At 39.6% G+C, this 144,179-nt stretch overlaps 2 protein-coding genes across 4 annotated transcripts; one reads left to right on the top strand and one right to left on the bottom strand.

Annotated features, from left to right (window-relative positions):
• Nucleotides 1-32,540: 32,540 nt before the first annotated feature.
• Nucleotides 32,541-43,265, top strand: F3 (coagulation factor III, tissue factor). Of its 2 annotated transcripts, none has more exons than XM_081144268.1 (6): nucleotides 32,541-32,635; nucleotides 34,162-34,264; nucleotides 38,020-38,210; nucleotides 40,124-40,302; nucleotides 40,858-41,017; nucleotides 42,277-43,265. In XM_081144268.1, the coding sequence occupies exons 2-6, from the start codon at nucleotides 34,167-34,169 to the stop codon at nucleotides 42,411-42,413; spliced, it is 765 nt and encodes a 254-aa protein (XP_081000394.1). In that variant the 5' UTR covers nucleotides 32,541-32,635; nucleotides 34,162-34,166; the 3' UTR covers nucleotides 42,414-43,265. The 2 variants fall into 2 exon arrangements, with proteins under 2 accessions (XP_081000394.1, XP_081000393.1); XM_081144267.1 differs by having other exon boundaries at nucleotides 32,590-33,016.
• A 13,722-nt stretch (nucleotides 43,266-56,987) lies between these two features.
• Nucleotides 56,988-125,268, bottom strand: ABCD3 (ATP binding cassette subfamily D member 3). Of its 2 annotated transcripts, XR_013999459.1 has the most exons (24): nucleotides 125,074-125,268; nucleotides 103,262-103,298; nucleotides 99,565-99,663; nucleotides 95,752-95,840; nucleotides 89,882-89,951; nucleotides 88,507-88,604; nucleotides 88,028-88,151; nucleotides 85,131-85,187; nucleotides 83,059-83,201; nucleotides 80,360-80,429; nucleotides 78,070-78,139; nucleotides 77,884-77,981; nucleotides 77,679-77,770; nucleotides 75,838-75,929; nucleotides 75,674-75,746; nucleotides 75,481-75,544; nucleotides 69,778-69,855; nucleotides 69,610-69,675; nucleotides 69,423-69,512; nucleotides 68,560-68,679; nucleotides 62,497-62,601; nucleotides 60,965-61,021; nucleotides 58,334-58,746; nucleotides 56,988-58,137 (listed from the first exon to the last, which is right to left on the bottom strand). XR_013999459.1 is itself a non-coding variant. In XM_081146213.1 (23 exons), the coding sequence occupies exons 1-23, from the start codon at nucleotides 125,181-125,183 to the stop codon at nucleotides 58,669-58,671; spliced, it is 1,980 nt and encodes a 659-aa protein (XP_081002339.1). In that variant the 5' UTR covers nucleotides 125,184-125,268; the 3' UTR covers nucleotides 56,988-58,668. The 2 variants fall into 2 exon arrangements, 1 of the variants encoding a protein (XP_081002339.1); XM_081146213.1 differs by having other exon boundaries at nucleotides 56,988-58,746.
• Between the last annotated feature and the right edge of the window lie 18,911 nt (nucleotides 125,269-144,179).

The following is a 144,179-nucleotide window of genomic DNA, read 5'->3' as shown; positions in this document are numbered from 1 at the left end:
CCCTCAGGTTGACCCTAGAATGGATCTTCGTGCTTTGCAAAGGAGAAAAAACCCCTGTTTCTCTGTGCACACCCTACTCTCTGTCCTTCACTTCTGACACTCAGACACTTCCCTTCTGGTCACCAAATGTGTGTGGGCTTTTCCCCATACAGGAGATTCTCAGACACCAGCTGGGCATCCTACAACTTAACTCAATTCTGACACTAGCTACCTGGAGATAGCATCAGATCCCACAGGCTAAGGGCTCTGTCTCACACTTCAGATGCCAATCTCAAGTCCAGGTTGCTACTTGTGCTTCTGACCAATAAGCAATAAATCAGAGGTTCCCACAGTCCCCTCTTCAGATTCAATCAATTTGCCAGAGTGACTCACAGAACTCAGGACAAGAGTTTACTTACTGTTTACCGGTTTATTAGAAAGGGATATGATAAAGGATACAGTTAAACATCCAGATGGAAGAGATGTGTAAAGACAAGATATCTGGGAAGGGACTCGAAGCTTCTGTGACCTGAGCTCACCACTGTCCCAGAACCTCCACATGCCCACCAGCCTGGAAGCTCTCCAAACCCTGTACTTCTGGGATCTTTATGGAGGCTTCATCATGCAGGCATTAACTTCATCATGATCTGTCATTAACGCTGTATTTCCAGCCCCTCTTCCCTTTCTGAAGGATGGGGGGTGGGACTGAAAATTCCAAGCTTCTAATTATGGCTTGGTCTTTCCGGTGATCAGCCCTCACCCAGGAGCCCACTAAAAGTCATCTCATTAGACCAAAAGATGCTCCTATCACCCAGAAAGTTCCGAGGGATATAGAAACTCTATGTCAGGAACCAGGATCAAAGACCCAAATGTAGAACAAAAGGTGCTCTTAGTACTCTTATCTCTTGGGAAAAATTGTAAGAGTTTTAGGGACTTTATTCCAGGAACCCAAGGGCAGAGACCAATATATATTGTTTTCTATCATCTCACACTGTGCTTCCAACCAAGTAGCTATACATCAGAGATTCCCATGGCCTCCTCCTTTGGGTTAATAATTTTCTAGAAAAGCTCACAAAACTCAGAAAGAGAATTTACTTACTATATAACTAAATTTCTTATAAAAGGATGTAACTCAGGAACAGCCAGATGGAAGTGATATGTAGGGCAAGGTATGCATGGGGGATCAATGAGGGTCCATGAACTCTCTAAGTGCACCTCCCTCCCCGCACCTTCCTGTGTTCACCATCCTGAAAGCTCTCTAAACCCCATCCTTTGGGTTTTTTGGAGGCTTCATTCCATAGGCGTGATGGATAAAATCATTAACCATTGATGATCAATTCAACCTTCAGCCCCTCTCTGTCCCCAAAATGGGAGGGGAGCGACTGAAAGTTCCAACCTTCTGACCATATGGTCGGCTCTTTTGGCAACCAGCTCCCATTACGGTTATCTAGGGGCTTTCCAAAAGTCACCCCGCTAACATAAGCTCGGATGTGGTTAAAAGAGGTTTGTTACGAATAACAAAAAATATCCACTTCCCATTTATCACTCTGAAGCTATTTCATAAGCAGAGGACAAAACCCAAATATTATAAAAAAGATGCCTCTATTGCTCTAATCATGAAATTACCAAGGGATTTGGGAGCTATGAGGCAGGAAGTGTGGACACACACACACACACACACACATATATTTCTTATCATAAATCAAAATATCATGTGCTTCTTAGCACAAGAGAGAGATCAGTAAACTGCAATGGACCCTCACTATTGGGGACTAAGAGTTCCTGGAACCACAGTGACCATCCCGCAAGGGATGGAGGCAGAGGTGTCAGATTCAAGCAGCTTGAGAAAGGAACGTGCTTCTGCCTGGAGAAGCTGAGAACCAGAAGGTCCACAGCCTTGAAAAGCCAATTCTTAAAACTGAGGGCCTTTCACTTAGGAGTGATTCCTATCTCTTATAATTCTTTGTTACTGTTCTTATTATTTGAAATCATCAGCAACTTTTAAATCTACTTTTCAAAAAATAATTTTTAAAGCATTCATAACTAAATGAGCGCAAGTGACACAACAGCCCTGCCATTTCTCCACAGCTGGAGTTACTAACCCTGTTCGCAGATTTGGAAACTGAGGCTCAGAGACAATAAGGCCTTACCTGAGGGAGGAAAAAAGTTTCCCTTGATTGTCTCAGGGTTCCTCGCTGGGTCTGAAAATTGAACTAAGACAAATTAACAGGAGAAAAGCACACAACCTTATTTAACATAAGTTTTATGTGACACGAAAACCTGAAGAAACAGTTAAGCCTGAGTGCTTTCTGCTGGGTTTGACGACGAGCGGACAGCCGTGGAGAACTAAGGTAGCACAGGGCAAGTGTAATAAACCGGGGGAAAGTTAACAAGGCCTGTTGGTGCGCATTTTTCTTGCTGTCCCTTCATCTTGGAGATAAAGATGCTCTTTTCCTTCGGGTCAAGTGTCACATGAGGGGTTTACGACATGCTTCAGGGGAGAAAGTCAGAGAGACCTTCTTCTTACTTCTGTCATTTTCTCAAATGTCTTCAGCTTAAAATATTCCATAGGCCATGGTACATGGTACCTGGCATCCCATTATGGAGAAGTGTGTTCTGAACCCCATCACCTCGCATCTAACATCGAGCGGAATTGGTATTTGAATGCTGAGTTAAGGTCCTGGGCTGTACAACTCTGCTCCACATCACATAAGTGGAGGTTAAAAGCAAAGCTGATCATAGTTTTACTTAAATGCAGAAGAAAGGCTTGTTTCTTTTGGCGGCTAACCCATCATTAAATGAGTCTAGAATGAAAAAATACATATATAAAGCAGCTTTTTACCTCTTGTATATCAGAACATGAGACCTGCTGTGTGAAGACTGGGTATACTGCGGTACATAGTCTTCTGTTGAAGGATTTAAGATTAAACTCAAGGGCCTTGGAAAACTATAGGTTCTTATTTGAAGGAATTTTGAAAGGGTGTTCTTTAAAGCTTTACTAAGTTTCTTGGATATGTAATAGTGCCTCAAATTATGTTTTAGTAACTTTCAATATTAGTTAATATAACCATATGGGTTCAATATTCCTTTAAATATAATTTTTGATCAAGAGAAAAATACCCAGCTAACTTCATTTTGACGTTTTTAAAGACTCACACATTTTAAAACTGCCAGAAGATATTCCTTCTGATGAGCTCAAGGTATGTCCAGATGCCCACATCATCACTAGCATAGAACAGTTTTAAAAGCAATTTTGTTCTTTCGCTGAATAAATGATCAAAGTGAATCAATTAACATATTTGCCTTTCTTGCTTGCTTATTAAAAATCATGGGAAAACTTTGATCACCGACCAATCAGCACAAAAATAAAGAAGAAATACAATACTTAAAGAACTGCATTTGAGAGCTCAAAAGGCCCCTTTGTGGCCTGTGTGCCAGTTTCCTTGTACCTGACTTATTCCAGTCTCTGTCTAGGATTAGTCAACTCTGTAAGAAATCTCACAATCTCATGCCACTAAGTAAGTAAACACACAAAGCCATGTCTGCTGATGATCACCACTGCAATCCTGCCCCAAAAGAACCTGGGTCTTCCTGAAATCTTTGTGAACAAAAGAATAGTTTAGCTGACAGCGCACATGACCCCAGCAAGAGTACCTTGAAAAGTTTGTAGTAACTTGTCTGTCAAAAGTGTCCTACTGGGTGGCTCAGTAGGTTAGAGCACTGTCCCAATACACCAAGGTTGTCGATCCCCAGTCAAGGCATATACAAGAATCAACCAATGAATGCATTAAAAAATGGAACAACAAATCGATGTTTCTCTCTCTCTCCCTTCCTATCTCTCTAAAATCAATAAAGATAAAATTTAAAATAAAAGTATCCAAAATCTCTGATACAGAAAGCTGTAAATCATTAGGTTTCCAAGAATCACAAACACTGATGGTGTTTACCAGGGATGCCATCATGGAAAATTTTGAAAGGTCTTAAAAGGCTTTCTCCGGATCTAGGTTGTAAATGCAGAAAGGACCAAAACCTAAATGAGGGTGTCCAACTGAAATCAGAAAAGATTGTGACCAATGATTAAGATTGTTGCTTTTCATATACCATGTTTTTAAAAGAGGTTTTTTAATCAAATAAAATATACAGAGGGGCTACATATTATTACTAGTGTACAAGTTAATAAAATTTTACAAAGAACACAGCTGTGTAACCTTCACTCAAAACAAACACATACCCAGAATATCACCAGAAGACCTTTTAATACCTCTTCTGCAAAGGGAACTGCCTGACTAATTTGCTTGTTTCTTTGTTTTATATCAAAGGAAGCATATAGTGTGCATCCTCTAGCTCCCTTCACTCAACATCATGTTTATGAAAGTCATCATGGGGTTTCATTTAGCAGTAGGCTGTTCCTTCGAACTGTTGCAATGCATTCCACAGTATTGAATACAGCTCAGATTATTCATTCTATTCCTGATGGATCTGGTCCATATATAGTTAACCAAAGGTTATTGTCTGGTTTGGGAAGTTGTTAAAAAAAAACCACAATTGCATATTTGAGAAGGACACTCAGAGGATTTTTATGCTAACCTGGATGAAGGAAATAGAAGGGTCATTTCACTTGCTAAGATAGACTTCAAACTTTGTTCTGTTCTGGTTCGCAACCCTGCTCTTCAGACTCAGGGAAAATTGTGTTCTGCTTATGAGAGCTTAAGTGTTACAAGGACCGTGAGATTTGGAGGCCCAGAACATGAGGGAGAACCTTGGGTCTGCCAGTGAAGACACAGGAATTTGCACGTGTGTGTAAACTTCAGAGACTCCTCTGGTCACTGGCACATCCTCTGTACATATCTCAGAGATGACTCACTCGACCCCAAGTTATTGTGACTTCAGTCTCTAGCAACTCAACAAGTGCAGCTATCCAGCCACTTCTTGAGAAAACTTCCTATTTTCAATATAACTATGGTTGAAACCTTCTCCAACACATAGCTCATAATGTTTCCCTCTCCAAGGACAGTGACTCTGCTTAACATCTCTTTTGGGGACTCTAAAACACCAGCTGCTCACTAGGTTTCCAATAACTGAGACAAAGCTAGGTTATTTCTAAACACTCTCTGTTTATCTGGGTGTAATGGTTTAAAATATTCCTAAATACTTTAGAGATTAAACTCTTGAAATTTTACTCTCTGATGACCAGTACATAAATTCAAAGTGCCTTTGGGATCTAAAGAAAACAAGAGTGCTCACTTGGAGGAGGGAGGCTGAGAAAAGAGCAGGAAGTGTTGTGTTTAGACTCATTGGTTTGGAAAGTCTTTTCAAATATTTATATCAGTATCAAGAACTTATTTATGTTTTATTTTTGGCATGGCTTTGAAGAAATTACATGTATATCCTCAAAAACTTTGGGTATTGGTATTATTTTATAAAGAATATACTACTACTAATAAACACAAATACAAGATGAATATAAACTTTTTTTTAAAGAATTGAAGCTTTTAATTAAATTTTTTCTCTTTCCTGCCTCTTTTTTACTACAAATACCTTTTTGTTTTTACAAAAGCACACAAATGATGTAAGATGGTGGTTTCTAGAAGCACATCTGGAAGACTAGTTAATGACCTGTTTGGTGGTTCAAGAGCATTCCAGTCTCCTGATGAAGTTCATAAAGAGGCTCAAAGCACAAAAATATGATAGTATTTACAATAATTATAATATTAAAATATTCTAAAAATATGATAATAATTATAGTGCATTATGTAGATCCTGGAGAAGAAAAAAAAGAAATAGAGAATTCTCCTTCCTGCCCATGACATTGGTTCTTTAAGCCAACATCTTCTTTGCTTTTAACTTTTATGCCAGTCTCTGTGTACCTTAACTAATGCATTTTCAAAATTAATCTTCACAGTGACTATGAGGTGGGCCATAGTATTCTCCCCATTTTACAGATAAGGAAACTGGGCTTAGAGAGGTTAGCACCTTGCCAAAGATAGAAGGTTGTGAGTGATGGAGCAGGAACTTGGACCCAGCTATGGCCTGCAGCCCGGGCCTTCCGGACACGCAAGCTGCCCATGAAGGCTGGCGCCAAGGCCGAGTTAGCCAGACACAGAGGCACCGCCAGGCCCAGGAGAGCCAGAGGCTTAAATTGCTAACTCCAAAGGCGAGGACAACTTCCACTGGATTTACTGAAAATAATGAAATCTAGTTCAACAATTTAGGGGACAATGTCATTCTTAAGATTTGGATTTGGCTTTGCCTCATTTTTTAGGCAGGTGACATGAAGGTGATTTCACTTCGAGAATAGGGACTGTTAGATCCATTGAGTGTCTGCTCTGTGCTTCTAGGTGCCAGGAAGAAGGAAGATAGCAAAATGTGGTTCCCACATCAGAGCTCAGAAACATGTGACTGCTACATCCGTGACACTGGGCAGATGAGAGTTTTGCCCTTGAGTCTGCCCTTGAGTTAAGGTGATCATGTGGTTGGTCTCCTTAGGGGTCCCCTCACAGTGGACCCCTCTTTGACTAAAATGCTAAAGTGAGTTTTTTCCTACCATATGTGAGGTACTCATGAATAACACCATCAGAGGACAGTATAAGAATGCAAATATTTGGTTCCTTGAAAGGTTCATTTCCACTTTTTTCTGAGTGAACTGTAAGGTTAACTTTTCCTCCAAAACTTTTACCACTCCTCCCATCTTCCCAGCTAGAGCAGCCTATGTTGAAATCAAGCTCGAAAATACAGATTTGTTTTTAGGCAGGATCCACACTCCACTCCCAGTAAAATAGGATTCTAGAAGGTGAGAGCCAAAGTGGTAGAACTAACCAAATAGAACACCTGATTCATCTCTTCTTTTAAAAATGGAATAACTGAGACAGAGAAGCTAAGTGGCTTGACTATGGTCAAAAAGAAATAAACAATAAATCCAAGACTTAGACATTTTTCCACAACCCTATAGTTCATGAGAAGTCCAATCCAAGGGTCAGAAAAGCCCATGATGTGAGCTCTGGTCATCACAATGCTGAAACAAGGCAGATCCTCAGTGAAAGTTAATTAAGTAAACACTTGAGGGAACCCCCAGCTTCTGGTGTACCTCGAGTTACCTCCCCACTAGTCTTCTCCTACATTGCACCTTCCTTTTCTTCCTGGAGTCAATTACCCAGTCATGGTACACCACTCATGCCTGAGCAACAACAGCATCGCCAGAGATGCAGACATTACCTAGCAGAGCTGGAGACCACCCAGCTATTTCATTAGTGCATTTACTGGGATGTATTTTACTAGTTGGCCCCTACACATGCCACGCAGAGGCTGAGGCGAGATTGTTTTAGTAGTAGGAGTTGGTGACAAATCCAGGGTCTAGAGTAGAGAGAAGTGAAAGAGAATTGGGTACAATCTGGAGACAACAGGTGAGTTAACTGGTTTGCTCAAGGTCACCCAGATGCTTGGTACCAGAGTGGGCATCTGAACTCCAGCGTCAAGGTCAGTCCGGCAGCTCCGCACAGTGATGCTCTCCCCATAGGCCAAGAGCCATAGTGCTGTTCTGGGAGGTGCTTACAGAGGGTAAATGCTGGTGCAGAGCATCAAGGGCAAGGGACAAGGAGGACGCGTATCCTCAGTGAAAATGTTTATGAAGAACCTACTCAGTGTGTGTTAGACTCACTGTGTGGGGCCCTAATACAAGAGAACTGGAGTTTTCATATGAGGAAGAAGCAATGGGAGCAGGTCTGCGCAGTGGAAAAGCCACGTGAGGACAGAAGAGGGTGGGCAGCTATCTACCAGCCAAGGAGAGAAGCCACAGGAGAAACCAAACCTGCTGGCGCCTTGATCTTGGACTTCAAACCTCCAAAACTGTTGAGAGAATACATTTTTTAAAATCCTTACCTGAGGATATTTTTTCATTGAATTTTAGAGAGAGTGGAAGGGAGAGGGGGAGAGAGAGAGAAACATCAATGTGAGAGAGACACATCGACTGTTTGCCTCCAGCATGTGGTGGCCCGAGCAGGGCCAGGATTGAACCTGCAACCCAAATATGTGCCCTTGACTGGGAATCGAATCCACGACCTTTCAGTGTGTGGGCCGACACTCTAACCACTGAGGCGCACCGTCCAGGGCAAGAAAATATATTTCTTTGATTTAAGCCTCCCATTCTCTGGTGCTTCATATGGCAGCCCGAGCCTACAGAGAGGCCGACAGTGAGGGGCTGCTGAGGACCTCTGCCTCCATCGCATTCGGCTGCAGGCTTGCTGGGCCCAGGGAGGAGACGGGGAGCTGAGGAGCAGAGTCGGACCTTAAGCAGGCATTTTCAAGTCAATCAGGTTGTGCTGAAACAAACAAGCCAAAAGAGATAAGTAATGATGGAAGTCGTAGACAGACATGAACAATTTTTTCTGTGGCTTACCTGTTTTAATGACCTTGTTTCCTTAATGGTTGATTTTATATGAGCAAACTTTTGTCTCAGAAAACTCACTTCTTGAAAATGTATAACCTAAACTATTTGGGACTTCAGATTGTCAATGTTTAGAAACTAATAGTTTATGTCAAGGAAAGGGTAAGTTCCACTGAAAGGGGGGATGTCAGGAAAAACGGAACAGTCAGGACCTCTGAAAATCTCCATTAAAGCAGTGGGAACGCTGGCAAAACTAGTCAGAGTCCATTTTTTCAGAGTCTGAAAACTGGTCAAAGGCTTGTAGCAATCTGAGGAGAGTTTGTTCAAGAAAAAAAGGCTGAATCTCAGCAAGAGCAGTAAGATGGGTGACATTTTAACTTGCTCCCTCTGTTTCCCTCCCCAGCTGAGCAGCAGCCTGATAACCACAAGCCCAGGGGAAACCAGCAGCCCGGCAGCCGCTGGAGGTGAGGCCTGGGGTTGGCGTTCCTTCGCAGACTGTTCCCAGAGGACTGTCATCATTGGCTGTCCCTGGTGGTTCTTGGAAGAGCCCACTCACAAAGCTGTCTTTATTTGAACTGACTTGGTGCTTAACCACTGCTAAGAGCCTCTTCCTGGGGCACGAGTTAAAAGCCTCACAGCTGCCTAACGTGGTGGTATTAGCTGGTCCAACAGTAGGCTAACCAAAAAGCTTAAACAAAAAGCTGGGGAATGAAGTGTCTATAGGGAGCTTTGAAAAGCTTTGACATATTTCTGGGAATCTAGAAGGCTGCGTGCATGCCCAGGGCTATACAAATGCTCAGGAAAGACCTGAAAAAGCCCCAGATGCTCACCTCTGGTTGACCTTGAGGTTCTGCACAAGCAGGAAGTAAAGGCTAAGACAAAAGTGAAAGCTGCCCGTCAAATGCTGCAAGTGTGTCCAAAGACTCACGGAGTTCCTCAGCAAAGGCCGTGAGACTTACCGATACCAAGTTTTAATGACATTTCTGCCCAATTATCAGCTGACCACTAAGCTAAATGAGCAGAGACTTCCATGGCCCACAGCCAAAGTATACAGACTCTACAGAAAAATCACTAAATAAAAAGCAACAAATCCTGGCCGTGAAGATAATCCAATTCCCAGAGTTACCGCATTATATTTTTTTAAATGTCTGATTTTCAACAAAAACTTATGAAACATGCAGAGAAACAAAAAGGTATGGCCCATACTCAGGGGAAGAAAATCAGTCACTAAAAATTGTCCCTGAGGAAGCCTATATGTGGGACTTACTAGGCAAAGGCTTTAAATTGGCTGTTTTAAACAGGTTTAAAGAACTAAAGAAAATCATGTCTAAAGAACTAAAGGAAAGATGTCTTATCAAATAAATAGAAATTAATTTTTAAAAAGAACCAGCCATAGCTGGGGTGGCTCAGTTGGTTGGAGCATTGCCCCATGCACCAAAGGCTCACAGGTTTGATTCCCTGTCAGGGCATATACCTAGGCTGTGGGTTTGATCCCCGATCCAGGAGCATATGGGAGGCAACCGACTGATGTTTCTCTCTCCCTCCCTCTCTCCCTCTCTCTCCCCCTTCCTCCCTCTCTAAAATCAATTTAAAAATAAATAAACAATAAAAAGCACCAAATAGAAATTCTGGAGTTGAAAAGTATAATAACTGAAATGAAAAACTTACTAGAGGAGTCATTAAAATCTCTGAAGAAAGGAAATTCTTCGTTGAGGATGTTATTTTATTAATTTCTCAATGCACAGTAACCAGAAGAGCAAACAAGGTGTCTGTGTTTCCTAATGACATCGATCCCTCTGAGCAGTTCCAAGCAGTTCGCTTTAGATTCATGGAGGGCCTATTATGTGGCAGGCACTGTTTGATGCTACAAAATAGAGGAACAGAGGTTTGGCTGAATCTGTCATCATGAAAAGCTGCCCTCAGTGGACCTGTAACTTCTAGCAACTTCTCTCTCCCTGTCATTTTAATTTCCTGATGACGCAGGTCTCTCTTGACAGTCTCTCTCACTAACCATCTTCACACCTAATCTAATCTATTTATTCATTCAGCAAACATGTGCTGTGCCATCCATTGGAGATACAGTGGTGAACAAAGCAGGTGCAGCTCCTGCCCTCCTGGCCTCAGGGGACTGACGTGTGGTATAGATAATGCCACGTCGCGGGTGAGTGTCTAAGGAAGAAAAATGAAACCAGTCTGGAAGGCGGGGTGCTTTTAGATAATGTAGCCAGGAAAGAATTCTCTAAGAAGGTGACACATGAGCAGAAACCTAAATAAAATGCAAAGGTCGGAGGAAGGAGAGTCCCAGGAAGAGGGGACAAAGAACTACAAAAGCCTGGGTGGGAGTGAGCTGGGCCTGCGGGGATTCATCAGGAGGCCAGTGTGAGTGCAGACTCTTCTTTCAACATGTATCTTGGATTCGACCTGCTCTTCTGTGCCTTCCACCACAACTCATATCTTACCTATAGCACTCACATTTACCTTATTTCAGAAATAATCTTTGTTCTTCTTGCCCCAAGTCTGTGTCCCACACAATTCATCCTAAACCCCATCCCTGGGATAACTTGTCCAGAACCATTTCATCACGTCACCTCACAATCAAGATGTTCCAGTGGCTCCTTACTGCAGCTGAGCCCTTGGGGTCCTCCACAAGCATTTACTGAACTCCTGTTATGTCTCAGACACTTCTCTCAGAGCTGTGTATACACAAATGCATAGCAAAGACCAGGTTCCTGCTCTCACAGAACTTATGTTCTTGAGGAATCAGACAGGCACTAAACAAGTAAACAGCAATTGTCAACATAAGTTCATATAATGGTAAATGCCAAGGAGAAAACAAATAGAGAAAATGGTGACAGTGGTGGGAAGGCAACCTAAGGTGGTCTAGAAAATCTGGGACCAGGGTCTGTTCCAGGAATGGGACTAGCAGATGCCAAGGCCCTAACATGGGGCTCTTCAAAGGCTGGCTCCACAGCATCCCTTCGGGAAGTCTCCCCAGCACACCAGGGAAATAGGCCACCTTTCCTCTGAGTGACTAAAGCAGGATCCGTACTTTTATTTGAGTGCTTGCCAAATGGTCAAGTTTGTCTTCCTCCAACAGATTATGAGTCTGCTGAGTACAAGAACCCAATCTAATTCATATTAGGCTACCTGGAGTACCGTAAATCAGGGGTAACCATCTGAGGAACTGAACTGAGTGAAGCCTAGTGTCCTAATCTGGAAGGTAGAGTCACCCACTGTTAAGCTCTAATCCAACCTTGACTCGCATTCCTGGTTTTGTTAAGTCAGGGTCATTGCTGCTCCTGTCCTCTTTGGGTAAAATTTGGCAAAGTTTACAAACTTTAATAAATCAATATCACATGACTATAAAATTCTGGAACACAAATTATTGTTTGCCTAGTTAGAATAACTTTCAATAATTAACATGTTTTAACTTCTAGATTAAAATTGTCAATAGTTCAAAGTTTTGAAATCGATATTGAGATTACAGTGACTTGTGAAAAACTCTTTATCTTGATTTAGTAGTTTTATTTTAAAATGTTTGTTGAAAGATTGTCACTGACCTAGTCATTCAATTAATATTATTAATAATTAATATTTTAAGGACTTGTATGTACAGTACCTATTCCTGGGTATACAAGAGTAAATAAAATATACACATTCTTTTACCCTTGTGAAGTTTACAGTCTTGTCAGGATACAGGTAAGAAACAAGAAAACAAACAAATGTATAATTACTGATTACCATACTTAGGGCTGGAGAAACAAACAGCATACAGGATACAAAATAACAGGGAGAATTTTGCTTAATGTGGTCAGGGGACACATTCAAACCTTGACCCTGCTGTGCAAAAAAGGAAGGGATCTCACAGCCTTTAATAAATCTAAATGATTTGCTTAATTCTGAAAGGTGGTTTCCAATGCCCTACGGCCATTCTATTTTTCTATGTTTTTATGAAAAAGTCTTTTAGCTTTGTTCTCCAATTAATCAGAGTTCACTGTGTTTATAGTATATCATGTCATTGTAAAGTAAACATACTTACCAAGGAGATGACACTCTGTTCTTTATCTCCCTGGAGCATATTCTTTTTTTGGTCAATCCTCACCTAAGGATATTTTTTCCATTACTTTTTCAGAGAGAGTGGAAGGGAAGGAGGGAGAAAAGGGGAGAGAGAGAGAGAAACATTGATGAGAGAGCCACACTGACTGGTTGCCTCCTGCACATGCCATAATCAGCAGCAAAGAGCGAACCTACAACCCAGGTACTTGCCCTTGACCAGGAATTGAACCTGAGACTCTTCGTTGCTCTAACCACTGAGCAACACCAGCCAGGGCTGGAGCATATTCTTTATCGTTCCTTTAACTGGCTGAGTGACAGCATTTGCAGTTGTGTTTCCTGATGACATTGATCCTTTTGAGCAGTTCCAGGCATGCGGGTGGCTGCAGGCTCACAGTGGTCCAGTCCCACAGTCACACATCAGAAGCCCTTCAGGTCATGCAGTTCACCTGGTTAGAAGAACATGATGTCCATGGAATGTCTGGGGGATGTTCAGGGTGGAGCCTGGTGACCATGTCAGCCCCCCAGCCACAGGCCTCATTCTACCCCTGACCCACAGGCTTGTGCTGTAGGTCCTGTGGGAGACCACGGCAACATGTAGATTAATCAGGGCAGGTTCTTCACAACCTCACAGAGGTGATAAAGGAGGGTGCTACGAGTTCAATGCAATGGTTCATTCTGAAGCAGCCACCCCAGTCCTCTCAGAAGAAAGACAAAGAAAACACAGGAGCATAAGGATCACAAAGCAGTCACTAGTGGCTGTGTCTGTGCACACCCAACCCAGACAGGGAAATTACTGTGAATTCCAGTGACCTAAAAACAAATATGGGGCATCCCTCCCTGCGTTCCTGAGGGAATGTGTAAATACTAATAAAGAGCAGGACAATCAGATAGTCCCGGGTCAGGAGTTGTTTATAGAGACTGCTGATCTAGTTGTAAGCAATTTGAGGTGCTAGGAACCACTAGCAAAGAAACACATCTAGGACTGGTGGACAACTATTAATTTGTGATTTATCAAATAAAAACAGTGTGCCTCATGTGAGCCTAGCAGGTGAGAAATGATAAGAAAAGTAATAAGGGAGTCAGGCAGAGAGACCCCAAGTGGGACTGAGTGTCTTGGATGAGTGGCCATTGCATTTCTGTTCAGACAAGTTATTTACCACTGGGAAAAACACCCACTCAGTTCTAAGAGTAAACTCAAAGTAGGCCTTAGACATAAATCTTTCATTGTTATGAGAGCCTGTAATTTCCATAAGCATTTCTCACCATGGTTGGATTTTTTCCCTTTATTTATTCACCAAAATTTGTTGAGCACCTACTATGGGCCAGCTACTATTGCTGGTGGAAGGAAATACAAGGTCACGCATTTACAAAGCACACATTGTGTGACTAACAGGGTACTGGGTCCAAAGGAAATAGAGAAAGTCCCTCATAGACCTCACATTCCATTGGTTGGGGAAGGAGGGTCTGGGAAAGAGAGAAAATAAACTAATAAGCAAGTGCTATGAAAAACAATGAAGCAGGTAACAGGGGGTGAGGGTGCAGGGTGATGAGAAGGGAATCTTAAGAAAAACCATCTTTACCCGCTACTATATACAGTGACCAAGGAAGGCCCCTCTGATAAGTGACACTAGTGCAGAAAATGCAGGGAAGGTGTGGGAGAGAGGGTTGCAGGCAGAAGGGGGAAAGCAAGTGCAAAGTCCCTGGGGCAGGCGTGTGCTTGGCACAGTCAAGGAATAGCAACAAGATCATGTGGCTGCACAAATGAGGGAGAGAATAGTAGGAAATGAGACCAGAGATGAAGGCAGAGGCCAGATCACGTGGGGTCTTGTAGGCTACAAAAGGACCATGATGGGAGCTGTGGAAAGGCTCCGAGCAGAGAAGTGATGGTATCTAACTTAGACTTTGAAGGGATCACTCTGGCTGTGTGTGCAGAGTGGAAGCAGGAATACCCCAGGGCAGAGACGAGGGGGGTAGACCATTAGCACTTTATTAACATGAGCCTCATTGTCCATACCAGGAAGCCCAGGCCAAGCTGACTTAATAAGGAGTTCCCTGAGTCAGATTTCAAACCATAGAATTTCAGTTAATCAGAAAGGTTGTGGGATGAAGCAGTCTTATGATTGCACTGTTCAATGGAGTAGCCATGAGCCACATGTGTCTCTTGAGAACTTGGAATGCAGCGAGTTGGAACTGAGATGTTCTATAAGTATAAATTACACTGAGTTTCAAAGACACGGTACTAAAAAAGAAGAAAAAAACACACAACAAAAACCAGAATGTGAAATATCTCATGAATAATTTTATACTGATTATATACTGAAATGATAATGCATTGATGCATTGCTCTGTTCTTTTTGTCTCCTTAGATCTTTTCTTACATATAGAGAGCTGTGTGCATTTTATTAGATATTGTGTTGTTTTCTAGCAAAAGCCTAACTTCAATAAAATGACCAGGGCTTGCATTTCTTTCTTTATATATTACAGGACCCAGTACCCTGTTAGTGACACAATATGTGCTTTGTAAATGCTTGACCTTGTATTGAAAAGAAGGTCTTGAATGCCAAGCTGTTGGCTAGCTGCTTGCAGAATTATCGAGATCCAGTTCGCCTTAACACGGTCATTCATGGAGAAACCAATAGACCAGTTGCTATAAAAAGAACATGGCCTCTCCTCTCAAAGGAATTCATTTGGCAAAGTAATGCTAAAGGAAAGTAATCTCACTTTTAAGATAGGATCACATTTTCCAAATGAAGTCAAAAGCTTTGGTCACAGGCTACCTCTGGACCCCGGCCTGCCCATCACATTCCTTGTGGCAGAGTTCAGTCCTGTCTGTGATGGATGGAAACAAGATTTGTCTGAGGCTCGTGGAATCCAGACATTGGGACAAAGGTCTACCTTCACAACAGGGAGGAGGCGAGCCCTCATCAGGACTGGACAAACATACACTTGAAATTAATGTCACCTGTTTCTTTTCACTTTTTTCCCTCACATTTCATATTTTACCAGAACATGAAAAAAGTGGAGAGTAAAATTTGCTTACTTTTTACTTTTTTAAATGTGGCTACTAGAAAATTTAAAATCACATATGCAGCTCACACTTGTGGTTCACACTATATTTCTATTAAACAGCACTGGTATTATATAAATTGAATCACACAAAGAAATCCTTTGTCATTTCAAGACTTAATGAAAATTTTTCTAAAATGTATTGTCTATCCTCTGATTTGAGTAAACAAAGTTATGCAAAGCATAGCTAATGTAATTGAATTCGACTAATATGTGTCCGTGATTCTGCATCACTAAAGCTTCGTTCTAAACATTTCTCGGTAGCCCCGTGGTCGTGAAGATTGTAAGTGTGGCTCTTCCATGCTGGTTCTGTCCTTGGAGCGGCCCCTGGCCTGGGATCCTCAGCTTCACAGGTTCAGAACATGAACTTGATCCATCAATTTCCTGGCTGAGACCTTAGGGACACATCGCTCACGAGTTGGTGTGAGAGCAGTGAATTTCCAGAAGAACAGGCTTTTCTGGGTCATTCTGTCTGGCCTCTTGCTGATTCATATTTTCGCCTCCCAAAGGTGTACATGTCTTGGGTTGGGCCCCAAACCCAGGCAGGGCAATGAAAGCTGCAGGGTGGATCCAATGCACAGGGGTGCGGAGGTTCTAAAGGTGATGGATTTATGCAAGCAAGGCTGTCATGTGGAAATGCGGGGAGTTCCCACTGAGACCCTCCCTAAAGTGAATTTACCTCAGGCAGCACCTCTCCCAATCCTAAGGTGACTTTCCAACATCTTATTTCTCAGAAATGATCAAACTCTTTGGGAGCACATTGAATTGTTCAAGTTCACCAGAGGTGGCTGTACACATTTAACAACTTACCAATTTATAGGAGGAGACAAATGGTTATGGCTCGTATGTTTGGGTCATGGAGTCCCTTTGCTCTGCTCTCTGTGGGAGAGGCTGCTCAGGAGAGCAATCCTTCAGAAGCTGCAGGCTGCTCGACAGGCAAAGGCAGTGAATAAGGGGTTGGAAATGGAGAGAAATACCCTGGCTTCTCCCTTCCTCTTGCCCTCCAGTCTTGTACCAGTTCCTCCCAATAACTGAATTTAGAGGCTGAAGGGCCAGGGAGCCTGGGAAATGTATTTCCCTACCATATAGGGCTGGACAAAGAAGGATCAGTCTTGAATCTAAGGGCAAATTTGCACTATGCAGAAGTCAACAATGCGGTGGTGATTAGGCTGCCCAGGTGGTGATGGGTGGGATGGGATGGGGAAAGGAGAGATGGAAAGTATTGCTGCAGGCCCCTGATTAAAGAGGGGTAAGTAGCATGCAAAGACTTTCTTCTGCTCATCTCTCAAAAAAGTGATTATCAAACATATTAAAGCACTGGAAGGTGAGGAAAGTGAGGAAGAAGCCATAAAAATGAGCTAAAATCCAGGAAGCATAAACTCCAAGGACGTATTAAAGAATAATGCATGCTTGGCTTGCAAAATAGAAGACTTAGAAGCAGCACAGAGCTAACTTCTTGTAGATACAAGTCATTGTAATAAAGCTGGTCTAGAAGGAAGCAGACTGAAAGCAGCAGCTGATGGAGAAGGAGCCGCCGAAGCAGGAGAGAGTGAGCCCCAGCTCTGGTGGAGGGAGGAAGGCTGTACATCTGGATCTCATGCGTCTAAGCCCAGGTTTGCGGAAGGCACTGCCCAGGCTGCAGCTATGCAAGGCCCTCCTGTCCCTGGAGTGAGTAGCCATCATGTATTCATTCATTTCACAGAAATTCATTGAACCCCCACAATGAACCAAGCACTATTCTAAACACTACAGATAAAAAACAGACAAATAATAGGAACACACAGCCCTTTGTGTGAGCCAAAGCAAACAGTCCATCCCATCTGGAGGAGAGGGAGAAAAGGAGTGTCCTGGCAAGGGTATTGGTACAGCGAATTCTCAACCTTCTTCAAGCTATGGTAGACACATTGATGGCAGTTAAACATGCAATAGGAACATAACTGCTTCATTAATAGAGATATTACTATAAAGAACATAGATATTTCCCCCTAGTTCAACTCAACAAATATTTATTGTGTGCTCATTCAATGCCTTGAACTGGAGCTACAGCAATAAACATTTTCCTTAAAAAGCGTTGCCCCTGCCCTCAGCATAGTAGAAATGGCCAATTCATGCAATATCTAATCTGGAAGTTGCTGCCAGAGATCTGCATCCTCCAGAGTTTGTGCAGAGGGTGGAGAATAGTTTCCTCTCCAGGGCAGAGTAGTGGTGATGCTGGTCAGGGCCAAGGAAGACAACCTGAGCCAGCTTTGCAGCCCTCCAGTGACAGGGCTCAGGGCTAACTTGCAACAGAGAAACACCTTTTTGATTTTGCCTCATATAAAGAGGTTTAGTGTTCTCTTTGGCAGCACACATACTAGACCAATAGGAAGATTAGCGTGAAGTGTTGTCATATTTCTGTGAATAGGGCTCTGTATCATACCCTAATGATAGATATATGTCATTATACAGTGCCTAAACCCGCAGAATGTACAAACACCAGGGGTGAACTGTAATGTAAACTATGGACTTTGGGTCATTGTTGAGACAGGCCAGCAAGCCAGGACAAGTGGAAGGGAAACTGAGACAGCTGAACAAACTGACAGAGTAATTTACAGCAGAGACAGAAGGTCCGCTCCCTAGAAATAACATCTAGGCCTCGGTTGTATTTCAGCTCCAGACCCAGAAAAGGAGCACCACCAGGACCAGCTGCAGTGACTGACGACCCCCTGCCCTAGCATCGACCCATCAGTGAAGACCATGGCCCTGGAGGAGCACACCTAAAAAACGGATTCATATTCTGCTGAAACCCTCCCCTAAGATTCCTGCCTGTGAGAAAGAGAAAGAGATAAAGCCTCAAAGGACCCAGGGTGTCCTTTGGGGAACACTTCCTGCCATTCCCTTTGCTCTCTTCTTTCCCCACAGGCGGGCATCTCCGAAACTCTAAAGGACCCCACGAGGCTGGCAACCAGGGGAGCAATGGGCAGCAGCAGCTTGTCCCAGGTTAACCCCTGAACCCGATCCCAAGGCCCCCTTTTCTCTGCTTCCCAGAGAGCCAGGGCAGCCCAGTTTAGGATCTCCTGCTGCTGCTTCTATGCTAAGCCCTTTCTTGTTTTACGTGCCCAGCTTTAATAAATGTTCCCTCATAGTCATCTGGACTCGTGTTGTGAAATTTTTCCTGCACAAAGTCAAGAGCCCTTACATTCCTGACTGGCGCTAGGCAGACCTGCCAAAGGCCAGGTCCCCTTTCCGGTAACAACGATGTGTCATTGCAGTTTCAACTATTGCACCTCTCAGGGGCAGGACGTTGATAACGGGAAGGCTGTGCATGTGTGGGGCAGGCAGCATATGGGAAATCTTTGTACCTTCCACTCTATTAAATAAAGTCTTAATTTTAAAAGAATGACTAAAAAAGAAGAAGATGTTTAGGCAGGATAGCAGCTGAGTAAACACCTTAGAAAAGACAGACAGACAGGAGACAGGCCCTTGAGCCACTCTGCAGGGGCTCAAAGCAATCCCACAGGGAAGCCTCACAGTCTATCTCTCCCCATCTGGCAGGGGCAAGATTGGACACCAGTATATTTTAGTCTAATTTTCTCCTTTATATTAAAGATTTGCAAAAATCACCTAAGTAATTTAACTAGTCCAGTACTATAATTTACCTTTTGACTTGTTAATAATTAGGGGGAAAGATACATCTGATCTGAACTAATTTCTTACATTGTAAACCTTGCATTTTTTCATGTTTCCCCCTGGCTCATAAGGAAAAATAAGATTTGTTTTTCAAGATATTCGCTCTCTTGCTGTTATGCCCAGAATTGCATTCCTGGGATGGTACTGCTGTGTCTTAAAAGTTAAGATACATTTCTGTTGCGCAACAGAAACTAAATCACATCCAAGCCTGGATATACTTCGTGCAGAATCTTTGCTCCCTTTGTTTGCTTTGGAAAAATTAATTTTTAAGCATCATGAGGGTTAGCCAAGGGTGCCTGTTTACTCAATCACAGGATGCTGGGTATCATGTAGCAATTTGTGCAGAGCTCTCGATCTGTTTGTGTTTTCCAGAAAAGATAAATTTGCTGGAGTCCTACTGGGCTTTCCCACCCTCCACACCGGCCAGGTTTGCAGCCTGCAGCCCAGGGGTATTGCCCAGGAAGTAGCGCTGCTCATCCATTCTGGCCCACCTCACTCCCTGGCTTCCTGCTGCCTCATTTTAAGTGAATTTGTCTGGAAAAAAAAGTTCATCTACCCAGATTTGTTATAAATCAGCATTTTGATCATAACACTTGTCTAAGGATTTTCGTTGCTTTTGTTGAAAAGAAACAACAGGCCCAAAATGGAATCACTTATATTGCCCCGCATCAGCAAACCAAGATTTACTACCTACCCTAAGCACCGTTTCAGCTTCTCCCGGGAATGTAATGTTAACCAGTCCATCCGGAATTCCCTGGCCAGCAGTGGTGGGATAATCTGCCTAATTCCCAAAGACAGGTCACCTTGCCCCAAATGACCCTCTCCCTTATTTATGACTTTCTTGTCCTACCCCATTTCTGCCTTAAAAACCCTTTTCTCTTCTGCAGCTCTTTGGAGTTCCTTTCTATTTCCTAGATGGGATGCAGCCTGATTCACGAATCATTGAATAAAGCTAATTAAATACTCAGATTTACTCAGTTGAATTTTGTCTCTTAACCGCTTCAGCACCTGGAGACATCAGTGAAGTTTTAGGCTTTTTCTACAAGATCAAAGCAGCATCGCTATTGTCATTGGCTAGGGCAACCAAGTCAGAACACTTCACAGAAATCCAGCAACCGCCCGGGGTTGAACTTGGTTGGGCAGGTTTTTGTTTTGTTTGCTTCTCTGGCTTGTTGATTAAAGCAAGTGGAGTAGTTTAACAGGTATGGGAGGCAGGACCTGCCCTCCTCAGCCTTAATTTAAAAAGATGTTATATCAAGGTTAATGCCACAGGAGTTAATCAAGTTAGCTGTTAGAGCAAGTTGAATTCACCCTTGGAGAGAATAAGAGAATAGATGATACAAGAAAAAACAGAAATGGACAGGAGGGCATCCAAATATTCCTGCCTACCTCTTACCATGCAGCATAGACAAGAAATAGACTCTGGGAACAGACTGATAGTTGCGAGAGGGGAGGGGAGTTGTAGGACTGGGTGAAAAGGGTGAAGGGATTAAGAAGAACAAATTGGAAGCTACAAAATAGTCACAGGGATGTAAAGTACAGCATAGAGAATATAGTTGATAATATTGTAATAATAATATTATTACATATGTATGGTGCCAGGGGGGTACTTGAAATACCAGGGGAACACTTTGTAAAATATATGATTAGACAACCCGTTATGCTGTACACTTGAAGCTAACGCAAAAAATATTAAATGTAAACTGTAATTGAAAAAAAATTTTTTTTTAATGAAAAGAAAGTAGGTTCTGGAATTTTATTTAAAGCCATACAACCATTTTATTGTTTTGTTTTGTTTTTTGTAAAGGCATTTTTCTAGTTTTTAAAGTCTGGGTTGTCATTTTAACATACAATAATTCAAGTTAGCCAGATGAGATTGAAAAGATAAAATAGCCCTGGCTGGGTAACTCAGCTGGGTAGGGCGTCGTCCCCATACACCAAGGTTTCAGGTTCGATCAACAGTCAGGGCCCACAAGAAACAACCAATGAATGTATAAATAAGTGGAACAACAAATCGATGTGTGTGTTTTCTCTCTCACTCTCCCCCGCTCTCCTTTCTTCTCTCTCTCTAAAATCAATAAATTTAGAAAAAAAATTTTTTTAAAGAAAAGATAAACAAGTTCCCCACCCAGAAATGATGACTCTCTTCTCTGGCCTCTGCAGCACTTTGTTCTACTTGAGTCACAGATTTAGCACAGTGTCTTCTATATTAGAGCACATACTCTGCCTTTCCTGCCCTAACCCCCTCGAAGGCATCGGTGTTATCGGAAAGGGGACCTGGCCCTGAGCAGGGCTGCCTAGGGCTGGCCTATAGTGTGTAAGTTCTTGGCTTCATGCAGGACTGATGATTTCATAACACCAATCCAGGCGATTCTGAGAGGACATTTCCTAAAGCTGGGGACAGTGAAACAAGGATGGGCCTAGGATAGAAGAAGCTAGAGGAGAAAGCCTAGGTGGGGCTGCTGTCAGCTCACGGGAAAGTCAGAGAAAAGGAGCCTTGGAGACAGGTTCAGAGGGTTAACCCAGGATGAGCTGCTGCTGCCCACTGCTTCCTTGGTTGCAAGTCTCGTGGGGTCCCTTAGAGTTTAAGAGATGCATCCCTCAGGGGGAAGAAGAGGGGGAGAGGAAAGGCGCAGTGTACTCCCTGGAGGGGAAGACAAGCTGGGTCCTTTGTTTTGAGGGTTTTTAAAGGCTGGGAGTTTAGGAGAGGTGTTCAGGAGAAGATCTCAGTAGAATACTCACCAGCTTTTCTAGGTGTGCGCTTTTAGGGTCGTAATCTCCACTGATTGGTCAGCACCGGGGCAGGGGGTCATTAGTCATTACAGCAGGTCCTGATGTCACCCACCTGGTTTTGCTGCTTTTCTGGGTCAGGAGCTGAGCTACAACTGAGGCTTAGATGTTATCTCTAGGGAGGTGACTTTCTGTATCTGGCTGTAAATTGCTTGGCCCGTTTGTTCAGCTCTCTGTCTCAGTTTCCCCATTCCACTTGCCAAGGAATTTCCCTAGCTTCTTACTCTCCTGCCTCAGCAGGAACATCTTGATCTTTCTGGTGCCCTGCAGGACCTCACCCTGAGCTGACGCATATCGAGTGCTCAGGGTGAGGTGCTGGTCAGGTGTACATGCTCTGGAACCAAACAACCTACTTCGAGCCACAGCTCTGCCACATCCCAGTGTGTGATCTTGAGCAAGTTACTTTAGATGTTAAAATTGTTTTCTCAAGGGGCAAATTATAGCATTTGCTTCCCAGGAATTTCACGAGAAGTAAATTATATCATCTTAGTACATGGTAAGCACTCAAAACATGGGGGATGTTATTAGTGACCAAATCACAATGATCTAGGCAGAAATGTTTATCAATGCTGTTAAAACGATTACCATTGAAGTAGTATTGGCAAAGAGAAACCTACTCATTTAGGCTGGCACTTAGAGGAGATGCGAATGTTAGGAAGTGGGTACTGGGGGGAAACCATGGTAACTTGTTCAGTATCATCAAGAAGGCTTTGAAGAATTGAGGTTTCAGAATCTCTTGGTTGAAGGGAGAATCTGGTGAATTTACTTGGAAGAGTCTCATAGGCAAATAGGAGAGTCCCAGAAAATTGCTCTGTGCCTTACTCTCTGAGATGTCCCTCTCAAGTTCTCTCCTTCCCACGGCACTGCCCAGAATAGTACATCCCTGCTGAACTCGGAAAGGAATGGACACCGAGCAGCAGGTGCAGAGCCTGTCACACAACCAGCTGCCACCTTGCCTTCCCCTAGGACATCACCCACCCTGTCCCCTCTGTGTAATGTGCCCTATAGGTGTACCTGCTTAAGTTCTTCTGCTCTGAGAGCAGTGCATTCATTGTGTGCCAACTGCATGGCTGGGTCTCAGTAATCATGGACAGTGTTATGGCTACAGTAACCATAATTATTGCATGTGCTAAGGCGGAAATAAAATAAACAGACTTACAAGCAAATGGCCCCTAATATCTGAGTTAATTCCAGTGACCAAGAAATGATAGGTCTGAATTTGGTCTCAAACTCTCATAACCAGTTTATATCTGGAAACATTTGATGCTTTGAACTAAGTCAATTTAGAAAGCATGTTCACAGAAACTAGGAACTATAATCCATAGAAGATAACTGTCAAGTAAAAAATTTCATAAGAAATTTGGAAATATTAACTATTCAATGTGAGTATATATCAACCATGAAAATAAGTTTTGGCCCCCATGTCCAAGTCTCTAAGATAGCAAAATCTAGAAGATGAGCTCTGGACCACTGTTTCATTGTGCCCATTTCATCCTCAGAGGAACTGAAACCCTGAGACATCAGATGGCTTACACACGTGTGCACACACACACATACAACATATAAATGTGGAAGGAGAGCATACCACATTTCCATGACCACTCAGGATTTCAAGGCTTGGCTATTCATAAGGCCTCAAAACCCCGTGTGCTTTTCTCTGGGATTAACTGAACTATTTGAATTAAAGGCTTAACTTGTCCTTAATCCCCTTGAAATGCTGATTTAGAGAATAAGTGCCCTGCCCAACAGGTCACAGGCACAGAGGGAAGGAGAGAGCCAGCATGCACATTGCCTTAGCAACAGAAAGTGCTCGGGTCAGAGATCCAGGGACCCGATCTTCTCGCCGGTGTCAGAGCCAGCATACCATGGTTAGAGATCAAAGCAGAGACAAGGGTAAGTGCAGGGGTAAGATAACTGTCGAGTGAAAAATTTCATAAGAAATTTGCAAATATTAACTATTCAATACGAGTATATATCAGCCATGAAAATAAGTTTTGGTTCCCGTGGGGAGATACCACATACTAGGAGAAAGAACACAATGGCCAGAGCTGAGGCTGCAATGTAGGGAGCATTTCTCTCGGGAAACTTAAAGTGGGTGGAACTCTCCGTGACAGAGGACCTCGGAGATGAGACCTTGTTATTGTTAGCCATCACTGCACGAGGTTATGGTAAACATTCCTACCCCCGGGCTAAAAAGCAGCTGGGAATCAGAATCTCTAAGTACCGCCTGGTAGAACTGAGTTAGAGGGTGACCTTTCGGCCCTGTGTCGGTGGAGGCAATGTGACTTTCTCAGGCACGGGGACAAGGTGCTCCTTTCTCTCTTGGGATATTCAGAGGCAGCGGGTAAGAACTTGTAGTTCGTATCCATACAATCAGTTCCAAGCTCCTCTCCGTTATAAAAATAAAGCTCTCTGCATTTCCCCCCACAGCTCCCTAGCATCACACACACTAACTCAACTGCTGCCCCCATGGGATTCTTCTCTCATGGCCGCCCTAATGTTTATTGGAACCTGACTGCCAAGTGACAAAGATGTTTCTGATGGGAGGGAGGAAAAGTGCCCAGGTGATTTTCCCTGGGACCAACCTCAGTCATGAGTTCTCAGACACCAGCAACATTTTCCTAAGATGCTCTGAATGCGATGTGGCAATGGCTCCGGAGTCTGTGCACAAAGGTAGCAACTGGCTGTTCAACAAGTTCCATCATGAGCCCAGACATTTGTATCATGGTAACAAGTGTGACACAACCTTTTAAGGGAGAAAAGGCATGTGGAAGACCGATGGATAGGTGGAGGTGATTATGGGTCAAACTGGCTCATCAGCTCAGTTGTGCCATGAACTGGAAGTGAAACAGAAAGACCCTTCTAACCTAACTCTGGTTTATTCATGGTAACCACAGCCCCTATTTCTTAGTGCTGAGGAGGATCTATTTCATGTTGTCAGGGCGAAAAAAAAGCCATGTTCAGGTAGAATCTTCTTTTTTATTTTTTCTGCTCTCGAGAGGGAAAAATCTAGATGTGGAAAAACATTAAAGACTGCATGAGTTAGAAACAAAGCAAAAGAAGGAGCCCTTTATTCTCAAATAAGACCAGGTTTGGGCTTGGCTTTCTTTTGGAAAGTCCTCTTATTTTGAAGCCTCGAACTTCAGAGAGGGCCAGCTTCACAAGGCAAGGAACATTAGGGAAAAGGGACTTGAATCCAGGGGGTGGCTACCACTGGTAGTTAGGGAGGTGCACCTCGGAGCTCAACTGCCTGCTGTCAAATCCCAGCTCTGTCACTTCCCAGCTGTGTAACTTTGGGCAAGTTACTTAGCCTCTCTGGGCTTTGGGTTAAGTCATGTATATAAAATTCTACCTACCTCTCATATGGTTGTCCTGAGGATTAACTAAGTTACTACCTAGAGGATGCTAGAATAGTAGTTTATGGCCATTTTTATTGCTTGTAAATAATAGAAATAGGTTGCTCCTGAGGGCCACTGAATATTTCCAAAATATCATTTGCTTTTCTACTGGCATCATGACATCAGCTAAAAGGAAATAAAAGAGGCTAGTAGACAGGACAAAGCTACTCTGCAGATTTCTTGGATTCTCTCAAAGTGACATCATGTCAGGGCTATGCTTAGTTTACCACCCATTCTCTTGGAAAATATTTGATGGTCGCATCTAAGCATTAGAGGTACTGGCCTTCAGTGTAGGAACAAAGCAAACACATCCCCACCTGCATGATGCTTAGGCCAGAGTTGAAGAAAACGACATCAGAAGTAAACTCCATTCAGGAAAATGAATGTGATAAGAGGGTAAGTGCAGGCTTCTGGCTGTTGTTCAGTTGGAAGGTTGCACCTTCAACAGCCCTGTATCCCCCAGGTGCCCAGCACAGGTCAGGCACATAGTGGATGCTCAATAAACATTCATGGAATTAGGGATACAGCACTTACTGTGCTGTGTTGTATGTTTCATGTTCTTTATCCCATAACCTTCAGAGCAAGAAGGCCTTCATTTCTATGTTTCCTAGCACCTAACACCACGCCTAGCACATAGGGTAGGGGTCCATAATTGTTTATTGAAATATCTGAATGACTGATAAAACCTAATGTATCTCTCCCCTATTCAACTGTAGAGGCCAATCTTGCTTTAACCCAAAGAAGTGAGAAACTTAACAAGATTAGTAACCCAGTTATTTTTAGGAATTAGGTCTTTTAGTACTCATTAAGATTATACATGTAACTGGTTTTCTGCTCAGTCTCAGCCTCAGCTCCCAAGACCTTGTCTTTTTTACTAAAAGTCTCCTCCTTTAGTGTTTGACCTTTAGGATCCCATCCTGTCCGCCCCCATCTGTTTGGACATTCCTCCGTATTTTTCCGTGGGCTATCTTCGTCTTTTAGCAGCATAACATGGTCATGTCCCAGCCTCAGTCCTAGGCTTAGTGGTATCTATTGCTTTCTGTCAAGCCACTAACTTTATCAACCTGCTCTTTCCAGTAGCAAACCCACCCCCTGGCCCCAGAAGTGGACACACAACCAGGCCTAGACACATGAACCAGACCCAGGAGTGAGCATGTGCCCCAAGCAGGGACAATCAATGTCATTCTCTGGCACTGATGTCTGGACTCTGGTGCGATGAAGCTGAGAGCATGCGGCTCTGGGGCTGTTGGCTGCATCTGGCCCTACTACACGGAGTTCATCTGCAGAATAAAATGGAGATCAGCTGAAATAAGAGATGCGAGAGAGCAGGCAAGGGCGAGAGACCCAGTTTCAAAGGCCCTCACTTCGGAAGCCCTTTCATTGGGCTGTGAGCTTCCCAGGCTCATACCCTATGCATTCCCCTTGAATTTGAGGTAGGCTAAGCAGGTCGCTGTTGCTTGCTAAGGGATTTGTTGTCACTACAGACCCTCCCATGGGGACACTGTTCACATTTACATCTTTGAGCAAACCTCTAGGCAAAAGGTCCTCAATCCCTATCCTCAGCCTCAATTTCTTCCCAAGCCTTGGCACCCCACTGCGAACTCTCTGTGCTGGGCATTTTCCCTGGAAGTCCACTGCCCTTTGACTGCAACATGCCTAGAACTCATCATTATTGAGCTGCCAGCCTTCTCTTCCAGGCTCTAACGGGACCTGTGTGGCCACCTTTCTCTGTCCCGAGACTTCATTTCCTCTCTCCTTCTGCCTCACCCATGCTCAGACACTAAGTCCTACTGCTCCTTCCTTCACACTGCTCCCTACAGCTATCCTTCCTTTCTACGCCTCAGCCACCATGTGGGGTAGAGGCTTAGCTTCTTGATGTGTCCCCCTGACTCAATTCTTCTGAAATACCTTGACCAGAAAAATAAGCTTCTTAAGGTACTGTCTGCTGAATCAAGTTCAGACCTCTTAGTGGAGCCCACGAAGCTGGCCACAAGCATCTTTCTAGCTTCTAGCCACAATTCTCACCTACAAGACCCCTACTCTCTAAACCCATTACACACGGCCGCTCTCTGCTCACCCCTCAGCCTTTGGCCCACCTCTTCCCCCTGTGTTCCCCTGCAATCCAGCTCAGACATTGCTTTCCTCAAGGGAACCTTCTTTCATCACCCTACTGAAAAGTAAACTCTCCCCTTGGAGGTCCCAAGTACCTTTTAGATCTTTAAACAAAGCTTTATGGATATAGAGGACCTACTATGTGCCAGGCACTGTGCCGGGCAGTCTCTGGGCAACATGTCCCGCTTCATTTACACTGCCTTCTCCCCTGGAGCTGTCCCTGACTAGTTTCCAAGATGTTTTAGAAAAGGAACTCATAAAATAGTTCCTGGAGCATTGCCTTGCACATAGTAATCTCTCAATAAATATTTATTAACCTGTATAAGGCAGGATCTTGGTTAACAAATCCATAAAGGATAGGAGCTCTAAAACAAATATTATTCTTAAGATTAAGGTCCAGGCTTAAGACCAATCCTTTCTATTTGGTCATTTTAACAGCTGTCTATGAAGTTTACCAAATTCTGAAAATCCAGTCACTGTCACGGTAACACAAGCACACTCTATAGTATATCTCCTTTTCCTTCCCTTATGATAGAGAATATGAGTCATTTTATGATTTGTTTGTAGCTGATTTAGAACTCTGAGTTGCTATAATATCATAGCTTAAAGGGTAATGGTTTAGGATGGCAATTACAACTAGCCAAACATTATTCACATGCTTCCAGTGTGGAAATAACTTCCTTTATCCAGGAATTACTTCCTGGCTTGAAAGTTCTGATAGAGGAGTTGGTGTAATAGGATGGAATATTGTCCATTAAAGGCAGCAAGTGACTGAATGGGTATAACACTTTGGAGCATCTGCAAATTATGCTATATTATGTCAACAAATAAATTATGTAAAAAAGATTGAAGCCTCCCATACTAAGCTTTAAAATTGGTTATTTCACTAATGTTTTAATTCTTTATCTGAGGAATTCCATGGTTAGTTATATTTTTTGTTAGACTTGCCTTTTTATAGCATCATCTTTCTGTATTGGGATTTACTATTTCTTTCCATGTGCAAAACTTTGAGAGTTCATCAATACATTCAAATTGATGAAGTCCATGTACTTCAAGCTCACAGATAATTTTCTGAGTTAAAGATACTTGTTTGATGGACTAACCAAGACACGCCTAAATCTTACTTTGTTTGTATGGAATAAAATTTATTAATAAATAATATTGTTAAAATTGTTTTATATAGAACCCAGAATACTGACAGAAAATCATTCAAACCATTAAAGTTGAGACAGTAAATAGGAGTGATGATATGTCTCACAGGAAAAGGACTCTGTTTTATTCTGTATAGTCAGAATCTAGCAGAGAACTCAGCATCAAGTAGATATTCAAGTATTTATTAAGTGAACCAATTTCTGTTCATCAAATTAGTACATATGCCAAGTATAAGGAGTTTTGGAAATGGAGAATTAAGAGATGCTTACATAAAATGATACCATATAAAAACTTTCAAATCATATGTGTTATATTAATAAAAACATAAGTTAAATATTTTCATTTTAAATGACTTTTTGTTACTAAAACAATACACACAAATTATATTTATGTTTTTATTTATTTTGTCACTATTGTATGTAGGGAATAAAAATAATGCTCACTGTTAATCAAAGTGAAAGTGACAAGTAGTTTGAAAAGCCTTAGATTTATAAAGATAGTTGTATGCTGAAAATACTAATCCTTGCCTAACATTTCAACTGGAAGCCTTTTCTCTAAAATTATACTTTTCAGTATATGGGTGCTATGTGATCACTTATTTGTCAAAGCTTTCTTTAAACTTTAATAGAAGGATTTTGAATGACCAGGATAATAGATTACACTGTATGGGCTTTCAACTATTTAATCTTGGCCTTAATGTTAGCTGTTGGACTAGCTATAATTATTTTTACAAAATGCATAATCATGACTGCCAAATTTCTCATGACTAACTATACCCTGCCAGATGTGTTTTAGGTTCTGCTGAGTCACTTTTTTTCCCTCAGAACTCTGTGTTCCCACTCTTAATTCCCTCTGGTCTTTTCTCATATTTTCCCTTTTACCTGAATTTGGGATAGAATGGCTTCATAGCTCTTTTTGCTATTTCATATGCATGTAATAGTTTTACATGAACTACTCTCAATTTCACCTGCTATCACCCTTTCCTGAGGAGATATATATTTTGTACAATTCATTCTGAAAAGTCATTAAGCCTTGCTATTCAAGGAGAGCTCTCAATGGCTTCATCATGTGGCTGAAAATTCTCCTGACTCACCCTAGAATCCAGTCTTTTGCAAAAATGCTAACCAGTTCCCAAACATCTACATTTGTTTTCTGCTCTTCAGCTACCTCTCCTGCTGATTAGATTTTCTGGCTGTAGCAAGGATCAGTAATCACTAGTTAGACAGCTGGAGCTTGCTGTCAAGTGATGCCTCGAAACCCACAATGGATTTATATTTTCTAACCAATCTGAGCATTGGACACTCACTGACCAGCCCTGAGACAGAAAAATTTCAATGACAAATTTCATCTCTAGAATACTAATGAAAATATTTGGCTGCATGCAAGGTTCCAAAAGTATTCTTTGATTCAAAGTGTACTAAAAGCTTACCATGCGCTGGTAATTGTGCAAAGGGTTGAGAAATATAAAGAAAAAAAACACACCTCCTTATTTCCCCCAAGGAGCTGTAGGGGGGAAGACAGACAACAAATATAGTCAAGATCAAGTGAAGCATGCAATAAAATCAAGTCAGTGAAACCGGTGGGAAGTACTGTAAAAGCACAGAGGAAGGGCTGCAACATCGCCCCAGTCATCTTTCGGCTCCTCATCAACCACATTTCATCACTGGTTGTGCAAAGGCAACGAACGCAGCCTCTCCTACACGTCTCCCTGCATGCGTGTTTCAAGGATCCACCATCAGGATATTTCTGCTGGACAACAGCGAGTTCCCCAAACTGCAAGTTTGTTCCACGCCAACTGCACAGCACTGCTAAGTGCTTATAGATGACTAAATAAATACAATAAGCCTGGGCTTAGGGCCCAGTCGTACTTGCGTGCATTGGGAATAGAAGAAAGCATGGCAGTTGAAAGAAATCTCCTGAGGTCAGATAGACCTGACTCTAGGTTAGGCAAGCGGTTCACTCAGGCCAGGTGGCCTCAGGATTCTCATCTGTAAAAGGATATCTGTCAGGTCCCCTCCAGCCCTCCGACATTCTAATATCTAATCATAAAGGGATTGGTCAGGCCAGCCTGGTTGTCATTATAGTTCAGGAATTTTTCAAACTCCTCAGAGTCTCCAAGATGTATCATATAGGAGGGAACATTGGTAACTGCTAAGCTTGACTTTACTGAAGGGGGTTAAAAAATTGTGTAAGGTCAGTGAAATTTTTTAACAATCAGTTTGTTCCGGTACAATCAATACCAACCATGAAATTTTAGAAATGTACTTTTAACAGTGCTGAGCATCTGGCCACAGTCTGATCAACCAGGAAAATACTTTGCTATGAGATGTTATTTATCATGGCAAATTTTCTTCCTCTTCTTCTTGAAGATAGTAATAATTTTTAGCGTTTTAGTAAATATTCTATATTTACTCCAAAATCCATGCAAACACCCAAGAAATTCCTCTCTTCTCTGCCTGATACTTTTAGTGAGTGTGCAAAATAAATATTTATCAACCTTTAAGGTACCTTTTGCATCACAATCTAATGTAAAACATTTTTCTTATCAAATTGCTGATCTTGACATGGTTTAAAGCCCTTTCTGATTTCAGGACAGTTGGTGGCTCCAAATGGAACCTGTAGACAGAGTGATAATTCCTTGGGTCTTCTGACACACTTGATTAAAATGTAACATTTTCTCCTACTTACCTTCAGCTCCAGAGGACAAAAAGATCATATTCCATCTGGGATAAAGATCTGTTAAGGAAAAGGACTCAGGCAGATACTGCGACAAGGAGGATCACATGCTTAGTTTGCAAATACAAACTTTGTGGGTTTTAGAGCTGGAAGAGAGCTCAAAGAGGAAACCAGCAAGTGCAGCTTCCAGCTTCCAGCTTCCAGGACGGAAGGACTGCAAGAGCTAAACCTGGATGTGCTATTTCAGTTCAGGCAAAGGGAGAAACTAAAACTTTTTACAAAGTTTTGCTTCTTTTGAAAATGAGGGTAATGCTATGGCTCAGCAGGCTACATGGAAATGTGTGTGCAGCATGCACTAAAATGCAAGGCTGGTTTCCCTAGGGAAAAAAAGTGGGGGAGAAGGCGAGAAAGAAAAGACCACTGTCCCTGGGAAAACTCTCCAGTCTGTCTTGGAGGCAACTACAGAGTAATAACGAATGCTGGGAAGTACTTGGACAAGCCCGTGTACAACGCCACTCACTAGAATAAGGGGACATTCTCTTGCCTAACCGTGTCACAGCAGAGCCCAGAAGAAGAAGCCAGAAACTAATTCAGAAAACCCCAAATTTAGGACTAGCGGCACGAAAATCTGATTGCATCATTTAATTTCATTTTTTGTTTCTCTGCACTTGAGCGGAACTCAGTTCCACAGATGTCTTCTTCAATGTGAGAACAATCCTTTCTGGAACCACAGGGCTGTAGATGTCACCCTGGAACTCTCCCACAGGCAAAATGCCAGGTCTGGGGCTGCTTTTCCAGGGTCACTACCCTGAGTCACTCAGGGGCTAACTGACCTTCGGACCTGTGGGCAGACACCTGCCCCTGCACCACCTTTATGGATCCACGCTAAGGGCCCTGTGGGGTAGCTCGGCCAGGCATCATTGCTTTCGGGGTGCAAGACCCTGCTCATCGCCGCGCGATTCCTGGGCTGCAGATTCCAAGGCTCAGCCCCAACGTGGGCCAAGGGCGGGGAGGGGAAATGCCCTCGATGACCGAGGGGAGCCTAGGCCCCTAGTTGCTATTAAACTAGGTGAACGCTGCCGCTCGCCCGGCCGGGACAACACAGTGTCCCCGAATGGAAGGAAGAAGCCCTCTCCTGCACCCCAAGAACTCCCTCCAACGCTCCTTCTCCGTCGTCCCCCCACAGACCTGCTGTCCACTCAGGCTGCGCGGCCGTGTCGCCGGCCTCGATGGCTTGGGGCCAGGGGGCTGGAGGGTCAGGTGACCTGGAGGGGCGGGAGCCCTGGTTCCCCTCGGCGCCTGGAGCCTCCTGCGACCGAGGGGCAACTTAGAGCTCGGCGGCGCGTTTGAATCACGGGTGAGTCACTCCTTGCAGGGTCCCGGAGTTTCCTACCGGGCGGAGCCGGGGCAGGGGTGTGGATTCTTCGGGGCCGCCCACCGCGGCCGTAGGGGCGGGGAGTCGGGAGCGCCGAGGCGCGGGCGTCCGCGCGGCCCTTTATAGCGCGCCCCGCACGGGCTCCCCCAGACTCGCGCTCCCCGCGTCCCTTCCCGCGCTCTGGCCGCGCGCGCCTTCAGCCCATCCTCCCCAGCCTCCGGGGCGCAGCCGAATCCTCCCGACCTCACCACCCGCTCTTGGTCATGGCGACCCTCACCGGGCCCCGGGCGCCCTGGCCCGAGGCCACCGTCTCTAGGATACTCCTCCTCGGCTGGGTCCTCGTCCGGGCGGCCGGAGCGTCAGGTGAGTGGCACCCGCCTCCCTGAAGTCGTGGGGCGCTCTGCCTGAAGGAGACGGGGAGAGTCCCGGCCGACAGCGGGCGCACTTTCTGCCTGGAGGTGTCCCCCGCGCCCGCGGAGCTCGGTCGCGCTCCCCGACCCGCGTTTGAATGAACCGGGGCCTGGGCGAGTTGGAGGGTAGGTGGCTCGCGCCGGGGGTTCCTCCCGCATCTGTAGGGATGCTCGCTGGGAGGCAGGTCGCTGCATAAGTGAATCTGTGGCTCCAGCTTTAAGTTTAGGGAAAGCGCTTCCCAGTGACCTTGAAGGTGGCGCGTGGGTCCGCGCCTGCAGCGGTTTGGACACCACCCCTAATGAAGCGCGCGCTTCACTTAATAAAGAGTGAAGTGCGCACTCCGTCTGGTCTTGACAGCCCTTGTTTTAGACTGTGAGAGACAATCCTATTGCAAAATGTCGCTTGGATGGAAATAGTACATTGTCCGTGCCCCAATATGCCTGTTTGTGTGCGAGGCAGGCCGGAGGCTGAGCTGCCGAGCATTGGCAAAGCAGACCTTAATAATGAAGCATCCTAACCAGTGAACATGCCCCCGCGTGACAGGAGCGCATGTGCCTGGGTGTCTGGAAGTTTCAGTATAGGGACATTTTAGAAAAAAATGGAAAAGGTCAGGATTGGGCTATTTCATTATATGCGGCCCTAACTCCTCTCACACACTGGGGAGTTGCCCTTTTCCATAACTTATGCAAGACCCTTCCTGGCCGCCTTCCCGGCCAGAGTTCAGCCTTAGAATCCTGTGCTCCCCCAGCTGGGCCATGGACACCCCGGGCACTGAGGACCCCTGAGCTGGGCTTCCAGGTCAGGTTATCACAAGGAGACCCCCATGAATGATTCCAAACAATAACTTTAAGGCCCTTTCCTCTTTCTTTACGTTACAAGAAAGACCCTACCACGAGGAAATTCGGGGTTAGGGGAAATTTTGAAGATTTTTTTTTTTTCTCTTGATAATTCAGGAATGAAGCTTTTGTAGTTGGAAAAAAATTACTGGGAGGTTTATTGTGATGTTTGGGGAGTAAGGTGTTTTATACCTTCAGCATGAAATCGTGTGCTAAGAAGTTGATGGAATAAGAGCTGTTTCTCTTTTGTTTACGCTGCAGGTCTCATGGTAGCATATAATTTAACTTGGAAATCAACGAATTTCAAGACTATTTTGGAGTGGGAACCCAAACCTATCAATCACGTCTACACTGTTCAGATCAGGTAAGCTAGATATAAAGAAAGAAAACTATGGTTTTTGATGTTTCTCCTTTCCTATGCTGAATACAAATGTCTTTAAAGCTGATTGATGGGTGAGAATATTTAATAGAGGACATGGTAATTTGCTGACCAGGGCCATACTCTGTTAAGCCTGCAACATTTCCGGACCTTAACCTGATAAAACATTTTAATTGTTTTTGGAGGTGATGGGAAATTCCTAAGTGGAGTGGGAGCTGTGGAGAGGTGAACCTTCCTGAGCAGGCCACGCTGGCACCGACAGATGTGCTGCTGGAGGCACAGTCTCACCTAAGCGCGTGCAACTTTTTGTGTAGTCTAGACTGTGAGCCTGCTCGAACACGCTAGGGAAGAGATGGGCAGGAGTGCGGATATATACATCGCCCGAAGCAATGTTTGATGTGTTCATTCTTGGACTTATAATTCAAAATTCGGTTGCATACAGGATATCGTAGGAGGTCAATTTGGTGACTCACCCCTCGGGAAAGGGCTGTCCTGCTCATTTAACCTGGTCTCTGATTGACAGCTCTCCCCAAGGGTCCATAATTCAGTATATTCAGTCTTAATGTTGACGTGTCTTCCTTGATGGCTTTCACCATATTCTTGCGAGTTTCTGGTTTCTGAAAGGTTCTAGGAGGCTTGGTGGAGATCTTATTAATTAGAGGAGAGCAGCTGTGGAAATTATTTTAACACTAATTGTATAAAGACACAGAAGTTTCACTGTCTAAAATGAAAAGTGTTTTGCTTTCTGTTTTGTTTTGTTTAGCTTGTGTCGAGCCTTTTGTAGCATTAGGAATGCAACTCCTTCGTATGGAGGGGGTCTTTTAGGGGAATGTTCTTGCTTTTCAAAATGAACTTCACGACCAGCAAAGAAGAGGATTTGTGTGCGTGCGCACAAATGCGTGTATAGATAGAGAGAGGGAGGGAGAAAGAGAAAGGAATTTCATAACCTGAGGTCATAATTATGATTATGGTCAAATTTGTCAGTTCAGATTCCACTAGTCAAGAATACAAAGCTGACATTTACTTTAGTAGACACTTTTCTTCCAGAGACTGAAAATAGCATTCTAGGAGGGATGCTTACCTCCTAAATGAATTCAGCCTTATGTTTAGTGAACATGTGGAAACCTATTTATGATTTACCTGATTTTTAAACATAAGCCTTTGTTAACTCTCAGCTCTTGGATTTCCCAAGGCTGTTATTTAAAGTGAATGGGGCCCCTAATGTGCAGACATCTTAGTGCAGAGCTGCCGCTTAAGGGCGTCCACGGACACAGGGTTCTTGTTGCCCTGGGAAGGTGAGGGATTTCTTCATGAGTGCATTGATGGTGAACATCCAGCCAGGTCTGGAACCAAGGTCTCCCCAGGATGCCACCACCACCACCTTCTCTGGTGGGTCTGCCACAGTTGATGTGAGCCCCCATAGCTGGGAGAGGAAGGAGGGTTGGTGCCAAAGCACCGAGTGTCTCCTTACTCCTCAGGCTGCTCTGTGAGGCTCTGTCTCCTCAGTGGGCTGCCTCCCCTCCCAGTTTTTTTCTGTAGAAAAAACAGCTTAGCCTGCCCTCCTCTTTACCTGCTGCTCCTCTGCACCCACTACGGGCCTGTCCCCAGCAGGGGGCGCCACTGCTGGGCGTGGAGCCCCTACTTGGAGCTCCAGTTGTATTTTTCCCATTTGGAAACAGTTTCAGTGAGGGGTGCACAGTGTTATTGGCTCGAACAGTGCAACATCACCTGTAACATGGATTCCATGGGAATGTTTGAATTCTAAAACAGATCTTCCAAAGCTTCTAGAAAACAACCTGCTCCTACATTGATGAGTCTTGATTCTGTTAGAATTTTTAAGTAATGAAAGCAGGACTTTTATTATTTCCAAATCAGGAGATTTTGCAATAAATACCTAGAGAACCCTCAAAGGCTTTTAAAGTGTTAATGCTGGTGAGAGTGTTCAGAGGAACCTACTACAGAATTGCCCCTTCATTACCTGTTCACACAACTTCACCAACTTTACTAGTTTCGGTGATATGGTGCTTGTCCTAAATTTTGCCCTAGAGTACTAACATGCTAAATGCATTTTGCTCACTCTGGAGTTAAGACAGCCTCTCTACTTCTATCACAGAAAATTAGAGGAATCAAAGAAATCAGAATCTTTCTGTATCAATGTTAGTTTGCGAATTTTAGGGCAAAGAGTGTGTTCAGCCATACCTTAATCTGGTTATTTAGTTCAGATTTTTGAAAAATACGTATTTATGGATCTTATGCATAGATTTGGACTATTTAATTCAGCTTGTTTTCTCCCTGATTTAACCTGCTAATGCAAACCATCTAATACTCAACAAGGCCTGGCTGTGTGTAAGCCTTACAGCCTTGCTATTTAACAGCAAACACAGAGGCATGGACCCTTGGTACCAAGCAGACCGTGTCAACATTAATTCCTTAATGAAGATATCAGTGTTAGGGGACAACAAGGAAGGGAGAGATCAAATCTGAGCAAGGAGATCTGGAAATTCCTGGGAAAAGTGTGATTGGAACATAGTCTTAAATGGTGGACGGGGCTGTGGCCGTCGATGATGCTGAAGAGAAGGGAAGAGCAGTGTGGCTGTCCACTTACAGGGGACAGAAGTGTGTGGGTCAAGTTGCAATCACATTTATTTATGAATTGTTTGGGTCCTTTAAAATAATTTTATATTTATAGAAGTTCTTTAAATCATTTCCTCTTCGATGAGGTCTTACAACAGAAAGCTCTTTTAGCCTCTTAGTCTTTCAGACTTTATTAGAGAGATACTACCTGCATTGATATTCTATTATCTTTAATGGGATGTATTCACATCTTGTAAAAGTGAGGGAGGCATGTAGTAGAATGAGAGGAAAAGACCCAGTTCTCACTTCGTTAGTTATGTGACCTTGTAGTTACTTAGCATATCTGAGCTTCAGTATCCCTGTGTGTAAAAAAGACCCAGTACCTCCTTGGAAGGATTGCATTAAATGAAGTAACATGGCCTGGCCCGGCGTGGCTCAGCGGTTGAGCATCGACGTAGGAGCCAGGAGATCGTGGTTTGATTCCCAGTCGGGGCACATGCCTGGGTTGCGGGCTCGATCCCCAGTCAGGGGCGTGCAGGAGGCAGCCGATCAATGACTCTCTCATCATTGATGTTTCTATCTCTCTCTTTCCCTCTCCCTTCCTCTCTCTGAAATCAATAAAAATATACATTTTTTAAATGAATAACATGTGCAAAGGGCCTAGTACAGTAGTTGGCATGTAGTTAATTCAATTATTGTTAAATAACCACACCAATAATTGTCATGATAAAATGTAACATATAGAACATACTATATAGGCTTCATTCTTACTGCATGGACTATATTCTACAGAGAATATAGAGTGTGATATAAGAAATAGAATATATTAAGTAATAAATAATTGGGCCTTAATAAAAAACCATCTACATTTTAAGAAAGATATTTAATAAAATGGTTAAGAGCACAGACCCAACAAACTGCTGTCTCGCTTTAAGTCTAGGTGTGTGACTTTGAGCTGGTCACCTAATCTCATTTTGCCTGTTACCCTACCTATGAAAACAGAGATGATTACAGAGCCACTCGAGGTTACTGTGAGGACTCAAGTGCATAGGAGTGCCTGCTCACGAGTGGTTGTGGATGCTATTATTGTAACAGCACAACAGCCAGAAAGCCATCTGTCTTGTTGGATACCAATCACAATGTTCCATTTCTCTTCCTTCCTTCAGCCGTATATTAGGAAATTGGAAGAGCAAATGCTACTCCACAACAAACACGGAGTGTGACCTCACCGATGAGATTGTAAAAGACGTGAAGCAGACCTACACAGCACGGGTCCTTTCCACGGCTGCAAATGCCACCAGTTACACTGGGGAGCTGGTATACAGGAACTCCCCAGAGTTCACACCTTACTTAGAGAGTAAGTAGTTAGGTTTCATTCTTGTTGCTATAAGCTCCTGAATCTTCTTGTGAGCTTATGACCCCTAGGTGCCATTAGATAAAAAAGTATTTCTCCATAACCACATCTATTTTCTCAGAAACCAGAAAGTGCCCCAGCCCTCTTCACTCATTTGGGTGTGGTAGGAGGTTCACAGAGCGTGAACTTTGGAGTTCATAAGTGTCAAGTAACTTTCTCCGCTGGCCTATCCCCAGACCGTACCAGTAACAGTCTGGATGGGGCGGGGAGACTAGGAAATCCACCAAGGCTGGGTTTCAGCGTTTCTCCATATATATTTCAGAGATTATATTGACATCTATATATATGAGATTTTATATATATAAATATATATTACATATATTATATACACACATAGTATCCTAAAAATTCTGTCCTATCATCAGACCAGAAGGCCTGGTTTATGGTTTTTCATAGTCACAAATGTAGAGGGAAAGTCCAGTTTCCCTCTGATCGCAGAATCAGGCTTGCTGGCCTTTTTCAACCAGTTGCCCATGCTTCAAGTCCCATGCTGTGACCACACTTGTCCAGCCAGCTCCCAGTCTGCCTCCGTTGTGCTGGTTTTTAAAAGTGCAGAGTGCTTTCCTCTTTAGTTTTTGCTCCAGTAAGCTGACCTTAGTATCTCCTAAGGGAATGCGCAGGACTCCTGCCAAGTTGGAGATTACATTTTTTTGTCATGACTGTGGTTCTGAACTAGGTGTTTTAAATAAACATGTAGCACAGTGGGAAGGGTGAAATCTTTTAAGGTCTTTTTAAGGTCTTTAAATCTTCAAAGATCTTTTAAGAAGACCTAGAACGAAAGGTCAAAATGAAAGTGTGATGCTATTGACGCTTTTATACCTCTCTCTCTGACCACCCAGTGAGAGAATAGTTTCTCCAGGCAGGGAGGGTGAGAAGGGACAGAGGGACAGTCAACCAATCTTTCCCCTCTAGTATCTACTCTGAGGGTCGAAATAGAAGGTAGCCTTAGCCCAGGTGAATCTGGCTGCCTTCCCTGAGCCCTTGTTTGCCAAAATCTGTCTTCAGACTCTTTTACTGCCTTTCACTTGTATGTCTGTCACGGCCCCCAGGGGTTTAAACACCGCATCCATAGCTACCTCGGGGAACCCCGCTGGGTCATGGACTGCCCTTCTCCTTCCATTGACAGCATCCTCTGCATTTTCTGTTACAGTCTTTGAGTTTCTTATAAGCCATTTCAAATCCATTTTTGGTACAAGATAGAATATATTTTACATACTTATTTTGCACATGTTCACGCATAACTTGGCTCTCGTTTGAATTAAATTATTGGGATTGGTTTTACTGTCATTCAGCCAAAACACATGAAATCATTGAACCCTCCAGAGTCCCAAGGATTAAATGGGTTCCTCGAGGTACCAAGGACATTTCCCGGGCTTTCCCACAGCCCCTAAGTCATTGTACCTAAAATATGGAATCTTGTGCAACTGTGTTGTTTAATACAATAGCCACTAATAGCATGTGGCTGTTGAGCACTAGAAATACGGCTAGTGATGTAAGAGTAAAAATACACACTAGATTTTGAAAAATATCTCCAAAAGTTTTTAGATTGATTACATGTTAAAATGATATTTTCCTATATTGGGTTAAATAAAATATATTATTGAAATTAACTTCACCTGTTCCTTTTCACATTTTCTGATGTGACTACAAGGAAATGTAAAATGACATTGGGCAGCCCTGCTGTAGAAGGTCTCAGGGCCCAGTTCTGGTGCCGCCTCGCCCACTATCGCCGGGGAGCTGGTTTTCTGCAGGTGTTTTATGAGGGATGACCAAGGTGTTATGAACTGTGATCACTAAATGGGATTCTATTTCATAGAGAGTTCTTTGGTTCCAACAATGTTTATCTTCTGTTTTAGCAAACCTTGGACGGCCAACAATTCAGAGTTTTGAGCAAGTTGGAACAAAACTGAATGTGACCGTACAGGATGCACAGACCTTAGTGAGAAGGAATGGCACATTCCTGAGCCTCCGGGATGTCTTTGGCAAGGACTTAAGTTACACGCTTTATTATTGGAAAGCTTCAAGTACAGGAAAGGTGAGGATTCTTTCATTTGTTTTTATGACTTGCTTTAAATCACGGGACCTTGATTTTACAACCCACTTCTTCCCCAATTCAAAAATAGCAGAACAGGGTGGTTGAGAGGGCAGCGTGGTGGAGTGGGAGGGGGTTCCTACTGTCCTGGTTCTACCTGTGACTTTGAGCGACCTTGTGACATTGGGCAGGGCCCCCTCGGATACTCAGGTTCCTCAGCCAAGAGGCTGGACCAGAAAATCCCTAAAGTTCCTGTCAGGTCTCACATTTCTTTCTCTATTGAGGATCACAGAGGCAAAATTCATTTTCCATCCAATAATTAATATATCATGCGTTTTTTCCTTACTGCAAACATCTTCTGAAGGTGCTAAATTGGATAGCTCTAGTCTTGGAGAAACCATCTTCAGCAGTTACCATGGGGAACTATTTAGCCGAGCCACTTCTAATCCTGTGCATGTCAGATGTGTCCATGTGGGCTTTTACCTCCACAGTGACTGAGTAAAGGAGAAAACTCACTTGAGGCCCAGATGAATTAAGAACTCTTTTATCTTTTAACAGAAAACAGCCAAGACAGACACTAACGAGTTTTTGATTGATGTGGAAAAAGGAGAAGACTATTGTTTCAATGTTCAAGCAGTGATTCCATCACGAAAAGCTAACCAGAAGAGCCCAGAAAGTGCCATTGAGTGCACTAGCCATGAGAAAGGTGTGTTCAAAGGTGAGTGTCGGGGATGCACAGACGCCTTCCAGAGGACCAGCTGCACCCTCAGAACCAGGATGTACTTTTGTTCAGAGAGAAACTATCTTGGTTTTTCTTGGTTTTGTGCTTTGGAAGTTACTCATAATTTTAGGCATTTAGAACTGTTTTTGTGTTGTTCCCTTATAGTAACAAGTATTTTCTTCAACACCGACTATGTCCTAAGCTCTCTGCTGAGCACTGGGCACACGGTCATGTTTGAGGTTTAGCATCAATCACAGATTTCTCTGGGCATGTTTTCATACTTAAATTCTAATCTTCGGGGTTTGAGGGGAGCATCTGCACCAGCTGTGAACACCCACAATGGGCTGTTCCCACCCACAGAGGATATAAGGTCTAACCCATGAAGGGCAGGGAGCAATTCTCTCACATATGCTCATGTACATGTGTCTATGCATGTGCACACACCGGGGCCCACACATGGTGAGGAGTGGTTCCTAACTGGAACTTCTGTGAGTGTTCAGACATGTACATGAGGCTGAAAGCCTGTGAGTCTCCCTGAGTACTTTCAGGGATGAAAAGTCCAAGGATAGTAATGATGACCTAGCTCCTTGCTAAGAAGAGATGTGAAAATTTAAAAAATGCTTTAAAGTAAATTCTCTTCCATTTATTGACACTGACAGAAGGAAAGGACTCTCCTTCTCTCTGGTCCTGCACCCACAGCCCTCACATCCATCTCCCTAAAGCCAGCTCGAGTCCTGCTGCCTCTGTCTGCGTGCACATCCCCGTCACTGCTTCCCAGGTCTCTTCTCTGTCTGCTGACATGTGTCCTTTGAGAACCACCAGGAAGCCTTCTTATTGTCCCAGCCAGTTACCATCTCTCTTCACCTGAATTCTGATAGCACTCTGGGTGTCTCTTGGCACTGAGTGTTCATGTTCTGTAATCATTGCCACGAAAGTCAGCATTATTTTTAGCCACTTGTTTCTGACAGCTGCTCTTACTTCAACCTCTGTGTACCTTCTCTAGACTATGAACTTTATTCAGTTTACTAAATGGCCCACTTAATGCTTTTGGCCATTGTCAATTGCCCTAAAACATCTAGGGTTTGGCAAATTCTTTCCTAACCCAAATGCATTGTGGTGGAAAGAGTGGAGGAAAGAAATTTCAAATTACGCAAAAGTGGGGTGGTGTAATTTGGAGTTAAGCCCTTAGTTCTGTCCACTGATAAATGGAATACGAGCTCTCTCTCCACAATGACTTGGTGCCTTTTATTTTTCAGACACGTTCTTCATCGTCGGAGCAGTGGTGTTCGTGGTCATCATCTTCGTCATCATCCTGGCCCTGTGTCTGTACAAGTGCAGGAAGGACAGAGCAAAGCGAGCTGGCAAGGAGAACTCCCCCCTCAGAGCTGCATAAGGCAAGCGGCGCTGGAGCTGCCAACTTCTGCAGAGTTTATATTGCACTGTGACCAAGAACTTTTAAGAGAACAGAATATATGAAAACAAAACTGAATATTTTGGAGCATGGAGACCCTTGGGCCCAAAGAAAGTTCTTTATCTGACTGTTCTCACGATAGGCATTCTGGTTTTGCCACCAGTGCTAGTCACTTTGGAATGTAATGAACGGTACGACCAATTCCAAGTTTTTAAATTTCTTTTTTTTAACACTATGGCACCTTTTGCACAGATCATGCTTTAAACTGTATGTTCTACACTCAAGACGAAACCAGGTCATCTAAGCAAAAACAAATGAACAAATGCCTTAAAAATCCTTGGTGGAATTTTTGAGAACTTTCCAGAAGCTGACTTCAAACCATGTGGGTGTATAAAGTGGAAATTGGGTGGGCTCTTCTATCATATGTCTATCCTTTTTAAATGTGGTGTTTAGGTTCTTTTTTTTAAGAGATTTTTGGGAGGTTTAAAACAATCAGCAAACTTTTACATGAATGTGTTATATGCAGAAGACGTCTCCTTTGGGCACGTTCCCAATATGCATTACAGTTTAGCACTTTAACTGACTTAAATGCTGTTGATTAAACACTTGATAGCTAACTATATTTTTATAAGACTACTATACAAACCAACTACATAAAGTTTATGATTTAAGGTACTTCAAGTTATATGGTCAACATTGTGTATATTTATATAATTTTTTAAAGGTTTTATATATGGGGATTTTCTATTTATAGAGGTAATATTGTTCTGTTTGTATATGTTGAGATAATTTATTTAATATACTTTTATATAAATAAAGGGACTTGGAATTGTTACTGTTGCATTTATTATATCTTCCATTTATTGTTTTTGATTTGATCTTTGTATTCGTTGGCTTGGCTGCAGTAACAAAGGACCCTAAAATTCTCAATGGCTTATAACAGCATTATTTTTATATTATTTTTATTTCTCACTTACATTAGTTTGGTGGCTGTGGGTTGACTGCAGCTATTTTATTTTTATTATTATTACTACTATTATTATTTTAATCTTCACCCAAGGATATGTTTTTACTGATTTTAGAGAGAGAGGAAGGGACAGGGAGAGAGAGAAGCATTGATCAGTTGCCCTTCCTCCCTCATATGCTCCCCATCCAAGGATTGAACTCACAACTTAGTCATGTACCCTGACCGGGAATCACACCCATGACCCATGTGAGATAACGTTCCAACCAACTGAGCCACGCGGGCCAGGGCTCCAGGGCTGCAGCTCTTCTTAATGTCCTTTCATTCTAATACCCAAACTGAAACGAAGCCCATATTTGGATCAGGGCAGAGGAAAGGCAAGAAAAAGCTGGTAGAAATAGGCAGCCATGTCTTCAAGGTTTATGCCGCCTCTTAAAACTTGTGCTCCAAACTGGCCCACTGTCACTTCTGCTCCTGTGACACTGGCCCAAGTAAGACATATGACCAAGCCTGACAACACTGCCACAATGAGGCACCACAAGTCACACAACAGTGGCCATAGATGTGTACTGTTACAGGGGAGGTAGGACTTACGCAATCTACTGCGGACTTAGAGGTAGAGATTTCTTGCCATAGGCATTAGTTTGAATTGTAGATGAAGGTTGGAGAGGAGAAAGAAAAAAAAAATCTCCAGGTTATTGTCTTGAAAGAAAATTGGATATAGGGAGAAAGAGAGAAGTAGAACGGAGCCTCCAGAATTAATTAAAACTCTTTGCGGGCAGGACTGGGTCTAGCTCATGTTTACTGCTCCTTTATGGTGACCATGCCAATGGGCCTCTTAGTCATAGTGGAGTCGGGTTCCTTGTCTCCCTCTAGAATGTAGAAACACCGAGTGAGTTCTCTATTCAAACACAAATAAAATATAGCAGAGCAGTCTTGTTTTCTCAACTGTATTGAAAGGATGCTAACTAGAGATGAAAATGAGGTCCTGGCACCTGCTTGGGCCACAATCACATTTGCTTCCTGCTGTGGGTGGCTGGGCCAGTAGAGTCCAGGAAAAGCATCCAGATGGCACACCTGCCTGGACGTGGTCCCACGCAAGACGCTGAGCAAGCATTGACATGAGCACAGACTCGGTTCACAGTCCAGCCATTCATAAGTTTTAAATCCATGTTGTTTCCTTGCTCAAAAGAACTAAGTAAGAATTGGCAACAAAACTCCAAACATGAAATGTTTGATATAACATTGTGTTCTAAGGAAGAATAGGCAAAGGAAAACATTCTTTGATGTTCCCTAAAAGTGGTAGCCTAAAAGAAAAAAGAAAAAAGGTAGACGTTTTGGAGAAATTAAGGGAAGCAGACCAGCGGTTGTTTGATCGAGCTGGTTTTGTGGGCTGGTTTGCTGTACTCGATCCTTGTTGATGCTGGAGGGGATGAGTCGGTACATGGTGTGTTGTGTTGTGCCGGAAAAGGGGGGCTGCATTTGCAGCAGAATCAATGGAAGAGAGAGCGTCTCCTGAAAGAAGTGTGCTTTGGCCGTTATCTTGAATTCCTGCTCACGTGGCAAAGAGCCGAGCGCCGCAGGAGGGCAGGACAAGCCCCCAGAGCTGGCGTCTGACGTGGCTTTTCCATCGGGCTGCGTTTTCCCGGCCAGGAATCAGTGCAGCGTTATGCAACTCCGAGGCCTCATAATCTAAGGAATTTTAATGGTCCCACTAAAGAAAGTACTGGCAGAGTGAGAGCAGGTTTGAGGAGCAGTGAGCGGTGCCTGCTGTTCCTAGGGAAGGAACCCTTTGCAGACGGGAATGAGGCCGCGCTGAGGGTGCAGGAGGCTCCCACACTCACGTCAAGCCTGCCTGGGCTGCCGCACCCTCCACCCCGAGGCGAGACGGCTCTGCCGACACCCACACCGCACCTTCAATCGTTGGCTCCTACCCAGAAACCGCCGCCCTCTGGCCCTTGAATGATCCCATAGATCTAATTGTTGCCAAACTAAACTGTCATGCTTTAAAGAGAGATTTTTTTTACCATCTTAAATTATTGGCCAAGTCTGACTTATGTGTAAGAAACTAATACTTATGGAAACCAAAGACACTTTACCTTAGTTCAGCTCATGGCCTATAATCTAAGTACCTGTCTCTTCAATAAACAGAGGAGCAATGATCTCTATCCATCTAATAGTAAATAAACTCATTCCCAAATGCAATTTTTACCTGTTTTAGGACATCTGTATTTAGCATGTGTTTTTCTTCCCCAGTAGTTGTCTGAGAAGGTTTACTGCTCTTACAACATGACCTTCATTCAGATGTAGAGTGGAGGCTAGTTCTCCTTTCGCATAGCCCATGCTTTTCAGCTGGGCGTCTGGCGTTGCCATTCAGCACATTCCTTTCTCGAGGCTGCAGAAATTGGTTTAGGGGTCGGCACATGACCTAACCTGGTCTAGGAAGAGTGAATCTCAGGGCTTTTCTGGGAACATTGGAATACTCTCTTCATGAGCATAATGAAGAAATGTAGCCCCAAGAGCTTCTGGTAGTTATCTTGAGACCATAAAGGGAACAACCTTAACTGGAGCTGACACATTGGAGAGCAATGCAGAGCTAGGGAAAGAAACTAAGTCACCAAGCTGCTGGATCAAGCCTTGCCTGATGTTATCACTACCCCTGGACTTTTCAGAGGATATAAGCCTATTAATTGTTTACACAAGCTTGACTCGGGCTTTCTTGACTTTTTTGACTTGCAGTCAAAAGCGCCCTAAGGCTGTGTAAGCATTGACCATGGAATATAAACATAGAGGAAGAAGGTGCCTGTAGTGTCAACTTATAACATAAAGAACTTTTAGTGTAAAATAAGATTCCATTCTCAACTACTAAAAGACTACACTGAAATTATCCCCTTTCCAGCACTACCAGATTCTTCTTTCCTATTTGATCACTCCTACAGAGCACAAACATAATGTATTATTTTCCCTCTTTAAAAAGTAATCTTCCTTTGACCTTATAAAAGCCCTCATCCAGATTTCCCCCTCACTCTCTACTCCTTGGATACCAGCCTCTTCTTTCTGACTTCTAAATGCTGGATTACCTTAGTGCTCCAACCTATTCTCTATCAATAATCACTCTCTAGGTGACATATCCAAGCGCGGCTCTATCATCCAGCTTTATTATGCTACATGTCCATACCATCTATATTCTAATGACTCCCAAATGTGTATCTCAGCCCCCAGCCTCTTTCCTACACTCCAGAATTGCACTGTAGATCCAATGATTTACACAACATTTTATGAGGATGTCTAAGAGGCATCTCAGTTTTAATATGGCCAAAGAGAATCTATTCCTCCCATCCCCAAAACCTGTTTCTCCCCCAATCTTTCCTATTTCAAGAAATGTTACCACCATTGGCTCAGGCCAGAATGCTTGGTGTCATCACTGACCTCTTTTCTTCTCCGGTGCCACATTCAGCCTATCAGCACAGCCTGTCAGTTCTACTTTTAAAACATACCCCAGTTCCAAAGGTCACCCCCTTCTCTGCCATTCCTCTCATCCAAGCCACTCTCATCTCCTACTGAATTATTGCAGTAGCGTCCCATATTTGTTTCGGGTGTAAGCACCGTGGTTAGAAAATTACATAATTTATAAAGTGATCCCCTGATAATTCTAGCACCCACCTGGCCTCCTACATAGTTATTAAAATATTATTGATTGTATTTTCTATGCTGTACTTTACATCCCATGACTATTTTCTAACTACCAATTTGTGTTTCTTAATCCCTTTATCTCTTTCACCCAGCTCACCAACCCTCCTTCCCTCTGGCAACCTTCAATTTTAGCTCTGTATCCATGAGTTCGTTTCTGTTTTGTCTGTTCATTTATTTTGTTCTTTAGATTCCACATTTAAGTGAAATTATACGGTATTTGTCTTTCTCTATCTGACTTATTTCACTTAGCATAATACCTTCTAGGTAAACCTGCTACATTCCGCAGTCTTGGTAAGGTGGCCTTATGTAGAAGGTGTCCTGTGGGACCCAGTGGCACAGTCTCCCTGATCACCTGACTCAGTGCTCCAGGAGTGTCCCCTGTGTGGGTTATGTGTGCCCTCTTGTTGTAGTTGAGCCTTGATTGTTGTTTGCATGTCGGTGGATGAGATTAACCCTCAGGCTGACTTACTGTGGCCACAATCACAGTGTATGTGCTGCTATGGAGGAGCTGACACCGGGACTTGCCCCAGTGTCATCTGTTGCCTGCTGAGATCTCCCTTTGGGTGTGCCACTTGTGGAGTTAATTGGGTCGTGTTCTGTTGTGGTCTGAAGCTGGCCATTGAGTGTATTGTTTCTGGGGCCTCTTGAGAGGAACTCTGATTCAAATCAATGTCAGACACTGCCTGTGACCAGCCTGGGGCTACCAGTTAGAAGCTGTAAGTGACCAGTGGTTGGTAGCTCCCTGTGCCGGGCCTTGGTGTGTGTGGAAGGGGCCATACTGTAAAGTGAGGTCAGCTGCCACCAGTACCCAGCCTAGGGCAGGTCAGTAAAAGGCCCAAGACACCTGAGACCTGCCACCACCTGCCAGCTGCTCATAAGGCTCAGTCACTAAACAATCCTTTAGGGAAATGCAAGCTGTGTAAGGCAGGGTGTCAGGGAACCCGCAGGGTAGAGCTAATGGAGTTCACCAGGGTAATACAGAATTTGGTTTGGCTGTGTGAGGGGATGGCTCAACACAGAGACAATGGTGGCTGTCCTTCCAGCCCTCATCCTAAAGCCACACAATTCAGTTTTTCCCTTTATGTTTCTGGCACCCCCCCAAGTTTGATCAGAGTTTTTAAAGAAACTGTAATGCAGCCCCAGGCTGGTTGCCCCCAAAAGAGCCTTGAGCTATGAACGAGCTGGGTGGGGTGGGGTCTCAGGGGTTCATTAGGGTGGAGCTAGTGAAATTCACCAGGCTGATGCTGGTTCAAATTTGGCCCCTGAGAGGGAGGCCTCAACACAGGAAAAATGGTGCCCTTCAGCCACGCTGAGAGAGGGTTCAACACAGGGACAACAGCAGCCAGCCCTCCAGCCCCTACCCATAGTCGCACAACTCAGCCATTCCCTGCAGGTCTCCAGCACTCTCAAGAATGTCTCCAGTTTTTTAAGAAAGACTGCAATATGAGCCCAGACTGATTGCCACCACCGGTAAGTTGGGTGGGGCAGTGTCTCAGGGAGTCATCAAGGCGGAGAAAGCAGAGTTCAGCAGGTTACTGTACATTCAGATTTGGCCAGCGGGGGGCATGACACACATAGGGAAGATGGCACCTGTCAGCCGAAGGGGAGGACAGGTCGACACAGGCACAGTGGCAGCCATCCCTTCAGCCCTTGCACTGAAGCCGCATAACTCAGTCTCTCCCTGTGTGTCTCTGGTGCTCCCCTCCCACCCCTGAGCCACTGTCCCTCCTCCAGAGCCCAAGGTAAGTAAGTACGTGTGAGGGAGAGTTTGCGCACTGGCCTTTTAAGAAGATGCCTGGGTTTCCAGCAGCCTCCTGTCTCACAGGGACAGACAGAGAAATCCCTGTTGATTTTCACAGCCAGATGTTACGCGGGCTTCTTCTCCTGGGACTGGTGTTCCAGCCTCGTGGGGGGCTGAGGCCTCTCCCTTCTCACCGGGGCCTCTGCAGCTGAGATATCCCTCTGGATTTTCAACCTCACAAGTGGGCGTGGGGCCAGCCCATTTCCTGTCCCTGCCCCTCTTACTAGTCTCAACATGACTTCTTTATATCCTTAGTTATAGGACTTCTGTTCAGCTAGTCTTCAGGTAAGTTATCCAGGTTGATTGTTCCATAATTTAGTTGTAATTTTGGTGGGGGGTGGGGGGAAGGTGAGTACAGCATCCACCTATTCTAACATCTTGACTGGAACCTCCATAAATATTTTTTCACCATGTTCTCTCTCTCTTCTTTTTTTATCCTTACCTGAGGATATTCTTTCCATTGCTTTTCAGAGAGAGTGGGAGAGAGAAAGAAACATTGATCGGTTGCCTCCCGCAAGTGCCCCGACTGGGGGCTGGGGATTGAGCCTGCACACACCCTTTCTGGAATCGAACCCAGGACCCTTCGGTCTGCAGGCTGGTGCTCCAACTGCTGAACCAAACCAGCCAGGGCACCGTGCTCTCTTTTAAGTCTGTTAAGCACTTTTCTCTGCTTTCAGCTGCCATATCTCTTCCTGAAACAATGATCACAGAACTGCCTAAATTAGATGGGTCAAGTGTAAAAGAACGTAACAGGTAAAAAAGCTTGGATTGATATTATAAAGGACATCATTCCACCATTTCAACTAAAGAAAGGATTTAAAAATCACTCACATTAAAATGTCAATGGCTCATAACAGTATTTTACCAAGAGTCATGCTCTTCAAAGAGAAAGAGTGAGAGAGTGGTGGTGGAATTTCACTTGTCGGCTGTTGTGAGGGGGTTTGGTGGGAAGGCAGAAAGGAGTCTTCTCTTTCCTAAATCTGCCCACATGCCCCAGGCCTTCCTGACATCCCCCACCTCTCCCGATTAAACTTCCTGCCAAGCTTGGGTTCCCACTTGTCCACATTTTTTTATATCCTCTTATATTCCCTCTATGTACAGCTAAGCAATGCTATTTTCTTTTAAAGGGAAGCTGTCTACGTGGTGGCAGAGACTAAATCTTGTGTGCATATCCGATCCCTGAAGAAATGTGCTCCTTGCCCTGGACACTTCCACACCATTGCTTTGTTACATTATTAGCTTAATCCAAGGTGAAGGGATTAATAAATACAAATTGGTAGTTACAGAATAGTCACAGAGATGTAAAGCATAGCGTAGGAAGTATAGTCAATAATATCATAGTAATTGTGTATGGTGCCAGGTGGGTACTAGAAATATTGGGGGGATCACTTTGTAAAGTATGATTGTCTAACCACTATGCTGTACACCTGAAACCAATACAAAATAATATTGAATGTAAACTGTAATTAAAAACTAAAATTTAAAGTTCTTTTTTAAAAAATAGGATATAAGAAAGCTTTTTAAAATGTTTGACATAACAATCTTCTTCCAGTCTGGTTTTCAAAAACCACCAAATAAACATGCTCCACCTGCAAAGTAACGTGTCTCCTCTGAGCACACATGAGGCCAGAGAAAGGAGGTGTAACATTCAGCAGGGCAGGACAGTGGCTTTCCCTTGCTGCTTAACTTCTGGGCCGCCAAGTGTCCTTTATAACTAAGACTGGGGCGCCATCTTCAGTTCCTGCTGAGGATCAGCAACTTGACCAGAATGCTTAGCCTGGATTACAAAAGCGGAAGAATTGTATTAAACAAACAACCAAAAAACCTGTAAATGATTAAGAATGGAGGAACATGGGTGTGTGTGGGGGGGGGAGTGGCCCGAATCACTGAACCGCAGAACCTTCTCCAGGCTGCTGCAACTCAACCAGTGACCGTGTCTTTAGTCCCCAGCTAGAACCCCCACCCCGGATCCTGCTCCCTAAGAAGCGTGGTCTGGGGACAGCAGCTTTGGCATGACGGGAGCTAGTTAGAGATGGAAATTCTCCGGCCCTGCCAAGACCCTTTGGAGAAGAATCTGCCTTTGCCAGCGGCTGTGTGCGCTGCTCTCGGTGCTTTCCCAGGCCCGGAGCCCAATGTTCCTGCTTCACAAGAGCCGGGTAGGCATGTGGAGGGAGAAGGAACGGACACCGATGGGTAGGACTACACAGCCTTGATGAGAAGGTGCCGTTTATTAGACTGACTCTCAGCAGGTTAATAATCCATGACAAAGCTAAAGCGGAGCCAAGACCATTTTGTAACTACTACACATTTCCCAAAGACATACTTTGGCAGCTTCTGCCTCAGTCCACAGCTTTCTAAAGACCCCAGGCTTTGCTGCCTCAGTTCTGCTGATCCGTGCGCCCTGCTTCCACCTACCCACCCTTCAAGACTGTTCACATGCCGCCTGGGCCTCACCCAGGAGCATTGTGCTCCTGGGCTCCCAGTGCCTCTTCCTGCATCCTCACAGCTCCTTCTTGCGACCCTTAATATTGTGCAGAATAGTTCTTTACCTGTCGTGGTCCCTTTACTGAATCATAATTTCCTTGGCACAAACAGTGCTTATGCATTTGGATTCACTCACTTATTCATTAATTCTAATACTAAGCACGTAGCATGTGCTGGACAACATGGGTTTGATTAAAATACAACAGGCATAGTCCTCGCTCTCTATATGAGCTCATGTGTCATGTAAAATGGTAAACAAGTAATGATAATAGAAGATAAATGCGATGCCAGAGAAAGTATCGGGTGTTTCGGGGAACTCGCGTAGGGCCATCTAGCTTGGACTTGGGAGGGCGATCTAAAATCCCAGCGAATGGACACAGAGTTCATCGGGCAGAGGGCGAAGGAAGAGAAAGTACGGGAAGTGCTCAGGAAGCGGGAATGCGCGCATCACTGAACTCACAGCCTGGCCACAGGAGAACGGCGAGAGCGTGTGCTTGACCAAGTCTGGCGTTTTGTGCTGTCTCAGGCATCCAAAAGGCCAAGCTATTTGGCAAAATGTCTTTGGCTGGAGGGACAGCTGGGCCAATTAATTTATCTAATGTGAAATTTTACACACACACACACACATATATATATATATGTATATATATGAACTTCAAATAGCCTATATGGGGGGGAAAAGCCTATATGGACTTCCAGTCAAAGATGAAGCATGTGTTTCTCCTCTCCTTCCCAAGACCCCACTCATATAACACTAAATAAACCTAAAAGGTTTCAGTCCATAGAGACAAAAAGGAAGGAGGAAATTAATGAACCAGAGATTTCAGTAAGTGATGGATGAAGAAATAGAAATTTGTACATGGAAAAGGAAGCCATAGTCTGTGTGCAGAGGAGGAGAGGAGAGGAGGAAAGTTAATTTGGCTTCCTGGAGATCAAGGAGCAGCCCCATATGACAGAGGAGATACTGAGAGAGGCAGGAGAAAGCGGCAGTCCTGTGCAGAGGAACAGGAAACATTACTGAACTCGCAACAGCAAACTGGATGTAAGAAAGCAAATAGAACAGGCAAAGGACAATAAAGAAATTAAAGGGAAAATGACCTTCAGCTTAAATTCAGCATTCCAGCTGACCTCCCCACCAAGTATAACAGAACAAGGATATTTTCAGACATAAAGAACTTCCCTGCCATGCACCCTTCCCCAGGAAGCTACCGTAGGACATGTTCCACTGAATAAAGGAGTGAGCCCGAGCAGAGGAAGACGTGGGATCCGACGCAGCTCAGCATCAGGCCGACAGCGCACCTACAGAACCAGAGTGGAGGAGGGCAGAAGGCCCAGGAAGGACATCTCTGGAAAGAAATGGAACATGGATATGACGCCAAAATGGGAAATTAAGGACTGTTATGTTATGAGAATTATGGCAGATAGAGTAACGTTTAAAAAAGGCAGGCAATCAGAGACTAAAGATTTTGAAAAGACATTAAGAACGGAACACACTTCTCTACTTGGCTGTGTCGTCAACAATATTATATAACAGCCCCCTCTTATCTGCAGGGGACACCTTCCAGGATCCCCCAGTGGATGCCTGAAACTATGGATAGTACCAAATACTGTGCAGTACACGCTGGCTTTCCCTACACATAATACCTTTTCACTTAAAGGACGCACTTGATGGCTTCCCATTGTTACACCTGAATTGCCAGCATCACTGCTCTTGAGCTGTGGGGCCATTATTAAGTAAAATAAGGTGACTTGAACACAAGCACTGTGGTGCCTCCACAATCGATCTGATAACTCAGATGGCTGCTCAGTGACTAAAGGTCGGGTAGAGTTTAGAGTGTAAAGATGCCGGACAAAGGGATGATTCAGTCCTGGGTGGGATGGAGCAGGATGGTGCAAAGTTTTATCACCATACTCAGAATGACACACAACTCAAAACTTACAAATTATTTATTTCTGGAACGTTCCATTTAATATTTTTGGACTGCAGGTGACAGCAGTAACTGATACAGGGATAAGGGGGAGCTAGTGTACATTCATCAAAAAGCAAACAGTGATTATTAATTTAAAATGATCTAACTAGAACTTCCGCTATTGGTTGCAGAAGTATCCTACAGATGGCCCAGAGAGGGCCTCTCTGCATTAGCCTGTAATGGCCCATGACCATCAGCCCAAAGCCTGCCAGTGTCAAACCCAAATCCTCACACACCCACTGCTTTATGGTCCAAAAATCATATTTTTAGTCAGTTACAATCTACCTGCTTTACATACCTCACAAAACTGAATTGAACTTCTGCTAACCACAGACAGCCGCAGCTGCCCTCCGGAACAACTGCAGCTGAGTGACGTTACCTAGACACATGAGCCCCTGGATTTCCCTTCCTCCTGGGAGTCCCCTTGTCCTATTCCCCGATGGGTAGTGTCCCACTCCGTCATCTCTGAAGCTAATGTTTCCTTAGTTCTGTCCGTTTTTGTGTTCTGAGCCGATGTTACTAGGAGGCACTTCCCCTCTCATGCAATCCTGTCCAAATACCACCCAAATAAAGTTTGTGTGTTACTACCTCTCATGATCCCATCTCATCCTTGATCAACCCCCAGATCTCTGAACTAACAAGAAATTACAGGGGTTGCAGGTTCAAGGGGAGGAAACGCAGGCCTCCCCTCCCCAAGGAGGATGTTGATATCGCACCGTAAAGAGCATGTGGGATGGGCTATCTATTCATGGGACTGTCCTTGGCAAACACTGTCACAAAGGTCTACATAAAAAATTAACTGCATTTCTGTTCAGTAGCAACCATTAGAAAATGAAATGTTAGATACAATTTACCCTAGAATCAACATCAAATGCCTAGCAATAAAGCTAATGAAAGATGTGTAAGACCTCTACACAGAACACTACAAAATGTTGACAAATTAAAGTCTTAACTAAATGGAGGGACCTATCACGTTCAGGGATTGAAGTCTGCAGTTGCAGGGTGCTTGTTAATTAAGTCAAGTTGGTTACTGTGGAAGTATTTTATGTGGGTTTTTGCTTTTGTGTAATTGTTGGATAGGTCTTTTTTATCACTGCCTTAAAGTCTACCTTGTCTGACTTTAGAACATTTATATAATAAAGCATTTGTATGCAGAATATATAAAAATGTTGGTGACATCATGGGTCAATTTATAAAAGGGGGCCCAGAGATTTAAATGGTCACTTCAAAAAAGAGGGTATGCAAATGACCAATAAACATGAAATAAGTTCAAGCTCATTACTGATCAGGGAATGCAAAATAAAACCAAATGATTTACTGTTGATGGTTAAAAATACATAAGTAAAAATAAAATTTTAAAAAACACACACTCACAATACTAAGTATTGGAAAGGACTGGGAAAACAAATTCTCATACATTCATGGTAGGAGTATAAAAATGGTACTACTCGGAGAACAATTGGGCAATATGTAACGAAGCTGAGCACGCTCCGTTCCAAAAATGCGTATGTGCCCACCAGGAGACATGCACATGAATATTTACATGGGCTACTTATAATAGCTCTAAACAGAAACCCAATGCCAGTCCAATGAATCAAGTATGGCCTACCCATATAATTATATCTGATACAGCAATAAAAGTGAAGGAACTCTTGCCACATCTACCATGGTCAGTCTCAATAAATTAAGAGAAAGAAACTGTACACAAAAGGATGTCTAATACACATGAAGTTCAAAAGCAGGCAAACTAATTTATGTGATAAAAATCAGAATGATGCCTTTAGGGGCTAATAACTGGGAGACGGCAAAAAGGGGGCTTTTGAGGTGTGTTTGATTTCTTGATTTGGGGGATGGTAATAAGCATGCACACTTTCTAAAAACTTTTTGAGCTTAAGATTTACAGGCTTTTCTGCATATGTATTATAGTGCAATAGTGTTTGCAGATTTAAAAAATGATTTAACTGTATGTGGGGGATAAGGCAGAAATACGGGCAGTAGGAATATCTAAACTGAAAAATCAAGAAATAGCTATATAGCATATTGTTTAAAAGTAAAAATTACCACAAAACAATTAAAAGTTAACAATGGTGGGGAGAGGGACTGGGGAGGGGGAGGGGATAGGTGGAACAGATCATTGGGGAGAAAAAGGGACATCTGTAGTATTTTAAACAAAAATAAAATAAAAAAATAAAAAAATGATTGCCCCTAAGAAATTTTGGTACTAGATATTTTTTAAGTGACATCCATATAATATGTTTATAGGTCAAAACATTTTAATTATTTACATAGGGAAAATTACTGATGTAGGTAAAAATGTCAAGTTTCCTACAACTAATGATGCTAAAGTTTGTCTGATAGAAGAAAAATTACTGCTTTTAGGTAAATTACAGGTTTAAACACCAAGTTTAAAAGTTAAAAAATTATATAAGAAAATGATAGATGCTATAATAACAGTTTGAAGCCAAATGCTAATCATTAAGAAAGGGGGAAAGAGGTGATGGGTGGCAGAATATGCCACCCCAAAATATGCCATTTTGGCATAAGGACTATTTTGAGCTAAAGGCACTCAAAATAAAATTTTAAAAATAGCAGGCAAAAGAAGGGCACTCTGACTCTCCTATTTCTCTTCCTGAAAACAGGAGATAAAACCCCATATGGAAGATGTCCTCCCTGAACCAGAAGGAAAGTAATGTTCTTAACATCAAGGACAGGATGGTGACACTCGAGAATTCTACACAAACTGGATTAAAAGAATTCTTACCTTCCTTGAGCCTCCTCACATAGTTTACTTTTCCACAATTGCCTCTCTTTGTTCAACCTAGTATAAAAGCCTTTAGGTTCTGCCACTGCTTTGGGTCTTCATAAGGATGAGGGCTCCAGTGTCACGTAAAACTTAAACTTTTATGATTTTCTCCTGTTAATCTGTCTTACGTCAACTTAATTCTCAGGCCCAGCCAAAAACCCTACAAGGAGAAGTAAACTTTTACCTCCCCTGCAGAGGCAAACCCTAGGTACATTTTATTCATGTTTGCTAATGTATAGCAAACAACCTTAGTTGTTTACATCCCTATTTTCTCAGTATATAAAACGTAGAAGCTTGGTATGCAACAGAATGATACACTTCATATGCAAGTGTGTTGCTCATGGAAATTCTTATTCTTTAGTTTATTCTTCAGATTAAACTTCCAGTTCCCAGTGCAATGTATACCAGATGCTCATAGGAATTATGGAGATGTTCTGTGGTCAATCGTGTTTTAGAAACTCGCGGGCCTTCTCAGAAACACCCATCTGTTATGTGCACTGTGACTCTCCAGGAGGCTCCTCCTCCGTGACTCAGGTGTGAGGTACTTTAATATTTGTTAAATTTAAAAAGAAAACAATTCTAATGGTAAGAATCCATTATAGAAGGAATTGGGAAGCAGCTATTAGAAAGGTTAGGGTAATCCAGAAATCTGACAATCTCAAACTTTCCCCAGGCCTTAAAATCTTTCCCAGGACCAGTAATATATTTTAAGGTTTCCTGGCTATTTGGTAGCATCTATGAGGTACAATAAAGTTTTAACTGGCTTTTCTAAAAGAGAAATTCATTTCATTAAATCCACATATGTCACAACTTTTCAAAAAAGAGACATTGGGTACAAAAAGAGCTTTCTGAATGTTAATTTATTTTTGTGTTTTTCAAGTCAAGACCGTATGAATTGCCCATTGTTTAGATACCAGAATAAAAAGAACAAGCAAAGGGTGTACAGAATATCTGGTTTTAAAAAAAATCTGAACAGAAATTAAGTATACAGGTTTGTTAAAGAGAGTGGTAAAAACTGAATGTTATGTATTATGGAATCAGTACATCAAGTTTTGCTTTAGTAGCCGATAATTCTTATAACTAATTCTGTAACAAAACAAAACCAGTTTTGCAGAAACAAGAATAAAGAATGTCCCTTTCTGAACCCCAATTTGAAAAGACTGATTTCACATCGAGTTTATTGATAATATTCCGTTTCAGTTCTCACTGTGCAAATAATACATGTGGTCATTAATGGTGGTATGGTGAGGTGAAATCGATTTCTTAGGATAGTTCAACATAATAACCCAAATATTAAAAAGTTATTAAAGATTCATGGAGATGAACCAGTACCTAGGGAACATAATTCACCCATGTGCATAATAGTTTTGTAACATTTTTAAACATGAAATCACAAAGACAGTGATAATGTTGCATACTCAGTGCATTCGTTCATACAGTGCATTCCTATGGCTCATTGGGAGTTTACACCATGTAACCACCACACTTCTATGAATGGGCTCTTATGTACACAAACCCATCCAGTTCTTTAAAAACATCTAAACATCTTTTCAGACCTTGAACTTGACATTTAAGGACTTTGTGTTTCAATATCCCAAACATTGGGAAGATTAGGTGTGAAACATAGTAACTGCCCCATGAGCAGGACTGGGTATACTTTTGTAAGAACCCTCAAAACAACTCAATACTGCAGGCTGAGAGGGACACATTTATTATTTGGCCACAGAAAATTCAAATGGCTTTCCTGGAGTCAAATGTACCCCAAGACATATACAAGGAATGAGCATAATTGTGGCAGCTAAAGAAATCTGCCGCTGTGTAATAAACGCTATTATGCAAAGATGCTGTACGCTTTGATAACACACTATGATTTGTTTGCTTCCCACCATCATGGGGCACAAGAAAATGAAACTCAAGACTATCTTGTTAGAACAGGACACATGATGACCCGTTTTAAACAGGGTTCTTCATTTAAGGCAGGGGTGGGGAACCTTTTTTCTGCCAAGGGCCATTTGGATATTTATAACATCATTCACAGGTTATACAAAATTATCAACTTAAAAATTAGCTATGAAAAAAGCTCCTAATTTTATTAAATTTCGAGTTCCACCTGCAGTTGACTTGGCAGGGCCACATCAAATGATTTTGTGGGCCGGATGTTCCCCACCCCTGATTTAAGGAAAAGACAGATCCACAGGAGTCAGATTAACTGACTCCCAATGGTTTACATCCCAGGATGAATCAGGTTACACTGATGTAAGCCCAATTTAATTTAGGCAGTTTTTCAACCACAAGAATAACATCATTCTTAGTACATATTAATAATTAAACCAACATATACACAATTAGCAATATTCTATATAATATTAAATGTTTTAACAACTTGTTCTCGATTATTTTATATTTAGTTAGTTTGTTGCTTGGTTTAAAACAAAAAAGCCCAACTTTATTTTACAATGTACTTTGCATTTCTAAGTGTATCCTGTAATTATTTCATCGAAGCAGGTACCGTTCTCCAGATTCTAAGAGCCAAACTCAACTGTATCTTCTGTTATCTGTTTAAATTCATAATTGCCTCTGCCATCCATATGCAGGTAGTACTATAGGAAAGAAGGGGGGAAAGTCAATGACTAAGAGAATTTCCTTCTTGTCAGGAATTTCTGTAGAAATTATTATACAAGAAAATGATTAGAAATTATTACTTTAAGACACTAAAACTTTTAAAAAAGTTTGTACACAGAAATGCATACAGCTCTCCAAGGTAAAACTAAATAAAGAAGTCTGTTCTTTTTAAAAAGAGCAACAATGCAACTCTGGAATTAAAACACTAGACTCCCTTGCTATTTTAAAGGAACCAAATCTATAAGCATCCCACAAATTAAGAGTGTTTCTGTAACTCCACAACCAAGGACCTGAGCTACCACAAGTGAAATTGCACCAAGTGCAAGTCTGTTCAGTCAGGCAGTCTTTAATGCTTCTGTGATGTTTCCTAGGTCAGCTTGGAACCTCTAACTAAAGACTTTCTGTTTGTTTGTTTTTGGATTTGGCAGAGGAGGAAAGGAGCTATATAGTGTGCCTATATTTCCCATCTGATGAACACACTCAGGACAGTGGTTAATAAAGCTTTCTGTTCAGTGGCTTTCTCTCTGCAGAAAAAACTTGTTTTCCCATTTTCCATATTGTTATTTCTTAGCTATTCTGGCCTCTAACTTTGTTGTTCTTCCTGTCACCCTCTTTCACATGATCACTGGCCTGATGGTTATTTTGCTACTTGTCTACATGTATCTCCAGAAGAAGAGAAGAGGTAGAATTCAAGACCTCTCACTGTCCTGTGGCTGCTAAGTTTACAAACTTCTAAGAAAACACAAAGGCTTGCCCTGGCAGGGTGGCTCATTTGATTGGAGCATCTCCCGTACACCAGAAGGTTGTGGGTTCAGTTCCTGATCAGGGCACAGACCTAGCTTCCGGTTTGATCCCCAGGTGGGGTGAGCAAGAGAGGCAACTGATTGATGCTTCTCTCTCACATCTCTCTCTCTTCCTCGCTCTCTCGAATCAATAAACAAATGCTCAGGTGAGGATAAAAACAAAACAAAACACACAAAGGCTTGGATATATTTTAAATTGCTCTGACTTCTAGTTATTCAATCTCTCAATCAATTCATGAAAATATTGGGAAATTATAATGTCATAAGATAATAAAAACTATCTTTTTTGTTGTTGTTAATCCTCACATGAGGATTTTTTTCCCATTGATTTTTTAGAGAGAGTGGGAAAGGTTGGGGGGGAGAGAGCAGGAGGGGGAGGGAGAGAGAGAAAGAGAGAAGGGAACATCAGTGCGAGAGAGTCACATTGATTGGTTGACTCCTGCATGACCCCAACCTGGGCCAGGGATCGAACCTGCAACCCAGGTGTGTGCCCTTGACCAGGAATCAAACCCAGGACCCTTCAGAGTGCGGGCTGACGCTCTAACCACTGAATTACACCAACCAGGGTAAAATAGCCTTTAAAAGCCACAGCATAAACCTCACTAGAATGTCTTTGTAAATTACAGTGACTACCTAAAGAATTCTACTTTATCATGGTGTAATGATCAACAGAGCTGACCTCACTCAGTTTCCTTATCCCCCTGATCGACACTAAAAATGTCCCTAGACTTTTTGGGATCTAATCCTTCCTAAGACTCTTTTCCCTTCTGTCAATAGTGGATGGTAAGAAAAAGTTTACTTAGCCACAGTTGTGATAAAATTATGCAAATTTTAGTCAGTTATTATATAACAGTGATTTATAAAACTGGAGAACCACTAACTGGTTCTCTAATATTTATCATATATAACAAGTGATTGTTTATATATAATATAGCTTTCAAAACCGTCAACTACAAAAATATTTAAGAAAATCATTTTTCACTTTATAAAACTGAAACAGAATCACCCTTTTCCCTTAAGGTACATGTATAAAAGGGAACACACACCAGGAAATCACAAACCTCCCTAACCTGTGTGGCTCAGTGTTAGAGCATCGGCCCTCACACTGAAGGATCTTGGGTTCGATTCCTGGTCAAAGGCACGTACCTGGCTTGCAGGTTCAATCCCTGGCCTGGGTCCAGGAGTGTGTGGAGGCAACCAACTGACGTGTCTCTCTCACATCGGTGTTTCTTTCTCTCTGTCTCTCCCCCTCCCTCCCTTCCACTCTCTCTAAAAATCAATGAAAAAATATAGCGTGATAAAAAAAAAAGAAATCTCAAACCATAATCACTCGAATTCACATATTTAAATGAAATATACTTCCACTGTATCCTTCAATGTAAGAAATACAAACCTCATGGTGTTTCCAAAGAGACTTCCTATGGGACACAGTGAAGAGAGTAATGCCAACCTAATACAAAAACAACGATTTAGGTTTATATCAATAACACAGAGTACAATTTAAACTACTCTAGATATTTTAAACTATAAGATGACAAGCTTCAGTAGCTATAGTTAAAAAATCAATGTCAAAGAGAAAAAATTACAACTAACGCCAAATGTTCAAGGTGATACAAAGCACAGGCCATCAACTACATAATGAAGACTAACAGGTATCAAGAAAGTTGTTTAAGGGAAAAAATACCTGAACTAATAGGTACTAGCATTGTGTATTATTTTGTTTTCATGATTCTACAATAATTGGATTAGATCTTGACTTAGTGAGGCATTCTTTATAAGAGAATTACTAAAGTCAAGATACATAACAGGAGAACTACAGCTTACCTGGGGACTTAGAGCCTATAGCTAGACATAAAAGGAAATCACATGACCAAAATTATGAGCAAAGGGCCTCTACGTCACTGATCAAATACAGACTACCTGGTTTTACGTGTAAGAGAATACTGCAAACACCTCTAATATCTATGAACCTGAAAATCTGTATGGACAAATGCATAAAAAATTATAAACAGCCCAAACTGATTCAAGAATAGAAATCATTAAAGAAACAATACCAGCACAACAGTTAAAATCTTCCCACGAAGATGAATGTACCAAATTTACTTTTCATCAGTGATGTCAACACTTCTCAAACTTTAATGTACATTTGAATCATCTGGACATTTTGTTAAAATGCAGACTCTGATTTAGAACAGTGTGAAATTCTCCATTTCTAACAGGCCCACGCCCACAGGTGATGTTGATGCTGCTGACCCCTGACCACTCTTGGAGCAGCAGGAATTCATAGTTTATGTGCTACTTGGCCTTTTATATTTATTGCAAGCTCCCAAAGAACAGTTACAAAATGTTAAAAGACTCCTGTACTTCATTTACTTTCATACATTGTTACTGGATTTTGCTCAACATTTTGTAGATGGTAGTGACAATCACACACACACACACTGAGACTACTGAATAATTACTTAAAGAATGGAACCAATATAGACAGCCCCCGAAAAGGTTACTAAAAGCAGCTTTGGTAAAATATTGCCCAGGCCAGAGGAAAAATGGATAAATTGAAGCTGCCAAATGATTACTGTTGCGTTTTCTTGATTAAAAAATCAAGTTATATTTAGATAAAGTTAATGGACCAAATTAAGAAAATACCAGTTTATTAACTCTGAGGTAAAAGGCAAATAAATTTAAATATATTATTTATTTCACATCTAAGATGTGGCTAAAGAGAATTACATAGAGAATTCATTTACTTTTTCTTTCGCTCACATCTATTATCAGTTTAAAATCTTTGCTAAAGCAAGATATCATCCTTTGATAGTAATTTTGTTACTATAACTCAGAATCTTCTCTTTGGATAGCTATCTGGTTGGACACAGAGTAAACCAGGAGGGGGACATGGACCCTCACACTGCGAACCTGCACACTTACCTCTCGACAGTGACTGTAGATGAAGCCTTCCACATCCACACTCACTGCGCTTGTGCACTCATCCAAAATAGCAAACTGGGGTTTATGATAAAATAATCTTGCCATCTGAAGCACAAAAAAGAAATATTTTGTATAATCACATGCAGAAGTTAATAAGCTAAAATAGATTTACTTTAAACTAAGTATGCATTTACAGTCTTGTAAATCAATTATGAAAATCATTCTAACTCAAGAAATCTATTTCCCAGAAATAAAAATAATATAAATAAACCTATTTTTTTTTTGTCTTCCTGAACAAAGAGAGAAATGTAATTCATGGGAAATATTGTTCAGAGTAAAACAAAACTTTTAGGATTGATATGAGGTGAAGTTGAGTTTTAAACTAATAGTAAAGCAAGTTCTCTACACAAGGTTAAACGGTACTTATTTTAACCAAATCTTAGAATTCAGACTTATAAATAGCTCAGGTGCAAAAATGTGTCTACCTTTAAATATTTTGTTGCTTAAGTAATGCCCATTAACATTAAGCTACCAATTAATATTCCCACCAATAATTTTTGAGTGCACCTGTTTTATCCGCTTGCTCATTTTTTAAAGCCTCTGCTAATTTATAAGTAAAAATTAAGATCAAGATTGTGATGGCTTATATTTCTTTGATTAGCAGGAATGATGAACATTTTCTCACATTTACTTTCCATATGTGTTTTATTTTCTGGGAATTATTTATTCAGATCCTTTATCTAACAAATATTCCAATTTGTCATCTGCCCCTAACAATGATCTCCAGGTTGAAAGACCAATGGATACTTTTCTATCCTTCCCCAATTTATCTTCTCTCTTCTCTGCAAAGGTCAACTCATGTGACCACACCCTCCTTCTGGAGAAAGTGACAGTGAAAACGCGGTCTTAAGCTTCTTCCCCCTTCTTAGGCTGCTTTCTCAGTTTCTTTTCCAGCATTTCCTCTCCCACTTAACCATTAAATGTCAGGGGTGCTCAGAGCTAACTCTCTTTTTCCTATATTGTATCTCTCCAAGTGATCTCATCAAATATATTTATATTCAAATATTATTTACATTTGTAGACTCCCAATACATATCTCTCATTCACACTTCATCTTCTAATTTCCAGATTGATATATAAAAATTCCTATTTGATCTTTCTACTTGGATATCTCACAGGACTCTCAGATTTTAAAAATCTAAAACTCATATGGATTTTCTAGATTTTCCCATTAAAATCCATTCATCCATCACTCCCAATCTTAAACATTTCAGAAAATGACACTATCAAATAGTTGCTCAAGCCAGAAAGCCCTGAGTCCTTGATCTTTCTCTGTGCCTCCTCCCTTTCACGCCCCATGCCCCTCATTTTTAGTCTATTTGAGTAAGTCCTGTTGCATAGAGCCCACTCACTCTTCCCACCTCCACAATCATGCCTTTAGTCCAGAACACAATCATCTGCCTGGATGACCACCAATAGCCTCCTATGTCCTCTTTTGCTCTTCTCCAATCCATTCTCCATGTCACCCAGAGAGGGTCTCAGACATGTAAACTGCAGACTTTCACTCTTCCAATTAAAACCCCTGAACAACTTCCCGTTTCACTTAAAACGCAACTCAAATTCCTTACCGTGGCCCACAAGGCCCTGCACAATCTTATACCTACTCACTCTGGAACCTCCACATTCTAGCCAGCATCAACTCCTCTTGACTATCAGGACACAAGGTCTAGTCTTAGGCATTAGAGGCTCAGCACATTTTCCTTATGTCTCAAACGACTTACTCTGCTCTTTGCATCCTTCAAATTTCTGCTAATGTCACCTCCTCTGACAACGTACCTTGACACCTCTGTCAATCCAAATGGGTCCCTCTATAGCATCTCTGCAGCACTTCATATGCTGTGCCTTGTATTTGTCTGTGTCTTTGTCTACTTCCCTAGGCTACAATATTCACATAAGCAGAGACCCCATTTAAATCAGTACTGTACAACCAATACTTTATATGTAAGAAACTGATAAATGACTAAAACATACAAAACAGATTTCTTGGGGTTTATACCTATTTGTATGAGGTGAGGAAGGGGAAGCAGCCAGTATATACTATCAAAAAGTACAGCTGTGCAGAGAAAGAAAGGTATGGGCTACTTGGTTAAGGCCAAGTTTACTCTTTAGATCAGAAAGATCTGAAAATTTCTTTTTGAAAGAGAAAGACTAGAAGAGATTAAATATAGAGTGTGTGTGTGTGTGTATATACATGCCAGTATAACTAAAGGAAAGGGATGTGATAAAGTCAGAGAAGAAAGGGTCCAAAAACAAAGATAAAGGCATTTTGCTTTTTTCAAGACAAAGGATGGCATACCCTTCATAGACAGTGGAAGTAGGGAGGTCAGGACAGCCAGTGAAAAGCTAATTAAGAGGAGTGATTATCTGAAGACATTCCACAAATGCCCCTCCTCTGTGTTCCCACGGAACTCTTTGCATTCTTTCACCACCACATTGTGTGGAAATTTTCTCATGTGTGTCTCTCTCTACTATGCTGTCAGCTACTTGATACCACAATATAAGATTGCAAAGTGAATACATACAGGGTGGACCAAAAGTTTACAGTTGCGAGCACGTAAAACACAGAGTTTATTCTTGTATTATTATTTATTATTTTCCAAACTGCAAACCTACTTTTGCCCCACCCTTACAAACACTGCAGTCACTCTGCTACCTGATCTTGACAAGCCACCCTCCGCCCACCCACACAACTTTAATTTTTATTAGCTGTCTTTGCTTGGCAAGCTACATAATTGCACTATAGTTCAATTTCTTCTGTAAAATGGGACACTCAGAGTTGTTACCTTACAGGACTTGATGTGGAAATTAAATGAGATAACCTGTGTAAAGTGCTTAGCATGCCGCCTCCCATCTATTAAGCACTCAATAAAAGTCAGCTGTCGTTTCACCGAGCAGCTTCTCTTTTCTTCTTTAAGCAGGAAGCAAGTTATTTTGCTGAGAGTGATGGAGTAAGGTAATGGGGTAGAAAGCCTTTGGTAGTTTTTAAACAATTATGAAAAATGAAAGGAGGGGGCAAAAATAAGTAAAATGATGCTGAGCCACGCTGTGAGCCTCTGGAAGCCTGGAAACCATGGAAGTGTGGCAGCACCAACTCATATCATTCTAAGTTTCAGCTGGGCTCAGAAGCCTGTGCACAGAAATGCCAAGGGAGCCAACTGCTCTTGGATTGGGGTTCAGGTAACATGAGAAAACAAAAAGTGAGGAAGGAAGTTAAGGGGAAGAGATCACTTGTGTATTCCTTTAAGAAACACCTCCTGCATACCTATGTGCCAGGACCCATGCTAGGCCCTGGATTATTAGGTCTGTACTAGACAGAAAAAGAGGCAGAGTCAGAAGAGAACAGATCAACTGTAAGAAAAGGGAGTGGTCAATATTCAAGAAATAGCAGAGAGTTTGAAGGAGGATAGTTTACAATTAGGTAAAAGAAAATTTTTTGTAATTAAATGGATTGAAAACCACTAAAACTTTTATGGCAGTGGTATTGCTGGTACGGGGGTTTTGGCCCCTCTATAATTTTATAAATATTCCAAGTTTTCTATCATATATATTTTTTCATAATTCACAATAAGAAAACCTATTACTAAATAGAAAGAGCAAAAACAGTGGAGTGGGAAAGATAGCTATCACTCAGAGAAATAAGATCTACCAACTTATGATATTAGGTGGAGCAACCCTGGCTGATGATGGGTGGGCCCAAATGGGTACAATGAAAGGAAATGTCACTTGAGACATCAAGGGACAATGAGAGGAGAGAACTGGACAGGCGGCCCACCTGCACATTGAAGGCTATAACGTTCTGGTTAAGAGCAAGTGTGCTGATGTCAGAGTCACCTGGCCCTGAATCTCAGTTCTGCCGCTCTGGAGCTGTACGGCTGCTTAAGCTGGCCAAGTCTTACCCTTGCCTGGACCTTACTTCACAGGGCTGCCAGGAGAATTAAACAGGACCTGCCATTCAAAATCAATTTCTCCTCATCATTATCCCGGTGCACTTTTTTGGTAGCTGTAGGACTGTCTTGTATTACAGTTAGTTGAGAATATCTGGATCTAGATTATTAAGGGCAGACACCTGGCTAATACTGAACTCTGTGGAAACTACACCACAATTAAATTATGCTGTATACTGTTATAATAATGGAATAATAATTTTATTTCCCCACATTTATACTAAAGGAAGTTTAAGAATTTGTCACCAGACCTCCCTTTATTCAATAGTATTATTCCATTCCCTCAAATTCAAATCCTGACTCTTCTCACCCAAAAGTTCCTTTGGTTCATTTGTTTTACACAAACCTTAACTCTTATAAATTCACTATTTTGGGTGGTTAAACCTTTCAAGTCTGTTTTTCCTAAAAATTATAATTTTCATAATTTATAAACATAAATTTTTATAACTTATAAAAACTGTCTTGTCTTCCCTCAACGTTTTACTTTGAAAGTTTTTAAGCCTACCAAAAAAATGAAAGACTAGTAAAATGAATACACACGTTGTTCACCCTACTTCATCCATGTTAATATTTGTCACATTTGCCTTTCCTCTCTCCCCAGAAACCCTCTGAAAACAGTAAAACAATGTGCTGTCTTACAAACTTCCTGTTCGATTCTCCAGACACTGGCCCACACAGAACACAACCTCAATGGCCTGGTGACGCAGCAGTGTCACGGGTAAGCTTTGTCCCTTTTCCAAACAACTCTATCATCGTCCATCTTTTCTCACAGGATTACTTCCCCACTCCCTTACTCTTCAAGGTATCTTCTCACTCCTGTAGGCCTTGACTTTCTTATCTTCAAATAAAAACTGCCCCCTCTGTACCTTTAGACCGCACACAGAGTTTATTAATTATGCATTCATCTTTCTTTCCCTGAGTTTCCATTGCGTCCATTTTATGAATCTTGACTATCCTTCCATTTTTTTTGCATAGCACAGAAATTTAAATTTGTTCTTTTGACTTGCAGCTATTCCTACAGCCATCCTCTAAACTGATTCAAGGAATGCCCAAACACCTCAAATTCTCACTCCTTCAGCCTTTATTCTGAGTATGGCTGGCATCTCTCCTTTCTTTTGTTTATGGTTCATTCTTCACTCTAAATTAATCTCATATTACAGCACTCGCCAAACAAATCACAATATTAGGTTGATATTAAATTCCACAGGATGGGCATGATTTTGGAAATAACAACATGCAAAGTCAGGAAGTAGGAGGCAACAATAAGGTAGAATATAACCTGAAGATAATGAATAAGAATTTCTGCAATAAACCATTTCTTTTGCTGTCTTTCCTTGGCTGCAGTTTTTCCTAATTTCCACAAGATTAACATTCTGGAAAGAAAAATTTCTCTGGATCTGCTCACACTATGGTATGTACAGTTAGAAAAAGACTCTTTAAAAAGTTATCACTCTTAACAGAGTACTCAAAGTATCACTCTTAACATGTAGTGTTCTATAGTCATGTTTGACTAAGTTTAGTTAAACATAAAATTAAAACAGTTCCTCTCCAATGTTTTTCTATAATAGGAAAATTTTAAAAATCTAAATAACTTTAGGTACCAGATACTGAGCCCTGAAACAAGGATACATATAATGGCAGAGGAAGGGGCAAGAACAGAATAAAGAATAAAATGATAAAATTAGTGCTGATCATCTACTTCAGAGAGAACAGCCTGAGTAAGACAAAGAGATGTCTATAGGGAAAAGATATTGCACGAGATCTCATAACCCAACCAGAATTACCATATGTCCCAGGATCAATGTGGTACTAAGTTTCCTCAATTTTTATAAAAATGGATTAGTGGTATATAATTGGACCTGCAGCCTTTCCTTTCATAGGAAAATTCAAAAATTTTTCAGAATTCCAAATTTACATGCAAGTTACTTTCAAGCACCTTTTATTATCATTTAAATGAAACTACACTAAAATAATTGCTCATTGAAAAGTCTAAAGTAAAACTGTGCCTTGATTAATCAACCAGTTGCATTGCTGTGCAATGTCTTCAGAGTATACTTACTGCCATTCTTTGCTTCTCTCCACCACTGAGTACATCCATCCAATCCTGAACACTGTCCCAGCCTCCTTCACGTTCAAGGATATGACCCAACTGGACATTATCTAAGTAATCCTTCAGTACCTTTCAGCAAAATGATTAAAGATGAAATCAAGCTTATTATGAACCAACATTCTCTATCTTGCTTTATTTTTTAAACAAAAATCACTAAAATTCTCTTGCATCATTTAAAGAGGCACATTTCACACAAAAATGTGGCACAAAGGTTGCCCTGAACCCTTGACTTCCTATCTATACTAATTATGACAAAATAGATCTAACAGCTTAAGGAGAAACTACTGTACATAATTAAAGGGCAAGGGTAGTGAGAAAGCAAACAATATTGTAAACAAGGTTAAACATTCAAGAAGTCATATTTAAGCAAAGTGGTGAACATCTTACCACAATTTGGAAATTATAACTACTGTCAAGGCTTTAGAAGGCTTTACCAGTTAGGATAAACTACCTGGCATTAAAAATATTTAACTGCCCTGGCCACCATGGCACAGTGGTTAGAGCACTGGCTTTCGCACCAGACGGTTTCAGGCTCAATTCCTAATCAAGCGTACGTATCTAGGTTGCAGGTTCAATCTCTGCCCCCAGCTGGGCGCATACAGGAGGCAACCAATCAATGTCTCTCTCTCACATCAATGTTTCTCTCTCTCCCTCCATTCCTTCCACTCTCTCTCTAAAAAAATTAAAATAAATTAAAAATATCCTCACTCCTTGGGTGAGGATTTTAAAAAAACACAGAAACTTAACTGATTAAGGAAAAGAATCTGAAAGAGTATTTTCAGCAGGTTTGGGATAGGTAAGCCTTTACTTACAAGGTCAGATATCCCTTTCCTTTTCTGGTCTTCTCTTCCATCTGGATATATCACTTGGTCTCGAAGTGTTCCAAGGGTCATATAAGGCCTCTGATAATAGTAGAGCAAAAATCATTAGAAGCCAATTTTTAAACAACAAATAAAAGTATCTTTAAATCAAAGATTACAGAATAACTCAAGGGCTTACCTGAGGAACATAAAATAACTTTCCCCTCTCAGGTTTAGTCAGACGTCCTCCAAAGAGAGGCCATAACTATAAAAGGAAAGAAGTGGGGAGGAGCAGTTGTAAATTTCACAATGTGATAGATCATATGGCAAAATAAAACGGAAAATTTTGAGGCCACCTTGTACTTACTTCACCAAGAACACGGAAAAGTGAACTCTTCCCACAGCCATTTGGACCACAAATTAGAACATTGGCCCCAGATCGAACCTGAAAGAAAATTATGAATTAATAAATAATTTAAATAGATTTAATCAAATGAATTAAACAGATTAGAGTGACTCTATAAACAATGAACATTTCCTCAGAGTCCAACTGTTCTTCGTTAATGATAAGCTTTCTGTTTTGTCTATAAATGTGATATTTAATAGATACAGTGGAGGGTATGGTTGAAGGGACCCTTCATTTTTGTTTACTTTTAAAATTTACTCACGCTTTTTAATTTAAAAATCATTACTAATATTATCAAATTAATCTCAGAGTACAAAGGGCTAAAGCTTAAAAATTTGAGAATTCTTGAAAACAACCAATATGTATGTATATGAATATTTTTTAATTTTTCTTTTTCAATTACAGTTCACATTCAATATTATTTTGTATTTGTGTCAGGTATACAGCATAGTGGTCAGATAATCATGTACTGTTTACAATGTGATTCCCCCAATATTTCCAGTACTCACCTAGCACCATACATAGTTATTACAATATTACTGACTATATTTCCCATGCTATCCAATTTCTTTTTAATAATAGAATCATATTTTATATATGTTCCACATTTGTTATTATTTAACAATATATTATATATATTCTTCTAGGTGAGTATATTCAGAGTCCTCCCATTCTTTTTTTTAATGCTCGCAGTATATTCCATAGTAAGAATGCGCCATAATTTATTTAAATATTTAGGTTGTCTGCACTTTGTTTTGCTCTTTTAGATAATAGTACAATGAACCTCCAAAACAGTGAGCAAATTAATGCACTAGTGAGAAATGTTTCTATATATCAGATTCTTAGAAATAAGTGTTGGATCAAAGTACATACACATTATAAATATTTATAAGTGCCACCAAATTGCTCTCCAACAACATAAAGTTAAATGAGAAAATGTACAAAATACTGGTTAAGTTCTAAGCGTACAGTCTTGTAAATGTTAATCAACCCTATGAAGATTCAGAAAACCTGGGTTATAACATTACATAGCAATGTATACAGCAGGAAGGAAGACAACGAAAAGATATCTGTTACTGGAGCTGTGGAATTTACCTTAGACAATCTTTTTTAACTGTTGAGCTTCAGGTTCCTATTATTTAATTCAATAAATGTTTACTAAATTCTCAGTGTCAGGCTCTGTTCTAGGCAAAGGAGCTACATTTTTTTTAAAAAAAGAGAAAGACCAAAAACTACCCCCAAAACCCCAAAAAAGCTCCAAACCCTCTAGTGAGAGAGACATACAATAAGTATGCCTAATAAATGAGCTAATTAAATAATATATATGTTAGAAAATAAGTGCTAGGAAGAAAAAAAAGATCATAAGGAAACTTGGGAGTGGTGAGGAAGGTTGCATTTTTAAGAGGGTCAGGCCAGGCAACTGGGCAAAAACTGAAAGAAGGGATGAATTAGGAATTTATCTGGAGGAAGACTATTCCAGGCCCAGTCCTACTACAAAAAGCTGATGCAAAGTCACTAAGGCAGGAATGTAGCTGTTCTACTCAAAAAGCAGAAGGGAGGCTGATGTGACTGAAGAAAAATGAGCATCAGGGAAGAGTAGTAGGAAATGAGCTCAGAGAGGTAAGAAGGTGGTAGGGGCAGGAGAATGGCAGGCAAATCCTACAGGGCACTGTAAGCCACTGAAGGATTTGGAGGCTTTGCGCTGATGAAACGGAGAGCCATTTGCATTATTCACAAGAGCAAAAAAAGTGAAAGTGACCTAAGAGAACAAAAGAACAAAATGTGGCACATACATACAATAAAATATTATTCAGCCTTAAAAAGGAATGGGATTCTCAAACATGCTTACAACTTGGATGAACCCTGAAAACATTATGCTACGTGAAATAAATCAGACACAAAAGGATCAATATTGTATGATTCCACTTATATTAAGTACCTAGAGTAGTCTTATCCAGAGACAGAAAGTAGAGCAAAGGCTACCAGGAGCTGGGGGAAGGAGGAAAATGAGGAGCTAGTGTTTAATGGGTACACAGTTTCTGTTTGTCATGATGAAAAAGTTAAGGAGATAGTGGTAATGGTTTAGTCCAACACTAGATGTACTGACTTATATACTGAAATATGGTTTAAAAATATGGTTAAAATAGTTAAATTTTATGTTATGTATATTTTACCACAATAAAAACAGAGAAAGAATGAGCTTCTAAAAAAAGGTTGAGAATTACTGGCCTACCACATGGCTGACCACATCTTATGCAATCAGTGTTAGAGAATAAACTATTCTGAATGACTTTTCCAGAGGAATGAACTGAGAAATTATTTTAAAGTATCATTTTTATGGACTTCTTTATGTGCAATTACTATTTTCCTTTCCTGTAAAATGGAATATAATGAATATTCCTGATAGTACAAGGTTATTATATATAATAATTTTATTCTACTAGAACAGTGATGTCCTTACGAGTTCCTACAGTTCAGAGAGCTGTTACTTAAATGGTTCCCTACACTACGCTTTGAGTAATGTCATATCTTTTTTCTGCTACTCACTGTTCATTATGACCTTCACTGGTATCTAATACTTCTCTACACTATTTGCTTCAATATGCTAGGAAACCCTAAAACCACATTTGTAATGTTTACAAATAATAACTAGACTTACAGACATTCTTCCACACAGTCTTATGCTCAAATGTCTCAGATTCAGCATTAACTTTTCTTTATTCCATGGCTTTTGGTAAGGCTGGACAAAACTTCCCATTATGACATCAGTCATGGTTAGCCAGTGGTCATTTTTCCATATTAAAGATTTATGAAAATATCATCAGTCATGGTAAGCCAGTGGTCATTTTTCCATATTAAAGCTTTATAAAAATATATTTTTTTCTTGGGTTGAATTAAGACAAAAAGCCACCCTGGCTGGTGTGGCTCAGTGGTGAGGATGCTGGCCTGGACCCCAAAGGGTAGAGGGTTCGATTCCCATTCAAGGGCACATATGTGCGTTGCTGGTTCGATCCCAGCCCCGCTCTGGGTGGGTGTGGGAGGCAACCAATCAATGCGTCTGTCTCACATAGATGTTTCTCTTTCTTTCTCTCTCTCTCTCAAAATCAATGGAAAAAATATATATCTTCGGGTGAAGATTAACAACAACAAAAAACGACTAAAAGCCAAGGATACTTTTCACCGAAAACTGAATTCATAATAACACTTTATTATTGAAGGTACTGGATTGATTTAATGGAGCAACAAATGCTTTGAATATTTTATTAAATACTCCCTGAGAAATAATGCTTGTTCATAAATCCTATTTTCTATTAATTTACCATAATAAATCATGAAAAAAATCTACCCATAAATACAATTTAGGTAAAAGAGAGATTATGTAAAAGTATGCTGTTTATGAGGATTTATAGGCTTCTTATACATTAGAAATGTGCCTTACTAAAAGGTAAAAATTTGAATAAGTTACAAAGTACTGCTTTAACGCCCACATTATAATTTATAAGTTATCTCTTAGGATCTCTTCAATCAATATCTAGATAGATAAATATGCCTGTGCTGGGGAGTTTATATAGGAAAAAGATATAAAATCTCTTATATCAAAGAAGCTTGTATTATTTGCTTTATTATTAGACAAACTAATCCTAAAGTATAAAACATTTGTTTTTGGTGGCCAAGTCTGTTTTATTATACCTCTAACCAGGAAAAAACAATCCTTAGTTTCAAGTAAGCCAGATAGGTAGACAATAATTGGAAGTAACAAAGAACTGAAGAATGTTTGTTGAATAAAGGAAGACTATGTTAAGAATAACAATGGAAAGGGTAAATTGAACAGACTGACAGATCTCAAAGGGGAGAAGGGTGAGGAGGATGGCAGGAGATCAACCAAAGAATATATACGCACATATGCCTAACCCATGGACACAGACAATAAAGTAGTGAAGGCTGGGGGGGGGGAGGGCAGGGTGGAAGGAGGTAGTGGGGGGAAAATGGGGGGCATATGTAACAGAGTCAACAATAAAAAAACACAAATAAATAAACAAACAAAAAGAATTATAATGAAAAGACAAAATAAATGAGAAAAGCAAAGTCTAACTTAAAATTCCTTAAGTCAGAGACAGAAGAGGAATACATTTCAGTAGCCCAGAAGGACGCAAATCAAAGAAAACAGTGGAGGAGAAAACAAAAGAATCACAGGATAGGGGCATAGCTGGGTACTCACATCAGACTTTACAAATGAAACCAATGTATGCGCAAGAAAGTAAGGGTCTTTCTAAGACTATAAAGGTGAAGTTTAAGAATTGGCTAGAAGTATATTACATACAAACATAAGGGCTTTAAAGGGAAGGGCATTTGCCTGGACAGCGCGGCTCAGCAGTTGAGCATCGACCTATGATCCAGGAGATGGAGGTTCAATTCCTGGTGAGGGGACATACCCGGGTTACGGGCTTGATTCCCAATGGAGGGCTCTCTCATCATTGATGTTTCTCTCCCTCCCTCTCCCTTCCTCTCTCTGAAATAAAGACATATTTAAAATAAATAAAAATAAAGGGAAGCTCATTCAGACCGAAAGGCGAGAGCTTTAGTGTGGTAACTAATGACAAAAGTGAGTAATATTACAGACCATAATCATAATCTTATCTACTCTATGCATCTGTGCATACAGGTCCCAAAATCCCTTCTCACTATGATTAAGCCATGTGTCCATCTGTATTGTTGGATTAACTATTTCTCAATAAAGACAGAGTGAGGGAAAGTAGGAGAAAGGGCCAAGAGGGTTCTTTAATGAAGAAATCTGATGACCCTTTTAATCCTTGGGTTGTGGCAATAATGGGGCTACTGGAAATCTAACAAAGATAGGGTTCTGATCTCTGTTTTATCTCTGAAATCAAGCCTGATAGATACACACCAAACTGACTGAAGTACCTACAGCTAAATGAGAAAACACTTCTGTAATACTTGTAGGCATTCAATATTTAACAACTGTATTTACATTTTCTCTACTTCCTCTTGTATTTCCTAGCTTTTAAAAATATACAAAAATATAATATACAATACTCATTGTTAAGTAAGTTCAAAGTACTTTGCATAATTAACATTTTTCATTTATAGTTCCTTAAAAAGAAAGTGGAGATGAATTTAATAAATATATATTGCTAAGCATAGGAAAATTGAAGACTTATATAAGATTATAACAATTTAAAAACAAATCCAATAATTATATTCCTTATTTTAAACTATCAGACATTCCTTCAATGAAAGCAACTGAAAAGAACCCCTACACATAACACAAATTACAGAAGGCCACATACATAGGTGTAAAGATAGTAATTCTAGAGCTATGCTGTTCACTAGCCATGTGGCTATTTAAGATCAAATTTATTAAGATTAAATAAAATTTGAAATTCAGTTCCTCAGTCGCATTAGCCATGGACTTTATTTGCAAAAGATAAATAAAAGATATTTTGATAGTAATATTTGAAACTCTAAAGTTCTGTCAATTAAGAAAATTAGATTTCTAAGTATTTCAAACACTTTTTAAAGCACTTTTGTGGATTCAGAGTTTAAGTCAAGCCTTAAAATTATTTTAAATATTCAGACAACCATTATTCATTTCACATTTTGAAGATGAGTTAAAAGCTTTTATACAATCATTTAAAAACTTACTTCAAAATTAAGGTCTCGGATCAAGATATCTCCATTCGGCGTTGCTAAAGGAACATGATCAAATCTACAGAAGAAATAAATTTAAAAAATGGATAATTTTACATTAAACACTAAGCAAGTGTAGCTGAAAGAAAAGGGTACTATATAGTTTGACAAATGTTTATGCTGCTAAAGAACCTTTTGCTGTACGTACTTTATAATATTATCAGCATTGATGATTTCTCCAGCTCCAGGTATCAACGGAATGCTTTGTGCTCCTTCAATACCTTAAATAGAAAATAAGTATTAAAGTATCATAATCACATTATGTATTAAACCAAAAACTTAAACTGTAAGACCTAGTTCATTCATATATACCTCTTTCTTGTTGTGAGATCATTGTGCGTTCGTATCTTCCATTATTTAAATCCTTTAGTACTTGCATTAATTCTGAAATCCGAGCAGTAAAACTGAAATTTAAAAAAAGCTATGATCAAATTTCTATAGGCTATCACATCTTTTACATTATTTATTTACTTTTATGAGATAAAATTGACATATAACATTGTGTACATTCAGATCTTTTTTTTTCTTACCTGAGGATATGTTTTTATTGATTTTTTTTAGAGAGAAAGGGAAAGAGAGAAACATCTATCAGTTATCTATCAGTTGCCTGCCATATGCATCCCAACCAGGGATCAAACCCACAACCTAGTGCTCGGACTGGGAACCTAACCTGCCACCTTTTGATGTACAGGACGATGCTCCGACCAACTGAGCCCCCCCAGCCAGGGCCACATTTTTTAATTTATACAAACTCAACTAAAGTTTCTAAAATTGTAATTTAGTTTAAATAAAATAACCTAAAAGAAGTCTCATCAGCATAAAGTATTAGTGGTAGTATGCATGTTTTACTATTATCTTTCAGCAGAAGAGCAGAAACATGGGGATAAGGGAAGAGGTTTCATAAGAGTCTTACCTCAACAGATACTTCTTTAGTAGGTAAGAAGGTTGTTTACTGCTAGAATTTTAAGGAAGGTTCTAGTAGATACTACAAAAGGACTAGTACTAGTATATTCCATAGCCCCTGAGTTCCCGCTGGAGTGAGCTATAAAGCCTGGTATAAAGATGGCCTATCTGATGAAGGCGTTTATTATCTACATGCCAAATGACTGCTACTGCCCTGCAAACATAGAAGATTTGGAAGATTCCTCTCTTATTCTAAAGAGGGGAAAAGATAAAGTGTTCTTAATAGTAGATAGAAATCACTGTGGCAATAGAAGGAAATCGAAACTAATGACAAGAGGTTGAGGCATGTAAGAATGACATAATGGTCGAAGAGAAAGCGTTCGACATCAGAGACACAAAACAGGATTTTCCTGTGAATAGCAAGCAACGATCTTCTCAAGGAACAGAAGTACCCATTTGCGATGAACTGGAAGGGCAAGAGAAAGTCATTAACTAGTAGGAAGAATGTCGGCATTCTCAAGTGAGAGACTCTGCACAGAAGTCTACAACTTCTATCTTGCAGTGAAGACCTTAACTGCCACAGGAGGAGAGTAGAGCAATAAAGAGGAGGAAATATGCAGATGAATCTCAGGCCTTAAGCCATCCAATTTCTCCAGATGTCCTGAAATTTATAGTCTTTTTTAACATCATAGTGTTTTTATACCACACCAATCCTTTATATTAGAGCTTGAAATACTGAAATACTTAATTCCATTTTATGGTCTAAGAACAATTTTACTAAAAAATATGGCCATATTTACAACTGTACATACAGATACCACAAGACAACTTTTCATTTTTTTCCATTAATATCAACTTCATCTTTGTTCATCTTTTGCTAGGTTACCAGTATCAAAGATTTAAGAAAAAAAAGTATAGTGGGTGATAGAAAGTTCAAATGAGAAGATTCTATTCGTTAACCTAATTTTCTGTGAATTAATGAGACTGTCATGATTCATCATTTCCCAGCTTACTGAATACCAGTTGTCCATGAAACAGTCTGAGAACCCCTAGCCTAGTTTAAGACTCAAAACAACTATCTAAAGGAAACATAAAGGGTTCACCATCAGAGAAAAATCTTCCATAATTTTTTATCTAAACCAGCTTCCAGGAGTAGCAGCTTCAGTCATCAACTGGGCACAATCATTAAGGACAACATAATTTTAAAAAATAATTCTCTGCAACTGCTTTTTAGTACTAATCCTACTTACCCAGCCAATCTAGTCATTTCACGGCCAGCCAAAACTATTCGCCCCAGAGCTTGAGACATTCGTAAAAGCATCCTTCCACTTTGGTAGTAATCCTTAAATAAAAATAAATATTAGTTTTCACCTACATTTCTAAGGTTAAAAACTAGGTTTTCTTTATTTTTATATTTAAATTTTCAATTTCTCATTATTATTACCACTACTTTACCTCCAGAAGTTCTGAATGCGTACTCTTGATATGTCGAGGATGAGATAAATCTAGGAAAGGGCGGCTAACAACTAGGTAACCAACTACAGTGGCAAGATCTGAAACAAAACAATTAAGATTTAAAATATTAGCATATCCGCTTTTTCCACAAATCTCATTCCACCATCTATTTTAAAGCATACTTACACTTGGCAATTATGCTATCAATGAAGCCCATAGAAAATCGAAACAAAATGAAATTATGTAGGTGTTCCACCTGGCAGAAAGCAAAAACAAAAAAATAATTATTTTCTATGTATATAAAAAAAATGAATCTACCATGAGGATAAAAGGAACTGCATATATTTATTTAACAAATATTTACTGAATGCATATGATTTCTGATTACATTGTATATCACATCCCATTGAGCACAATGTTGATCACAGAGCAGGTACCAAACAAACACTTCATGAAACCATTTTTATACAAACAGAATGGAAATTACATAAAGAATGTTAATGTGGAGTCCCTTGTATATAATAAAACAATGATATTTATTCACAATACTGTCAGGTATATATATGCTTTGTTTTGTTTTGATTATTGTTTGATTATCAATAATCAAAACAAAAAGAACAAAAGATGAGCGCATTTAGGTGAAATACTAGCAGTCCAGATTGGCACTCGATGCTCTGCTTTAGTTGGAAACATCTGGTCTATGATGACTGATAATACACTCAATCTAAACCAAATATTCATGTAAATTAACACCACACAGCCCAACTCTGTAGATTTAATCTGAGCATGCATTATCTCAAAATTACAATTACAAAAATGTCTTTTATCCTGCATTTTCAGTGTTCTCACATTATCCACCTGTCGGATTATTCAAGGTCCTGCATGACTGGGCACTGGGCTCTATCTTAAACCTCATCTGCCTCTACTTTGCTCCTTCGCACTGAGTTCCAGAAATGCGGCATCCATCCGCAAACAGGATCCTGCCTTACGGCTTTCCTCTTGCTGTGCTTTCTGCCAGGAATACTGTCTTCCCAAATATTGATATTTGGCCACTAACACCCCCACTTCAAGTGGGGTTTCTGATGAATTGCCACCTTCTCAAGAAAGACCTTCTTGCCATCCTAGCTAAAATAGACAAGAAACAGCCTCCATCATACTCTACCACTTTACCTGTTACATTTTTGGTCACAGAATTTACTGCCACCTGAAATCATATAAAATGTCCAGTTGTTTATATGTTTATTGTCTCCTCCACTAAAATGTGGGTTTCCTAAGTATAAGGTAGCTTGCTCTTACTATCTTGTGCAAAAGAACAATGGCTGGAACATTTATTCAATGAATGCTGTGTGCTACATGCTGTGCTCAATACTGAAGATACAATGATGAACAGAGCAGACAAAGTCCCTGAGTTCATGGATTTACATTCTAATGAAAGAGACAAACTAATAAACAAATAAGCCAGACAATTATAAATTGCAATATATGCTTTTAAGGAAACAGATCATTAAAATGGAAAGTAACTGGTGGAGGCCATTTCAGATAGACCAACCAGAGAAGGCAAGGCCTCAATAAGGTGTAAACTTCTGGGCTGAAATCTAAAGGATATGTATAAACAAGTCATGTGAAGAGTGCATTTTGGTGACTCTATCAGAGTTAAATCATGTTAAATATAAATAAGGCAAAAATTCAATTTATGAAATAATTTTAAATGACAATCACTTTAATCTTTTTAAATCACTTCAAACACATATTTAATTTCACCAGCCTGCACTAAAATGTAAGCTCCCTAAAGGCAGGGGTTTGCCATCACATTCACCATTGTTAACACACTAGCACCTGGAACAGCACAGGCACCTATATGGCACTCTTTGTCTTTTGATTGAATAATATATATTACGTGAATTCAAATTTTCCAAGTGGCAAATAAATAAAAACGGAAATATAGTTTCCATAAGAAACAATGTTTATATTCTAAATCAAGGACCAACAAACTATGGTCCACAGTCTAAAGCAAGCCTGCTACTTATTTTTGTTAATAAAGTTTTATTAGAACAGCCACACTCATTCATTTACATATAGTATATGGCTACATTTGAGTGGCAGAGTTGAATACCTTCAATAGAGACCATCAGGCCTGAAAAGCCTAAACTATATATGTATTATTATCTTGTTCTTTACAGAAAAAGTTTGCTAACTCTTGCTCTAAATAATAATCTTAAAAGTATTTTCATGAATGTTACTGGAACAAATTTTCACAAAATTTATCACTAAGTAAGACTCCTATGCAATCTCTGTAAAATATACTGACAATTATTTTAATAAATCTACCATTTTATAATTAGGCAACAATACATTGATATGATAGTTTTTATTCTCATACTTTTTAATGAAAACAATATATTTGTCGCTTGGCATTAGCCAAAAAGAAAAATAAAATCTTTCCATAAATACGTAAGCCTCAAGCATATTATCTTACCAGTTTTCGGAAGACCGAGTGAATTGTCTGCTTTTCTCTTTTATTCCCATCATAAAAGGCAATTTCTTCACTATTAAAAAAAATAATTTGGCAATTAATTTTAATGTTACCAAAGCCTGAAAAAATAATTGCAAGACAGTATTTTAATGACTGAATATTTTTACTTAAATGGATATTTTGTGACTAAGAGCTTACCAGGTAAGTCTCAAGCCATGGTCTGCATGCACTTGAAACCCTGCTCCCAGCTCAGCTCAGAGCATAGGATCACATACCGACTGGATCATAGACTGGACTGCAACCATACATTGCTTATGCAATATGTAGCTGGCTGGAAAAAGTGTGTGGGGCTAATACTCAGAAATTGGAATAAAGAAATAAGAAATAAGAAGGAAGCGGCCATGATACATAGAAGGCAAGGCAGGGACAGCCATCACAGACTACAAGTTGAGTACAGACCCAGCTAGGAAGGAGAGGAGAAAACAGCTAGAAAAAGATGGGTAGTAATGCCATGACACAGTGTTTGAAAGACAGCAAAGCAAACTAAGTCCTCTCGGCCTCCCAGTGCCAGTTCCCAGGAGGCCTAGCTGCACAATCGTTCTTATTCTTGGAATCCCACTACATCTCACAACTTCTGTTTTCTTGAACAGGTCTGAATGGGCCCACAAGGATCTTGACTAGAAATTAAAGGATGTGTTTATAGATGAAGAAAGTTTCAGTGCAGTTAAGTAAATTTGCTAAAGTCATACAGCTAGCAAGTCAAGCAGCTGAGATTAAAATGGACTATATCTGACCCTAGTCCAGTCTTTCCATTTTATTCAGTATGATGTAAACTTCCCCAGCAAAGCACCTCTTACAGCAGAGGAAAGTAAAGATTTACAGAACAGTCCTGAAGTCACAGTTTAAACAGCCTTCAATAAGCACCTAGTAATTCTTTAAGGTCTCTTTTCTTCCTTAGTAATTTATGAGAATTACCTATTCTACTCCAAAATATGCCTGTATTTTCTCCATTAGAAAAACAAGGTAGCTCCTATTTCAAGTAAAATCCCTTCAAGTAACTTTCCATAAAGATGCATCCATCATGTTTGACCTGTTTTATGGTTCCCTTGACACAGTGATACAGAGCCCTGAGGAATCAGAATCCAGTTTAAGAAACAATTCTGTACCTATAAGTGGGTTTCTTACTCCCTTCGATCTCCTCTGCACATTTAAGCAGGAGGAGGAAGATGAGGTGAGAATTCCACCTCTCCCAAACTGAGTCTCATTTTAGCCCCACTGTAAAACCTGAAGGGGCAGGACACCCCAGAGTACTGACGGCTGCCTATCCAACATCTATTCTCTTCCGCGTCCTTTTTCCTAAGAGAGCCCCAAGTTTCTTAAAGTTATTTGTCCTTTTCTGTGAGTCCAAAAGGTCTGGTAGTGGCCTCCACCCCATCTACAGGGGACGGGTTGCACACGGTCTAATCCAATCACTTTGCTGTAACTGCCTGAGGCCGAGTGAGCAAACGACAGTTCCGGCCAACAAGATGTGAGAGAAGGTCTGCTGTGGGGCTTCCGGGGAATTTCCTTGCTCTCTTACAGCAGAAGAGATGGCTCCATTTTTATTTCTGAACCTTTTGCAAGGGAAGAAGGTTAATGAGATCTGGACCTGTTTCTGACATCTTGTTACCACAGGAAGAACTAGGCTGAAGAAAAGGGCAACATACCAGGAGGGCAGAGCAATGAGAACATAAGAAAGGAGCCAGAGCCCTGATGATGCTGTGCCTGGGACTGCTCTACCTTAGGAATTCTTATGTGAAGCAGTAAATGTCCTTATTGTTGGGGCCCTCTGAGTCAGGGTTTTCTGTTTCTTACAAGAGAAAGAATCTCAGCGATAGCATCTTTCAGTCACTTGGCAAATCACCTATCTATTCAATCATCTATTTTCTGCCTCCCTAGAGCATAAAATCCTATTTTAAACTGGTACCATTTTAGCAATCCAAGGAAATAAAGGAAAAGGGAACTATTAAAAGAATAATTTTGTAAATGCCTACAGGGTAATAAATATTAACACCCTAAAAATAGCATACAGTTGACAGATCAATATATGAGAAAATTTACTGAGCACCTGCTACATATCAAAAACTATCTTGTAAGCTGTATATATATTTCATATTTAATCTTCAAAATAACCCTGTTATCTACCAATTATAAACAAGAAAAGTGAAGCTATAAATAACTTGCTGAAAGTCAGTGAATATATAATAGATAAGTGGAAGAGATAGATTTTGAAACTAGGCAGGCTGGCTCCAAAGCCCAATACTTTTTCTTCCTATTTTTGGATTTTTGTGGATAATAGGTAGAGGCACATGCAGTAAGACTGAATTACTAAGTATTACAAACACAGTCTTAAATAAAAATATTCTGGGGTAAACTGAGACAAAAGTTTTTGAAGTATTGTAAGTAAATTTGAATTGTATTTTGACTACATTTAAAGTGAAATTAATAGAAAATTAGTCAATAAACATGAAGAGGCAAATTATATATACTACATAGTTAATTAGAAAAGGGTTATAAAACTGATATCCTTCAAAATGTATATTTATACACACACATAATTTCAGTGACAGTGTTACTAGATTTTTGAGTCAACTTACATGATATCAATATCCGTAGAAATAAATTTTTAGTAATCTAAATACGTTTAATATATTTCTCCTTACCTGTTTGTGATGAGCCGGGAATTAACAAATCTATACTCTCCTTCATACTTCTGCTCAGTTATTGTCATCTTACCAATGGGTCTTCTAAGACGAGTTAGGAATAGCCCAGAAACAAGCAAGTAGGCCATCATGCTTGCTGGGCCCTATTATTATTGCAAGAGAAAGATACAAAGTTCAAGGATACCTAATAAATTTACTGAACGCAATATACACAATTTCTATAGTTACCTCGTGACTTTGAGAGAAATTTATCTTTCGACTAATTTTTTCCCCCCTTCTTTTCTGAAAAAATACACACTGGACCTCTAAGCTTTTACTATTCATCTACTCCTCCTCCCACCACTGCAGCTCATCCCCAGCTCTCCACAATATGCTCACCTAAAAACTCCTAATTGCAGTCATCACTCTTTCTATGGCATCTAAAACTCTTCTAATGGAACACTTCTTGACATTTTCTCAAGATTCCACAACTCACACCTCCTTTTTACCTTCTCTTTGAATGTTAATATTCTCTGAGGTTTCTTCCTTAGCTTTCTTCTCCCAATTTGTATCTCTAGTCCCATCACTCCTAAGAATCCAAGACATTATTTCTAAGTAAGTACTATTCATCTTCACCTCACTGCTCTGTAAAGCCTCAAGCTTAGTTCCCCCTCAACAAGCTCCATCTGTCTTCCTATTCTCATGCATCTTGCTTCCATCCCTACACTTTGTAACTCGGTAAGCGACCTCATCGCCCATTGACCATTCCAAGACTGGTGAAGCTGACCTTTCCAAGCTCATCACAGGCACTTCCCTCATTCCCATATATATTTTATGTTCTGCCATATTGAAATAACTGTTTCCTGAACATGGCATTCCATGAAGTTGTTCTTATGTCTGGCAAGCCTGGCCTATCTAACAGATGTCTACTCATCCTCCTCAAAGCAGCTCAAATATCACCTCCAATTCTTCTAACAGTAAATACTTTATTCAAACTTCTGTTATTAGACTTATCACTCTGCATTGTAACTACTTGACTATCTATCTCTTTTACCAGATCATAATCCCTCCTCAGTAGTACTGTCTTACTCATCTTTTTATTCCTACTACCTAGCACAATATGTCTGGAACATAGTGTGTATGTACTCAAGATTTTTAAATTAAATTATGATTGATTCGATGTATTTCAACAATTACTACAAGTATGGGCAAAAATATAACTAAAACATAGTTTCTACCTTCAAGAAATGTAGAGGTGGATAACAGAATTATTAAAATGTAGTAACTACCATAAAAAAATATTACAGCATAGAGACAAGAGGGATTAGACCTGTTCATTTCTTATAACAAAAAACATGCTATAAGAATCATTAAATCTGGATCATGAAATAATAGCAAAAAGTTACAAAGGTAGACAATAAAATTCAAATAAAAAACTGCTTTTCCCAGCTTTCTGGAAACGGACAAAAACCACTATATAAAGTATTCACTAATCAACTACAAAATGTATATATATACATGTACACATATTTATATGTGAAACCACCACACTGTCACATGGTTATAAATCTATAACAATATCACATATTAAATGACTACAGTTAAACTTAATAAGAATACTCAGAGAAAATTTAAAGGTCATTCTTACCAACACAAATATCAGAGACACAGTAATTAGGCTCATGGGATAGTCAACCATTTATATTATTATAAAATATCCTTGAAACTGGTATAGCCATTCTAAAGATATTTCTGATATTTTAATATTCAAATTTCATTTTTAAATAACTGTCTCCAAATCTCTTTTTAGACATTTCTTTGCAGCAATTAGTACATGTATGTTCAATGTTAAACACTGCACTTACGGTTATCAGTACCACAAAAGTTTTCCAAGTATCTGACTTAAGGAAAATTAAAAAGCCAACTTACAATAATTTTTAAATTTCTAGTACAGTATTATTTTATAACCAGATTTTATTAGGTACATCTTGTAAAAATACGTTCTCGATATATAAAAATATTTTTACAAACTATCCAGCTATTCACAATACAGCATGATAGTAACTTAAAAGACAGAATGAAAATAAACTCACCTGAGCTCCTATTGCACTCGTTAACTTGAAGATATACAAAGCTATGTCTAAAAATGGCTGTAAAATAAATACCAGGAGGTACATAATTAAAAAGAACTAGGTTACCTAGATTGATAGCTAATACAACATGTTAAATACAAAAGTACTATTTAAACATCTAACACATAATTGTTAACATGTAGAGTTCCCTCTGTGTATAATATGCTGTAACAGCATGTAGATTAATGGTTACATAAAACACAGTTCTTATTGTCAAACAAAAAGTGAAGACAGCCTGACCCATGCCTACTGACAAGTCGGAAAAACACTTACTGCTTTTCATCAACTAAGGTAGCTCTACTGTGATAACTGACCATTAGTAACTAAGTAATTTCTCAACATAGTGCAAGAACACGAAATAAAATGGCCCGAGTTATAACCCCAAATGTGCTACTAGCTTTTCTGGTTTCTATATATCTTCGCCTGTAAAAATGAGGCTCTTCCAGTTCTTAATACTGTTTGATTCTATTATTTTATCATATCTATATGTTGAAATAATTGAGTAAGCCTATCTGTGAATATAATTTTCTGATATAAAACTCAAATTTCTGAACTAAAACAATACATTAAGATCCTCACACAGAGACAGCTCAACTGACATGCTAAAAGTGTGTGTGTATGTGCGTGTTTTGTAAATCCTCACCCAAGGATATTTTTTCCATCGCTTTCAGAGAGAGTGGGAGGGTTGGAGAGACGGGGAAAGAGAAACATCAATGTGGGAGAGACACATCAATGAGCTGCCTTCCACACAGTCCACGACTAGGGGCAGGGAGTGAACCCACAACCCTTAGATGCACAGGCCAACGCTCTAACCACTGCACTACACCCGCCAGGGCGCTAAAAGTGTTTCTTGAAGTGTTTTTCAAGAAACTCAAATTGTGCACATTCACTTAAGTCTATAGCCTCCCCTTTCTGACTAGTATCTAAATTACTCGGATAGGTGGCTTGGTTTATTAATTGGCATGTACTAAGATGAACCTTTTCTTTTTGCCTTATAAATTATCAAGAAGCTGGACATACTTGTGAAATTTAAATACATTTAAAAGTTGATTAAATGACTCATAATTTAAGTCAGAGTTCAAACAATTAGATAATGGTAAAAGTAAATATATTGTAGTGCACAGCAATTAACTTAATATTTCACCCTACTGAAGATGTAGCCATACCTGAGCTATAGACTTGCTCAAGTGCCAAGATGTAAAGACTAGAAGTCTACAGAATTACATAAGAAACTTTATATATAACCCCCCCACACATACTCACATGCATATAGAACAAACTTTAAAATGTGGTAATGGACTGACAAATCTCAGAGGGGAGAGGGAAGGGGGGAGGGAGAGGGGGGCGGGAAAAGATTAACCAAAGAACTTATATGCATAACCCATGGACACAGACAATAGTGCAGTAGGCCTAGGGGAGGGGCAGGAGTGAGGGGGCGAGGCAGAAAAAAGGGAGACATCTGTAATACTTTCAAAAATAAAGATAAATTAAATAAATAAATACATAAATGTGGTAATAGGAGCAGAAAAGAAAGCTAAATTACTGAACACTTTGTAGTTGTCAGAGTTTCTAGAGTTTGGAATCAGTTAGCAAAGGCTTCTAGAGAGCAAAATAAAGAACAAGGTTTGGCATGAAGTAAAAAGGTATTTTAGTACTGGGCTTATCATGAGGGGTGAAGCTCCTGTGGATATATTTCACCTTTCTAAGAATTGCCTATCCTCCCTCCATCTGTGTGGTTGAAGCGGAGCATTCCTGTTCTTACAATGTGACCAAGCCCCTTGTATATGGATATCTAGATCAATTGTGGCCAGAGGCAAAGATACTATAAATGGTCCAGTCTGAGAGAAGCTCCCACGCCAGACCAACAGCAACCCTGTGCACTGAAGTGGGAAATGGAGCATCACCTAAAATGAAGAGCGGGAGATAGTCTCATTGATTTCGGCTACATGTCCTAGTCAATGCAGGAGGTAATGGCAAAGAAGATGGCTTAAGGAGACTAGAGCAAAAGATCTAAGGGTGGTGAGATGAGATGAGTGAGATAAGAAAGAAGTGAGGAGCCTGGCACGGCGGGATTCAGCAGTTGAGCATCGACCTAGGATCCAGGAGATCGAGCTTTGATTTCCCCCGTCAGGGCACATGCCCGGGGTTGCGGCTCGATCCCCCGTAGGGGGCGTGCAGGAGGCAGCCTATCAGTGATGATGACTCTCTCATCACTGATGCTTCTATCTTTCTCTCTCTTTCTCTCTCTCCTTTCCTCTCTTTGAAATCAATAAAGATCTATTTAAAAAAGAAAGAACTGAGGAAATTAGCATGAAAAACTGGTTAAGGTCCATCATCTGAATCAAGAGCTTTGGCCATATTCTGAAAAGGGGGAGGAACAGTAATTAGAAAACAGAAATAAATTAATATCTTATGAAAAAATTTTTACTATTATTTAAATGATCTAATAGAATTAGAGATAGTAAAGGGGAGAAATGAGCAGAAAGAAGTGCTAGCCTAATGTTAATGGACATAGAACTGGAAATATAAATTGACAGCAGAGCTCTTAACGACTGCTAAAAGTACACAGATCAAAAGAGAAAAATGTAAATTTCTGTTGTTTTACTGAAATCTGCCTGCACTTATTCTTATGAAATCTTTATAAGACACTAAGTTCTCAGTTCTTGGCTAAAGCACCTCATAAAAATAATATAAAAAATTAAATAATTGTAGTTAAAACTATTATAATTTTAATTTTCTTATAAAAACATTAAATATTTACATGATGCTATTATATCCATCAAAACAATTCTACATAAATTTGCTTAGATTCAAAATTCAACAAATTAACAAATAATTTAAAAAATTGAGAAACTTACCTTACTAAGATTTGAATACAGATCAACTACACTGTTACAAAACTTTTCTACATCTTGTGTAAGGAGCTGGTCTGGATTAGCTATTCTGTTGTCCAGATTTCCCATTTTATAATATGTGAAAGCTCTAAAATAGCAATAAGAAAATGACTTTAAAACAAATGACATTTTTTAAAAACTCACATTATACTACATAGTTCAAATTAATAGAAACAGAAAAGTTTGGAGGTGGAAGAGGTCCCAGAGATTGTCCTACTTTACTTTAAAAATGAGGAAGCAAGTCTACAGAAAGATGACTTGCCAATTAATGGAAGAGCCAGAATTATAGACTCTAAATACTGAGTCTTTCCTATATATTTCTGGGTCTAAGAGCAATTTTCTTGAAAACATAGCCAACAAAAAAGAAAATCTTCTACATCTCAATATCATAAGTATTACTGTTCAATTTAAGTATTTTAATATAAAAATGAGTTATTACTTACTGGAGATACTCCTCATAGAGGTATTTAGTTAGCCTTACTCGGAAGCACAGTTTGAGCTCATTTAACCCAAACTTCAAGAAGTTATTAACCAGAGAGATCTAAAACAAACAAACACATATTATTGATTTTGCTTCATTTCTACTTACTAAATCATACTTTATTTCTCTGTCATTGGCTATGTCCCCAAATCCTATGGTTTTTATAATAGTCCAGATTTATATAATTCGGTTCTGTTTTACTTAAAACTTATAGATACAAGAGAACATGCTAAACGAAAGGCTCTACTATCCTGATATGTTAAACTTTACTTGGAACTTAATTTTAGAACATGTTAATATCATTAATTATGAGACATCTCTTGCTATCTTTTTTTTGGTAGGGGAAAAAAAGCCAAATCTGTCACCTTTCTATCTAATGTAAAGGACTTTCTTTTAGAAGTTCTGACACTTATGTTTATACTTTCTGCTTCTGACTACCAGCGTTCCAACCCCAGACAATGGAATTCTATACACATTGCATCTGCATTTGTTTAAAAAGGTAGTATGAGTCTTATACCTACTACATCATTTTCCAGATTATATCTAGAGTCATATTTACCACTCTTTTCCATCATTATATTGAAATTAATTCTTCCATAGTTCCAAGTCATATTTACATAAAATTTTTACTAAGAAAACACTGACTTTCTGCTGAATCTCAAGTTTTGACTGATAGCTAAGCTACTTATCTCCATTTTTTGTATTAAAAGATCTAAAAAAAGGTCTAAAAACCATGTATGTCCATCCTCAAGTTTTATTTAATCTAACATATATTAATTGGATTTTACAATCAAGCTCCTCCTTTTAACTCCCACATTTAAAATACTAAAATTCCTATAGTGTCAATAAAATAGAATAAAAACCCAAGCTAGAAAATCACTTATAATTTAGATCAAATACTCACCTTTATTTTTAATAAATTCAAATAATAATTTCCAGTTTAACTTAAACTACATCAGTGGTTGTGACCTAAAGCAATAAATCTAAATCACGGTGATTTTGCCCTCCCCACCGTCCCCCCAACTTCAGCCTCATGGGGACATTTTTGGTTCTCACACTAGGGAAAGGGGGGGTACTACTGCCATTTAGTGGGATGCTACTAAACATTCAAGAAACCCTGGCTTAAAAAATAAAAAATCCACATATGTATACCTCCTTTTAATTTTTCTATCTAGTGTAAAGATCTACACTGAAATATTCTACTACGAGTTACAAAACTAAATTTGAAATAGGAACTTAGTATCATAAATCTTTAAAGAACTTAATAAGTAAATATCCTTAAAGATTTGCAGAAGATGCAATTTTTTCCCTGTGTAAATTTAAAGAATTCCACTTACGAGAGGCATGGCAGCGATGAAGTTGAATAAGTATCTCTTGAAATCTTTTCTGCTACGACCAATGATACCACTGCAAACCACCACATGCAATGCATTAGTTGCAAAGAAGCAATATTTTACACTAAGAAAACTTCTGAAAAGCTGTAAAATTACTCTTGGAAGTTTTTATTGAATCAAAAGAATCAATAAGAAAAAAAGATGTTAAATATTTTCTTACAAAAACATGTTTCCAACTTTTGAAATTTTATCATTTTAAACAGCTTGCTTGAAAATCATTCTATATAAATAGCAAAATTAAATAATAGTAACTAGTTCTTTCCTTAGTAAAAATGGTAATTTTTAAAAAGGCTTAGGCTGCCACGAAAGGGGGTTAGATGGCAAAACAATTAACTTTACAGACCCCAGAATGGGTTACTATGGATAAAACAAACTAGTATTTCTTTGTTTTTAAAATGTTTTAACATTCTGATTTTCACTTGTATGAACACATTTGTAGAATTAATCTCTAGAGACCTAGACTAATGAGAGATCAGCAAACTCTTACTATAAAAGGTCAAGAGCAAATAGTTTAAACTTTGTGGGTCACAGGGTCTCTGTTGCAAACACTCAATCCTGCTATTGCAGAGCAAAAACAGCCAGGAATGAAACTGGCTCTGTCCTAACAAAATTTTACCAAAACAGATGGTATTGGGATTTGACCTACAGGTCCACTTTGCTGACCCTGGGACTAAGTAACTCAGAAAGTAGATCAGTAGGGGTCCCCAGAGCCTCGAGGTCTGTTAACACACTTCAACTAAACCAGCTCCACTTTTTTAAATGTTTTTGATCAATCTTACGTATTTATTTGTTTTTAAAATATCGTTAAGAACTTTTAAAGGGTTCCACTACTTTTAAAAAAAAAGTTTGAAAGCCATTAATATCATATAAATAAATAATCTTTGAGTACCATACATCTATGATCCAGTAAAAAGATAGAATTTATTTGATCACACTCTTTCATCAAATAACATTTATTAATACTCCCAAGTATAAATAAAATATATTTTGAAAAATACTACACACAATTATTTAAACCAAACTCCACACACACACAAAAATGATGGGTATATGACAGAGAAATAATTTGCTTTTTATGAAAAAGTAAGTGAATAAATGCCAAATAATGTTGGCTGGTCTTTTAGAGAAAATAAAATAAAATAATTCCATGGCCAAATAAATTCGGGAAAACATGGGTTAAACAAATCTAACAAATGTCTTTACCGAAGACCTTCTCAAAGCACTTAATGTATACTGTGTGCATTGTAACTCTCTGGGAGGGCTTTGTAGCATGTAGCATTTCCTCTGTCATAACTAGCATTCCACAGGACATACTTTGGGAAATAATACTTTAGACTGATAGAAGAATTAATAGTCCAATTTTGATACAACTGCTAAAAAGTCTGAAAAAATTTACCTTGAGCTAGAAAAAAGTCAAAATAGAACCACACAAAAATGTTGTTTATAGCAATAAGAATATTAGAGACACAAAGCAATTAAGACAGAACAAAAAGTTTAGAGATTTAAAATTGTTTGAAACAAACTTTACATAAAACCAAGTGCTTTAGTGCTGCCCAAGCTGCAGAACACACAAAATTATAAAACTTTGTTAAAACACATGCCATCATTCAGCAATTGTTTACCACTGGAATAGCAGCTATAAATTTAAAAAATGGTTCCTTGAATAAAGCCTTATTTCTGCTTATTATTCCACTGCAAAAAAATAATAATGAAGAAGAATTTTATAGTAGCCCCAGTCATTATTACTTTCAATACATACAAGAATCTTATAAAAAAAAAAGATGCTGCTTGTAGCCAAATGGATGAAAGTAAAATATATATATTGGTGATTACATATAACAGCAACAAGACAGAAGGGTTCTCCTCCGTATTATGTTTCTCCATACCACAGTTTCTTAAAGAAAAGGTCGGACTTATTAAAGTGTGTCCACATTCCAAAATCATTAGCCACTGCTAACAAATAAGCCTAAAAGGTGTAAAGGATATTAAAATGAAGTACACTAAGGACCACAGCAGAAACAGATGAATCTAAACCTACTTTGGAAAAGGGAAATGACAGATAAATCCATTTACAATGTAGCTTTAGTAGCAAGTTAGAGAAATGTATAAATTTTTCAAATAATGTTCCCTATTATGAACTCACATATTTTAAAACTTATAATTTGACCAATTATCAAATATTTCACATTTCTGCTATACCAGAAGCTCAAAAATATTTTTTAAGGAGAAAATTAGTTAACTTTAAAATGACCATTTCACTATTGATAAATCTGAGTTAAGAGTGTAAGAAAGTTCCTTGTACTATTCTTGCAACTTTTCTGTAAGTTTAAATTGTATCAAAGTAAGTTTTTTAGAGACTCTTTTTTGTTGTTTTTCAATTTTTCTCCATCTCATAACTAAAATTGAAAACTTAGTACCCGAGAAGATGATTAATCTAGAATTATAGGCTGCTCATGCTACATAATAACTTTTCTGTTGCACTACATACTCTTAGCAATGCATTTTCTACAGGATAGTAAGAATTTGAGAACATATTTACTGGCATCTATTCACTTAAAGTTGGAAATCTCTAGTTTAGAAGAGGTAAATAATATTTGGATTACAAAAACATAAAATCACAAAATCTGAACAAAAGGGAAAACTTTTAAAAATAAGCTAATCTTCTGTACTATACCATGATTGTGCAGGGTTTTTATATGTAATATGTGATGAATTCTACACAGATATTTAATATGATGTTACTCATATGGATGTAACCTATATATTTTTGCCACACGTAATAGTTGGGGAGTCTGTATTTTTATTAACAGATATGGCATTTAAATAATAAAGCCACCACCCGGCCAGTGTGGCTCGGTAGTTGAGCATCAACCTATGAACCAGGAGGTCATGGTTCGATTCCCCATCAGGGCATGTGCCTGGGTTGCAGGCTTGATCACAGGTGGTGGGGGAGGGTGCAGGAGGCAGCCGAAACAAAGATTCTCTGTCATCAGTACTGTTTCTGTCTCTCTCCCCATTTCCCTTCCTCTCTCTGAAATCAATAAAAACACCTTTTTAAAAAATAAATAAATAATAAAGCCACCAAAGAAAAAAGCATAAAATTCTATAATAACGTAAAGGAGCATCACTGTTTTCTCTACATTAAATATATAAAGGACTCAAATTACTTGCACACACAGCTTGTAAAAACAGAACTTAGCAATAAAATCAATCCTCCGAAAGCTGATATGCTAGCAACAATGAACTCTGAACTATGTTTATGCTGAAATTCTTAGAATTTGTTAGAGGCTCACAGACATAAAATGGATCAGACTCTACCCACAAACACCTACAAACCTGGGAGACCATCAACAAGTCCTCAAACTTGACTTCTAGCAAGATTTCTAGGCCTTCACTTTGAAATATGAATACGCCACCAAGAGTGGCAAACTGCTTGAGGAAAGCCTCTAACAAGAAGGGCAAAGGTCAGAACAGACAAAGAAAGGATCATGAAGGAAACAAACGAACAAAGTCACAGACCTGAAAGAATGCTATAAAAATTAACGTCTATACAAAAAGATAACTCTTAGAAATAAAAATATAATAAAAATAAAAGTTCTCTGGATGACAAAGTTAAAAGAAACTTCCTAGAATATAGAATGAATATCAGTAATAAAACCAGTAGAGAAATTATAACATAATCAGATGATCAATCCAGCGGGGCCCAATACTCAACTAATAAGGATTCCAGAAAAAGTACAGAAAAAAATGGAGAGGAAGAATGACTGTCTAGATTGAAAAGAACCCACCTCATGCCCAGCACAATGAAAACAAAATTTTAAAATTACACCAACCTTCAATAAAATTCCCAAACACCAGCAATCCAACACCAATAAAATGATCATAAAAACTTCCAAAGGTTGAGAACTAGTCAGTTCTATAAAAGACAATAGGGTGATGCTTTCCAAATTCTGACAAAAAGTAATTTCCAGCTTGGAATGTATAAATATAGCTATATTTTACCAACAAGTGTTAGAGTAAAAGATTTTATCATATCTAAAAGGTCTCAAAAATTTCTTTCCTTATACCCTTTCTAAGAAAAAGACTGCATCTGCCAAAATGAGAATGTAAACTGAGGAAGAGGAAAACAAAAGATCCAGAAAACAGATTATTTAATGCAGGAGAGAAACATGAAAGACACTCCCAAAATCATGATAAAAGCATATTCAAACATGATTGCTATTTAGTGGGCCTAAAATGCAATCAATCCTGATTAGAGCAGGAAGGCAGGAAATTAACAAGAAGCACAGGGTGGGTAGTAATAGAGAAATAAAATCAATAGATTATTTGGTGTGTTTGACCATATTACAATACTGAGAAGATTTTACAGTGTTGTCAATAAGCTTGAGTTGAATTAGTAAGAAGCAGGCAAAAACCTAAAGCACACAAAACTTTGCAATTTCTAAATGCCAGGAAAAACAAAAAGTTGTATATAAAAGAAACTACCGAAAATATGACATGTGGCTTGGCCCATAAACAATAGTTAAAATCATGTAAACAATAAATTCATTTAATAAAATATTGCAATATAACAACATTGAGAAGATGAGCATGGGCATGGGTAACAGTGTGAAGAGCTAATTCTCATCTTCCAAAGTAGGAAATAAATACATACTCTCTAAAACTGAAAGATCTAGAAACAGTAACACAAGTATGTCACACTGAAGTCCAGAGATAAAATAAGAGATGAAACATAAAAAAGAACAGAAAATGACTGGCTCTAGGAATGACAGTTATGAGTGGGAGGAATGGTGCACAGGATTGATATATTTGTGACTAACTCCTGCAAGGCTATCTGATGTTAAGCTATGTTCACATAGCATTTTAAGCTGTTCATATATTACTTGATTAAAACTAAGAAGCCCAGGACTGACCACAGATTTCAGGGAGACCTGTGTTGAATATAGGAGCCTACACAATTTACCCATATTCAGAGGCATGTGGTTAGGGCTTTAAGCCCATGCGGATAACCTTTATTCTCCTAGACAGATGAGTCAGAAAACATATGCATGAAGAAAGCATTCTTCCTCTTCCTACTAATCCTCTAAGAAGCAAATCAAGGATATGAGGGGGAGAAAAATCTTTATTTCAAAATTTGGGAGCATTTAAAAATTTTAAGTACTATCATTCCAAAAGTTATCTTAGATTAAGTACTTAACATTTTCTGATAAAATATTGCAAACCAGTAAACAGATTTCCAAAAAAAATTTTACTCTGTCATTCAAATTGGTGTCATGAGGAATAAATTCTTTATCGATAGATAAATGTTATTTTTGTGTTTAGATCCAAAATTATCAATTGCAGTAATTAATAATTAATATGTAAAATGACTATAATAAAAAATCTATAAACACTAACTTCGGAGAATGAAGGAAATGTCTAAGAATTTTTTTTTCCTTTTAATCAACATTCCCAATGTGATTCCCTAAAATGCTTTGATATTTTCCTCTAAATAATCTCATTAATTTTAGCCCTCCAACTTAGTGACTTTTCAAAACCCCCAATAAAGCATTTTAATTTTCCTCTTGTCTCTAATCCTCTATAAAACTGTCAGGGCTGGGTACGGAGAGGGTCTCTCCAGTTCACAAGTACATCTCTATCATGGAGTTCCTGGCACATGAGAGACACTCAATAAATATCAAAGTAAATGAAGAGACACATAATTTAAGTAATGATACCTAATTTACAATCTATTTCTTGCTCATTAAGATATTGTTTAATTTGAGACAGATCAGTAGTTCATACATATGGGAGGAAGGTGAATAGAAAAGTACCTTTCAATGAGTGTCCCATTTTGAATCATCCAAACATCACAATATGTTCGAGACACCAGCATAACAGCAATAAGTATCAAGTAACCTGTCTAAAATAAACCAGGTATAGCAAATTAAATAAATGCATTTTAGAAAGTTAAAAAAAAAACATTACCTTGGTAAAGATTTTTGATTTCTAAATTCATGGCTTTATTCTAGCTTTAATACAGTTGGCTGATATTTTACCTATATGTAATCTTAAAATATAATTTTAAAAGAATTTTAAAATATAAATGGAAAAGGCCTTATAGACCATTTAATCTTTCTTATCCAGAATTCAAAAGTGAATCTCAAGCAGGTTAAATGACTTGCCTTCATACAACTGGTCAATGACAGAAATTAGCAGTATAACTTAGATTTCCTGAGTCATCATGTACTGTGATTGTCTTGTATTTTTAATATATGACTAATAAAGAAAAATGACAATAACTGTCAATATATAATTAAACAACAAATATGGAAGCATTAAATTTTACTTAAGTAGAATAAGTTTGATTCAGTTTGTTAGGAAAATCTCTAAGAGTGCCCCTGCCTTCACAGGACTTTCCATTTAGTTATTAAGGCAAGATTTACACTAAAAAAAAAAAAAAGAAGAACAGACCAATGTAGGTGTATTTGCATCACTTCATGTGCTAAGTAACAGGACGGGAAGGTCTAGGGTAGCAAAAGAGGGTTATGACATTAGAAATACATTAACCACACCAAGAAAAACAAAGGAAAGAATGATTATGAGTAAAAAAAAAAGATGAGTTCATGAAAATAAATGGATTAAAACTGTATGAATTATGGTATAGCATATCCAGCAGAGTTTAGACAATATAAAACTATTCAAAGCTTCTAGGTAGAACAAAATGTTGAAAGTGTTGTTTAGAAAACATTACTGAAGCAATGCTGGATTTTCAAGGGGGAAGAGATGAGACACTAAGTGGCTGGCTAGGAATCCAGTATCTCTGTGTAAGATAAGAATCTACTCTCCAACCTCCAACACACATTCAAAGTTGGCCTTAAACCTAAATTGGAAGAATATGACAGTAACACAGCTCAAGTCAGGGGCGCAGATGTGTGGCAAGGGGGACATTTGTTGGATAATGTGCTTAATTTCAAAGTTATGGAATTGAGGGGCAATTGCACCTAACACTTATGTAAATTTTGCAAAATAAATACTTTTTTTAAAAAGGGGAAGGTAGTGAAAATATAGCCCTTTAAGCGAAAGACAAAGCAGGGAGTCATAAACACAGAAAAAATGAATGAAGCCACAAGAAAAAAGACTGTGTGAAAAAAAGTGTGTGATTGAGCTGTGACAGCTGCTACCCCAGTGTTTGCTGGAAAGAAACATACCATCTTTCTACCCTATGAAACCATCTCAAAGTTAGGTATTCCACTGACAAGAGAAGAACCTATTGATTTTAATAAATGTTGTCTGTATGTCACTTTAACTGTAATACTAACTTTTAATTCAGACCCTACATACAGTCTTAATCCTAAATTAACCATTTGAGGTATAAAAGGTAACATCAGACCAAGATAGTGTATTTTTTCATTTATGTTCTTGGCTTAATTCATCCTTAAACACAAGTATCAAGTTTACTTGTCTCACTTTAGCAAAATCTGGCAAACTTTAATTATGGACAGCCCTGAAATACCTTTATACAAAGGATGTTGTTAGAATCACCACTATTCCCATTATTAATGGGTTCGTAGACTGTGGCAGAAATTGAAGATGTGCACTGATTTAGGCTCTCCCTCACCGTCTGATATACAGGAACTTCCATATCTTTGTATATAGTATTTTCATTTCTCTATTTCATAAATCAGTTAATCTTTCTCTACCTCCAATCTTTTGTGATTTCTACAGGAGTTTATTTCATTTTCTTGAACTGGGGTTAAACTTGAATTTTCATATCCCTCAAAAATGGTTCATAAAATAACTCTGTGGCATGGCTACACCTAGACAAAACTGGGAGGTTGGCCAAGTTAGGCCCTTCTACCTCCTTACTAACTCCCAGAGAGCTATCCAATGTCTCACATTAATTTTATAGTCAGCAAACCCCTGCTAAGCAGTTAAATAAGTATATGCCGTTAACTCATAGGGGGGCAATATACAAATCTTTCCAGAGAAGCTGTATTTTAAATAAGGACTCTCCAAAGTCAGGTAAGTTGTGGAATGAGAAAATGATTAATTATGCCTGAAGAGTCATGGGAAACCTTCACAAAGAAGATAATGAGCATTATGCTATTTTTTAAACATATTTATTTTTGTTGGGGTGGGGGCCCGGGTTGTCACAGACATGAGGCCATGACAGCACACAGCCTGACTAAAACACAGCAAAGAATCTTCTAAGCAGATGATAGTGAAAAGGAAGATCAAAGTCAGGTTGTGATTTACCCTACAAGGAAAAAAAAAAGCCAAATATTTTTATTAGGGTTTTAGAAAGAAGACTAGTTAGGAAAAGGAGAAAAAGCAAAAAGACCAATTAGATTATAATAATCCTGTAGAAATGGAAAGAGACTAATTTAAGAGAAACTCAGGGATACTTGGAAAAACATTTAAACTATAAGGGAGGGAGCAGATTTAAAAGTTTCAGTGTGATCTCATTTTTATTATGTGCTCACACATAAGACTGTACACCAAAATAATGATAGAAATTCTCTGAGTGGGAGGCTTACAGGCACCAAGAAGAAAAATAATCTGCATTTCCCAATTTTTCTTCAAAGAACATATCTCTATCTAATCAGAAATAAACAAATGTTATTATTTTTAGAGCTTCTTAAGGATGGAACCATCACGACATGAAGCGGAAATGAGGGGGGCGGAGAGCAAGTCCAGTGTGATGGAGGAATGTTCCTTCTCAGGAATCACAATGTTTTTGGAGCATCTGATTCTTTTCTTGAGGTTAATAGATTACAAGGCAAATGCTTTTTAAAATCTGAACAATGGGAAACATTATAAGAGATAAATTTGGCAGAAAAGATTAAAAGGGGAGATTACTTGGAGTGAGACTAATTAAACAACACTGTGACATCCAGGCAAGAATGTTTAGGGGAAAAACTGTTAGATCCCAGTGACTGAAAGGCTGAGGTATGAGGAGAAGAGTCAAAGGTGATGATATTTTTAATTGTAAAAAAGGAAAATATTGACATGATCAAAGATGGAAAACACAGCATTATTTTATTTTTAACCATTAAAAATACTTATCAAATAAAGATAATCTTGATAAAAGGGCAAAGGAAAGGATAATAAAACTTTATTCCTATAGCCTGCTCACTTACCGAAAATACCTGAAAATTCAGATATCATTCTGGTATCTTAAAAACATATTTAATAATTTTATTGACCAATGTCATGCCAATAAATTCAATAACTTAAAAGTAAATAAAACATATTTAGTCAAATATAAAAAAGTAACCCTCAAACATATTCCATATCAATGTGACTTAACATCTTAATAAAATGATTTGTCTTCCTAAGTTTAATCTTGTTTTCATTACATTATAATAGAGCAACAAGACTTAGGGTAGCTGTACTAAAGTACTCTAGAATGTTACATAAAATATAATAATATTTCATAAACAAGAGAAAACTATTTTAAAACTGGCACTGAACAAGGACACTTGCGTCACAGACAATGATTTAAAGACAAAAATTTAGTAGTCTTCATTACCCATATAGAAAACATTTGACTATAGTATAACAAAAGCTTTATAATTTTATTGTTCCAATTTCATGTAACCTTTAAAGTTGAACACTTAATATTACAATTTCATAAGACTTACCTCTTTACAAAATGTTCTAGGGACCATGATTTTCAGAATCCGTGAGAGCCTTGAAAAAAACATCTTGTCCACCACAGCTCGCTCTTTTTTTCCTTCTTTCTACATTTTAAAAAGAAAAAGCTTTTAATATAGCTATAACAAATCTTCAAGAAGACTAAAGAACCATGTATCATCTCAGTCAATGTAAACAACTATCAAGATGACATTACATTTAGAGAATACAGGTTTGTACTGCTCTTCATATTCAAACATGCTTTCAAGAAAATAAGATGTTGCCAAAAACAGTAAGCTTTTATTTTATTTTATCTTGAACATGAATTTCCCTGATATCAATTACAGAGAACCTGTAGATTCCGAAATTTATCATTTAGCATTTCCAATATGCAATCTGCCAATTCACTCTCTCTTCCTCATAAATTCAATTACAGACAAGGTTTATTCACTCATACAGCTCACAGGGCAGGAGAAGCAGATAAAAATAAACTAATAAATAAATTGTTACAGACCAAGTAGGCAGGGTCATGAGAAAATAAATGATTCAGATAGGAAGATGAGAAAGGTCCTTTTGGGGAGGTGACATTTTGGCTGAGACATACAGTGAAGCTATGTGATAACCTTGGAGGGAGGAGGGTAGTGAAGCACAGGGGATACCAAGCAGAAAAACCCAGTGGAGGAAATAAAAGTGGAGCAAGATGATAGCAGTGCCAGAGCAAAGGGGACAAAAATGAGAAAGCTGAAAGTAGGAAAGGGCTTGTAAAGGACAGAGGGTGAAAGCCACAGAAAGGATTTAGGCTTTATTGTCAGTGTAGAGGAAAAGCACTAAAGATATTTAACCCTTTGTGGTCGTTTGTCTACTCTCAGCCACCAAAGCTTTTTTACCGTTCCGGTCGTATGTATGTCTGCTCTCAGCCACCACAGCAAGGAACCGTACGATATAAGCTCCACAAGGATAGGGACTCACTTTTAAACTGCTATACACCCAGAGCCAAGAACAATGCCAGGCGTATATAAGAGACTCAGTATTTGTTGAAAGATTAATAAGTGAATTAAAAAGTAATCAAGGAATTTGATATTCTTATAAAATTATTGTGGCCTTAATGGAGAAATAAGGACCAGATTTTGCTACAGTTGAATATAGTCACAGCTGAATAAAACATAACCATAAAAAAAAAAAAAAAAAGATTAAGAGATGCCACAGAGTAATCTCATTGGTCCTTCCTTACCTAGTCAATACTATCAGCAATTTTAACAAAGAAAGAGGCGGCCCAATTACATTTGTAGATAATACCGGCTATCTAACAGACTAGAGGTTAGAATTACATTCAAAATTATACTAACGGTATAGACAGATTATAGTATAACATGTATAATACATATAATAGCATACTGTACAATATGTATAATAGTAGAGACATCGTAAAGTATAAACTAATAGTAAAGACCCAATAACCTGACATTTACAGGGAAAATTAATGTTTATTTCAAATAAATCAACTGAGTTACCATATGAGCCGGCAATTCTACTCCTAGGTATATACCCGAGAAAAATGAAAACATATGTCCACACAAAAACTTGCACATGAATGTTCATGGGAGCATTATTCATAACAGCCCCAAAATGGAAACAACCTAAGTTTCCCTCAACTGATAAATAAAATGTGGTATGTCTCCACAATGGAATACTATTATTCATCAATAAAAAGGAATGAAGTACTGATCTGTGCAATAACACAGATGAAACTTGAAAACATCATGCTAAGTGAAAGAAGCCAATCACAGAACACCACATTTATATGAAATGTCCAAAATAGGAAAATTAGTAGAGACAATAGGTTAGTGGTAGACAGGGCCCAGAAGGAGAGGATAATGAGGAATGACTCCTAATGAGTACAGTATTTCTTTTGGGGGAGATGAAAATTTTCTAAAATTAGTGGTGATAGTCTCACAACTAAAACTACTGGACTGTACATTTAAATGGATAGATTTTATGGCATATAAATTATACCTCAATAAAAACTGTTATTTAAAAAAAGAAATGAAGAAGTGAACTGCCAAATATAGCTGTTGGGGATCTGTCAAGTGACTGGTTCATCAGAATGATACCTGAAAGTTATAATTTACCATAAACCTGTAGTATTATGCCCATCGAGTATGTCGTTGGCTGTGGGTTTGTCATATATGGCTTTTATTACATTGAGGCATGTTCCCTCTATTCCCACTTGGCTGAGTTTTATCATAAATGGGTGCTGGATTTTATCACATGTATTTTTCTGCATCTCTTGATGTGATCATGTGGTTTTTATCCTTCATTTTGCTTATGTGATGTACCATGTTTGTTGTTTTATGGATATTGTACCAACCTGGCATCCCCGGAATAAATCTCACTTAATCATGGTGTATGATCTTTTTAATGTAATGTCCAGTTCCCTAATATTTTGTTGAGGACTTTAGCATCTACGTTCATCAGCGATACTGAACTATAACTTTTTTTGTAGTGTCTTTACCTGGTCTTGGGATTAGGATAATAATGCCTAGTAAAATGAGCTTGGTAGTCTCCCCTCCTCTATTTTTTGGAATAGTTTGAGGGTAGGTGTTAGTTCTTCTTTGAATGTTTGGTAAAATTTACCTGTGAAGCCATCCATCCAGGGCTTCTGTTTGTTGGGGGTTTTTTGATTACTGCTTCAATTTCACTAGTTGTAATCTGTCTATTTATCTCTGATTCCTCCTGATTTAGGTTTGGAAGATTGTATGTTTCTAGAAATTAACCCATTCCTTTCAGATTGTCCAATTTACTGGCATACAGTTGTTCGTAATATTTTCTTATAATCCTTTGTATTTCTTTGGTGTCAGTTGTTATTTCTCCTCTTTCATTTCTCATTTTATTATTTGGGTCCTCTCTCTATTTTTCTTGATGAGTCAGGTTAAAGGTTTGTCAATCTTGTTTATCTTTTCAAAGAATCTGCTCTTGGTTTCACTGATCTTTTGTATTCTTTTTTGACTCTCATTTATTTCTGCTCTGATCTTCATTATTTACTTCCTTCTACTCATTCTCCATTTAATGTAAACAGCAGTTACGGTTAAAGGAGTAAAAGCAATTTTTGCCTGCCTATTAGCAATATGGTGCTCATATTAAGAGATGAAAGAGTGCTGATATATTCCATGCTAGTCGGACCATGTCTGGTCAATTGCATTATATTCTAAGTATAATGTCTAGAGAAACTAATAAGTATAGGTCCAGAGGAATGAATAGAGAATTGAAAAAGAATCAGAAACCATGTCAGAAACACTTATAAAAAGAGAGAGAGTTGCTGAGCACGGAGTATTTTCAAACAACATGAGAGTCTATCAGAGAAAACAATGTAGACTTGCCCTGCATTGCTGCAAAAGGCATAGTCCATCAGTAAGTACCCAGAAGGGGAAGATTAATCTCATCATGGGCTAGAACTAATACAGCTATGTTTGCACCCTAGGTACTCTCCAAGGGACTCTCCAACAAATGAACAGATTCAAGTAAATACCAGAAGTCATTTATCAAGGATTCCTATTTCAGGAAGAATTCCTATAATATGTAGTGGCATGGACATGATATTTAAATTCTCCAATTCTAAAATTCTATGATTTTTATCCTAATTCAAAATTATATAACAAAATAAGTAAATGCATAAAATTCCAAAGAGTTGGTAATTTAAAAATTTACCTCATTTTTCTGTAACGGTGGTTTTCCATTTTTCTTGCTGCAAAGGAAAAAAAGAGAGTGCATTATTTGCAAACTGTTCCCATCATAAAAATTGTTTTAAGATATCAAAAGAATATACCAAATTCCCCAAATGTTTCTTCTTTCACAGATCGTACATACAATATATTAAATATAATAGTACAACTGTATCTTATTAAGTATCATTTACTAAAAATGTTCAATAAATGTGAACTACTACTACCAGGCAATATACTGGTAAATTTTACACACATACACATATACTCTTATTTTTCTAATTCTCTAATGTGGAAGTGAAGTCTATTTCTCCATCCTTGAATCAAGACTTGGCCACGTGAACTGCTTTGGCCATGGGTGAGACCATGTGTCATTCCCATATTACAAATGAAGACACTGGCTTGGAAAGGAGGACGTAGTATGTCCAAGTTTCATGCTACTCAAAGTAGTTAGTCTAGCACTAACCTAGGTCTTGACTACTGATCCAGGCCACCACCCTAAACAATATAATGACCAGGATTAGGTTCTTTTTAATATACACTATCATAGCACCCTATGCTATGATCATATTTTAAATCTCTTGTTTAATATGTATTTCCTCCCAATAAATTAGTTCCATGAGATCAGGAGCTATAGCAGGCTGGCTTCTCCAAAGTACAGGTGAGGTGGTGTTTGGGGTACAATATGTTTACTGGGGATCAATACCTATGAAAGGAAGTAGAAGAAAGCAAGTTTGGGTAGAATTTAAACTGTGATGCAGGCCCAACAAAATTTCACCCAACCAGGTGGGAAGCTGTGACACCAAGTACTGCGGATCAGAGTGCTCTGTGATTGGCTGAAATGGTCAGGTCTTTATACCTCTTCCTTGCTCAGTGTACAAATGCATGCTGCTCCAGGGAGGTCATGGCCTTAGGAAGGTGGCTCTGCAGTTAAGGTAGATCCTAAATGTGGGCAGAAGGGGTTACCTGGTCTGCACTCCTCACAGCTGGACTAGACCTTCTCGAAGGGAAATCTGCATATCTCCATGCCTATTATAGGGGTCATATATTACTCAGCCCTCTATTCAACATCTAGTTGAGCTCCAAGAATCTGTAGAATAAACATTTTCAGTAATAAGACACCTGGTCACTGAACAAAGCTAGAAAACCAGACTTAACTGCAATTCAGTAAGAGTAGATGCTCTTATTTTAAAAGTGTTTAGGTTTATTATTGTTTCTAATCTGTTTTTAAATTTTTATGAAATTGCAAAATGTTTCAGAAAATGCTGCTTATATGTATGTGTGTATATATATACACGTGTGTGTGTGTGTATATATATTTTCACAAATGCCCAGTTAATTATGAGCCCATTTATAAGACTTTCTAAAGTCCTCTTTTTAAGGAATTCTTTCAGTGTTTTTCCATAGACATTCTCAATTTTGAAGATACTAGATATATAAACATAGAGAGATTACCTAGGATAAATTAAGCAGTATACTAGAATCCCATTTAATGGGTTATATTTTTTTCACTTGAAATGCTATGCTAAAGACTGGAGAGAAGTTAATTTAATTCCAGAACATGATCTACTTACTGGTAGGCAGATTCAAGTCTAACAAAAATTCCGCATTTTCCTTTTCTTGATTTTTATCCTACAAAACTAAAATGGCTACAACAAATAGACATGTCTTCTACTTTTGTGTATTCCCTTTGGCTGACCAAAAATATCAATTTATCAGCTAAACAGATTAAAATAAAGGTATTCAACACGGTCAAAATATATTACTGATATGCATACTAATGGCAAGGTATCCATGACATCTGTAACAATCACTAAATATCAGCTGTCTTGTTACATTTCATGGTACAATCAACTGAAACTATTTAAAAATATAATTTTGTGACTATGTGAATCATGACCATTTATATAACCAGTCTATACCAATAGTGACGTCATGTTCAGTCAGAGTCAGGAGCTGCTAATCTATTTTCTTCTTGTTCAGTAAATCACTAGACTTTCCAAAATAGAATGGCACTCCCTGAAGCAATCCTTCTCACCCTTTGCCCAACAGCCCTGCCTGAGCAGAGGCAAGGAAAAGAGAATCACTGTGCCAAGATAAGATACGGAAAAACTTGGTTGCTAAAGTATAAAAGAAAGGTACACAGAAAAGATATACATCAATTATATATAATCCTGAAAAGACAGGTCAGTTTTAAAAGTGACATGATCAAGAATCATTAAAATGTTTACTAATTACTATATGCTAGGCACTATACTAGATCAGCATCTTTCAAACCTTGTGGTCTCAGGGTCCCCAAAAGCTTTTACTTATTTGGATTATATCTAGGGATATTTGTCAGATGAAAATTCAACCTCAATAATTTTAAAAAATATTTATTTACTCATTTAAAGGAAATAGACACCTTACATACTAAATAAAATTTCATAAAAATAGCTATATTTTCACAAAGGAAACAGTTTGGGGAAAAAGGCAGAATTGCTTTATATTTTGACAAATCTCATTAATGTCTGACTTAATAGAAGACAACTGGATTCTCATATCTGATTCTGCAATCTTTCTAGCGACTGCAATACAGATAGGTATTATAAAACAGGAATATTTTAATAATTATGGATATTCTTCTGTGATACTAAAATGTTGCAATGCAATGAGCTTTTGTGCTCTGATACAATTAAATCCATTAGTCTATGCTACACTTTCAACAGACCTTTTACCCTTGAAAAATTTTGTAACATCATTTAGTCATTTGCAAAATACTGGTTCAATGAGCTATGCAGCAGACTTTCCCAATGTAATACATTTTATTATACAATACTTTGTAAAATTATATTTGTTAATATTGCCACCAATCTCATCAGAAAAGTCTTAAGCACTGTGAAGTTTTATCAAGCTCACAGTGGCAGAGACAAGTTTTCCAAATTCTAAATTTCACCTGAAAGCTTAAATTGTAATATCAGTGACAAACACTGCCAGTTGTTTTTCCTTGAAGGTCTTTCAAGAAAATGTCTAAAATATTCAAGGCTGAATAACCACAGTTATTCAGTCATTCTTTCAAGTAAAAATGATGTTCCACAAAAAGAGTGGGCAAGCTCAGTTCATGGCTTGAACAATTGCACAAGTGCTTTCCAAACTCCAGACAACCTCTGTACTTTGGTATGCTGCAAGAACTGCTTTGTGAAAACTTCTCATTTTTCTTTGGCAAAAACATTACAAAAAGAGAAAAAAACCTATAACCAACTATTTATAAGACACCACTGCACTCGGACCAGCCAAACCAACTATTTATAAAATGTATAGGAGGGTTTTATCCAAGAAATGGAAAGTCCAATTAACATTTTTTTAAAAATCAATGTAATTCATATTAACAGTCTAAAAAGAAAAAAACGTATGATCACATCAATTGATACACAAAAGGCCTTTGACAAAAATCCAATACCTATTCATCATAAAAACTCTCATCAAATTAGGAATAAAAAGGAACTTCCTCAATCGACAACAAAAACCTTTATCATATTAATGAAAGATGAGACTGTAACATCTGGAACATGACAAAGATGCCAACTCCCAACACTTCTATTCAATATTGTTACTGTAGGACACATACAGTGCAATAAGGTAAGTAAAAGAAATAAAAGGCATATAGAGTAGAAAGGAAGAAGTAAAACTATCTTTTTCCCCCCTCACCTTAGGATATGTTTATCGATTTTAGCGGGAGAGGAGAAGGAGAAGAAAAGAGAGAGGAAGGAGGGGAGAGAGAAAGAGAGGAAGAGAGACATTGATGTGAGAGAGCAATATCAATCGGTTGCCTCCCCCATGGGCTCTGACTGGGGATCAAACCACAAGCTAGGTTATGTGCCCTGACTGGAAATTGAACCTGCAACCTTTTAGTGACAGGACAACACTCCAACCAACTGAGTCACCTGGCCTGGGCATAAGTCAAACTATCTTTATTGCAGACTTTATAAACATCTACATAGAAAATCCTAAGGAATATACAAAAAGGCTGAGTTCAATCAGGTTCCAGGATACAACATCTATACATAAATATCAACTGCATTTCTACATATGAGCAAAAAAAAATTGGAAATTGAAATTTTAAACATACCCTTTCCAAAAGCATCAAAAATAGTAAGTATTTAGGGGTAAATTTGGAGGAAAAAAAGATGTGCAAGTTCTGCACGCTGAAAACTAAAACACACTGGAGAGAAATTAAAGATTAGACAGATATTTCATGCTCATAGTTCAGAAGACTCAATATTGTTAAGATGTCAATTCTCCCCAAGTTTATTTAGAAATTCAATGCAATCCAATCAAAAGCCTATCAGGCTTTTTTTGTAGAAAATAACAAGCCGATTCTAAAATCCATATGTAAACGCACAGGACCCAGAATAACCAATAAATTTTGAAAAGAATCTGGAGGAATTGAATCTGATTTCATGGCTTACCATAAAGCTATAGTAATGAAGACTTTGATATTGGAGTGTACGTACAGATCAAAGAAACAAAAAAGTCCAGAAGCAGACCCACATGTGTAGGGCCAACTGATTTAAGACAAAGGTGCCAAAGTAATTCAACGGGGAAAGGACAATCTTTTAAACAAATGGTACTGGATCAACTATAGCCATAAGCAAAAAAAAAACAAAACACCTCAACCCTTATTGCTCACCATATACAAAAATTAATCTGAAAAGCAACACAGATCTAAATGCAAGAACTAAAACTGAAATTTCTAGAACAGGAGAAAATCTTAATAATCCTGAGTTAAATATTTGTTAAATAGGACACGTAAACTAGAAAAAGTAATCAATAAATTGGACTTCATCAAAATTTAAAATATTTGCTTCTGAAAAGACACTATCCAGAAAATTAAAAGACAAACCACCAAATAGAAAAAAATATTTGCAAAATGCATATCCAAGAAAAAACATATTTAGAATACATAAACTCTTACAGTTGAATAAGACAATTCACTTAAATATTTAAACACTTTGCCAAAGAAAATGTATGGATGGAAAATAAACAGATAAAACGTGCTCAAAATCATTAGTTCTTAGGAAACTGCAAATTAAAACCACAATTAGAAACCACTAAGCATATCCACTAGAAGAGCTAACATCATACCAAGTGTTATCAAGGATGTGAAGCAACAGGAATTTCCTTACACTGCTGATGGGAATATATTAAATAACATCTTCAATAGTACAGAAGTTGTTTGGATGACCCAGATGTGTATATACTAATTTATTTATATATTTTTAAAAATTTTATTTATTGATTGGAGAGAGGGAGGGAGGAAAAGGGGGGGGAGGGAGGGGGGGGAGAAGAGAGAGAGAGAGAGAAACATCAATTTGTTGTTTCACTTATTTATGTGTTCATTGGTTGCTTCTTGTATGTGCCCGGTCTGGACACTGAACCTACAACCTTGGCATATCGAGACGAAACTCTTTCTAACCAACTGAGATACCTATCACCAAAATGAAAACACAAAATAAGAAAATTCTCTAAAAACTTTAGGGCCCTAGAGAATTCATCTTTAGGTCTACTATCTCTAGGCCCTACATGACTTAGGGCCCACGTTAAATATAAGAAGCTGGAAAAACAGATTTGGGAATGGAAAGGTAAATTCAGACAAAGCCATGTCGAGTTTAAAATGGTTTCAGTAGTACAGAAATTAAATATGGTGGCAGACTGAGTGGAAGCTACAGATACTCTCCCAGGACCAAACTGGAATTACAACTAAAACACAGAAAAACCATCCTGAATAATCAACTGCAACTAAAGACAAGCTGGAGAGCACCCTCATAGCCAAGGAGGAAAAATGGAGACCTCACAGAGACTGGCAGGCAGCAGCTGAAGGTCTGGATGGGGGTTTCCACTGAGGATGCCGGGGTCTAAACCCCAGGCTGGGCTTCCCAGCCAAGAGCACCAGAAAGATGCCCACATAACATCTGGCTATGAAAAGCAGCAGGGTTTCTGTCTGCCAGGGAGAAACCACTGGAAAGGCAGGCACACTCTTAAAGAGCTAACATACAAAGTTTCAAATGCAGCCACTAACCTTGGGCTCCAGCACAGGAAGGGCAGAGTGGAATGGAGCTGTCTGAGGAGAATCTAAGGTTGTGGGCTCTGGAGATAGAGCTCAGAGGGCATCCCTCTGGATTCCTGTGCCCAGTCATTCCTCCATACTGCAGAGGCAGACATTTACCTTCCAAGAAGCTTTTGCCTGAGGGGGAAGCCATTGCCTCACCCTGCTGGAAAACCTCTCACCCTACCCGGTGGAGTTTCTACAGCCTGAGGCTCATTAAGAGAATCAGATTAATCAGCCTACAGGCAGAGGCAGACTTCAGAGTGTTTTGAGTCTTTGCCTGGTCTGCTTCTGGACCCGGACCTTGGAAAAACAGACTCTGGTGTGCATCTTGGTCCTGTCCAAACCTACCCAGCCCCAACAGAAGGGACCTCAAGCCATGGGTTGTTGATAGCTCCAAACAGGGTACTTAAGGCCAGTAACAAACAGCATCTGACATTGGCCTGCACTAGAGACCTTTCAAAAAGACAGAGTCCTAGCAGGCCTACCTAATACATAGAAACAAACCCAAGTAGGCAGCCAAAATGGGGAAACAAAAACACAAGCCTCAAATGAAAAAACAAAAGAAGTCTCCAGAAAAAGAGCTAAAGGAAACAGAGATAACCAAGCTATCAGAATACTGACTGTAAGGATGCTCAACAACATGAAAAAAGATATGGAAACTATGAAGGAAATGAAGAATGATGGAGCAGAAATAAAGAATACATTGGAAGGAATAAACAGCAGATTAGAGGAAGCTGAGGATCGGATCAGCAAATTAGAAGACAGGGTAGAAAAAAATCAGAGATCCAAAAAGAAAAAGCAATGAAAAAAACAGAAGGACAGTCTAAGGGAGTATGGGACAACATTAAACGTAACAATATTCACATCATAGGTGTGCCAGAAGAGGTCAACAGTAAGCAAGGGTTAGAGAACCTATTTGAAGAAATAATGGCAGAAAACTTCCCTAACTTGGTCAAGGAAAAAGTCACCCAAGTTCAGGAGGCATGAAAAATTCCAAGCAAGAAGAATCCAAAGAGCCCACACCCAGACACATCATAATTAAAATGCCAAAAATTCAAGACAAAGAGAGACTATTAGGGGCAGCAAGAGAAAAGCAATGTTACTTACAAAGGAGCTCCCATAAGGCTGTCAGCTGACTTCTCATCAGAAACTCTACAGGCCAGAAGGGAATTCCATGAAGTATTCAAGGCAACGCAAAACAAGGATCTGAAACCAAGGCTACTCTATCCAGCAAGGCTAATATTCAAAATAGATGGTGAAATAAAGAGCTTCCCAGACAAAAAAAAAAAAAAAAACGCTAAAGGAGTTTATCACCACCAAATCAGCATTGCAGGAAACGTTAAAAGGACTGCTGTAATAATAAGATGAAACAGAGAAACATAGGCATAAAGAATTAAAATAATAACCTTAAAAACTTTAAGGTAGAGCCCAGCCGGGCGTGGCTCAGCGGTTGAGCATCGGCCTAGGATCCAGGCGATGAGGGTTCGATTCCCTGTCAGGACACATGCCCCGGTTGCGGGCTGCAGCAGATCAATGACTCTCTCATCATTGATGTTTCTATCTCTCTCTCTCCCTCTCTATCTCTCTCTCTCCCTCTCCCTTCCTCTCTCTGAAATCAATAAAGATATATTTAAAAAAAAAAAAAAAAAACTTTAAGGGAGAGATCAACAGCAATACAGTCATAGTCGTGGACTTGAACACCCCACTGACTTCACTGCGTAGATCTTCGAGACAAAAAGTCAACACAGAAACAGTGACTAAATGGCACACTAGATCAGATGGATTTAATTGATATTTACAGAACATTTCATCCCAAAGCTGCAGAATATACATTCCTCTCAAGTGCATATGGGTCATTCTCAAAGACAGACCACATGTTAGGACACAAAAACAGTCTACAAGTTCAAGAAGAGTGAAATCATATCAAGCATCTCAGATCACAAGGGCATAAAGTTAGACGTCTGTTACAGTAAAAACACTCAAAAACATTCAAACACATGGAGGCTAAATAGCATGTTATTAAACAATGAACGGGTTACCAAAAAGATCAAAAAAGAAATAAAAAACTTCCCGGAAACAAATGAAAATAAACACACCACAACCCAAAATCTATGGGACACAGTGAAAGCAGTCCTAAGAGGGAAGCTCACAGCACTACAGGCCTACCTCAAAAAGCAAGAAAAACTTTTAGTAAACTATCTAACCCTACAACTTAAAGAATTAGAAAGCTCCCCTGTGAAGTCATCTGGACCAGGGCTTTTGTTTGCTGGGAGTTTTTTTTATTACTGCTTGGATTTCACCAGTTTGTATGAGCCTATTCAGATTTTCTGATTCTTCCTGATTCAGTTTTACATGATCTCACTCATACGTGGAACTAATAAACAAAATAGACTGAGAAACAAAATAGATCCAGAGACACAGAAGCATGGAACAGACTGAGAAATCTCAGTGGGAAGGTGGGGGTTGGGGAGTGAGTGGGGAGAGATTGATCAAAGAACTTATATGCATATATGCATTACCCATAGACACAGACAATAGTGTAGTGAAGGCCTGGGGTGGGGGTGGGGGAGCGGATTCAGGGTGGAGGGGACCAAAGGGGGGGAAAAGGAGGGATATCTGTAATACTTTTGACAATAAAGATAAATTTAAAAAAATTAAAATTAAATAAGATGGTTTCAGTAGATCCAGGTACTGATACCTTATTTTTTAAAAACAGGTATTTAAGTCAGGAGCTCAGGAAAGAAGAGGGTGCTAGAGATTTGGGGTCATTAGGGTATGGGTAATAGCTGGTTTCATGGTTTTGATGGAGTTGGCCTAGAGTGCACACAACCAAGGTCAATCAGGGCCCAGAGATGGTGAAAACCTGCACAAAGGCACTGGCTATGAGAATGGAAAGAAAGATACAGAAAAATTGCTAGAAATGACAGGGTGAGGACACAGATAAGAGCTGGAACTAACTGAATATGGAAATGAGAGGAGAAGAGGAGCAGAGACCTAAAAACTATGTAAAGGTGGAGAAGGTATTAGAAACCTTCAGCTCCCAACAGATGCCCTGAAAGGCACAGATCATTTTCCTAAAGTCTCACAAACAGTAAGCACCCTGAGTGACCGGAGAACAGTGATTCCATTAACCTTAATAAAGAATAACAGTAGCCCTGGCCGGTGTAGCTCAGTTGGTTGGAGAGTTGTCCTGGTCAGGGCACATACCCAGGTTGGGGGTTCGATCCCCAGTCAGGTGAGTGTGGAAGCAACCAATCAACGTTTCTCTCTCTCTCCCTTCCTCTCTCTAAAATCAATTAATAATAATTTTTTAAAAAGAATAACAGTAGAAGCATTCAAGGAAATAATGCTTTTTTTAACAATGGATTCACTGTAAACGTGTTCAATTTCAAGTCCCAGTAAGGCAAATTTCAAGTGCCAGAAGACAGTTTTGAATATGTTTAGATTTAAAGTTCAAGAGTAGACATGTTGATTTGAAAGGCATTAATATGACAATAACATGGACATACAATGATATAACTCCTTTGAGAAACAAAACTATGAAATCTGAAATGTGAGTCTTACATCTGTTTATTAAGATGCTATACTGAAAATTTTAGAATGTGCTCCTTAGGAACTTGGTTTAAATTGTTTCCTGGCTGATATGGCTTCCAGGAACCTTAAGAAAAACTTCCCTCTTATATGGAACATATGTGCACATACTTTTAAATAAAATGTAATTTTAAATAAAATGTCCAAACCATAATCAAGTCTAGGAAACTAAACTCCATTACCACACAAAAAGGAAATAATACAAGAAAAATTTCCAAACTTTTGGAAATTGTGGTAAATTAAGTACAGAGACAAATTTTTCATGTTCCTCCTAAAAAGGAGGGATCTATTTTCCCAGTCTTGAATCTGGGCCAACTTGTGACTTGTTCTAATCAACAAAGTGTAGTGAAAGCATTTCTGCTTTCACCTTCACCTCTTAGAATACTGACATGAGACTTCCATGTGAGTGACTGGGCCAGCCTGCGATGATAAAAAGTCACTTAGATAAGAACCAAGGCACCCACATCACCAGCCAGCAGGTATGAACCTTCCAGGGCAGCCAATCCTCTAGCTGAATGCAGCCTCACAGGTAACCCAAACAAAACCAGCAGAGAAACTGCCCAGCCACCCGTAGAATCAAAGGGGGAAAGAGCTGTTTCATGTCACTAAGTCTTGGAGTGATTTGTTATACAACTATAGATAGCAAGAGATATGCTTGTAAAAACTCATATTAAAGAAGTCAAAATCTATTTTTGAATAAATGATATACATATAAAATGATATGTTTGCAAAATGATATGGTACACATATCAAAAAACCTGTGGGATATAACCAAAGTAGTGTTTAGAGAGAACTTTATAACCTTTAATGCAGACATTAGAAAAGAAGTCTGAAAATTTGTAATCTATCTCAGAATTGTTGGAAAAACAACATTAAAGAAAGTATAAATAATAAAAGAATAGAGATAAAAGCAAATAATAAAAACAGACACTCAATAGAGATACAGCCAAAACTAAAAGTTGGATTTTTGAAAAAAATTAACACATTTTACAAACTCGGGGCAAAATTGATCAAAATAAAAAAAGAGAGGGCAATATAAGCAATATTAGAAAATGATCTACAGATTAGAAGCAATCTCCATCAAAATCTTAACATGCTGATTCTAAAATTTATAAAGAAGTAATACCAATGCAAGAGTTGATAACTGAGGTACTTTTCATAGTTTCTTTATGAGTCACTGCCTTCATAAAACAGGGTTCCTCCAAAGCATCTAAAAAATAGTGAGCATTAAATGTTTATTTACTTAGACTAAGTAAATAGGTTCATAATGACACTTAAGAAGAACTCATCAGTCACCACCAGAGGATAACAGGAAACTAATGTATTGTTTTAAAAACTGGTAGAGGCAAATGTCTACCCTGCCTTTCCCAACTGAACTGTACCACTGGGTAATCAAACAGTAGATGAAGAAAAGTATCTTTTTACGGAAGCACTCCATCTCACAAATGAAGAAATAACAGAATTCAAGTATCTCCATTTTGGAATCCCTAATAAATTCACTGATCAGGCATCAAACAGCAGTGGCTGCTAAAATCACAAAAAAAGAAAGAACCAGACACTATGTACCTCCTGATGGAGGTTAGACCACATCAACACCTAGGAAACATTCTTGTCCAAAAAAAAAACAAAAAAAAATCTGAACTTGATCAAGTTTTTAGATCCAACTCCAATTTAGAGGAAATACAGAGAATGAGTGAAAATTATGCAAATAGCATAATACAGATTATGGAATCTGGTTGCTTCTACAAAATATAAAAAGTGTATGTAGGGGAGAAATGACAGCGGCACATGAAGACTGAAACTTCAAACAAACAAAAGACACAGGCACAACTAAATTAGTGTTTAAGAATGCACATTTGGGTGATAAAGTTATAAAACACTGCAAAGATGCAATTACTGTAGAAGTCAGGATAGCAGTCACTAGTAGGGGAGAGGGAAGGGGCAGTGATTGGGAAGGGGCATGTGGAAGGCTTCTAGGGTAGGTAGCAAAGATTTATTTCTTGACCTGGGCAATATTTACAAGGGTATTTGTTTTGTTTTTTTAAAAAAGTCATTAAATTCGATATGTATTTTACACAGTTTTCTGTATTTGTGGTATAATATACAAAGTTTAAAAAATCTTAGAGTATAACACCATGACTGTATGTTTTAATATTTACTACAATAAAATTTTAATAATTAACTTCATTTTGAATTTAACATAAGACTTTTTTAACCCCTGAATAATTCTTGACTGTTCTTTTGAATCAAAGTCCATCTGAAGGATGAGATAGAACATTGTTAATTTTCTCTAATACTTTACTTTGTCTTTTACCTTCCATATGGTTATTTCAAAATTTAAAAGTCTTAGAATCACGTACCATTTTTACCTCTCTGATTCCTCACTGGTAAAATGAAAACAGTAAAAAAAACTGCCTCAAAAAACTGTTGTGAGGATAAATGTAAACTATTTAGAACAATGCTTAAAAGACAGAAAGTGCTCAATAAGTGGTTAGCAGTATTGTCTACAGCTTCCAGTCCTTGCAGTCCCTTGTTGTTAAATAGCAACTCCACACCTTTGCTCATGCTATTTTCCCTACCTAGAATGCCTTTTACCCCTTAGCAAAATACTATATAAATCTCTTAAGATCAGGTGCAAATGTGAAACCTCCCCATGTAACAAACGGAAGAATTAAACATTCCCAATTCAGTGCTCCCTCCCACAGATTTTTGTTCCCTACCACACAGATCTAGTAATACTGAGTTGTACAAATTTTCTATGTATTTCCATAAGACTTGAGTTAGAAATAATGTTCATTCAATTTGGTATCTCAATGCCTAGCCTATTGATATACAACAAACATTCAGTACAATGTACTAGATGTTATGTTTCCTCCCACATTGTTATTTTCTCCAATGGAGGGAGGGAAAGTAGCTATTTTGTTGAACCAGTGGTAAAATACATACAGAAGTGTATTCAACCATCAATTGTTAAACTGGAAATTATCTGATACTTATATAAAAAATAAGATCATACTATGTATTCTGTCCTACACTTACCCCCGCCCCTTCTTTACTAAGCAACACATATTGGGCATTGGGGGGAGCAAATTAATACTATAGTTGAAAACAACTTAAATCTAATTTCCTGATGTAACAAAACTATACTCATAGATCAATGGAGAATACTGTAAATAAAATATTACCAGGAGATTTAATTAAACCAGAAATTTGGTGTGAAATGTTAAAACAGAGGATTTTTTCTTTGAAGAGCCTGTGAGTTTCTCAACTGCAAAAATCTTGTCTAGTTTAATTTGTAATCTTCCCAAGTTTCAATACAAAACTAGCATGAAATAGGTCCTGTCTTCTCCCACTATACACATGATCCACCTAGGAAGAGACCTATCTTATTCATCACTACATCCTCAGCACCTAGCACGAAATGCTGAAGTAAGGTACAAACTTGTGTCATACCCCCCAATTCTTGAGACTAGGCTCCCTTATTCATCTCTGTACTGCACATTGGAAAACCCATCACCTGACACTCGGAGGGAACTCAATGTCTTCTGAGTTAGAGCATGATCCTTGGGTTCCTTTCTTTGAGTGGTTCATTGATTCCCAGGCCAACCTACTCCCACCCCCCCCAACCCCCCGTCCTTGTTCTGGAATGAGGAAAATATCTGACTCCACCTCAATTTCTTCCTTTCCAGTAACTTAAGTTCACCTCCAAGATGTACTGAAGAATGACAATAACACTGAACTGGAGTCAGAAGACTGAGTTTGATGCAAACTGACATGTATTTTTACAAGCAAGTTAAAAACGTGCAGTAAAGAAGAAATGCAAACAATATGCTAATGCCATATCAATCAAAGCTAAGCTGCATCAGCTGTAAATTACATCCTAATTTCCGAGAAGCTGAAATGTGAAAAAGGACATTTAAATGAGAAAAAAGTACATCTCAGAATCAATGAAATATGACAATAATCACAACATAGCTGTTTTGTCCATTTCTTCTAGTATTCAAATATTTCATAGGGTGTATTTATTTTGATAATGCAAAAATATTTAATTTTTAAAACTATGAAGCACGAAACTAATTTTAAAACAAATTTTTAAGTCTAGTCCTACTCACTAACGTAAATTAACCTTATAGGACCATACTTTTTCCTTCTGAGAATGCACCATGTCATGTTGCTTACTTCATAGGTTTATGAAGTAAATGTTTTAAACAGTGACATACAGACACAACATGCTGATTAAATGACTAAATTATGATTTACCAAAAGATATTGCCTCACATCTCACAGCATATTTATCTTCAATGGCAACAGACAACTTAAGCATAGAGTAAGTCATATAATGACTTACGCATGTGTATGTGTAGTATTGTGGTACCATTATAGTGGTATGTACGAGTGCTACATCTAGTCACAGATACCAAATTAGCTGATTATGCTTTGATGTGCTTTATTTTCAATTTTATAGTTTATTATTTAATTGAATTAATTCTGGACTGCTAATCCAGTAAGAGGATAACAAATGCATGTTTTTACAAAACACCTTTTAGCATACTCACTACAGTTTACCTAACAAGGCTTCAAATCATCTTAATAAAAAAAAAATCATCCCACGAAAGAGCACAACCATCAGTTATCCAAAGCATTTTATCCTTATGCTTATGGAAGATTATGTTCTTGACAGATATGCCTAAAAAAAAAGTGATTTCTTTATACAAAGAATTTTATGATGAAAGCCATGGTCTTAAGCAAAGGCCCAATGCCTAATTTTTTTGTAGAAATGACTACAAATGTCATTTTTAAACAACTCTAATACTCCATAAAAATAATAACAATAGAGAAATACAGTGACCAGTTTCCATAAAACTTAATTTGACATATGTAATTCTAAAGAAAATTAGACAGCCTGTCTTTCTTCTTCATAATTCCAGTTAATACTTCATTGCAACAGCTTATATTTTATTCATCAGGTCATGGATGAGTTTGATGTTAATCCTAGAAAAAAATTACAATGTATTTATCTAAATTGATAGCATGATATAGGTACTCAGAAGAAAGTGGTAAACTCTAGAAGCAAGAATGAGTTCGCCAAAAAGTCATGTCAGATCAAACTCATTCTCTTCTCTGAAGGAAATCATGAAAATTCTGTAAACATAGTTTATTATGCTACAAAGCATTTGATGGTGGACCAATCAGGGATCCTCCACCTTTCCCACGTAAAAGAGACCAAAGCCACATTCAGCTCTAGGATCTCATCTTCACAGCTCCATGACAAAAAAAAACAAAAAAACCCTTCCTTCCCTACTGACTCCAGCAGAAACATCCCAAAGGAGGACTCTGACTAGCCCAATATGAATCAGATGCATTGCCCTAAGGTCAGAGTGCCAGGTCATTAACAAAAGGAAAGGTGTGAAAAGATGCGAGGTAAGTTAAAGATGAGAACCAATACAACACCCAGAGGGTGTCAATTAACAGACAAGTGATAGTGGTGTAAATACTCAGTTCTATACTTAATTTACTGGGAAAACAGACAGAAGGAATACCAATTAATGTGCAGGATAAAAAAAATTAGAGGGAAGAAGTGATATGCTCAAAGATAAGTATAAACACCTACACCCAGGTTTAAATAAATAAGTAAATAAATAAAGAAATAGTTGATCACAACAAGCTGAAGAGGGGAAAGGAAGGGAAAACAATTGTGTAAACTAAATATGAGTGAAGAATACTGTTTGTCATAAAAATGAATGTAACCTCTCCTATTCTAACAAGAGCTTAGGATCTACAAAGCAGGTTCCACTCCGTGCCAGTCAGACCACACTGAAAACAATGAATTCAGTTTCTGACCTCCTCTTTAAGAGGTGAAGAAATAGAGTATCATATTCAGGAAGCAGCAACTGAAAAAACACAGAGGCCTGAAACCATGTCACATAAAAGTAACTTAAATACTATCCAGTTAAAAAATAATGATACCATTTTTATAAATTTCTAAGACTTGCTTTGCACATGCATATAAGAGGGGCCCAAGCTCCTAAAGAGCTCATATATATTTAAGGAGACAACACTTAAGAAAAATTTGTTATTTAATACAACAGTAACCATAGCCCTAAGAAATGAACTTTTATAGTTAAAAGTCATTCAGCAAACATTTTTTGAGAGCCTAGTATATGCCAGTCACAGTTCTAGCAAATAGGGCTATAACAGCAAGCAAGACAAGACAAAAATTCCTGCCCTCATTAAACTTACATTCTAGCAGAGAATAGACAAGATAAATATGTAAAATAAATAGCCCATTTGATAGTGAGAAGTGCTAAGGAGAAAAGTTAATCCAGGAAAGTGGGCAGAGTACTTGTGAGGAGGATGCTCTTTTAAAGTGAGTGGCAATGGAAGGTCTCACTGTGAGATGTCTAATGAAAGACTGAAAAGGGGCAAAGAGCATTCCAGGCAGGGGAATGGTAAGTGCAAAAGCCCTGAAACAGAATGCCTGGCCAATGATGCTAATGTGCCCAAAACTGAGAAGTGTGATTAATTAAACAGTCTATACCCACTCCCCCCACCAGCAGACCACACAGTTCTGAGAACCCTGCTTTTGGACAGGACCTGCCATTAGCTGGTTTCAGTACACAGTTGCTTTTCCTGGCAAATCCCTGAAGGCCTTCCTCACCTATGGTTGCTTAAGCATCTCCTTTTTATTCTGGGGATCCAACTGGGGCCAGGGCCTGCCCCTGTAAGACCTCCTCTCAGTTCATCGTAAGGGTCTCATGCAGCTACAGCACCTCACTTGACTCATGCCTGTACTTTGCAAAACATTCAGTGGGCCTGTAAAACAGAAAAGTGAAACCAGCCCCTCCCAGGGCTTGATTTGAAAGGGGCAGATCTCAGGAAGGAAAGTATGCAGGAAAGTTGGAGAGAGGTTAGTGGAAAGAAAGCGCAAGGGGTAGAAGCTACAAATATGAGAACATCCAAGGAGTACAGAAAAGACCCAGCAACAGGCCACAGGGCTGATGGTCAGGGAAAAATAGTGAACAGATTCCCAACAGTGGGAATGTCTAAAGAATTTGTAAATAAACAAAGGTCTCCATTTTAAGCTGTTCACTATGCTGATAAAATCACTGCCACTAACTCCCAAATTTTAAATAAAACTCGACTACAAACACCTGCTTTGTGGCTGATGCTTTAAAGGAATGAAGGCAGATACCAAAAAGACAGGCTCAAGAGACAAGATGTAAGTGGGATCTAAATTAGATCAGAAGCAAAGAAGTGGAGTAGGTGTGTCTAAGAGAAACACAAGCTCCCTGAAACTCCTGAGAGACCTGGGGGAGGAGACTGTGTTCCCATCACCTGTAGACTGGAGCTCTGTAAAGGATGAAGAATCACCCCATGAGCTGGCAGACCTGGCTACACCCTGGTAACTGACCACTAAATCACACCCAGTCAAGCGATTAATAGATAAAACAAGAAAGGTACTTAAATTCATGCTTCAGAAGGTTAAAAAGGGGGTGATCATCATTTAGATCATCAAGAGTTGTTAAATAAAACTTCATGGAAGGGGTGACCCTGAGCTAACCCTTAAGGGATAAGAGTTGAGAGCAGAGGATACAGAGAGAGAGAGATTCCAGGTATGGCTAACATCATGAATTCCAAACAGCCAGGAATGAGTGTGGCCTGGTCAGAGAACACTGCAGAAACTGGCCTATTTGGAACAGACACTACCCATTGGCAGGCAGTGGCATAGAAGATTAGCCAGGTAAGGTGAGATCAGGTGGAGGAAGGCTCTGAAATACAGGACGAGAAATCTGAACTTTGACAAGCATTCATAAGAAGGAAAAGAACTGCTTTGTTCTGTTTCGGTGTCTTGTTTTCTTTTCTAAGATCATAAAATACTCTGGCAATGTAGACTGGTCCTTTTCCCTACCTTCTAAAATTGGTCCACTGATTTCCCACTACCCAGCTCATGTTACATTCCCCCAGGTACACAACTATTAGTCACTTCTGTGAAGATAATGTCTCTACTCCTGTTTGTACTGGTCCGTCTCCAACTGCCTATCAAACAATCACCCTCACAAGTTCTTCAACTATCCTACATCATTGGCCCATCCTGTAAATACTTACTGTCCATCCCGTGACATGTGCAAACTAGGAATTTAAAGGTGACTCAGTCCATGCCCTTAAGAAATTCAGAGTCTGATGTAGGCAGAAGCCAAGAAAACGAACTAATACAATACAGGGTGGTAACTACTAGAATATAGTAGAGGAATGCTTAAAGTATCCTGAGAGCTGAGGCCAATAACATCAGTTTGGAGATCAGAAAAAGATAGAAAATGCCGGAGAAAAAGTGTTGACTGCACTGAGTCTTAAAGGAAAAGAAACGTCAAAGGGTGAGGAGGGGACCTGGGATGACTGTGATTACCATCAGACTGCAAGGCTGGGCAGAGGGCCATGCTCAGAGATTGTTAATCCCATATGGATGGATGAGTAGAAGTAGTAAAGTACAACACCATGAACACCTCTCTCTCATGCTAAAAATTTTGTATTTCTCAAACAGCTGAAAGATTTCAATTAAAAAAAACCCACATGATCATATTTGTGTTTCTTAAAAAGTGGAAGATGGCTTGAAAGGGCACCACAAAGCTTTTTCTCTCCCTATCAAAAACTGCAACAAAAATCTGATAAAGGCTGCTATAACATTCAATTTCTCTCGTTACCCACAGCTACCCCCTTTCTAGGTTTAGCTCACATCCTTCATAAAGCCTTCCCTAACTCTTCCCAAACACATTAATCTTTCCTTTCTCAGAACTTCTAAGGAATACCTGTCTGCACTGCATTGTCAACGCTTTACATTTTAACCTAATTTACAATTAAATTTCTTCTCCCTAACGAGTACATAAGCTCCCTGAGAAAAAAATGTCTAATGTTTTTTGAATGTTTGTATAAAATACACACATCCCCCTCTAGCACCTAGCATAGTAATACAACATTCTGAAACAGATAATGCCTTTGAACTGAATACATGGTCTTCGTTATCCATGGGTAAAAATACTCCACTATTCCCGATAAATGAGGAACAAAATAAGATGTATAATTAGGCAAAACTAAGGTGAAGAAAGTTAGTACACTGACAGCAGGAAATGAATACAAGGGAACTTTCTGGGAAGATGAAAATGTTCTATTTATGATAGGTGTGTGCTACACTGTTGTACCCATTTATTTAAAATACATATAACTAAGATTTGTACAGTTCAGTATATACAAATTTTACCTAAAAACCTGTAAAAATAAGGGATGGGGAACAAGGAGCTACAGATGAAACAAAACTTGAAGAATATTGATGATACTTCTCAGGTAAAGTGTACAGGGGTTCATTATATTATTATTCCGCATCTACTTTTTAAAAAAGTAATGTGTGAAAATTTCCATAATAAGAAGTCATATATGTTTATATATAATTTAACTGGGTGAAAAAATTGCATTAACAAAACTAAAAAGTAACTCAGAACATTAAATTACTAGTTCTCTTAATGTCTGAAATAATGTGACATTGTAACTTTTATAGTGGTTTTACTGGCTCTGTTGCCTATCTGATTCTAAGAAATACCTTCTAAGGTAAACCTACTGTTGACAGCATACACCAAAAAAAAAAAAAAAAAAGGCTGAGAAGCCACAGGTTCCTTAATTAAGCACCAGATAGTAAAATCAATTAGCCCTGTTACCAAATATACCCAAAAAGCCAGTACAATTTAAAGTTAAAATTTTCTAATCTTCAAACTGTGATGCCAAAGATAGGGACTAAAAAGATGTTCGTAAGATTCTGGGAGTACAATATCTACAAAGACAGATTCAACACCATTCTTAATAGTTTTAAAATAATTCAATCATTTTATCTCAGTAACTCATACTCTGCAGTCTCCTCCCACAACATCGTTTCTGAAAAAGAGATTTTAAAGAATTTTACATAATGAATAAACACTTAAAATTATTTAGTAGGACAAATTCTGTGATACTGTTTTGCTACTGTTTCTATTATTTCCCAGTAGATTATGTTGAAAACTTCTCTTACTCAATAATCTATGGTCTCATAAATCAGTAGTTACCTTAGCTGTGACTAGAAGGGACATGAAGAGTTTCTGGGATGCTGATAATATTCTTATGTGGGTGCTGATCTAAGTGCTTATTAGACAAGTGAGTTCTCTTTGTGAAACTACTTCGAGCTCTACACTTATGATATGTGTGCTTTTCTTTTCTTTTTTTTTTTCTTTTTTTTAATATAGCTTTATTGAGTTCCGAGAGAGGAAAGGAGAGGGAGAGAGAGAGATAGAAACATTAATGATGAGAGAGTCACTGATCGAGCCTGCAACGTGGGCATGTGCCCTGACCGGGAATCGAACCCTGATCGCCTGGATCCCAGGTGGATGCTCAACCGCTGAGCCACGCCCAGCCGGGCTGTGTGCTTTTCTATATGTAGTACTCCAATAAAGCAAAAAACTTTTTAATCATAAAAGCAAGCCAGAGCTTTAAGGGTTGTCCTCAAATCCCTGCACCCATACAAAAACACCTGTTCTAGGCACTGAAACACTTCTCTGCAAAAATGTAATTCAAAGTTATTTTACAGCATTTAACATTTTCTATAGGCATATTCTCAGACAAGAAAGAACTTCTACTTGCAGTTGGGGCTTTGAAAGCACACAACAGAAAAATTGCTTACATTTCTCAGAATTAATCCTTTCAAAAGCAAATTAAATAGAAGTGAAAAGGTACAATACTCTTTTGTCCAAAGAAGAAAATCATTTTCAATTTTGTTAAGCAGATTTAGGAAGGAAGAGCAAGTCCATCACTTCAGACTTTAGTAAGATAAAAAATACAGGTTAGTAAGAGCTTCATGGAAAGGAAGGCGACTTGTCAGTGTTTTAGTCCAAAGTCTACTACTAATCAAATATTTTAGGCGAACCAAAAACAGAAGGCAACAAAACCTGCCCAGAGAGATGAATGAAATACAATGCATGAAAGCAGTATGCCAAGTTAATATGAAATATCCAATCACTGGCAAGAATGCTTGGGAAGTAACCTCATTCATCTGCTGAAAGAAAGTGTCTCCCAGCAAATAAAATACTGTGTCTGTAACCCCCCAACAGTGACTCAATTCTCTGCCTTCCTCTAATTTTATCATCTCCCAAAGTTAAATCTAAACATTAAAATTCAATCGAGGGAGTGTAGTGGAGTATAATCAAAAAGGATCTTGCTCTGGCTGGACGGCTCAGGTGTTTGGAGCGTCGTCTATACACCAAAAGGTTGCGTGTTCCATCCGGATCGGGTGTGGGAAGCAACCGATCGATGTTTCTCTCTCACATTATATTTTTCTCTCTCCCTCTCCGTCTCCCGCACCCCCACCCCTTCTCTCCCAAAATCAATGTAAACATATCCTCGGGTGAGGATTTTTTTTTAAAAGGCGGGGGGGGGGGGGGGGGGGCTCACCTAAAACACGTTTACACCTGCAGAGCCAGGGGAGGGAACCTTGCTTTTCAGATGAAACGCCAGGGCACTCACTCCCTGACCAACTCTAAGGCGGCACCACTTTAGAAAGCAAGTCTGCCAAGTGGGTACAGATCGTTCACGGGAACCATCCTCGCGACTTTCAACAGCAACTACTAGGGAATCGAACCACACCTCGTCCGAGCGACTTAAGCAACAGCGTCCAGCCTGGCAAGTCCAATCCCACCCTCAAACACACACACACTCCACAAAGCAAATCCACCGTGTGGCAGGAGATGAGATGGCAAAACTAGAACACACGCAGAAAGTTGTGGCGGTGGTCTGGGGACGCAGCGAGGGGCGCGAGCCTCGGGACTGAGCCTCTGCTTCGCTGGCGGGCGCAGGTTCTACACCCTCCCGGGGGCAGAGGAAGGGGCGGGGGAAGCCGGCTGGGGCGCGGGGAGCGCGGCGGCCGCCCGCGCCGCGGTCACACGCGGACACCCTGACATTGGAGCCTGGCAGCAGTCGCAGCCGGCGCTCTCTCCGCTTGACCCCGCAGGGCAAACGGACCGGTCCTCCCGCCGCCGGGCGGGGCGGGGAAGCGCGCGAGGAGCGCGCGCTCAGGCCCGGGAAAGCGGCGCGGCTACGGGCCTTCTTACCCGCGCAGGCCGAGGGCGCGGCGCCGCCTGTGGAGCAGGCAGAGCAGCAGGAACGCGGCCCCCGCCAGCGAGGAGTTTCGCGCCGTCAGGTACTTGCTGAAGGCCGCCATGGCACCGCGGGAGCGAGCGAGCCGGCCTCCGGGACTCCGCGGTGATTGCCTGAGTGCAGGAAGCGCGGGGGAGACTGGGAGGGGAGGAGCGCGGGGGGCGGGGCGCGGGGAGGGCGGAGGGCGGGGCGGGCGGCGCAGGACCGCCCCCTGACGCGCGCCGCCCGGCCGGCCGCCGCCGCGGAGCCCACCACACGCTGTGGGTCGGCGGGAGCGCGGCGGGCGCCGCGGCGACCGGAACTGTCCCGGGCGCGCTCTGCGCACGCGCGGAGCCCGCCCCGCCGCCGGGACGTAGGCGCGGAGAAACCGCGGGTCTTCGCTCGGTGCCTCCGTACTCCTCCGAGGCCGGGTCGTTGTCCCGGCCTCACCCCTCCTCCCACGTCCGCGCGCACACGCCCGGGCTTTCGCAAGAACTGGAAAAGCGGGCGAGGCCTGCGCGAGGGATTTCGTGGGACCTGCCTCTCCACCCCCGGTGATGGGCCATTGCCGCCGTCTTAAAGGAGCCCTGGGAGAAGGGACTGGCCGCGTCACAGGGCAGTGACCTAAAACCGAGGGCTCGGTTATCCTTGAGACGAAAGCAGCAGTCGGGAACTCCGAAGAAGTGTGGGGAAATGTGGGAAGAATGACTACCTATCGAAACCCTTCTTTCCAAGGCTGTGTTTTCCAAACCCTGGGTTGTAATTTCTAGGGGACTGTGAAACCAGTTTGGGAAATCGAGATCACCACTTTTGGTTTTTTTAATGAAAGCGGGAGGAATAGAACACGATATAAAATCTCAGAATGCATCACGTGTAAAGGAGTTGTTTTGAAATTTTTATGCCGGTCTTTTGTAACTACGTGTCCCGAGTAGTGATATAAAATGCATTTTTTTTTTTTTTTTATGTGAGCCTGATCAAGCAGAAAGTTTGAGAAACACTGTTCTTTGCAAAGAAACATTCAGAAATAACAACCGTGCATTGTGCTGGGCTGGCGTTTTCCCAGGACCTGGAGAGCGTTGCAGATCACAGCATTCTCCTGCCTGGCCCTGAGGATGCAGAAATCGTCTTTCCCGGCGTTTAGACTCGGGTATGGACAGTAACTTAGTGAGTTCCTGTCTTCAGTTAAGGAAACTGGAGAAAATCAAAGTGTGTCCGTCAGGAAATGAATACAATATATACATGCATATTAAAATAGCCTATGAGTTAAAGCAGCCCTCATTAAAATAGCCCACAAAACGGGTGCTTTCAATTTACAGTAAGTTGGTAAGTTGTCTAATACGGATGACAAGAATCACAAGGACCAGATATACTAATGGTGTATTAGTGTGTGTGTGTGTGTGTAGGGGTTTTCAACAGTCTCAATTTCGCTAAACTAGAGCTTCTACTAAATCTTCATTTGCCATGGGTACATTTTATTACCTCGTTTAAAAATTAGGTAAATTGGTAAGCCTGGCACAAAGGATACAAGAGTGAACTGATTATAATCCTTATTCTCCAAAGGCTGGTGGAGATGAAAAACACCAAGGGCGGGGGGGATTATCAAAGGCACGATGATGGCATAAGAAGAGAAAATGCTTAGTTTTCTAAATCTAGAGCTTTCGATTAAGGCTTGAGACAGAAGATGATTTTGTAGCTGAATCCTAAAAACCAGAGAAGTTGCTTAGGACAAGAGGGAAAATTACTAATTCACTAATTGCTTAGTAATATGAAAGTGTTAGGAACCTTGGGAGAAAGTTGACTGAATGAATCACTTTGGAGTTTATAGCAGTGACGGACAGCATGCAAAATTAGTTGAAAATGTAGTCTGTTTAGGAAATAGATTATATTTCAGAAGCAGGATATATTTAGGAAGTAGACTAGAGGAAAGATAAGAATGATTCATTGGGCAAGATATTCTAAAAGGTACCCTTGTTCAAGAAGCAGGGGTGATTCTTTAAAAAAAGAAAAGAAATTAGCCTGGCCGGCATGGCTCAGTGGTTGAGCATTGACCTATGATCCAGGAGATCAGGGTTCAATTCCAATCAGGGCACATGCCCAGGGTTCGGGCTCTATCCTGGGTGGGGGGTATGCAGGAGGCAGCCAATCAATGACTCTCATCATTGATGTTTCTATCTCTCCCTCCCCCTCTCCCTTACTCTCTCTGAAATCAATAAAAACACATTTTTTAAAAATGAAATTAGTTAATATGAATTCAAATAATTTTAGCTGTTCATAAAGCACATCAGATAAATATCACCAGGGACAGACCTGTGACCCAACAAAGTTAGGTTTATTAGCTTGCTGCAGCAAAGGACACCTTGCAGCCGAGGAATTGTGGGCATGTCTCCAAAAAGGGAGGAAATGGGGGTCATTATAATATTAGGGGAAGGGAAGAGTTTAGGTAGAATCTAAATAAAACAGTGCATAATAGACTCAGAGCAAATCAGATCTGTATGTGAATGGTTTTATATCAGACCTTAGTTAACAAGCAGACTCAGGGTTCTGTTGCCTTGGACATATAAATTTAAGATTGATGTAGAACATTGTGTTCCAGAGTCCCTTATCTGAACCCATGCAGTGTAAATTGAGGCTGCTTCTCTAAGTCAAAGTGACTTGGATAGTTTATATCCCCCACGCAAGAAAGGAATGCTCTGTTCTCACTAATATGAGTCCCAAACAACCAAGTTCTGACAACCTAGGATTTTAGAGAACAAGGTTCCTCACCATTAGCTCCTTTGAAAATTAACCGAAGCAATTTTTCTGGTTCACACTTTATAATACTGAATAATTAAGAAAAATATTATTTTATTGGGAGATCTCCGGGAGCTCTGATTTTTATAGTTTCACCTATTGAGAATAGGGAGGAGAGGGCCATATGGAATTAGAGAGTCTAGAAAGTCTCCTGGAGAGATGTTGTGTTAGCCTCCAACACTGTCCCAATAATCCTTGCTTCCCTGCATTCATGCTATTGGGTAATCTCTCTCACATAAGAGCTGGCCTGTGTGACCCAGAGAACAGTGTGTGACTTCTGAGACCAGATTATAAAAAGCCTTGTGGTTCCCACGTTGGTCTCTTGGATTGCTTGTTCTTGGGGAAACCAGCTGCTGCAGAAAACACTCAAACAGCCTGGAGTAGAATTGTGGACTCCCCTGCAAGAGCCAGCACCAGCTTGCCAGCCTTGGAAGCAGCTCTCCCATCCCCAGGCAAGCCTCAGACTGCAGCCTCAGGAGCAGCCCTGAGCCGGCTCAGCCAAGACGCTCCTAAATTCCTGACTCACAGAAACTGTGGGAGATAATAAATGTTGATTATTGTTTTAAGCCACTAAATTTGGGGGTAATTTTTTTATGCAGCTGATGTGATTTGGGCCATGCCTTGGAAGATAGGGGCTTTAGATATAATAAGAGCAAAGATATGGCATGGATGGTGGTTCAAGGAAGGGAGTGAAATGGGAGAAAAGGTTGAAATGTTTAACAGAGGTCAATATTGATGTTACATTACTGAAATTGATAACTCTACTCTGATTATATTAGAGGATATCCATATTCTAAGAAATATACACTGAACTTTTAGGAGTAAAGTGCCATAATTTGGGAGTAAAAGGCCTTTAAATGGTTCAGGGAAAAACACACATATATACAAAAAGAGATAACACACACACAAATGATAAAGCAAAGGTTAAATATCTACAATAGATAAATCTGGATAAAGGGTGTGAGTGTTTTGTGCTATTTCAATTTTTGCAACTTTCTGCAAGTTTGAAATTCTTTCAAAATAGTTTTTTAAGAAGAGAAAAATTAAAGATTAATTCAGTAATATCCATGGCAACCTTTTTCGTAGCAGCCCCAAACTGGATACCCCATTGTCCACCAAGAGAGTGAGTAAACAGGTTGTGGTATGTCCATACAATGAAATACTACTCAGCAACAAAAAGGAAGAACTATTGATAATTACAGCAATATGGATGAATCTCAAAAACATTGAGTGAAAGATGTGTGTGCATGCACACACATGCATACACACACAAACATACTTGATTAGATGAAGGACAAGAACAGGCAAAATAAATTTATAATAGAAATCAAGAAGTGATTGCATTTGAAAGTGAGGTAACATTGGCTGGAAGATTGCATGAGGTAACTTTAGGGGGTGACGAAAATGTTCTATATTTTGTTTGGGTGTTGGTTTCATAAGTATGTACTAATGTTAAAACTCATCAGACTGAACACTTAAGGTCTGTGCTTCTTATTTTTTTTTAGGGAATGAACGTTATAAATCCAACCTGATGATTGAATGAATGAATAAACAAACAGGCTAATTATTTGTTTAAAAGAGAAATTTCTTAAGGTAAATTCAGGTTGAAAGAGAAGTTGCACCACTTAAACATTCCTATAATTTGTTCCATTGTTAATACTATTGAGGAAAACCCAGGTGAAAGGGAAATCATTTATTTTAAGAAGACCTAAAATATCTGAAAACATGGAAGGGAATTCACTTATCTTAACCTTCCCCCAAACAACTTTTAGAATATTTAGAATGCCTGTGAGATGTACAGTTAATTTCAAATCATAACTAACCAGTTTGTAATCCAGAAAGATGCGTATTTTGCTGCACTGCCTGGAAGGACTTCTAAATTTTGTTGCTCTGGGTTTTGCTTCATACATGTAAGGAGTGGCACATCTTCATAGAATTGGGGCCTGTTTGGGCACCATTCTTGCTGGGCATGTTGTCCTGGTCTGCCCGTGCTGGGCACCAACCAGAGCTGTGACTATGCACCTTAGCAAGTTCCACCCAGTTCAGGCATTTATCTTTAACAATACATGGGCTTCATTTTATTTAAATGATGAAAGGATTAGTTCAGAAAAAACTAAATTCCACTATGGAAATCATGTAAGTTTAAATATCTGCGCAATATTGCAAATACTCGTGGCTATAATCATAGTGTAGTTTTAGAGCTACAACAGCTACTCTAAATACTGGCAAAGCTTCAGCCAGGAGGTAGGAGGGTGATGTCCTGTCCCGGTCCTGTGGCAGCTGTGTCTTTGGTCAGGCTGGCACTGTGAGTTCTTTCCCTGCCTCTTTGGCTTCAGAATGCCACACAGGTCCAGTCCTGGGGTCACTTCATGGCTAGTATATAAATTCTAGAGTTTCTTATTCTTTTCTGTTCTTCTAAGTTCTGTTTCAAGGGCACAGATCTTAGCAATGATTATTTTATTGGTCTAGAATGTTGTGCTTCTAATTGCTACTCCGCAACTCTTTGCAAAGCAGGGATATCTCATCATTGATGTTTCTATCTCTCTCTCTCCCTTCCTGTCTCTGAAACCAATAAAGATATATTTTAAAAAAGAAAGAAGGAAAGAAAGGGAGGGAGGGAGGGAGGGAGGGAGGGAGGGAGGGAGGGAGGGAGGGAGGGAGGGAGGGAGGGAGGGGGAGAGAGAGAGAGAGAGAGAAAGAGAGAAAGAGAGAAAGAGAGAAAGAAAGAAAGAAAATCCTTGCTAATACCTTGTGTCTGAGCTTCTCTACAAATCCCTACTAAACCCTGCTGCAGCCAGAGGGGGAAGAAATAAAAGTCCTCTGCATTGAGACCCTCCCTCAACACACAAATGCCTCTTGATCTACAGTTATAGCAGCTGAGGTCAAAGCAGACTTACTACCTCATGGGTGTTTTATAAGGTTTTCATCTCACATGCACCCATATTTGGGTTGCAGGTTGATCTGAGTACATACCTTTGGGGAAAAAAACACACCAGGAATTAGAAAGAACAGTGGACTGGGAGTCTTGAGTCTGAGCTCCACCTCAAGTTGTGTCATAAATAACTGTGTGACCTCGATATCTGATTCTCCACATTCTTATATGTGAAATAAAAAGGTCAATACTGGTTACTTATGAGAATGCGGCTTGGAACCATTAGCTGTGGGGGGAGACATTCAGATTTAAAGATCTGACACTGGGACAGACAAAGACATATCAATGGAGGTCAAAAGAATCACAGAGGGAGAGAAGCTCTTTCATACTGACACATGCAAACAAGTGAGAGAGAACTGTTTTTCATATTATACCTTTTTTACCATTAAACAAAACTGTATATATGTATTACTTTAACACATTTTTAAAATACCAAAAATTTCCAAATAGAAAAGTTTTGGACAAGTTGGTTACTAAACCCCTTAATACTTAAAAATATTTATTATTGAAAATGTTGCCTTATGTGTTGGGCAGGGGGAAGGAGTTCACTGCAAAGGGGCTGTGGTGGTGAACACATGACCCTATGCATTTAATAAAACCCGCTAGACTGTATACCACAGAGAGCAAACTTGACTGCAGGCAACTTTAAAGAAAGAAATCAGGGAATCCCAAGTTGGAACGTAGCCTGCCTATGACAAATGCATCTAACTGTATGAAAAATGCCTCACAAAACTGCACGGGAATAGGGGAAAGAGCTGGCCTAGGCAGTCTGGGAAAACAGTGCTTTACTGTAAACTGTAACACCAAAGACAAAAAGACCTGAGAAAAACACTGCACTCTACTAGGTAATTGTTTCACACAAGAGTACAGGTTAGCAAGTCTGATACTGCTTTATAAGTATACTGGGGTTGAACAAATAAGTACATAAATTGTAGATAACAGAAGTAATGTTTCTCACTGTCAGAGACAGTAAGTTAACAAATAAGCAAATGAATCCTGTGCAGTTGGAATAGTCAAAGATATCAGTATGAACTCATGTAGGCAGAGAGCTAGATAGGCAGACAGGCAGGCACAGAGACAGATAAATGATACGGAAATTTAAAAAGCTCTTATTGGACAAACTTGGAACAATTTGAGCAACAAAATTAATGACAATAGCATTCGATTTTAACCCAAAGAATAAAATAAGTATCTATGAGTTCATATTGATATAAATAAATGATCGAGTAAATAAATGGGGCAGAAGGAAAAACTCCTCCTTACAGAAAAATTGCAAAACTTCAAATAATAAATGTAGATGGAATAAGGGCAATAGAAAAACCACCATTTGAACTCCACAGTAATAACTACTGTGGGCAAGATTTGAGGATGAATGCTGAAACTAGTGGTGAAACTTTAAAGAGAAACAGAATAGATACATAACCTCAAACTATCTCTCCCAAAATATTTGTTAAATGCTTTGGTGGTTTAAAAAAAAAAAAAAAAAGTCTGCAAATTCTTTATTACTGCTCACTTCAGGAGGTGTAATTTATTTCCCTAGCCCTTGAGTGCTATTAACTGAATTTAGTAACTGCTTCTAGTGAATAGAGTATAAAAGGAGAAAAAAATACTAATTTTACAGTTGAGAAAGCTGACAGCGCCTTAATCAAGCGATCAAGTTCACCATCTCCAGTAATAAGTCCACTGGTACATGTTGATCCCGTGTTTCCCTGATTTGATGCAATGAGAAGGGCACTTTATCTCTGTGGTATTCTAAAAAATCCATATCCCCATTCTCATTGTGAGAAAACATCAGACAAACCCAAACTGAGGGAAATTCTGCAAAATGTCTGGCAGTGCTCTTCAAAAGTGTCCAGTTAATGAAAAACAAGGGAAGACTGAGAGTGCATCGCAGGTTGGAGGAGACTAAGAACATGTGATGACTAGATGCAGTGTGGCGTCTCACTAAACCCCGAAGCAGAAAAAGAGCTTAAGTGGAAAATCTGGTGAAATTAAAATAAAGTCTGTCATTTAGTTAATAATGCTGTAGCAATATCCATTGTTTAGGTCTGATGAATGTAGTAGATAATGTAATAACATTAGGGGAAGCTGGGTGAAGGGTATACAAGAATTCTGTACTATCTTTGTAACTTTGTAATATCTTTGTAACTGATCTATAAATCTAAATTGTTTCAAAATAAAAAGTTTAGAAAAATGTTATAATGAAATGCATTTGGTGTCACAACAAAAATATACTTGTCTAATCAGTAGCCTTATTGTTGAATCCAGAAATCAATTAAGAAACTAGCATAAATAAATAAATCCTAAAAAAGATTTAAATATAAAGAAATATGGACAACTCCAGTCTTTTTTCTTGAAATACCAGCCAACAATGTCTCGGACCTATCAACAAGCCTGGGCCCATGTCTTGCACACCATGTAAGACTAGAACTCATTATTTTATCATTAGCTTGCTTTTCATACCTCTAAAGGAATCGCAGATCATCTCGTCCAAGGCTGGGGAACCACTGTGTTCCCATCCAGGCCCATAGACCATAAACACACACACATTAGCATTAGTACAAAGCAGCTTAATGCCAGTTCAGTTGTTAGTTTTTTGATAGAAATGTGTGACATTTTATTCATGTGATTTTAAAATTAAGAAGAGTTTACTTAAGCCCTGGCTGGGTGTCTCAGTTAGTTAAGGCATCATTCCATATACCAAAAGGTTTCGGGTTAGATTCCGGTCAGGGCACATACCTGGGTTGTGGGTTCGACTCCCCGTCGCGGTGTGTATAGGAGGCAACTGTTGATCCATGTTTCTCTCCCTTCTCTCTCTAAAAATCGTTTGTTTTTTTTTTTTTAAAAAAAACACCATATTCTTAGGTGAGGATTTAAAAAAACAAGAAGAGTTTACTTAACATTGTTTCATAAATATGAAAGACAACAACTATCCAATTAGGAAGTTTATGGAATGAAAGAACATGGAGCGAGGAAGGGAGCGGAGGAGGAGCCAGCTGACCCCCCCGGCGGGCTGGCGGCGTGGCTGACCCCCTCCCAGGGACCTGGGGAAGGAGGCCGAGTGGGGTGTTCAGGCGAGGCCGCGCTGAGTGACAAGCACCGGAGAGCACCTGCGGCCTGTGTCCTGGTGGAGTGCGAGCGTTCAAGTTCAGTAGCAAGATGTTGCTGTCGGGTCCCAGGGCTGAGAGTGGAAAAACAATCCCCTACCCACAGCCTGCACGTGCAGTGGCCTCTCTCACCTTATGCTCACACTAGCCCATCATTACCCTCCTTCTGTAACCGGGGAAACTAAAGCTAAGGGACGTTAAGGAACTAGCCTAAGTCACACAGCTGGTGACTGGGGAAGCCAGAATTGGAACCTCGGCCTCCATGACCTCCGAGCCTGAGCTGTTAACGACGACACAGAAAGAGTCCGAAGTTGAGCAGACACAGGAACCAAGGAGAGAAGGAAGGGATAGGCAGGGATCACGTGAGAGAGTTTAGCATTTGCCTCAAGTCCCCGAGGTTCGCTTTTAATGGGCTGGGGTTGGCTTCCTGATTGAAAGAACATTGGAGCAAACGTGGGAATAACCTGGAGACAAAAATAAAGTGTTTTCTTTCTCTCCCTTTGTGTGTGTGTGTGTGTGTGTGTGTGTGTGAGAGAGAGAGAGAGAGAGAGATCTTAGACGACAGAGAAAGTGGGACTGGAGCCACCACACACAACCACGCACACCTACAGCAGCAGCTCCGTGTTCTCCAGACGCTTCCAGGGCCAACCCTCTGTCTGGGTGTCTCCTGTGCAGGCTGGAACCTGGCACAGGCAGGCCCGGTAAGATAGTGACTGGGAGCTTTTTCACTGCAAAGGAAGTGGTTTATTGCCCTCACATCTATAAGCTGGTGATCCTGCGGTAAATTTGTCTCCTGAGAAGTCTTCCCTGACTCTCTATATTAGGTAGGGCCCCCTGTGTTGTGATAGCGCCCCACAGTTCTCCACAGCATGTTTTACCGTAAAGATTAACCATTTGAATGAATTTATCTCAATTCTGCCTTCCTCACTTCTACCTAAGGTCCCTAAATACCTGGATTTTTTTTCTTTTCTTTTTTAACATCATAACTCCAGTTTTCAAGACAATACTTAGCACATAATAATGCTCAATATTTGTTGAATATCAGAGTGCCACACAAGCACGGGGCTGCTCCTTGTCTACCTGATCACTGCTGGAAGAGGCTAATCTGCTCGAACTTTGGTAATGTTACCGGGCAGAATTAGAACCCAGCCCTGAACACCAGCCTAACAGGTTGGAGTTCCAACCACCCCCTCACCCTACTTTTTGCTAGGTCCCTTCTCTGGATCTCGACCCTACTTTCCTCTAAAAATGGGCTGGAGCATGCTGATCAGGACTGATGTCTCTGAAACTGGATCTTCATCTTGAAGACCACCCAGCTCAGAGTCTCTGGTTTGTCCTATGCCCTTGCTGCCCTGGTGTATAATTCATTCTTGGCCTCATCTCCACCTGATACCCATTTCCTTTGAGGGAGCTCCAGTTGCCTCACAGTCAGAGCACACTGATTATGAGTCACCTAGATGCCAACGAGCCAAAGGATTACACTACTCTGCTGGATATTGTCCATTTTAAACACTAGCAACAATGTTTTAGTTAATGGATTCTCTCTCCTTTTTTTGATAGATCTACAGTCTTCTATGAAGAGCATGGATTGTAGCTGATGTCTTAGGTTTCAGGTGAGATGATGGTGGAATCAGTATCATCCAAGGATGCTTGTACTAGCTGATGGGAACTTTTGTGTGTGTATCCTTTTTGCGAGAAATTAGCTTTTCATCTGAAAAAGAAAAAAGAATTGTAGTGGATACTAATGGGGGAAAAGGAAGGTTGACTGGAAGACAGAGTCAGATCCATTTACCATCTTTCCCCACTCTGCTCTGTGCCCCAAGATCCTGACCTGATCACCAGCATTAACGAGGTTGCCAGTTGGGCCTGGCCAGTGGGAAGCACTGGCAGGAGACTGGGAAATGGAGGACAGGGAAAGGCTGATGGATTTATTACCTTGATTGTCTCCTTGCTAGGTGACAGGCTGTGTGTTTCTATACCAAAGGCCACAGTTCCTGCTGGAAAACTCTCTCCCCCTGGCTTAGGTAGGCTACAGCTCTCAGCGGTTTCAGCAATCCCGCCCACTGCCTCCCCTTCCCAGTTTAGAGATGTTAATGGCTTCCTGCCATAGTGGCCTTCTGCTACTCCACTATCTCTTTTGGTTTCCCTATATCTTCTCACACCTTTGTAAATAGTAATTTTATTAAACTTTCTTTAAAACCCGTTTTTGAAGGTTCTATCCCTTTCCAGCCAGGCCTCTGCCTGGATTAAAAGGGGAGTGGGACAGCTTCAGGAAACAAAACAAATGGGTAATCTTGCTAGGGAGAATATTGGGACACAGATTACTCAAGGCATGGGATGGAAAAATTAAAAGCCATGTGCTGGAAGATCAAGCGGCCATGGCATTCAGTGGCTATGACGACGAAGGTGGGTACAAAAATTATGCTGTGTGGGATGGCCATGCCTCCTGACCCTGGAGAGCACATACAGAAAAAGGGGCAAATATTAAACATCGAATGCCCAACTCAGGGCATGGGTGGATAATCAGAAAATAACTGTCACATTTTTAAAAGAATCCCTTGGATCCTATAGGCACAGAGCAGACCTGACTGAGAATTAAACACAGAGCCTGACTACAAAGGTTGCAGAGTTGCTGTGTCGGTTACATGCACAATACCATTGAGTCTTTCGTGCTAAGTTAAGACATCAATAAGAAGGGAGTAAGAACCTAAGGTATGTGGTAAGAACAGAAGGTGCTGAGTACTTTGAGTCCCAAATCCTCCGAGCCTTCCTTGCCAGCAGGAGCATTACCGCCCCCTGTTCTGAGGATACCAGACTCTCCCTGAATAAAAACCTACCCATGGTTTCACTCTCCTGTTTAACTTTTCTGGCTGGTGGCAAAAACCAGTGAGATCTTAGAGGATGAGTGTGGATTTTTGCTTAATGAGGTGATTATGTCATTTGCAGCCTGGCATCTGGCATGCAGATACTGACTTAGAAAATGCTTTTATTCAGTTCTTGTTAGCAAAAGTAATTTAAAGTAGTTTAACTTTACAGGGCGAGGAGCACAATATTTTTTCTATTTTTTTTATTAAATTTTTTTTCAATTACAGTTTACATTTAATATTATTTTGTATTAGTTTCAGGTGTACAGCATAGTGGTTGGACAACATATACTTTACAAAGCGTTCCCCTGTATACCATCATTTTTGTATTTCAGGGCTACGTTACTCTCCTGTTTCCTGTCATATTAGAATCCACCAGGAAATTTTTTATCTTAGTATCTCATAGATTATCACACTGGTCCATTATATTGAGAACATTAGGCTAATTGTACCCGGTGAGCAGGAAGAAGCAGTACCCTGGATGCATTAGAAAAACACATATATGCCAAAGGGCCAAAGATAAATTCTGAGAAAGTTCAGAGGTCTGGCACACTGTGGGTCCAGTGGTCTGAGGCATGTTAAGGCATCGTCTGTAAAAGTTATAAGCGAGTTACTATACCTAGCATCTGCCATCACAAAAAAAAGGCCTTTGGATTTGTAGGCAACCTATACCATGTATGAGCATGCTTCTCTGACCCTTTCAGCAAGTCACACCGAAGGCATGCAGTTTTGAATGGTGTCCTTTTGAGCAAGAAAAGAATCTGTCTTAAGCTCAGGCTTCAGGGCAAGTTGTCCTGCTTCTTGGGCCTTATGACTTTATAGGCCCAATGGTACTGGAAATATCTCTTCTTTGTTGATTAAGGTAATGCCAACCTGGATATACCCCTCTTTCTGAAAAGTAAATTATCCCCGAAATAATGTATATACACTTTGAATAATTATTAATTCCAATGGATTAAATCTGAAAAGAAAGAAACATCAATGGAGCTAGCAAAAAAAAAAAGTGTATATATTTTGGGGGGACACCCTGTATATTCAACGACTATCTATATTTTCGAGTCATTATTACAGTATTTGATGACTGAGAAATGTTGTACGCTGACACACCTAACTCACACATATGTCTCTTCACCCTCCTGCTCAGCACCCTCTCCCCGTCCCTGTCTATCTTTTCTTTCCCCTCCTCTTTCTCTTCCATGTTACTGTTCCTCTTTCTGAATAAGCATATATTTAACATCCCTCGTGTGCCAGAGATTGTGCTAAGCATTCTATTTTCTGAGTTCTTTAGACAAGAATTACTATAACAAATCTATAACAATTTTCCCAGACAGACTTCTCAGAAAAGGGCACAAATCTCTATAAAAACCAGGTTTGCTTTGTTTTCAGGTTTTGGGAGAGAGTGCATTGATTGAAAAAAGGTCCTCTTCTCTCTGAGATTACCCTCTTCCACTGAACTCTCATTTTTTTGGAAAGAATATACATGGAATTCGAACAGAGTGAAGGTACAATCACATGGCTTCTGAGGCCTAAAGGGGTGGCAGATGTCAAGTCAGATCATCCTATAACCAGGAGTCATTTCAGTGCAAGATAGGTAGAATGCTTCAAAAATTAAAGCAAAACATCCGACAGGATAGCCTAGGATTATGCTGCAGTGATAAACTACTCCCCTAAATCACTGGCTTAAAACAACTAATACAATTTCTTGCTTGTGTCATATATTTTTGTTGACCTGCTGTGGACACCTCTCTGCATCATCCTTACACAGAGACTCAGGCTGATGGAAATTCAACCATCTGGAACTTTGCAGGCCACCAGGGCAGGAGGAAGGAAACTGCAAATTGTGCACTGGCCTGCAAGTGCTTCCACCTGGAACAAACACGTTATGTCCATGCATATCCCACTGGTTGAAGCCATGGTTGACTTCAAGGGGATGGACAAGTACAATTCTGACATATGCTTTGAAGGAGAAGCAGAAGTATTGCTGAGCAGCACTAATCACCATCATAGACTAATCAATCATTCTACCAACCCATCCAATCCATAACTCCCTCCAGAAATCTCAATCACCTAAATCTGTTACAATGAAAAATATATTTCTGTCCATATTAAAAATGTAATCATTAAATACTACATAAGATTCTAAAATACAGATGGCAATTGAATTTATATGTGGTAAAACTATAGATGCTTTATTTTCCTCTAAAATTTTTGACTTTTCTGAATTATAAATTTTCTAGAGTGAACAAGTAGCATCTTGTATAATGGAAAACACCAATAAACTTAATTGAAACTGTGGGAATAGAAAAAATAATAAAAAAGGAACGCAGATAATTAAATTTGGAAATATAGATTGAGTAATACTTGAAATCAAATTTTGGTTTGTACATAGTACTTTCAAAAGAACATGGTAAGCTATAAGAGGAGTTAGTCATTCCACAGACTCTTTTCTTATAAAAATCTGAGAAGGATTTTGTAAAAAATATCTATATATACATACACATATATGCATAGACTTCACAAATAAGATACCTTTTTAGTAATAAGTTCTTCCTAAAAAAAATAGATTCAAGTAATCTGCAAAGCACTTTTGGTCAAAAAAAAATCCCAGTGCATTTGTTGTATTTCTTAATAAAAATTCAGATAGTTAATCTTGCATGCAGAAAAAAACCCAACAATTGTATTAACAGTTATCTAAAAATATGTATACATAAAATAAAGTGGACAGTCTGTGAGATATGAAAAAAGTTATTTTTAAATAGGAAACATTTTTAGAAAAATTTAGAATATATCTAGAATAAATTGCTTACAGATTATTTTGCAGATACCTTATAGGAACATAGGTTATCTACAAAAAGTCAGTATTGCTTATGTCCACCCGACACCTTCATCCATGCAGAGTCCCAGTTGCTGGTTTTCTCCTACAACAGTGCTTTATGACTGCCTAATCCTATATCGAGTGTCTTCCCCCTGCGAGTTAAGTATCTTAAATGGAATTTGGTTTTGCAAAGATAAACCAAAAGCTGAGTTTGTGTAAGGGTTCAAGAAATGGAATTGCCCTTCAAAACAGAAGAGTTTGGGATTCTTCAGGCCACACAGAAGGGAAGGGGTAGGGAGGGGAGGAAGAGTGAGAGGAGTAGGGGAGAGATAGCAAGAGAATTAGCAGGGCGGTGCTGTGTAGTGTGGAGGGGGGACTCCAAGGACCTGTGGGAACAGAAGTGCCTAACTTCCATTATCTTTAAAGAAGTGATTTTTACTCCCCCAGTGGAGCCACAAGCACCGTTTCTATTCTCCGCCAAAGCAGCAGATGGTAACAGATAAATGATACGCACTATCTCAAATCATTCAAGACCTATTGCTAACTAGAGGCTCTGAAAATGCAGTGACCCACCCAACAGGGCAGAGAGGTGAGTAGTGGTTTCAGTGAGAAGCCCAGGATGTCTTTCCCTAGGACTTGACAGAAACAGTGGGGAGGGCATCAGACTTGCCTTAAATTGTGAAATGGAGGTTTAAACATATCTTAGTAGGGTAAGTGTCACGTAGGAAAAAGTTTGCAAATATAGAACCCAAGGCAAATAATTTATCTGAGCACAACTACTGAAAAAAAAAAGTTAGCAAATCAAAGAACTAGTTAAACTTCTTATGGCAGCTCAAAACAATCATTATAGTTTCTCTGGGGTACTTAACTCTAAAAATTAAATTGAATAAAAGAAATATTGTTCATTGAAAATCTTAATTGTTCCAGTGAATTTCTTTCATGATCAAATATCCAACTGACTGCTTAGAAAACCCGAATAGTTATATTTATAATCCTCATGATGACCCCAAAGGATTCAGAAGATGTAAAAAAATTATGGCATTGCATAGAATTTTGACTGCCTTTGCTGAATTGATATTGTTATTATTAATATTAATTTATTAATATTGTTACTTATGTACTTATATTTTTTATACCACTGGATAAAGTGCGGCTTTGCATTCCTTAAAACCGCCTTGTACATAGTAAATGAGAATATGTGCTGAATTGAATTGACACTCTTCCCAATGTGAATCACATGTAATAGAAGGGACTAAAACCTAAGTTGTCTTAGTAATCTAACATTTGCTTTGAAAAAGGTAAGAATGTGTTTATGAGACTTTTAGACTTATTGTTTCTATTATAAAATTAAAATATAACTTAGGATCACCTGAATTGGTATCACTCCTTTCTTCTAAGAAGCTCATTGGTCACCATGGCTTTCAAGGTCAATTTTTAAGTAATAGATGACCATTGCCTATTCCATAAGGACTTCTGTCCACCCCTGGCCCAGGGACAGGTGTATTGCTTAGAAGAGAGAAATGGCTCTGAGAGAGAGAGAGAGAGAGAGAGAGGTAACCTATTTACTTCTAAAAATTTGAAAATGAATATAACTTCTGTAAACATTTCATAAATACTTTTTCAGTCTTTTTCCCCCTGAACTTTTTCTTTCATAGTTATGATTATACACTATACATTCTGTTGGTATTTGTGTGTGTGTGTGTGTGCACACGTGTGTGTGTTTCCTCACTGTTCATGCAAATTTCAAGACAAGTGCTTAGTGACCTAGATAAACATCTTTTGACATTTCTCAAGTTGTGGGTAAGGATTGATGGAAGATTCATAACTTAGAGGTAGGGGCTCTGCAATGTAAAGTTCTTTGGAAGATTAGCTACAAATATTTTCCATGGTCAGGAAAATAGAATTTGTCCATGTTTGAGGTAGTGACTGATGCATACAGAGTACCTTTGTATCGTCAAGTGCATGACAAAGGAATGCTGACAGGTGGCAGGGAGTGGGTGAGTGTGACTACCCATCCCATGGTGAGTGCTTTGTGTAAGAGCCTGTTTACAGTTGTCTGGCCCTCTTTCCTCTTAATTGCTCCACTGCAAGTGTGGTCTCTTGACATGTTTGTCTCCTATGCTCCTTGGCTCTCTCGCTTCCTCTCTCTCTCTCTCTCTCTCTCTCTCTCTCTCTCTCTCTCTCTCTCTCTCTCTCGGAGTCACCTCGGGTTGTAAACCCAAAGGTCTTATTCTAGGTCATGATTATGTTTCGTTTGCTCAAGACTCCTTCTAGACTTCCTGGAATGCCAATTCCAAGAGAATCTCCTTTGTTCTCCAACACTCACCTTTAAGTGTGACCATTGGACCTTTTCCTGGGCAAACAGCACGCTCCAGTGCTCTGCTCTGGGGAAACCCCCCGAGATGTTTCATGCAGAGCAAGATCCAATCTGCCCAGATCAGGTTCCTGCTGCATAAAAAACAGCTCTCAGGGGTTCGCCCCTGTGGCTACCACTCTGCTTCCTGCTCCTGGCTGCCTTCCAAGTCATTTACAATGACTGCCATTTTCTTTTCACTAACTTTAGCCTCCAAGCAATGTACCTGGTCCTCACGTGGTCACTGCCTTTTGAGGCCAATAGCTCCTCCGCTCCTATCTCTCCATCCACTGTGGACTTTGGAGACTGGCCCAGTTTTTTGACTCGAATTTTGTTCAGCATTGCTTCCCCTAAGGCTCTGAGCAGCCACTCACACCTAAGAGTGGTTGTCTGCATTGAGCGGGAAATACTCTGAGTTGAGGAAGCCTCTTCTCTCACTGTGCTGGGCTTCTAGAATCTTCCTGGTACATCTGAGACTGCTGGGCCTGGAGCAGAGTAAATCCCTCAGTACTCCTGAGCTGTCCTCAGCTATTGTCCTTCATCGCAGAAATACCCACAGTAGTGCAGGGATTGGCATCTGCTTTAAGTGAAAGGTAAGTTTCATAAACTGACTCAGAACGATGGCATTAAGACAGCATTATTGCTTAGGAGAAAAAAATGTTTGTGTTAACCACCACTTATTGAGTCTCCAGAATGGGTCATGTTCTCGACATATGTTATTTCATTTTATTATCACAAAAAATATGGGAAAATAGATATTGTTATCCTAATCACAGGTGAGCAGAAGCTGAGAAGACTGAGAGACGTCCCCAAAGGTACATGGCTACTTAATGACAAAACTGACATCCAAACCAGGCCTGACTGACTCCAGATTCCTGGCTCTCAGCCACCATGTTAACCGCCTCCCACAGAGGAAACACTGAGATCCCCTTCACTGGCGTAAAAGCACGGGCCACATTATAGGGTATTTGGAATCTGTCCTAACCAGTCAATGATTTACAGGGTCCAACTATATGCAAGGTACCTTGGCAGGTACAGCGAAGGACGAGCCAAAGGACAACACAATCCTTGCCCTGAAGTTGGAGAGAGAACATCAAACTGAGTGCTGGATAAAAATGCAAGTTAGTGGACAGTAGGTGCAACGCAAGAGGTACCGCAAGTAACACGAGAGAATTTACCATATACCAGACCCTGTTCTTTACAAAAAAATGTTTCATTGTGGCATAATATGCTTTTTAACCTTTTTGTGATATAATATACATCACAAAATGTCTGTTTTAACTATTTTAAATGTACATTTTAATGGCCTTAAATACATTTACATTATCATGCAACTATCACCACTATCCATCTCCAGAGCTTCTTCATCGTCCCAAACTCAACCTCTGTATCCAATGAACAATAATCCCTCATTCTTTCCCCAGCCCCTGGGAACTGCCGCTCTGCTTTCTGTCTCTATGTATTTTACTATTCTAGGTGGCTCCTCTAGGTGGAATCATGCAATATTTGTCCTTTTGTGGCTGGCTTATTTCACTCGGCATCACATCTCAGCATTCATCCGTGTTGGAGCATGTGTCAGAATTGCGTTCCTCCTTGAGGCTGAATAATATTCCATTACATATAAACTATGACATTTTATCTGTCCATTCACCTGTTGATGGAAATTTGGGTTGTTCCAAGCACTGTATTAAGAATTAGTTTATGAGGTTATTATCCCCATTTTCAGATGAAGACAGATTAAAGAACTCCCTCGGTAAGCGGTGAATTTGAATCCAGGTGCCTGAGCATAGAGCCTGAACTCTTAACCATTATGATCTGCTGTCCCTATGTTTTCAAGTGAGAGGTACAGGTAACTAAGTTCTGTATATGTGAAGTGAAGAAGTCTCCGCAGGCTGGATTGGGAGAGGAGCTCTTCATGGTAGCTGTGGCCTTGGCTCTAGCCTTTTGGGAAGTGAAAGATTTAAATAAACAGTGGGCCACAAGAGCCAAGGTATAGAAGTGCAGGGGCAGGATTTACTTTGAGAGAAGGTTATGCAAGTGCCTGCAAGACCAGCCATTTTCCACAAGGGAGATCATGTGCCAAGCAAAACACCCGCTGAAAATGTAAGACAAGCAGCTCCCCAGAGCCTGCTTATCAGGACACAGCCTTGTCAGGGCTGTACTTCCTTAAACTCAGCCATTGGGTACAGCCTGTTAAAAGGGTTTCGAAAACTGAATATA

This window comes from Miniopterus schreibersii, assembly GCF_964146895.1.
Source record: "Miniopterus schreibersii genome assembly, chromosome: 8".
In the NCBI taxonomy this organism is placed as follows: Eukaryota; Metazoa; Chordata; class Mammalia; order Chiroptera; family Miniopteridae; genus Miniopterus; species Miniopterus schreibersii.
Note: the sequence above shows the minus strand (reverse complement) of the source record. Positions and strands in the feature narration are given on the sequence as shown.

Excerpts from the sequence above, each read along its gene's own strand:
- F3 (XM_081144267.1), top strand. The coding sequence starts at position 32,917 with ATGGCGACCCTCACCGGGCCCCGGGCGCCCTGGCCCGAGGCCACCGTC. Across the intron at positions 38,211-40,123 it reads GTTCACACCTTACTTAGAGA|CAAACCTTGGACGGCCAACA; the intron begins GTAAGTAGTTAG and ends CTTCTGTTTTAG. Across the intron at positions 40,303-40,857 it reads AAGCTTCAAGTACAGGAAAG|AAAACAGCCAAGACAGACAC; the intron begins GTGAGGATTCTT and ends ATCTTTTAACAG.
- ABCD3 (XM_081146213.1), bottom strand. The coding sequence starts at position 125,183 with ATGGCGGCCTTCAGCAAGTACCTGACGGCGCGAAACTCCTCGCTGGCG. Across the intron at positions 85,188-88,027 it reads TGTATTCAAATCTTAGTAAG|CCATTTTTAGACATAGCTTT; the intron begins GTAAGTTTCTCA and ends TTTATTTTACAG. Across the intron at positions 75,747-75,837 it reads GATCTCACAACAAGAAAGAG|GTATTGAAGGAGCACAAAGC; the intron begins GTATATATGAAT and ends TTTCTATTTAAG.